Raw genomic sequence first — 144,179 nt, 5'->3', positions numbered from 1 at the left:
AGGCAGTCATTTGAGAAACCAAGGCTGTTGAGTCTGCCGATTAGAATGCGGTGATTGACAGAGTTGAAAGCCTTGGCCAGGTCGATGAAGCCGGCTGCACAGTATTGTCTTTTATCGATGGCGGTTATGATATCGTTTAGGGTCTTGAAGGTGGCTGAGGTGCACAGATGACCAGCTCGGAAACCAGAATGCATAGCGGAGAAGGTACGGTGGGATTTGAAATGGTCGGTGATCTGTTTGTTAACTTGGCTTTTGAAGATTTTACTTTAGGGAAATCTCTACTAGCTGGGTTTACTCACACTAGTCTGAACATGACAGGGACAGAAAAATGACCACACACCCACATCACAGATATCACTGTGACATCAGGGGATTTGTGTTTAGAAATGGAGTATTGTTTTACCTGGGGTGTTATGTTTTCTCAGAGCTGTTTTTTTTCTCTCTGCTCTTTGTGTCTCTGTCATGGGGGCTTGTAGAGTGGCAGACTACAGTCAGTGGCAGTGAAAGCACAGCTCAACCCACAGGAAAACCAAGCCAGTACAGTATTCAGACATATCCTTATCTGTCTGACATAAACCCCAATCCTATCTCTCTCTACCTCTCTGTCTCTGCCTATTCACCCCTTCTGTTTAATGTCCCCACACAGGGACATGGGAGAGCGATATCGAAGGGAGATGCTAGCTCATGGAGGTAGTAAGGAGCCCATGCTTATGGTGCAAGGTAAGGAGCTCACACGCAGTCACTATTTTTCTTGGACGCTACCTTCCTCCCTTTCTTTAGGGTTCTTGCACTCTTTTTCTCCTATTAGGTCCTTCTCCAGGTCACCAGTCCTGTATGTATAGTACAGTGCCTTCAGAAAATATTCACTTTTTCCACTTTTTTTGTGTTATAGCCTGAATTTGAAAATGATTAAATGTTGTTGTTTTTTTTGTCACTGGCCAACAACACACACTATCCCATAATGTCAAAGTGGAATTATGTTTTTCGAAATGTTAATAAATCAATTAAAAAGCTGACATGTCTTGAGTCAATAAGTATTCAACCCTTTTGTTATGGCAAGCATAAATATGTTAAGGAGTAAAAACAAGTCACATGCAATAATAGTACTTAACATGATTTTTGAATGACTACCTCATGTCTGTACCCCACACATACAATTATCTGTAAGGTTCCTCAGTCGAACACTGAATTTCAAACACGGACCACAAAGACCAGGGAGGTTTTCTAATGCCTCGCGAAGAAGGGCACCTATTGGTTGATGGGGGAAAAAATTAAAAAGCAGACATTGAATATCCCTTTGAACATGGTGAAGTTATTAATTACACTTTGGATGGTGTATCAAAACACCCAGTCACTACAAAGATACAGGTGTACTTCCTAACTCAATTGCCAAAGAGGAAGGAAACTGATCAGGGATTTCACCATGATGCCAATGTTGACTTTAAAACAGTTAGTTTAATGGCTGTGACAGGAGAACTGAGGATGGATGAACATTGTAGTTACTCCACAATAATAACCTAATTGACAGAGTGAAAAGAAGGAAGCTTGAAGAGAATACAAATATTCCAAAACATGCATCCTTTTTGCAACAAGGCACTAAAGTAATTCTGCAAGAAAATGTGGCAAAGCAACTACATTTTTGTCCTGAATACGAAGTGTTATGTTTGGATGAAAATCCAATACGAAGCATTACTGAGTACCACTTTCCATTTTTTTTTTAGCATATTATAGCATAGTGGTGGCTGCATCATGTTATTGGTATGCTTGTAATCGTTAAGGACTGTGGAGTTGTTCAGGATAAAGAAGAAACAGAATAGAGCTAAGCACAGGAAAAATCCTAGAGGAAAACCTGGTTCAGTCTGCTTTCTACCAGACTCTGGGAGATAAATTCACCTTTCAGCAAGACAAAAACCTAAAACACAAGGCCTAATCTACACAAGTTGATTACCAAGAAGACAGTGAATGTTGCTGAGTTAGTTTTTCCAAGTAGATTTAAGTAAAAACTATGGCAAGACCTGAAACAGTTTGTCTAGCTATGATCAACAACCAATTAGACAGAGCTTAAAGAATGTTTGGTAAGTGTTGCACAATTCAGGTGGGGATAGCTCTTAGAGACTTAGCCAGAAAGACTCACAGCTACAATCACTGCCAAAGGTGCTTCTATAAAGTATTGACTCAGATGTGAATACTTATGTAAATTAAATATTTCTGTATTTCATTTTCAATAAATTTGCTAACATTTCTAAAAACACGTTTTCACTTTGTCATTATGGGGTATTGTGTGTCGATGGGTGAGAATTTTTTTTATTTAATCCATTTTGGTTTCAGGCTGTAAAACAACAAAATGTGGAATAAGTCAAGGGAATAGAATACTTTCTGAAGGCACTGTATATTATCAACTTATATCATTTTGGCAAAGCCATCAATGCATAGTTTGTTTTGCTAGTGTATATGCCTGAGGCGCAGGCTTTGGCTACTTCAAACTCTTAATTATAGCTGTGTGATGATGGCAGTTGCTTTGCTTTTCCCTGGGTTTGGAAACGGGTAAGGGCTGCTACTATGCATCATGGCTCTCTGATGCCTCCCAGGTTATCCTGAAACCACCATAAATCTCAAGACAGGAAGCTTTATTTGTGTTTAAAGGAAAGATTCACCCATTCCCCAGGAATAGATCGAATCAAATGTTATTTGTTACATACACCAAATACAACAGGTGTAGACCTTACAGTGAAATGCTTACTTTCAAGCCCTTAACCAACAATGCAGTTTTAAGAAAATACACACAAAAAAACGTAAGAGAATAACATGATTAAAGAGGAGCAGTAAATGACAATAGCGGGGCTATATACAGGGGCACCGGTGTCGAGGTAATTGAGGTAATATGTACATGTAGGTAGAGTTATTAAAGTGACTATGCCTAGATAATAACAAAGTAGCAGCAGCGTCCTGGGCGGGAGGCACTGCATAGATAATAGAGTAGCAGCAGTGTATGGGGGGGGGAGCAATGCATTTAGTCTGGGTAAACATTTTATTAGCTGTTCAGGAGTCTTATGGCTCGGGGTAGAAGCTATTTACGGGCCTCTTGGACATAGACTTGGCGCTCCGGTACTGCTTTCTGTGCGGTAGCAGAGAGAACAGTCTATGGCTAGGGTGGCTGGAGTCTGACAATTTTTAGGGCCTTTCTCTGACACCGCCTGGTATAGAGGTCCTGGATGGCAGGAAGCTTGGCCACGGTGATGTACTGGGCCGTACGCACTACCCTCTGGAGTGCATTGCGTTCGGAGGCCGAGCAGTTGCCATACCAGGCAGTGATGCAACCCGTCAGGATGCTCTCAATGGTGCAGCTGTAATACCTTTTGAGGATCCGAGACCCATGCCAAATCTTTTCTGTCTCCAGAGGGAGGTGTTTAGTCCCAGAGTCCTTAGCTTATTGATGAGCTTTGAGGGCACTATGGTGTTGAACGCTCAGCTGTAGTCAATGAATAGCGTTCTCAGATAGGTCTTCCTTTTGTCCAGGTGGGAAAGGGCAGTGTGGAGTGCAATACAGATTGCGTTATCTGTGGATCTGTTGGTGCTGTATGCAAATTGGAGTGGGCCTAGGGTTTCTGGGATAATGGTGTTGATGTGAGGCATGACCAGCCTTTCAAAGCATTTCATGGCTACAGACGTGAGTGCTACGGGTCGGAAGTCATTTAGGCAGGTTACCTTAGTGTTCTTGGGCACAGGGACTATGGTGGTCTGCTTGAAACATGTTGGTATTACAGACTCTGACAGGGAGAGGTTGAACATGTCAGTGAAGACACTTGCCAGTTGGTCAGTGCATGCTTGGAGTACACGTTCTGGTAATCCGTCTGGCCCTGCAGCCTTGTAAATGTTGACCTGTTTCAAGGTGTTGTTCACATCGGCTGCGGTGAGCGTGATCACACAATTGTCCGGAACAGCTGATGCTCTCATGCATGTTTTAGTGTTACTTGCCTCGAAGCGAGCATATAAGTTATTTAGCTTGTCTAGTATTCTCGTGTCACTGGGCAGCTCTCGGCTGTGCTTCCCTTTGTAGTCTGGAATGGTTTGCAGGCTCTGCCACATCCGATGAGCGTCGGAGCCGGTGTAGTACGATTCGATCTTAGTCCTCCATTTAATGCTTTGATGGTTCGACGGAGGACATAGCGGGATTGGTGGTTCGTCGGAGGGCATAGCGGGATTTCTTATCATCTTCTGGGTTAGAGACCCACTCCTTGAAAGCGGCAGCTCTACCCTTTAGCTCAGTGTGAATGTTGCCTGTAATACATGGCTTCTGGTTGGGTTTATGTACGTACAGTCACTGTGGGGACGACGTCCTCGGTGCACTTATTGATAAAGCCAGTGACTGATGTGGTGTATTCCTCAATGCCATTGGAAAAATCCTGGAACATATTCCAGTCTGTGCTAGCAAAACAGTCCAGCATCTGCTTCATCTGACCATTTTTTTTATAGACCGAGTCACTGATGCTTCCTGCTTTAGTTTTTGCATGTAAGCAGGAATCAAGAGGATAGAATTATGGTCAGATTTGCCAAATGGAGGGCGAGGGAGAGCTTTGTACGTGTCTCTGTGTGTGGGGTAAAGGTGGTCTAGAGTGTTTTTCCCTCTGGTTGCACTTTTAACATGCTGATATAACATGCTGAATAATGGGGATCTGGGCCTGGTTGGGTTTCTGTATTATATCCCTCCCATCTGACTCATTGAAGAAGAACTCTTCGTCGCAGTTCTGATGTCCAGAAGCTCTTTTCGGTCATAAGAGATGGTAGCAGCAACATTATATACAAAACAAGTTACGAACAACGCAAAAAAAAAAAAAAAAAAAAAAAATTGTATGGTTGGTTAAGAGCCGATAAGATGGCAGCCTCCCCCTCCGGCGCCATCATGGACCATTGCTCAGAAATGCACAAAAACGAGAACGTTCAAAATGGGTGAATATTTCCTTTAATTTGTACACTTAATTCAAAGCCCTATTTATGGTGATACTTTGTGGAAACTCTCCAGATAGATTTTTACATCCATTTAGCAAATGTTGAAACTAGATGTTATTCCATCCACACACCCAAAAAGCTAAACCCACTCTCATTAACATTCCCTGGAGTCACTCAAAATTTTGGCACTGGCTCTTCTTTTTCATAGTCACAGTTGCAGTGGGGCTCCTGTAGTCTCAGTTGAAAGATGGGCTGACGTTCATGATTTGTCGGTATTTGAAGAAGATCAAATACATTAACCAATGGCATTACTCTCCCATAGGGCCAAAGTGAGGTGTATATGGCTTTCAATTTCAATTGCTGTGTTAACTCGATCAGGCTCTGAGAGTTGACATGCATCCCTGGTAATTAACCTCTTAGTAGCTGTCAATGTGACATGTGTACAGCCAAAGCTGAGTTGTTACAATACAGAACCAGCACAGATAATCAGCGGTGTATTGCAGGCCAATTTGACATGGACCTGGTTGGATCTAGTTTAATTTCTGTACATATGAATGAACTCAAACACAACGAATCCAGGTTAAAACAATAGCTCAATAGATAGAGCACTACAAATAAAATATTGAGATTTTCTTTCCCCCAGACAAGTTTCAAATTTGTCATTGAAGTCCTTTATCTAAATCTGTCCCCCTCTCTCCTGGCCTGTTCCATGGTTTGCAGGCATGCTTCAGAGCTCCCCTACCGTTGAAGAATTAGTGGACGCTCTAGTAGCTGACCTGGACACAGACTCAGTAACCTGCCGTGATGATTCCTCATGAGCAGATTGTACTTTTTTTTTTTTTACCTACTGGAAATGAACACTGGAAATTAGGGGCAGGACCCCTCCCCACTTACCTCATCCTACGCTTGGCGATGTTGAATTTTAAAATTGATATTACTCTGCAGTGGCCTGATGAGTATGAGGGAATTAAAATATGAAGTGTGTATAATATTGTATTTGACTTGTGATGCATCCTTGTCTCATTGTGAATTATGAACTCTTATAAAATCCCCATGTTGCCAGTGCCAACCCTATATTGTCCTGTCTATTGTTTTTATCATCTGAACAACTAGTGTTCTCTTACTTGGCTATTACTCTCTAACTCTATAGCTACAGGTTTCAGCTATTGAATGAATCACTCTTGAATGCTCTTTTTTTGTGAGAGAGACAGTCAGCAGCCTGATTAGTGAAACAAGTGAAAGAGCTGTGGGCCTGCCAGTGTTTTGACATAGAGAATAAGGGGACGGGGGATGTCTGAAGGGCTGCAGATAAATGACAGACTCACTAAAGCAATACGAGAGATAAGGCTCCGTGCTGGACTCTGGAAGAGCTCTGCTGTATTCTCTGGTTTTCCTTCATACTAACGACCACCATTAAAATAATGTTTAACACTTTGCTTGACACCCTGCTCGTAACGGCTTCATAACAATGTCGAAAACAAAGTATTGAAAAACAGGTGACATCCATCTTTTTGGGATTTTTTATTATTTATTAAACAATCTTTTTCTAAGCAATTGTACTATTATAAAATACAATAGCTCAGAATTTGTATTTTATAGTCTTTTTGCTCATCTTTATCAAGGGTGCCAATAATTTTGGATTTCACTGTAAATTACAAGCTTTTTAAATGTATTTACGTACATTTTTATTTTTTATTTTTTTAAATCCAAGAGAATTGGTTCAATTTAAATTTGTACTATATCAGACATTGGCCCACACATATTTGGTAATGGCAATGAGATGAGCTCTGGAAAATAACAGAAGCAGAAAATACAGGTTTGAATGGCTTGGAAACCAGCAACTCACATTTGTCAGCAGTTGCTATGTCTTTCACATAACCACAAATCTGTTATGATGACAGTCAACATATCAAAGGTTATCCTCATGAAGAAATGGTCCCTGCTTTTAGGCCTACTCAGTACAGTTTAATGAATCCCAGATCTTTAGTTTAATATAGCATGGGTCCACGTCTTCTCTCCTGTCAATGTTTCATCATCCTCTAAGGAAAATTCCTCATCAGACACTTCCACATCAGTTTGGTAGAGGTCATGGTTCAGCTCACTGGGCAGTGTGTTCTCTAGTGGTCTTCTCTGTGACTCCCAGGCAGGATATGTGGCCATTCCATTGCTGTTCTGAGAACAGTGGAGACGGAAGCCACTGCTGTTCTCCATGCTGCAAGGTTCCTCAGAGAACTGATAGGGGAAAAGCTTCATTGGACCTTAGGACAGGAAAATGCGGTTTTATAGATGTTGATGGGACATGTCAAGTGCAGAAATTCAAGTTATGCACTCTTCTCAAATGTGGATTTGGCTCCATGTGCATATTGGTAAAGAATGACATGAAAAGGTTATTTGCAAGCCCAGGCTAACAGAACAACATACCACAAGTTATGCCCGTACCATGGTAGCAGTTTGAGGTGATCTGATGTAGCTGATGGACCTGAATATTCTCAAAGCTGGGGAACTCTGCATTATAGCAGCTACCACCGTGACATGGCTCTGATTAGTGCAAAAACAAAAGTTTTATTTACTTTTTACATTAACACAAGTGTTTATATCAATAAATATTTGGCATGGTATAAATACAGCATAATATCTGCATTAAACATTGTTTGACATGATTACAATCTTACGACACAAGAGGGATGAGTGAGAATCTGATTCAGGCAGGGTTACCATGAGGTTTCTTCTCCAGATGTCTTTTGCAGTAGATGGCACAGAAAAGCATTAGGGCCAGTAGGACAGAAGTCAGAGCGATGCAGATGACTACAGCCAGGACAGTGTCCCTGGGGCTTGCCACAACAGACGAAAGGGGCACCAGGTTCACCCTGCTACTGCCTACACAGTAAACATGCATAAACACACACGCATGTGCACAAATATCACTACAGCTGTTTATCCTTAGGTGAAATACAGCACATCCACAAACATGCATTTAATTATAGAACAGTTGTTATGACACCCACTTTCTCAAAGTATTTTTAAGTATGAGATAATTCAGATTTGTAATTGAGTGTGGGTGCAGTGTGTGTTTGTTGGCTACTGTGTGTGTCGGCATGTGTATATTTTGTTTTTCAGTAAGGCAGTGAATGCTAACTCATATGTCCTCTTTGGTAGTGGCTTCTCAAATCCAAAGACGCAGCACACAGTCTGGTTGTCTTTGTGTCTCCCCAAATCTTTCCTGCTTATCAGTTCAGATAGAGAACAATCCACTGAAACAAATTGACATGCTAATCTAATTATAACACTGTTCTGTGCCAAAACCCTTTTGTTTGATAACCAAACCGAACATACCCCTGGGGCATCATCAAACTGAACCACCAGAACAGAGATGTCTAAAAGGTGTCAGGAAATCAAAAACAAGCACCTATTAAGTTTTCAAGCCTATTTTCTCAAGAAAGTGGATTGGAAGTACAAACTACGGTATGATCCTTCAGTTGGAAGGATATGCAAGAACTTACTTGTGCTGGTCTACACTTTGTTTTTGTTTTATAAAAGTCACTATGAATGAAATACTGTTCCATCACAACTGGAGGCATGTAGTGAGAGGTGGGGAGAATACACTTGGAGGGCACTGTCACTCTGGGATACAACAACCTATTTGTCTCATAAGAATTTCACATTTCAACTATAAGAGTTCTCAGATGGACTTCAAATACGTTTTTGTAATCTCAAAATCATCTAAATTAGTATTTTACATCTGAATATGCCTTTTATGGTATCAAAGTGTGCTTCAATACCAGGCTTATTCCAAACCTAACATCTAACAGTAGGTTGTAACATCTGGGAAATGTGTTCTTATTTCAACCCCATTTGACTGCCAAGTTAAACACAGAGAGAGACGGAAGTTCAACAGCCAGCTAGCTCACACTCCACTACAAAATAGTGGTGGGCATGATTTGATCTTCCAAGAATTTCTTGGTACATAGTGGATATGTGTGTGCAAACAATCCCAGAAAGATGGTTAAACAGACAGACATCAGTAAAGCACATTTCACATGTTCCCTGGAAATATTTTCTTAAATTATTCTAAAAGTGGTACAGTAACATTAAGCGTGCTTATAGTACATGGACTGAAGCACAATCTTGCCTATGGGAAATCAAAATCAAAGAAAATGTTATTTGTCACATGCACTGAATATAACAGCCGTAGACTTTTCCCATGAAATGCTTACTTATGAGCCCTTTCCCAACAGTGCAGAGTTGAGAAAAAAATCATTAGTAAATAAGAAGAAATAAAAGGAAATAGTAACATAATAATGAGGCTATATATAAGGAATACCGCTACCGAGTCAATGTGCAGGACTGTGCAGGACTACGATTACTCACCATGGACTGGCAGAATCTTTTTTTTTCCTTTAACGAGTCTGACGCAAACTATATACTGCTTTCTCTGGAACAGGCCCAGATCCCTGTGATTTGCGTGAAGAGGAGGCAGAGAAAAAGGGGCCGGAGGGCGGGCTGCCTTCTGAGAATTTGTGGGCGATCGAATAAACCCCCACTCCCTTCCATTCTGTTAGCAAACGTGCAATCTTTGGACATTAAAATAGATGACCTACGTGGAAGATTAAACTACCAACAGGACCTTAAAAACTGTAATATCTTATGCTTCACGGAAACGTGGCTGAACGACCACACTATCAACATACAGCTGGCTGGTTATACGCTGCACCGGCAGGATAGAACAGCGGCGTCTGGTAAGACAAGGGGTGGCGGACTATGTATTTTAGTAAATAACAGCTGGTGCACGATATCTAAGGAAGTCTCGAGCTATTGCTCACCTGAGATAGTGTATCTCATGATAAACTGTAGACCACGATACCTACCTAGAGAGTTTTCATCTGTATGTTTCGTAGCTGTTTACATACCACCACAGTCAGAGGCTGGCACTAAGACAGCATTGGATGAGCTGTATTCCGCCATAAGCAAACAAGAAAACACTCACCCAGAGCTCTCCCTCGTCCTTGATGGGGTCATGATAGGGGCTGCACCAAATGTTTGATGTATTATAATAATTGATTATTCTTATGTTGTATTAATAGAAGGGGAGGGGCTATGGGACCCCTCCTCTACATTTATATGGTCCTAGACTACAGATTAATAATATATATATTCATTATAAGGTTTTAGAATTGTTCCAATTTTTTCTAAGTCTCTGCCTCTTATAGAGAAACAGGGTCTTTGAAAAAGCATTTCAAAGATAAACAGAGAGTCCAGCAGGGGAGTAGAAGAGATAAGAGGCTAATCAGACATACCTCTATAAATCAACTTGGGGGAGTGGACAATTACTGCTGAGGTCTTAGAAAACACTGGAACTATTGTATCTCTTTCAAGTTAATATAGCTGTGTATTCATGGGCTTGGTCTGAGGAGTAGCAGGTAATGACGTATGCAGTGACATCACAGGGGGTTGATTACAAGCATGATAAAAGCAACTTGGACTTTTCCTATGGGGCAGAACTCATGAGAGACATCAGTTGTATGTGTGATGTTTGATCTTTGACTTCTGTCTACAGCTGTATTTTGATTAAAATTGTTATGATTTATAAGTGCACATTTTGAGTGTTCCTTATTTGTTAAGTAAATTAAATGGAACACAGAAAAACAGAACCAACACCCTCCATTTGGCAGATCTGACCATAATTCTATCTTCCTGATTCCTGCTTACAAGCAAAGATTAAAGCAGGAAGCACCACTGACTAGATCAATAAAAAAGTGGTCAGATGAAGCAGATGCTAGCACAGACTGGAATATGTTCCGGGATTCCTCCGGTGGCATTGAGGAGTACACCACATCAGTCATTGGCTTCATCAACAAGTGCAACGAGGACGTCGTACCTACAGTGACCATACCTACAGTTGAAGTCGGAAGTTTACATACACCTCAGCCAAATACATTTAGAATAATAGTAGAGATAATTATTTATTTCAGCTTTTATTTCTTTCATCACATTCCCAGTGGGTCAGAAGTTTACATACACTAAATTGGTATTGGGTTTCATTGCCTTTCAATTGTTTAACTTGGGTCAAACATTTCGGGTAGCCTTCCACAAGCTTCCCACAATAAGTTGGGTGAATTTTGGCCCATTCCTCCTGACAGAGCTGGTGTAACTGACAGGCGAATTGACATCAATTGAGTCAATTGGAGGTGTACCTGTGGATGTATTTCAAGGCCTACCTTCAAACTCAGTGCCTCTTTGCTTGACATCATGGGAAAATCAAAAGAAATCAGCCAAGACCTCAGAAAAGAAAATTGTAGACCTCTACAAGTCTGGTTCATCCGTGGGAGCAATTTCCAAACGCCTGAAGGTACCACGTTCATCTGTACAAATAATAGCACGCAAGTATAAACACCATGGGACCACGCAGCCGTCATACTGCTCAGGAAGGAGGCGTGTTCTGTCTCCTAGAGATGAACGTACTTTGGTGCGAAAAGTGCTAATCAATCCCAGAATAACAGCAATGGACCTTGTGAAGATGTTGGAGGAAACAGGTACAAAAGCATCTATAGTAAAACGAGTCCTATATCGTCATAACCTGAAAGGCCGCTCAGCTCCAAAACCGCCATAGAAAGGCTAGACTACGGTTTGCAACTGCACATGGGGACAAAGATCGCACTTTTTGGAGAAATGTCCTCTGGTCTGATGAAACTAAAATAGAACTGTTTGGCCATAATGACCACCGTTATGTTTGGAGGAAAAAGGGGGATGTTTACAAGCCGAAGAACCCCATCCCAACCGTGAAGCACGGGGGTGGCAGAATCATGTTGTGGGAATGCTTTGCTGCAGGAGGGACTAGTGCACTTCACAAAATAGATGGCATCATGAAGAAGTAAAATTATATGGATATATTGAAGCAACATCTCAAGACATCAGTCAGGAAGATGAAGCTTGGTCGCAAATAGGTCTTCCAAATGAACAATGACCCCAAGCATACTTCCAAAGTTGTGGCAAAATGGCTTAAGTACAACAAAGTCAAAGTATTGGAGTGGCCATCACAAAGCCCTGACCTCAATCCTATTGAAAATTTGTGGGCAGAACTGAAAAAGCATGTGCGAGCAAGGAGGCCTACAAACCTGACTCAGCTACACCAGCTCTTTTATTTATTTATTTGTATATAAATAATTCACCTTTATTTAACCAGGTAGGCTAGTTGAGAACAAGTTCTCATTCGAACTGCGACCTGGCCATGATAAAGCATAGCAATTCGACACATACAACAACACAGAGTTACACATGGAATAAACAAAACATACAGTCAATAATACAGTAGAAAAAAGAAAACAAAAAGTATATTTACAGTGAGTGCAAATGAGGTAAGATAAGGGAGTTAAGGCAATAAATAGGCCATGGTGGCGAAGTAATTACAATAAAGGAATTAAACACTGGAATGGTAGGATGTGCAGAAGATGAATGTGCAAGTAGAGATACTGGGGTGCAAAGGAGCAAGATAAATAAATAAATACAGTATGGGGATGAGGTAGATAGATAACCCATTTGTAAACAGCCTATGTACAGGTGCAGTGATCTGTGAGCTGCTCTGACAGCTGGTGAGGGAAATATGAGTCTCCAGCTTCAGTGATTTTTGCAGTTCGTCCCAGTCATTGGCAGCAGAGAACTGGAAGGAGAGGCGACCAAAGGAGGAATTGGCTTTGGGGGTGACCAGTGAGATATACCTGCTGGAGCACGTGCTACAAGTGGGTGCTGCTATGGTGACCAGTGAGCTGAGATAAGGCGGGGCTTTACCTAGCAGAGACTTGTAGATAACCTGTAGCCAGTGGGTTTGGCGACGAGTATGAAGCGAGGGCCAACCAACGAGAGCATACAGGTCGCAGTGGTGGGTTGTGTATGGGGCTTTGGTGACAAAACGGATGGCACTGTGATAGACTGCATCCAATTTGTTGAGTAGAGTGTTAGAGGCTATTTTATAGATGACATCGCCGAAGTCGAGGATCAGTAGGATGGTCAGTTTTACGAGGGTATGTTTGGCAGCATGAGTGAAGGATGCTTTGTTGCGATATAGGAAGCCGATTCTAGATTTCATTTTGGATTGGAGATGTTTGATGTGAGTCTGGAAGGAGAGTTTACAGTCTAACCAGACACCTAGGTATTTGTAGTTGTCCACGTATTCTAAGTCCGAGCCATCCAGAGTAGTGATGCAGGACGGGCGGGCAGGTGCGGGCAGTGATCGATTGCATAGCATGCATTTAGTTTTACTTGCATTTAAGAGCAGTTGGAGGCCACGGAAGGAGAGTTGTATGGCATTGAATCTCATCTGGAGGTTAGTTAACACAGTGTCCAAAGAGGGGCCAGAAGTATACAGAATGGTGTCGTCAGCGTAGAGGTGGATCAGAGAATCACCAGCAGCAAGAATGACATCATTGATGTATACAGAGAAGAGAGTTGGCCCGAGAATTGAACCCTGTGGCACCCCCATAGAGACTGCCAGAGGTCCGGACAACAGGCCCTCCGATTTGTCACACTGAACTCTATCAGAGAAGTAGTTGGTAAACCAGGCGAGGCAATTATTTGAGAAACCAAGGCTGTCGAGTCTGCCAATAAGAATGCGGTGATTGACCGAGTCGAAAGCCTTGGCTAGGTCGATGAATACGGCTGGACAGTAATGTCTCTTATTATCGATGGCGGTTATGATATTGTTTAGGACCTTGAGCGTGGCTGAGGTGCACCCATGACCAGCTCTGAAACCAGATTGCATAGCGTAGAAGGTACGGTGGGATTCGAAATGGTCGGTAATCTGTTTGTTGACTTGGCTTTCGAAGACCTTAGAAAGGCAGGGTAGGATAGATATAGGTCTGTAGCAGTTTGGGTCTCGAGTGTCACCACCTTTGAAGAGGGGGATGACCGCGGCAGCTTTCCAATCTTTGGGAATCTCAGATGATATGAAAGAGAGGTTGAACATGAAAGAGAGGTTGATTTTTTACTGGGATTAAATGTCAGGAATTGTGAAAAACTGAGTTTAAATGTATTTGGCTGAGGTGTATGTAAACTTCCGACTTCAACTGTATGTAAAAATGCTGTTCATTGACTACAGCTCAGCATTTAACACCATGGTACCCTCCAAACTCATCATTAAGCTTGAGACCCTGGGTCTCGACCCCGCCATGTGAAACTGGGTCCTGGACTTCCTGAAGGGCCGCCCCCAGGTGTTGAAGGTAGGAAACAACATCTCCACTCCTCTGATCCTCAACACTGGGGCCCCACAAGGGTGCATTCTCAGCCCTCTCCTGTACTCCCTGTTCACCCACGACTACGTGGCCATGCACCCCTCCAACTCAATCAAGTTTGCAGATGACACAACAGTTTTAGGCTTATTTACCAACAATGGTGAGACAGCCTACCGGGAGGAGGTGAGGCCCCACGGAGTATGGTGTCAGGAAAATAACCTCTCACTCAATGTCAGAAAAACAAAAGAGATGATCGTGGACTTCAGGAAACAGCAAAGGGAGCACCCCCCTATCCACATCGACGGGACAGCAGTGGAGAAGGTGGAAAGTTTTAAGTTCCCCGGTGTACATATCACCGACAAACTGAAATGGTCCACGCACACAGACAGTGTGGTGAAGAAGGCGCAACAGCGCCTCTTCAACCTCAGGAGGCTGAAAAAATGTGGCTTGTCACCAAAAACACTCACAAACTTTTACAGGTGCACAATTGAGAGCATCCTGTCGGGCTGTATCACCGCCTGGAATGGCAACTGCACCGCCCACAACCGCAAGGCTCTCCAGAGGGTAGTGCAGTCTGCACAACGCATCACGGGGCAAACTACCTGCCCTCAAGGACACCTACAACATCCGATGTCACTGGAAGGAAAAAATATCATCAAGGACAACAACCACCCGAGCCACTGCCTGTTCACCCTGCTTCCATCCAGAAGGCGAGGTCAGTACAGGTGCATCAAAGCTGGGACAGAGAGATTGAAATACAGCTTCTATCTCAAGGCCATCAGATTGTTAAACAGCCACCACTAGCACAGAGAGGCGGCTGCCTACCTACAGACTTGATATCATTGGCCACTTTACTAAATGGAACACTAGTCACTTTAATAATGCCACTACAAGAATGTTTACATATCTTGCATTACTCATTTCATATGTATATAAAGAATACTGTGTCCTTCACCATCCATTCTTTACTATCTATTGCATCTTAGCCGCTCTGTCACTGATCATCCATATATTTTATACTGATATATTCTTATCCCATTCCTTTACTTGATAGTGTGTATTAGGCTTTGTTTTGGAATTTTTTCAGATATTAGGTTTTGTTGTGAAATTGTTAGATATTACCTGTTAGATACTGCTGCACTGTCGGAACCAGAAGCATAAGCATTTCGCTACATTCGCAATAACATCTGCTAACCATGTGTATGTGACTAATACAATTTGTGTCTATGTGTGAGTGTGGCGTCAATATGCATGTCTGTGAGAGTATGTAGTGTGTGTGAGTGTGCATAGATAATTTGTATTGATGAAAAGGCCTACTCACAGAGAAGCTCATAGGCATGAGGAGGGTCTCCACAGGGTACACAGTCCATGTCCTGAAACCCACTCAGCTTGGTTTTCCTATAGAACCTGTAATACAACAACAACAGCATATGTGGTAGAAAATGGAAAATGGAGATACTGGGGAGGATAAGACAGCAGCTGTCCTCACCCAGGCAGACAGTCTCCACACACAGCGTTTCCTGTGGTGGTGCAGTTGGCTCTATGGAGGCGGCTGGTGTGGGCACATGATAGACACGGCTTGCATTTCTGCCCTCCTGCTTCCTCTTTGTAGCGCCCCGGTCTGCAGGGTGCACAGCTAGCACCCACCCCATAGCCAAAGCCACATTCCTGAGGGGTTTAACACACACACAAACACACACAGGAGACCCAGTTGATGGTGAGGAGATGTGGTGGGGGTTGGGAGTTTGTGAAGGAACAGTAAGCAGAGGTCCCACAGTGATTGAGAGAGAAAGAGACAACTGGCATAGTAACATTTGTGTAAAATGTTTCATAAGTCAACAAAGTATGTAACAGGAAATACATAACATTTTAGTCATTTAGCAGATGCTCTTATCCAGAGCAATTAGGGTTAAGTGCCTTGCTCAGGGTCAGATTTACACATTTTTCACCTAGTCGGCTCGGTTTCAAACCAGCGACTTGTATTATTATCTTATAGGGGAACCTTTCTTACTGGCCCAAAGCTCTTAACCGCTAGTCTACTTGCTGCGCGCACATTAATTATATTCTTACAATGGCATGACTGGTTGTATCAATCATTTTGACAGGAGGGAATACGTTTGATAGACTACTCACCGTGGATAACTCCTGCCCAGATCCACACTGTCTGCAGGCGACACAGTCCCCTGCTTCATCCCTGTACTCCTGCTCCCTGCATTCTCTATTCTCCACTGCAGTTCCATGAACCTGACCAAGAGCATCACTCACAGACTTCAGATACACTACAACAAATGAGAAACTACATCCGTAAATGAAAAACTTTATGCCTTACCATATAGCACAAAATAATCAGCTCCAGTAAAAGCGATAGTATCTTCTTTAGCTTCCACTCCATGTTAACTGTTTTGTCTTAGTTTTAAAATGTCTGCAAATAACCTGGATGGGAATCAATTAGCTAATACTTTTATACCACCCACGCTCATAATAATGCGATTAAATGGTCCACCTTCTGATACAGTACGTCCAATATTAATTGACATAAGAAGCTATTAAGTACAGTAATATAAGTAGATATCTGGCGGACCTGACATATGATGCTACCATAGGCAAGATAAGGCAACAGCGTTTATTCCATAGCAGGTTCCTAGAAAATACCGCGCCCCACTCCTAAATACCCAGTCAGAAGTGTAGTTCGCAGACACGGCTATTGGGTAGGCTACTTTTTCAACAAATAATGTTGCCGCCTGCCAGATACTAGCGCATCATGCTCCCCCTGAACATTATGAACAATCTTCAATCACATATGTACACTGTATGTTCCAAATATCAACCTGTCTTCAGGGCAATGGGTAGGATTTAGAAAAAGCATTTGTTTCCCTCCGTTTAGTATGATATATTACCCTACAATAGGTTACGTTATGGATGGAATAGCGGTCGTACAATATCATATAGGGCGTATAGTATCATACATGTTATTCGGTTGTACAATATCATAACCAACATCTGTTTACTGTGAAAGGGATGAAAATATCCACAAATATAATTAATGAAACTGTTCCAAGACAAAACAGGTAACACAGTTGGTGCCACTAGAGTAGAACACCTTGCATGTACATCTTTAGATATGACACTGTGAAAAAAAACTATTAAAATATACAAATGTTGTTTTATTAAAAGTTTTCTGAACTTTCATATTTTTCTAATATGCACTTTGCATAACTTTCAGGCAAGACACGACTGACTGCACATCTATGATGATGTCCTGTATGTATAAAGTTGATCCCAGGTAAATACAAATCTCAAGATAATAGAGTGTGGTCTATTAACAATTGTGACTGTTGTCATGGCAGGTGGAGGTGTGACCAGCTTTGGACAGGTACAGTCTTCCATCAGGACACACACACACTTCATACAACTGCTCCCCAGGACTTCCTTTCTCTCCTTCTCCACTCAGAGGTAACTTGGGCAGCTGCACCCTCTCAGCATCCAGAATCAACTGTAAAAAGAGAGGAAAATAATATGATGCTATATTCATTATTTGTTTGAGCACATGAAATATAAGAAGACAGTTATTTAGTTTTTGCTAACAATAAGAAATATATTTGGAAACATGACAGTGTCCTTATTCCAATGCAAATGAATTCGTAAACAGTGTATTAAGTATTGTAATCAGGACACTGAAGAAAAAAGTGTTGCCATGTCTGCTATCCTAGATTTAGTGGTGCCTCTTCTTACCACTCCGTCCATAGAGAGTAGAGAGATGTCCATGCTGGACACGGCCTGGCCGCTGCCGGACACTGCTTTGATGTGGACTCCCTTTGGAGCATCCAGGTGGAGGGAACGGGTGGGGGACTCTAGCCTGACCACACAGAAAGACAGAGTATACAGTAAAGGATATTAGATAATAAGAGAATGGACACAAGTGGTGCATACTTTACACTTAGAAGGCCGAATTGGACTTGAATTAAGCCTATAGGTGGCAGAAAATCCATACATTACCAGTTTAGCACATGTATTCGGTCTACATTCAAATGTATTTTGTCATGTTATCAATTCGAATTCAGAACATATTTGAATTTAATTTGTTGGAAATCGGCAGAAACTGAAAGAACTATGGACAAATTCACTGGGTGTTTTCACCGAGCAATATGAGACAATGACATTAATATTTATGCACACCATCTCCAAGCTGATGCTATGAGACCCCTTGATCCATCCAAATCAGAAATTAGCTTAATACCTCTTATCTTAATTAAACATGTAAATTGGATTTGCATATTTCCACAAAAGCATCTCTTTACATCGACAGTAAAGCCCCTAAATACATAAGTCCCAATTTATAGGTCTGCCCACTCCTGTACACAAAAGAGGAGGTCTCTACTCCCACCCACTGGCAGTACATGGAGTGTGTGGCATTAGGATTAGGATTCGTTAAGGTAGGACACTTTGTATGCTGAGGGAGAGAGAGTGAGCAGAGCGCTGTGCATTCTGAGGGCCACACACTGGGGAAACAAAGATGGAGGGAGAGATAACAATGGCACAGGAAACACACGCTGCTCCGAACCCCAGAGCAGGGGACTGTTGTGCCTGTTACATCTGTTCTGCAGCCTGCACTCCACCACTGCGGACACTGCTGTTGATGGGACATTTATATTGAAGAGAGAAGATGTCTGGGAAATGTTGCCCTGCTGTGTGATACATACGGTGACTGTAAGACAACAAATTATGTTTAATCGTTATGTTGTTTACCCAAGGTGGGATTATTTCTGTCACAAGAAATGAGACAAAATGATCAAACCTCTAATTTAACAATAGAAGAAAAGCAAAGGCCTCTCCTAATTGCCATTAGGTGTCAACATTTTAAAGTTACCTCAAGTCCATAGAATGCTCTGCCCTGACCAGAGATGTCTCTATGGAATGTTCACACTGAGCACCATCAGACCCTGTAGAACACAAATGTAGGACCACTGCCCAGTTTAGATTATATTCTTATAGTAACATAATGTGAATCAGTATGCAGATATTGTATGTATTACCATATCCCTGACAGTTACAGTATATCAGACAAAACTAGCAAAGGATGTTTCATGATTCAACAAAGTTGGACTGTCTCTCTGAATAGTGTGAAATGCCCACATACCTGTAATGGTTAGCTTATCCGCTCCAACAACTACCTGTTCTGTACCAGCAGAAAATAACAATTTCCCAGTGCTTGTCATCACCTCAAAATGTTGTCCTATGCTTTCCATGGATTGTGGACCTAAATACAAATAATAAATGATATAACCAAAGTGATTAAAACACAGTAGACATTTAATTAACACTTAAGTGAATGGATGCACACAGTGGGTTGAGTTCAAATGTTACAAACACATCTACCCACACAGCAATAACTGTGTGTGGAGAGTGTTTTGATTCAGCAGAACAGCTATTTTCTATCTCCACGTAAACATACAGTAGGTAGTGGGAGATGTGAGTTAACCCCAATATTGAAAAACGCTTAGATTCTGAAATGAAAGTTGCTTTATAAATGGGATCCATTGAGTTGCCTAATGAGGGTCATTACTGAAACACATTTATATTTTACTCAAGTTTACTTACACATAGGTTAGAGTCATTAAAACTTGTTTTTCAACAACTCCACAAATTTCTTGTTAATAAACTATAGTTTTGGCAAGTCGGTTAGGACATCTACTTTGTGAATGACACAAGTAATTTTTCCAACAATTGTTTAAAGACAGATTATTTCACTGTATTACAATTCCAGTGGGTCAGAAATTTACATACACTAAGTTGACTGTGCCTTTTGTTGCTGTGCGTTTTGTTGCCAACCTTACTTTACTAGCTGACAACTTTACGTTTGTTTTTGTTTTGTTTTTAATTACCGTTTATATTTTTAGTTTTTCCATCACAACTTTTTTCCCTCATTCAACTTTTTCACCCCGGACGCTTTATCTGGACATGGTTCATCAGCACTTTCAACAGCCAAAGCTAAGTAGTAACATTAACATGATGTCTTCTAATTGCAGTCGCTGTACTCATAATATACAGGAAAACGATCGCCTTTTGGCGAGGATAGCTGTGCTGCAAGCCCAGCTTCAGACGCAATTGTTCGGCAAGGGTAATTTCAGTGTAGGAAAGGATGAAACAGCGTCTGTGCCACCAGTAAGTACAGATAGTAACATTAGTATAAATCCCCCCGCACAGTCCCCGCAGCCGGACAACTTTCTCATAGCTTCTGGAGGGAAATGCTGTAGTAATGCTCAACTGGTGTCGCTCATTCAGCCGACAGAAACTTTCAACCGGTTTTCCCCATTAAGTAGCGAGTCGGAGTCTGAGGCCGAGTCGTCTCTTGACTCTACTCCTCCCGTTATGGGATCTGAGACGCCGAAGGCTCCCACCATTAGCTCTGACAAACAAATTAAAAACCCTAGTCATTGGCGACTCCATTACCCGCAGTATTAGACTTAAAACGAATCACCCAGCGATCATACACTGTTTACCAGGGGGCAGGGCTACCGACGTTAAGGCTAATCTGAAGATGGTGCTGGCTAATGCTAAAACTGGCGTGTGTAGAGAGTATAGAGATATTGTTATCCACGTCGGCACCAACGATGTTAGGATGAAACAGTCAGAGGTCACCAAGCGCAACATAGCTTCAGCGTGTAAATCAGCTAGAAAGATGTGTCGGCATCGAGTAATTGTCTCTGGCCCCCTCCCAGTTAGGGGGAGTGACGAGCTCTACAGCAGTCTCACAACTCAATCGCTGGTTGAAATTAGTTTTCTTCCCCTCCCAAAAGATAGAATTTGTAGATAATTGGCCCTCTTTCTGGGATTCACCCACAAACAGGACCAAGCCTGACCTGCTGAGGAGTGACGGACTCCATCCTAGCAGGTTAGCCAACCTGCCAGCTTAGTGGAGTCTGCCACTAGCATAGTCAGTGTAGTCAGCTCAGCCATCCCCATTGAGACTGTGTCTGCCTCGACCTAGGTTGGGCAAAACTAAACATGGCGGTGTTCGCCTTAGCAATCTCATTAGGATAAAGACCTCCTCCATTCCTGCCATTATTGAAAGAGATCGTGATACCTCACATCTCAAAATAGGGTTACTTAATGTTAGATCCCTCACTTCAAAGGCAGTTATAGTCAATGAACTGATCATAATCTTGATGTGATTGGCCTGACTGAAACATGGCTTAAGCCTGATGAATTTACTGTGTTAAATGAGGCCTCTCCTCCTGGTTACACTAGTGACCATATCCCCCGTGCATCCCGCAAAGGCGGAGGTGTTGCTAACATTTACGATAGCAAATTTCAATTTACAAAAAAAAAAATGACATTTTCGTCTTTTGAGCTTCTAATCATGAAATCTATGCCGCCTACTCAATCACTTTTTATAGCTACAGTTTACAGGCCTCCTGGGCCATATACAACGTTCCTCTCTGAGTTCCCTGAATTCCTATCGGACCTTGTAGTCATAGCAGATCATATTCTAATTTTTGGTGATTTTAATATTCATATGGAGAAGTCCACAGACCCACTCCAAAAGGCTTTCGGAGCCATCATCAACTCAGTGGGTTTTGTCCAACATGTCTCTGGACCTACTCACTGGCACAGTCATACTCTGGACCTAGTTTTGTCCCATGGAATAAATGTTGTAGATCTTAATGTTTTTCCTCATAATCCTGGACTATCGGACCACCATTTTATTACGTTTGCAATTGCAACAAATAATCTGCTCAGACCCCAACCAAGGAGCATCAAAAGTCGTGCTATAAATTCTCAGACAACACAAAAATCCCTTGATGCCCTTCCAGACTCCTTCTGCCTACCCAGGGATGTCAGAGGACAAAAATCAGTTAACCACCTAACTGAGGAACTCAATTTAACCTTGCGCAATACCCTAGATGCAGTTGCACCCCTAAAAACGAAAAACATTTGTCATAAGAAACTAGCTCCCTGGTATACATGTAACGGATGTGAAATGGCTAGCTAGTTAGCGGGTGCGCGCTAGTAGCATTTCAATCAGTTACGTCACTTGCTCTGAGACCTAAGTAGTGTTGCCCCTTGCTCTGCAAGGGCCGTGGCCTTTGTGGAGCGATGGGTAACGATGCTTCGTGGGCGACCGTTGTTGATGTGTGCAGAAGGTCCCTGGTTCGCGCCCGTGTCGGGGCGAGGGGACGACGTAAAGTTGTACTGTTACATACAGAAAATACCCGAGCTCTGAAGCAAGCTTCCAGAAAATTGGAACGGAAATGGCGCCACACCAAACTGGAAGTCTTCCGACTAGCTTGGAAAGACAGTACCGTGCAGTATCGAAGAGCCCTCACTGCTGCTCGATCATCCTACTTTTTCAACTTAATTGAGGAAAATAAGAACAATCCAAAATTTCTTATTGATACTGTTGCAAAGCTAACTAAAAAGCATCATTGCCCAAGAGAGTATGGCTTTCACTTCAGCAGTAATAAATTCATTAACTTCTTTGAGGAAAAGATCATGATCATTAGAAAGCAAATTACGGACTCCTCTTTAAATCTGCGTATTCCTCCAGGGCTTAGCTGTCCTGGATCTGCACAGCTCTGCCAGGGCCTGGGATCGGGAGAGACACTTAAGTGTTTTAGTACTATATCTCTTGACACAATGATGAAAATAATCATGGCCTCTAAACTTTCAAGCTGCATAATGAATCCTATTCCAACTAAACTACTGAAAGAGCTGCTTCATGTGCTTGGCCCTCCTATGTTGAACATAATAAACGGCTCTCTATCCACCGGATGTGTACCAAACTCACTAAAAGTGGCAGTAATAAAGCCTCTCTTGAAAAAGCCAAACCTTGACCGGAAAATATAAAAAACTATCGGCCTATATCGAATCTTCCATTCCTCTCAAAAAAAATTGAAAAAGGTGTTGCGCAGCAACTCACTGCCTTCCTGAAGACAAACAATGTATACGAAATGCTTCAGTCTGGTTTTAGACCCCATCATAGCACTGAGACTGCACTTGTGAAGGTGGTAAATGACCTTTTAATGGCGTCAGACCGAGGCTCTGCATCTGTCCTCGTGCTACTAGACCTTAGTGCTGCCTTTGACACCATCAATCACCACATTCTTTTGGAGAGACTGGAAACCCAAATTGGCCTACACGGACAAGTTCTGGCCTGGTTTAGATCTTATCTGTCGTAAAGATATCAGTTTGTCTCTGTGAATGGTTTGTCCTCTGACAAATCAACTGTACATTTCGGTGTTCCTCAAGGTTCCGTTTTAGGACCACTATTGTTTTCATTATATATTTTACCTCTTGGGGATGTTATTCGAAAACATAATGTTAACTTTCACTGCTATGCGGATGACACACAGCTGTACATTTCAATGAAACATGGTGAAGCCCCAAAATTGCCCTCGCTAGAAGCCTGTGTTTCAGACATAAGGAAGTGGATGGCTGAAAACTTTCTACTTTTAAACTCGGACAAAACAGAGATGCTTGTTCTAGGTCCCAAGAAACAAAGAGATCTTCGGTTAAATCTGACAATTAATCTTGATGGTTGTAAAGTCGTCTCAAATAAAACTGTGAAGGACCTTGGCGTTACTCTTGACCCTGATCTCTCTTTTGACGAACATATCAAGACTGTTTCAAGGACAGCTTTTTTCCATCTACGTAACATTGCAAAAATCAGAAATTTTCAGTCCAAAAATGATGCTACTGAATGATACTTCTAGGTTAGACTACTGCAATGCTCTACTTTCCGGCTACCCGGATAAAGCACTAAATAAACTTCAGTTAGTGCTAAATACGGCTGCTAGATTCCTGACTAGAACCAAGAAATTTGATCATATTACTCCAGTGCTAGCTTCCCTACACTGGCTTCCTGTTAAGGCAAGGGCTGATTAAGGTTTTACTGTTAACCTATAAAGTGTTAGATGGGCTTGCTCCTACCTATCTTTCCGAGTTGGTCCTGCCGTACATACCTACACGTACGCTACGTTCACAAGACACAGGCCTCCTAATTGTCCCTAGAATTTCTAAGCAAACAGCTGGAGGCAGGGCTTTCTCCTATAGATCTCCATTTTTATGGAACGGTCTGCCTACCCATGTGAGAGACGCAGACTCGGTCTCAACCTTTAAGTCTTTACTGAAGACGTATCTCTTCAATAGGTCATATGATTGAGTGTAGTCTGGCCCAGGAGTGTGAAGGTGAACGGAAAGGCCCTGGAGCAACGAACCTCCCTTGCTGTCTCTGCCTGGCCGGTTCCCCTCTCTCCACTGGGATTCTCTGCCTCTAACCCTATTACAGGGGCTGAGTCACTGGCTTACTGGTGCTCTTTCATGCCGTCCCTAGGAGGGGTGCGTCACTTGAGTGGGTTGAGTTACTGACGTGATCTTCCTGTCTGGGTTGGCGCTTGGTTTGTGCTGTGGTGGAGATCTTTGTGGGCTATACTCGGCCTTGTCTCAGGATTGTAAGTTGGTGGTTGAAGATATCCCTCTAGTGGTGCGGGGGCTGTGCTTTGGCAAAGTGGGTGGGGTTATATCCTTCCTGTTTGTATCCTCGGATGGGGCCACAGTGTCTCCTGACCCCTCCTGTCTCAGCCTCCAGTATTTATGCTGCAGTAGTTTATGTGTCGGGGTGCTACGGTTAGTCTGTTATATCTGGAGTACTTCTCCTGTCTTATCCAGTGTCCTGTGTGAATTTAAGTATGCTCTCTCTAATTCTCTCCTTCTCTCTTTCTTTCTCTCTCTCGGAGAACCTGAGCCCTAGGACCATACGTCAGGACTACCGGGCATGATGACTCCTTGCTGTCCCCAGTCCACCTGGCCTTGCTGCTGTTCCAGTTTCAACTGTTCTGCCTGCGGTTATGGAACCCCTACCTGTCCCAGACCTGCTGCTTTCAACACTTAATGATCGGCTATGAAAAGCTAACTGACATTTATTCCTGATTATTATTTGACCATGCTTGTCATTTATGAACATTTTTTAAATCTTGGCTCTCTCTAATTCTCTCCTTCTCTCTTTCTTTCTCTCTCTCGGAGGACCTGAGCCATAGAACCATATGTCAGGACTACCGGGCATGATGACTCCTTGCTGTCCCCAGTCGACCTGGCCTTGCTGCTATTCCAGTTTCAACTGTTCTGCCTGCGTTTATGGAACCCCTACCTGTCCCAGACCTGCTGTTTTCAACACTTAATGATCGGCTATAAAAAGCCAACTGACATTTATTCCTGATTATTATTTGACCATGCTTGTCACTTATGAACATTTTGAACATCTTGGCCATGTTCTGTTATAATCTCCACCCGGCACAGCCAGAAGAGGACTGGCCACCCCTCATAGCCTGGTTCCTCTCTAGGTTTCTTCCTAGGTTTTGGCCTTTCTAGGGAGTTTTTCCTAGCCACCGTGCTTCTACACCTGCATTGCTTGCTGTTTGGGGCTTTAGGCTGGATTTCTGTACAGCACTTCGAGATATTAGCTGATGTACGAAGGGCTATATAAAATAAACTTGATTTGATGATTTAAACAGCTTAGAACATTCCAGAAAATGACGTCATGGCTTTACAAGCTTCTGATAGACAAATTGACATCATTTGAGTCAATTGGAGGTGTACCTGTGGTTGTATTTCAAGGCCTACCTTCAAACTCTGTGCCTCTTTGCTTGACATCATGGGAAAATCAAAAGAAATCAGCCAAGACCTCAGAAGAAGAAAAAAGTAGACCTCCACAAGTCTGGTTCATCCTTGGGAGCAATTTCCAAATGCCTGAAGGTACCACGTTCATCTGTACAAACAATAGTACACAAGTATAAACACCATGGGACCACGTAGCCGTCATACCACTCAGGAAGGAGACGCGTTCTGTCTCCTAGAGATGAACGTACTTTGGTGTGAAAAGTGCAAATCAGTACCAGAACAACAGCAAAGGACCTTGTGAAGATGCTGGAGGAAACAGGTACAAAAATATCTATATCCACAGTAAAACGAGTCCTATATCGACATAACCTGAAAGGCCGCTCAGCAAGGAAGAAGCCACTGCTACAAAACCGCCATAAAAAAGCCAGACTACGGTTTGCAACTGCACATGGGGACAAAGATTGCACTTTTTGGAGAAATGTCCTCTGGTCTGATGAAACTAAAATAGAACTGTTTGGCCATAATGACCATCATTATGTTTGGAGGAAAAAGGGGGAGGCTTGCAAGCCGAAGAACACCATCCCAACCATGAAGCACGGGGGTGGCAGCATCATGTTGTGGGGGTGCTTTGCTGCAGGAGGGACTGGTGCACTTCACAAAATAAATGGCATTGTGAGGAAGGAAAATTATGTGGATATATTGAAGCAACATCTTAAGACATCAGTCAGGAAGTTAAAGCTTGGTCGCAAATGGGTCTTCCAAATGGACAATGACCCTAAGCTTCCAAAGTTGTGGCAAAATGGCTTAAGGACAACAAAGTCAAGGTATTGGACTGGCCATCACAAAGCCCTGACCTCAATCCTATAGAAAATTTGTGGGCAGAACTGAAAAAGCGTGTGCGAGTAAGGAGGCCTACAAACCTGACTCCGTCACACCAGCTCTGTCAGGAGGAATGGGCCAAAATTCACCCAACTTATTGTGGGAAGCTTGTGGAAGACTACCCAAAACGTTTGACCCAAGTTAAATAACTTAAAGGCAATGCTCCCAAATACTAATTGAGTGTATGTAAACGTCTGACCCACTGGGAATGTGATGAAAGAAATAAAAGCTGAAATAAATAATTGTCTCTACTATTATTTTGACATTTCACATTCTTAAAATAAAGTGGTGATCCTAACTGACCTAAGAACGGGGATTTTTACTAGGATTAAATGTCAGGAATTGTGAAAAACTGAGTTTAAATGTATTTGGCTAAGGCGTATGTAAACCTGCGACTTCAACTGCAGTACATGGAGAGGACACAGACATTTTAAAGAGCATTGAGCATGAATACATTAAGTTGGGAGATAATTAATGTTGATATCCGCTCTCACCCTTATTATGTTATAACCTGTCACACTCTTATCTGTTTCACCTGTCTTTGTGATTGTCTCCACCCCCCTTCAGCTGTCACCCATTTTCCCCATTATTCACTGTGTATTTATACCTGTGTTCTCTGTTGGTCTGTTGCCAGTTCATCTTGTTTGTCAAGTCAACCAACGTTTGTCTCAGCTCCTGCTTTTCCCAGTCTCCCTTTTTCTCGCCGTCTTGGTTTTGACCCTTGCCTGTCCTGACTCTGAGCCCGCCTGCCATCCAGTACCGTTGCCCACCTCTGGTTTACTGACCCCTGCCTGCCTTGATCTGTCTTTTGCCTACCCCTGTTGGATTATTAAACCATTGCTAAGTCGACATTGTCTGCATCTGGTTCTTACCTTCATACCTAATATAACCCAGAACAGTCTAAGCCGGGGGAGGGAGTTCTTCTAAACTATATAGAATTGTTTTAAGAAGGTGATACCAAGGATAATTAGCTATTAGATTTAGAATTAAGACCCCTTGAAGTTTCCCCAAAAATATATAAATAAAACACTTTCATGAAAAATTGGCCTTAATGCTATTAGCCTAAAAAAACATATTAAATACAAGATTTACCACAAGATTTACCACATGGCCACACCAACTCAAAGAACGAGACGGCCGAGTGCTGAAGCACATAGCACGTAAAAATGGTCTGTCCTCGGTTGCAACACTCACTACCCAGTTCCAAACTGCCTCTGGAAGCAACACCAGCACAAGATCTGTTCGTCGGGAACTTCATTAAATGGTTTTCCATGGACGAGCAGCCGCACACAAGCCTAAGATCACCATGCGCAATGCCAAGCATCAGCTGGAGTGGTGTAAACCACTCCACAATTGGACTCTGGAGCAGTGGAAACGCGTTCTCTGGAGTGATGAATCACGCTTCACTGTCTGGCTACCTGCCCGACTGCATAGTTCCAACTGTAAAGTTTGGTGGAGGAGGAATAATGGCCTGAGGCTGTTTTTCATGGTTTGAGCTAGGCCCCTTGGTTCCAGCAAAAGGAAATCTTAACGCTACAGCATACATTACAATCAAGATGATTCTGTGCTTCCAACTTTGTGGCAACAGTTTGGAGAAGGCCCTTTCCTGTTTCAGCATGACAATTCCCCGTGCACGAAGCGATACAGAGATCGGTGTTGAAGGACTTGACTAGCATGCACAGAGCCCTGACCTCAACTCTATCGAATACATTTGGGATGAATTGGAACGCTGACTGCGAGCCAAGCCTAATCGCCCAACATCAGTGCCCGACCTCACTAATGCTCTTGTGGCTGAATGGAAGCAAATCCCCGCAGCAATGTTCCAACATCTAGTGGAAAGCCTTCCCAGAAGATTGGAGGCAGTTCTAGCAGCAAAGGGGCGACCAACTCCACATTAATGCCCATGATTTTGGAATGAGATGTTTAACGAGCAGCTGTCCACATACTTTTGGTCATGTAGTGTATAAGAAAGATCAGGAATCTTTATTTTTTACTTGTATTTAACCCCTTATTTTTGGCACTAAACAGTCTCCATATATACTGTACTTCCATAAATGTTTTCAAATGGTAACGGCGGACCTTCAGACGAGTCTTGTGGGGCCTGTGGGCGTCCTAGAGCAACACAACTGACATGTATGTGTTCGTGAGAGTCATTAGCGTGTACCCCGAACTGTTTGGACGCTACAGACAGAAGTTGGCAGATTGGCTGTACTGACTTCAGACGAGTCCCAAGACGCTTGTGGGGGTCATAGAGCATCTTTCCATAGAGGGGTCATAATAGTTTGTGGGCCAAACTTTTCGGACACTACAGACTATTTTGTGAGAAGACCGATTTCTGGGATGTCTCATGGTCTGACAAACACCGCTCTAGCTCTGTTACCTTTCACCGTAGATGCAGAAGTGTGACATCGGTGAATGCGGTGGACTGAAACGCATCCAATGCAAAAAAACATATCTCTAGCTTAAACGGACAGATTTTGGGGGGGGGTGTTTTTATTATGCTAATTAGATTTCAGTGGGTGCATGGACATCTACTTAGGTAAACACCCACAGGCTATTTATATTAGCCATCAAATGTAGGGATATAAAGTATTAATCATATATATATGAGCCCATAAACTGAGAACAATATATTTCAGGGCTCATGTGGAGGCATCCCATCTATGTCATTTTGATTTGAATACATTAAAGCCATCCTTTCTTATTATTCAGAGTTGCACCTAGCTTTTGTTGACCTCTCCATTTCTCATAAATCTATTTAGTCCAGTAGGTCTGCATCTTATCAGTGCCACAGAGAAACTAATAGATACATCAGCATGAGTTCATTACACAGTCATCTATTAAACATCAAATGTGTATTTTAAAGAATACTAGTTTTGAATTTGATTTCTTGGAAGCGCGTGTTGAGTCAAAATAGCACTATTTTTCAGCTTTCTTAATAAAGATGTAGCTAGCAAAGATGGACTCTTACCCAGGTTAAGGCTACCTAACACAGCTCCTTTCCCATTGCAGGCTTGGAGCGTGACATTCTGGGACTCAGTGTGGATAAGAAGGGAGGTATCCTGTGAAGCAAGAGAACAGTGTTTGAGTCCAGTGTCACTCTGATCAGAGGGGTATACTACAATTAAAGCTAAATCTACTCAGGGTTTTCTAAAACTAGCCAGCTTCAGTTAGCTTCACATTCCAGCTCAGGCTTCATTAATTTACGATGATACGGCCTCTGCAGAAGGCAGGGCATTCATATGTGTTGCTCTTCGCGGAGCAGAGCAGAACTGTTGTGAAGGATATTGTCAAGAGTGTGAGTTTGTATTTATACAGGACCTTCAGCCCCACCTACCGTCAACCAATCAAGTCAATGCGTAGCTATACAGAGTCCCCCGCATTGTTACAAAATGTGTGGAGCTCAATTTGGCCTCTGCATGCCTCTGAAGGCTCCGCAATTGCGCCTCCGACCACATTTTCGGATCAAGCATGAATTGGCTTTTACTAGCTAGTCAAACACCAAACTCTTCATTGAGACAATGCTGAAACGTCAATCCATGGGCGAGTCAGTGCCACATTTTAATTTGTGGCAAAATCAAAATGATAAAAATTATCTTGCCAATCAAGCAGGCTACGGTGTGAAATAGGCTTGTTGAACAGCCGTCTTTATTGTATAACTTATTGTTAATGCTGTCTTTGGTGTGCTTATCAATGCACAACCACCTCCCCCCACTCCTATCAATAAAATAATTTAATAGAAAGTCATACAAAGCTTTTACTGTGGATGAAGTTTGAAATGCATCCTGTCATTACTAAATGTGATTGTAACATAGGTATTTCAATCTTTTTACACAAAAACATTTGATGAATAAAATATTTCATCCATGGTGAAAGGGATGATGATGCAATCTTTGCAAGAAGGAGGGATTTTGATTTCATTGGTCCTCAACTCACGGCTCAGACACTTCATTCAGTATAAGTGGAGTTAGCACTGAGTTAGCCTGTCCGGGAGCAGGTTAGTTAGCCTGCCCGGGAGCAGGTTAGTTAGCCTGCCCGGGAGCAGGTTAGTTCTGAAGGATTCATTACCTGGCTAAAAAGTGAGCCACTTTCATGGTACCGGTAATCCAGAGTTAAACACAGAGTTGACTAAAGTTACCTTGCTAACTCCTCAAATCACATACATAGTATAGGGTGGTGATCAGAACATTGAGGGAAACAGGAGGATATGTAAATGTTCAATGTAAAGAACTTGAATTAGTTTACCTGTTTTGAGTGTATCTCTTGGGCGTAGAGAGAGAAGAGGAACTCGGACACTCCATCAAGCCTCACCCGATCTGATGTTATTCTCAGCTGCCCCATTCCTTCCTGAAACAGTCCGGAGGAAATCAACTTTTAATACAAACTTTGTTTAGTCATTCTTGCTCTTGTAATATGCTGATATTCTCCTCCAGAAGAGTTAAAGTTATCTTATCGTACCTCTGAAGTGTTTTGTGAGACTGCCGACATGCCTCGATGATCTTTAACTAGACAAAGGTGTACAAATGACTTCCCTGTTTAATTAGAGATAAAACCTATTTCAAGATAGGCTATCTCATCCAGGATGTCTAGTAATAAGCAACTGTCACTGATAAATACTGAACTGAGCATGTACTCTGTGTGAATCTCAAAAGTATTTAATTTGATTTCCTTCTCCTGGCCACCTACTCAAAATTGTCAGAGGGAACCTCATAGCAGGCGAGAAGAGAAATACTGTTGAAATGCACTCACTGTGTTGAGACAGGTGACCCTGAGAATCCAGATGGTCAGGGCAATGTTGACCAGCAGGGTGGAGAGCAGGAGAAGCACCAGCAGATAGAGGCAGCACTTCCTCCAGCCATAGATCCCCAGCCTGTGATCATCATTCTGCTCCTCTGTGTCCGGGCCTTCAGCACCCTCTGCTGGCGGGGGGTATTGCTGCAAAACCATCAGCTGAGAAGGACATTTATAGCACAGATGCAGAATAGGCTACCTACATCCTTGGGGAACATAGCATAAACATGGAGCATCACAAAGAAAAATGTTCATACAACATGTTATGTGTACAAGTCATACAAGTTTAAAGTAAAGATGCAATAATGTGCTGCTATATGTGTGACCACATTGCATTGAAGTCATGTAATCTGCTGTTGCATTACTTTACTTAGATAAACAATTATTATACAGTACCTTGTTTAGAAACTAGTCAGAAAACCGAATGCTTCAAAAGTGGTGAGAGTGAAATTACCCTTTTGACCAGAAGTCCAGTCAATTTGAATCTTGGATGTTTAGAAGCCTTTAATTTATGGCATCTCTTCAGTATGATGAAATTATTTTTAGAGTGGATATGAGACCCAAAATCCTAAATGTATTTGTGAACTGTACATTTCTCAATCTATACATAACATGCTTTAAATAACTGATGGGATCAAGATGAGATGAAAATGATAACTCTGCCTCCAAAAGGGTGAACAGCACTGAACACTAATGAGATCTTGTTGTGAAGAACCCCTTAAAAAGAAAATACAGGAACTCCTCTGCTAAATCTCCCCAGTAATTACATCTCAGTTCAGTTCCTGTTCAAAGCATCCTAATGAGCTGTTCAGTATTCCCCCAAGGAAACAGGGGAACAATCTATGGGAATAAGTGGCGTGATGGTTAAAAATGAATCTCCCGTAACATAACTTTAACCGATTGCTGGTTTTTACATCATCTGACTCATGTTCTGGGGATGTATTACACATTTTTATACCATTGCGACAAAAATTGTTCTGATCTTGAAATAACATATGCTACTTAAAAATACGTTTAATTCATATGACATGCAAGATGCAACATGATAAACAATAGGTCAGGACTACTAGCTTGTTCCTTAACCAATGACAGACAAATCAATGACAATAAGCATCTCTTACCAAAGTCTCAGAGAGAAAGTTTCCGTCCTTTGCAGAGGCAATGGGGCTTTTGTATGGAGCTCAGACCCATGGACCTGGCATTTACCAGCAAGATGCCATGAATCACGCTCCGAATCGGCACTGACTGAGTGATGCTTAGCATCCCTCCTCATGAGGACTTTGGCTCGCTCTCCTGCATTATATGGTCTACATTAGGTACCCACATTACTCTGCCTGCCTCACTTCTCCATTCTCTTTGTTCAGCCTAGGTTATGGGCTACCTATGGGTATCCATTGGAGGTGAAAAACCATGTAATTATTCTCTGTCCAAAACTTTTTGCAGAATAGTAGAAAAAGACCCCAGTCAGGTATATGAGATAAAAGAGACATAAAAGACAGTATTTCAAGTGATTCTCAGTCTCATTAGAAAATGAAGGTGTTTTCAGTACAGCATTCTGCTGAAGGGTTGCTGATATTATTTCAGAATTACCTATAGATTTTTGTAATAATATTAATAATTATTGCATATGATTCATTATGCATAATGAATGTTGATATTATTAATTAAAACGTCCTGTTGACAAATAATCAGCACCAAGGACAGGTTTCATAATATCATCATTTTTTAAATAATTCACTCATTCCTAATTTCACACTAGAGTAAGATTGTACCTAAATGTTCGCTCAAAGTGGAGATGCTGTGAACGAACATATCCTAAACTGTACAAACGGACACGAGTCATCACGTTTCCTTTCCGCATGCGATTCTGTCTGTCGGTCGGTGCATCGCTCTATTCAAATCCTCCTCATTGTAAACAAAAATACCTCAATGTCTTACCGACTTGACAGACTGCACGACTAGAAAACTCGTCTCCGGCATGTTGGTGTTGGATTTACAGGCGTAAAACCAGATATTCATGGCAAAGAAAGTCGTTTAAAATAAGTGATTGTCTGATACCTACACCAATATTACCTTGTTGCGATAGCGCCAATCGTGAAACTCAGATTGTCGCAAATTCTTACCACTGTCAACTCAACATCTCTGGACTGGAACTCCACTCCAGAATGAGTGATATGATGCCTTTATGCAATGTTGTGTTAATAATGGGCTGCTTATTCTAATTCCCTGTGGGGGCGTTATCACTACAAACATGCCACTCCAGTGCGCCTGGGCGCCATCACGCAAGAACAGGTTTGTTGATTTGGAATTTACACATCCCAGTGCGCACACATAATTAATTCAGAACTTTAAATCACATTTTGGAAAGTAATTTGCACAGCTGTTTGTTAAGTATACACACATTATAATGAGCCACTTGAAGACCAATACATGCATTACCAATGTTTTGATTTAGTCCTAAGCCTACACCAACGAATCTCCCTACAGGTAAAGTTACAATGTTTCACCATTAAAATCACCATGGTACCATGGTGGTAAGACACATGGAATCCTGTAGTAACCAAAAAAGTGTTAAACAAATCAAAATATATTTTATATTTGAGGTTCTTCAAAGTAGCCACGCTTTGCCTTGATGACAGCTTTGCACACGCTTGGCATTCTCTCAACCAGCGTTACCTGGAATGCTTTTACAACAGTCTTGAAGGAGTTCCCACATATGCTGAGCACCTGTTGGATGCTTTTCCTTCACTCTGCGGTCCAACTCATCCCAAACATCTCAATGGGTTGAGGTTGGGTAATTGTGGAGGCCAAGTCATCTGATGCAGCTCTCTATCACTCTCCTTCTTGGTCAAATAGCCAACCAGGTTTCAGCTAAATGCCCTGGTACTGGGTAAAGTTCATGATGCTGTTTAACCTTAACAAGGGCCCCAGGACTAGTGAAAGAAAAGTTGCCCCATAACATCAAAGATCCACCACCATTTTTACAGTAGGTAATGGGTTGTTTTCTTCTCATGCATTCTCATTTCAACTCTTAAACCACCACTGTTATGGGTAGCCAAAGAGCTCTATTTTCATGTCATCCAACAGATGGTATTGCTAAATGGTGTTGGCACTTGGATTGGAACCGGTGTTTTGGTGAGATGACATGAAAATAGAGCTATTTGGCCACACACACCAGTGGTGGTTTTGGCGTGGAAATGAGCATGCATAAGAGGGGCGGCAGGTAGCCTAATGGTTTAAGAGCGTTGGGCCAGTAACTGAAAGGACACTGGTTCAGATCCCCAAGCTAACTGGGTGAAAAATCTGCCAATTGCCCTTGAGCAAGGCACTTTACCCTCCTGTTAGTCGCTCTGTGCCTGGTTTCCCGATAGCGATGGAGCTTAAGGTTATGAGTGTTTTAATGATGCATTCTAAAAAATAACTGCCAAAGATGTCACACCCGTTTCCCAAAACGATATAAGACACTTATACTGTATGTACCGACATTTGTTGTTTCTCTAAAATCTGCGATTGTGACACACGGCACAGCATGATTTACAACTGCCCCGTTGACGGGACGCCTATCCCTAAGAAACAGGCTACTAGGTAGGTCTACTGATTGCACATGAAATTTGGTTGTGTTTTCCTTTTTTTTAAGTATCCTTGCTTCGTTTGTTTATAACACAGCAAGCTTTTTAGGCTATTTATATTAATCTATTACATTTTCGGTGGCCACAGAGAGACAGGTATTCATCTTCATTCTATGTTTAGCTGAGATTTTCTGTGTTGAAGTGACGCGGGAGGACAAATGGTGATCTACACACAAGTGGCTCGCTTGTGGCTTTGCTGGCAGCATATAGCAACACGTTGTGCGGCAAGAATTCAGCATAGCAAGTTTGTATGAAGGTCTGGTTATTAAATGGGTAAATAGTTGATTACAGCTCAGCTTCGCGTTCTTAGGAAACTATGCAGTAATTTAGTTTTTTTATGTATTATTTATTACACTGTTACCCAGGTAATTGTAAGTCTTATTACATACAGCCGGGAAGAACTATTGGATATAAGAGCAACGTCAACTTACCAACATTACGACCAGGAATACGACTTTCCCAAAGCGGATCCTCTGTTTGGACCACCACCCAGGACAATGGATCAGATCCCAGTAGGCGACCCAAAACAACGGCACCGCAGATGGAGCGGTCTTCTGGTCAGGCTCCGTAGACTGGCACATGCCGAGTATACTACTCGCTATATGTCCAGTCTCTTGACAACAAGGTAGACGAAATTCGAGCAAGGGTTCCCTTCCAGAGAGACATCAGAGATTGTAACATTCTCTGTTTCACGGAAACATGGCTAACATACCTTATCAGAGTCGGTACAGCCACCCGGTTTCTTCACGCATTGCGCCGACAGAAACAAACATCTCTCTGGTAAGAAGAAGGGAGGGGGTGTATGCCTTATGATTAACGAGTCGTGATGTGATCATAACGACATACAGGAACTCAAGTCCTTTAGTTGACCTGACCTAGAATTCCTTACAATCAAAGCTGACTGCATTATCTACCAAGAGAATTATCTTCGATTATAATCACAGCCGTGTATATCCCCTCCAAGGAGACACCTCGATGGCCCTGAAAGAACTTCATTGGACTCTATGTAAACTGGAAACCACATTTCCTGAGGCTGCATTTATTGTAGCTGGGGATTTTAACAAGGCTAATCTGAAAACAAGGCTCCCTAAATATTATCAGCATATCGAATGCGCGACCCGGGCTAGAAAAACTCTGGATCATTGCTACTCTAACTTCCGTGACGCATACAAAGCCCTCCCTCGCCCTCCTTTCGGCAAATCTGACCAAGACTCCATTTTTTTGATCCCAGCCTATAGACAGAAACTTAAACAGGAAACGCCCTTGCTCAGGTCTGTTCAACGCTGGTCCGACCAATCCGATTCCACGTTTCAAGAATGCTTCGATCATGTGGACTGGAATATGTTCCAGATAGCCTCAGACAACAACATTGATGTATACGCTGATTCGGTGAGCGAGTTTATTAGCAAGTGCATCGGTGATGTTATACCCATGGTGACTATTAAAACCTTCCCCAACCAAAAACCGTGAATTCATGGCAGCATTCGCGCAAAACTGAAAGTGCAAACCACTGCTTTTAATCATGGCAAGGCGACCGGAAACATGACCGAATACAAACAGTGTAGCTATTCTCTCCGCAAGGCAATCAAATAAGCTAAGTGTCAGTATAGAGACAAAGTAGAGTTGCAATTCAATGGCTTAGACAAGAGACATATGTGACTGGTTCTACAGTCAATCACGGACACCGACGTCTTGCTCCCAGACAAACTAAACAACTTCTTTGCTCGCTTTGAGGACAATACAGTGCCACTGACACAGCCCGCTACCAAAACCTGCGGGCTCTCCTTCACCGCAGCCAATGTGAGTAAAACATTTAAACGTGTTAACCCTCGCAAGGCTGCCGGCCCAGACGGCATCCCTAGCCGTGTCCTCAGAGCATGCGCAGACCAGCTGGCTGGTGTGTTTACCGACATATTCAATCAATCTCTATCCCAGTCTGCTGTTCCCACATGCTTCAAGAGGGCCACCATTGTTCCTGTTCCCCAAGAAAGCTAAGTGTACGGACGAGGAGGAGGAGTAAGGGTCGGACCAAAATGCAGCGTAGGTTGAATCCATAATGATTTATTTAAAGACGAACACGAACACGAAAAACACTTTGAAAATTACAAAACAACAAAACGACGTAGACAGACCTGAACATGTGAACTTACATAAACATGAAGAATGCACGAACAGGAACAGACTACATACACGAACGAAAACGAAACAGTCCCGTGTGGTGCGACATACACAGACACGGAAGACAATCACCCACAAACAAACAGTGAGAACAGCCTACCTTAATATGGTTCTCAATCAGAGGAAACGTCAAACACCTGCCTCTATTTGAGAACCATATCAGGCAACACATTTAACCCAACATAGAAACACATAACATAGAATGCCCACCCCAACTCACGCCCTGACCAACTAAACACACACAAAAACAATGGAAAACAGGTCAGGAACGTGACACTAAGGTAAGTGCTTTGATAGACTAGTCAAGGATCATATCACCTCAACCCTACCTGACACCCTAGACCCACTCCAATTTGCTTACCGCCCCAATAGGTCCACAGACGACGAAATCGCAATCACACTGCACACTGACCTAACCCATCTGGACGAGGAATACCTATGTAAGAATTCTGTTCATCGATTACAGCTCAGCATTAAAAAAACATTACACGCAAGATCTCACCCCGTGGGGTCAAAATGATCACAAGAACGGTGAGCAAAAATCTCAGAACCACACGGGGGGACCTAGTGAATGACCTGCAGAGAGCTGGGACCAAAGTAACAAAGCCTACCATCAGTAACACACTACGCCGCCAGGGACTCAAATCCTGCAGTGCCAGACGTGTCCCCCTGCTTAAGCCAGTACATGTCCAGGCCCGTCTGAAGTTTGCTAGAGAGCATTTGGATGATCCAGAAGAAGATTGGGAGAATGTTATATGGTCAGATAAAACCAAAATATAACTTTTTGGTGAAAACTCAACTCGACGTGTTTGGAGGACAAAGAATGCTGAGTTGCATCCAAAGAACACCATACCTACTGTGAAGCATGGGGGTGGAAACATCATGCTTTGGGGCTGTTTTTCTGCAAAGGGACCAGGACGACTGATCCGTGTAAAGGAAAGAATGAATGTGGCCATGTATCGTGAGATTTGGAGTGAAAACCTCCTTCCATCAGCAAGGGCATTGAAGATGAAACGTGGCTGGGTCTTTCAGCATGACAATGATCCCAAACACACCGCCCGGGCAACAAAGGAGTGGCTTCGTAAGAAGCATTTCAAGGTCCTGGAGTGGCCTAGCCAGTCTCCAGATCTCAACCCCATAGAAAATCTTTGGAGGGAGTTGAAAGTCCGTGTTGCCCAGCAACAGCCCCAAAACATCACTGCTCTAGAGGAGATCTGCATGGAGGAATGGGCCAAAAGACCAGCAACAGTGTGTGAAAACCTTGTGAAGACTTACAGAAAACGTTTGACCTCTGTCATTGCCAACAAATGGTATTATATAGCAAAGTATTGAGATAAACCTTTGTTATTGACCAAATACTTATTTTCCACCATAATTTGCAAATAAATTCATAAAAAATCCTACAATGTGATTTTCTGGATTTATTTTTCTCATTTTGTCTGTCATAGTTGAAGTGTACCTATGATGAAAATTACAGGCCTCTCTCATCTTTTTAAGCGGGAGAACTTGCACAATTGGTGGCTGACTAAATACTTTTTTGCCCCACTGTATGTCAACTGCAGTTATTCAATTTCCAATTTCTTTCTTTTTGATTTCTACTTCTCAGGTGAGGGTGCTGTTTAGGTAAGGGGGTGATGTCTGTACAAAAACAAAACAGGCTATTTTAAGTCACTCACATTGAAAAACATTTGAACAAATACACGCCCTATAACTCACACTTACACACTCATGTATCAATCTGATCGATGGATTGTGTTGTGCAGTAAACAGGTTCAGGCGCTATGCGATCCAAGGAAGGATACTTTATTCAGCAAAGATGGCTGACAAAAATACTAGGATGGAAGCAAATGGAAGAAAAAATATAACGTCATAATGAATCATGCAAAAAAGTTGTTGAGAAGAATATGTTAATGTTGAGAAAATGATTATGCATAATCTTTGGTCATAAAGTAAATTGACAAATTACTATTTAGCAAGCTAGCTGACGAGCTAACATTAGCCAGCTAGCTTTATGGGTGAGTATGAAATTGTAATTCTGGTTGTTTAATGTTTTAGGGACTCCTGAAACAACCAGCAAACCAGGCTGTGGTCTTATGAAACAGTGGATGTAAAGAGTCTAGCTAGCTAAAGCATTTACTGCAAAATGAATGTAACATTTTGTAAGCTTCCCTTGCTGATATTTGCCATGCAATGCACCTGAAATAACATAGCTAGCTTACTATTTTCTTGCTTATTGTGCAGTGAAGGATAAAAATACCTGAATGGATATGTAGCTAGCTATGTAGCCGATTTGTGTATGGACCCTAAAACGTTTGCTATAAATATTAGTTCAGAACCTAGCTATGAACCTCAGCTATCATAGTCGGTTGTATCAACTTCAAAACAGTCTGAATGACATTAAAGAAGCCTATGGATTGAGTAGACTATAATATAACTTTGCCAAGGATACAAGTTATATATACATGTGGTTATTACCATGCATGAGATCCCCACATTGTAGCCTGTATATTTAATATATTCACTGATCATTTACTCTACCTTTGCAAATAAAGGTGCAGTTCAGGTATGAATGTCTGTGAGACATTCTTTTTCAGTCCTATCTAACACCAGGAGTATCAAATTCCAGTCTTTGAATGATCCTGTGTCTGCATGTATGCATTACAGTTATACACTTCAATAGTGTTTACCAATCTTGGTCCTGGAACATCAATGGATACACATTGTAACTATGCAATAGACTAGAAACATGATTTGAATAGTTAAAGGCAGATTTGTAATTCATATACAGTACCAGTCAAATGTTTGGACACCTATTCATTCAAGGGTTTTTCTTTATTTGGACTATTTTCAACATTGTAGAATAATAGTGAAGACATCAAAACTATGAAATAGCACATATGGAATCATGTATCATGTAGTAACTAAAAAAGTGTTAAATAAAAATATAATTTATATTTGAGATTCTTCAAGTAGCCTTGATGGCATTCTTGGCATTCTCTCAACCAGTTTCATGAGGTAGTCACCTGGAATACATTTCAATTAACAGGTGTGCCACCTTAAAAGTTAATTTGTGGAAAATCTTTCCTCAATGCATTTGAGCCAATCAGTTGTGTTGTGACAAGGTAGGGGTGTTATAGAAGATAGCCCTATTCGGTAAAAGACAAAGTCCATATTATGGCAAGAAGAGCTCAAATAAGCAAAGAGAAATGACAGTCCATCATTACTTTAAGACATGAAGGTCAGTCAATTCGGAAAATGTCAAGAACTTTGAAAGTTTCTTCTGAGTGCAGTCGCAAAATCCATCAAGCGCTATGAAACTGGCTCTCATGAGGACCGCCACAGGAAAGGAAGACCCAGAGTCACCTCTGCTGCAGAGTATAAGTTCATTAGAGTTACGAGACTCAGAATTTGCAGCCCAAATAAATGCTTCACAGAGTTCAAGTAACAGACACATCTCAATATCAACTGTTCAGAGGAGACTGCGTGAATCAAGCCTTCATGGTCGAATTGCTGCAAAGAAACCACTACTAAAGGACACCAATAAGAAGAAGACACTTGCTTGGGCCGAGAAACACGAGCAATGGACATTAGACCTGTGGAAATCTGTCCTTTGGTCTGATGAGGCTACCACAGCATTCTGCATCAAAACGCCATCCCATCTGGTTTGCGCTTAGTGGGATTATCATTTGTTTTTCAACAGGACAATGACCCAAAACACCTCCAGGCTGTGTAAGGGCTATTTGACCAAGAAGGAGAGGGGTGGTGCTGCATCAGATGACCTGGCCTCCACAATCACCCGACCTAAACCCAATTGAGATGGTTTGGGATGAGTTGGACCGCAGAGTGAAGGAAAAGCATCCAACAAGTGCTCAGCATATGTGGGAACTCCTTCAAGAATGTTGGAAAAACATTCCTCATTAAGCCGGTTGAGAGAATGCCAACAGTGTGTAAAGCTGTCATCAAGGAAAAGGGTGGCTATTTTGAAGAATTTCAAATATAAAATATATTTTCATTTGTTTAACACTTTTTTAGTTACATGATTCCATGTGTTATTTCATAGTTTGTCTTCACTATTATTTTACAATGTAGAAAATAGTAAAAAATGTAGGTGTGTCCGAACTTGGCTGGTGCTGTATACAGAAACAGAATCTAAAAAACACTAAACTACACTTCCTATGCATCATGTAAATACTATAAAACTGATTTATATCAATATATAATTTCCTTCATCTGCACTGATCTGAGGATGCAGGATAGGTGTAGTTTTCACCAAATGATAGACTTAATTTCAATCAGTAGAGAATGTGAAATGCTTTATTGAAAGAAGTTCATTATCCAAGTGTTATAGATACATAATACATGGATTATAAATATTATAATATTATAAATACACGTTCAATCTGTACTTCAATGCACATCTAGTGTGCATTCTAAAACAGAGGAAGAAAGAGGAGGTGGGGAGAGAGGTGTGAGAGTGTAACAGAAAGGGAAAGATGTAAGAACAGAGGAGCAAGGAAGACAGCATTTGATTAATGAATCACAGTGCTACTCTAATATTCTCTCAGTTCATCCCAATTACATAATAGTGTCTCTAGCGGTGTCTCCTAATCAGTTGGCCTGAAAGTTATCTTAAGAGCGAGTGAGGTGGCGATGATGGAACTGGGGGTTGGCATCCTCTCTCACATCAAAACATACCTGCAGACGAGACACAGATGTAGAGAAAGATAGAACAAAAAAGGCTTATACATGCTAACACTGTCAGTCATAATCATCAGGAGGTGAAATGCAAAACTGACCTTGGATCATTAACTCTGGGACTACTACATCTCTATCTGTATTTCAATGTAAAGCATGTCTTTGATAATACTTCCTGTTGACACGACCAAGTGACCTCTCACCTCTGGTCCTGCTGTACCCTCTATGTAGCCAGTTCAGATGCGGGAAGGGTTCACCGACACAGCTGATATAACCTAGAGGATTTAGGGAGAAGGGGGAGCGGGATGAAGTGAAGGAGAGAGACTGTTATTGAGAAAATAAGGTAGTTAAAGATAGTGTTCAACAAGAATCTGTATGTGTGGCCTCACCTGGTGTCCACACTAATTGGCTTCAGAGTACTTTATACTGATAAACATGCACAGACACACAAGTACAAACAATATAGCAGAGTTATAGAAATAATGACATACTATTCTCTATGGTTGGTCCTCTTGCCTATTCTTTGAAGGTGGAAGGAGCAACAGTAATACACCTGAACAACACAATCCATCAATCAGATTGATACACAAGTGTGTAGGTCTGGGTTATAGGGTGTCTAATTGTTTTTTTTTAAATCTTAAAAGAGGCAGTTTTGTTTTTGTACAGACATCACCCCCTTACCTAAACAGTATCCTCACCTGAGAAGTAGAAATCAAAAGGAGAGAAACTGGGAATTCAATAACTGTGGTTGACATAGCTAAGTAAATTGCAATGTGGATGGCTCTTAAAAGAGCCTTTGGTTGTGTATTGAGTAGTCTATGGTGTTACCAGGGAGCAGCAGCCTCTTCAAAGAAGTAGGTGGTGAAGATCTCCCACACACGTGAAACATCCTGCAGAGCAGCAGACCTCTCCTCTGGCACACGGCGGCAATCTACAGATCCCATCCTGGTCCTTGTGTATATCCTCATTAAGTTATGCAGGACACAGGTAGCCTTCACATGCCTGAATTCCCCTAGGAGGCAGTCCCAGATGGCCCTCATCACCCAACCTTGCAGTGCCCTACACAGTAACTGTAGGCAATCAATTTGAAGGAATCTTCAGTTGCAAGGTATCTGTAGGAATAATGGAAGTCATTATTAGGCTTTTACGTCACCAGGTCATTGTGGATTACTGAAGTATAATAACAAATCATGATCACATTGGATAGATGTGTGCGCACACATGTGCATGTGTGGCATGTGACAACAGCAGGATCATATCAAGGATAGCATCACAAATTAAATATCACTTGAAGCTTGATGATGAGTTGATCATTTGACCCAGCTGTGTAGTGCTAAGGCAAAAACAAAAAGACCAGGACTGAGGACCAGGACTGAGAACCACTGCGCTTCATTGGGACCTCTTCATCTGCAGACAGGCTTTCACAGCTCTCTATCTCAGAACAGAAAAGATCACAAGAAACAGACTTCATTATACTCTAATTAGACAGCACTGAATATTATGTTACTATTATCTCCATGCTCACTTCTAGAGACTGGAACTACACAAAAGCACCTGCCCTATGCAGAATAGCCTACTCTCCCACTTTGACAGTTGGGGCTGCTATTCTTTCACCCTCCTCAATGGCTGTCAGCTAGCTACCTACAAATGCATTTAGAGTTTGTTTTTACAATGATAAATACATCAAGATAGCTAGCTAATATGAAGTTAGGTCGCTGGTGATGTTGGCTCGGTAGCTGGTGATGTTGGCTAGATGTTGGCTACATTAGCAGCTCATTTGAGTTAGCATGCACTGTAGCTAGTTAGATTCGTTTTTTAAACTCTTTATAAAGGGTGTCAATAATTTAGGACTCCACTGTATATAAAAATAAATGTGATGTTAAGTTATAGAGGCCACATTCAATATACACAAAGCTGGCTAAATGTTCTGTAACTAAGGAGGTAGTCTACTAAATGTCCAATATGAATACACGTTTGTTCCTACTGAGTGCCAACCACCATCTCTGCAGTGCTATTGAAAGGATCACCTAATTTCTTCTCCTTCGCTTCCTTTCCTTTCCTTAGCTTCCTTCTCCTCCTCCTTTTCTGCGCCTTCACCCTCCTCAGTGCCCCTTGTGTAGATCACCTGTGCTCTGTGCTTGGACACCAGCTTGATCATACCTGTGGAAAGCAGATAGGAAGAATATGCTGGATAAGAATACACAGCACATTTAAGGGAGCACAGAGGCTATTAACAAATTACTTCCAGTGGGCTTCAATCTGCAGATTCATGGAGCAGAACATGTCCAATAGATGGGTCACATGTATGCAACCGATATACTGACAAAGCTACATACTGATTAACCAAATTCATTCTTAACTTGGCAATTTGCTATGTTCCAATTCTCTACCCTTTCCCTCAGAATGTGCAATCATTCACTCCCCCTCAAGTACTTTAAAAAGTTGTGCAGGAGGGTTTTTTGACCATATTCCTTACACTGGTCGATTCCTTTAAATATTTGATGTTCAGGAGGAAGATGGGTAGAGAATAAGCCAGTTTGAGGTATACCTATAGACAGCAGTTCCTGGAGGGCTGTCCTGGCTAGACAGCCTCTGACCTTTAGCCTTTCAGATACAATAGTTGGGGTGATGAGTTTGTAGTTGGGCACTTCCTTGAGCAGTTTGTCGTAGGTGGCTTTGCCGAAGAGGACCAGGTTATTGAGCGTGTCCCTCACTTTTCCTTTGGAACACTTCTACTCAGAATAGAGAAAGAAGATATTAACTACTTATTATACTAGGCCAAACGGTGAGTTATTATAGCAACCTATACCAATAGCTACATTTCCAATGATGTTAACGTTACATCAAATCCAATCAAATTGTATTTGTCACGTGCTGAATACAAAAAGGTGTAGACCTTACCGTGAAATGCTTACAAGTCCTTAAGCCCTTAACCAACAATGCAGTTAAGAAAATATTTCCAAAATAACGAAAGAAAAAATAAAACCCTACAAAAACTCCTTTAATTTCCCCATAGGCCTTGTCAACTAACCATGGCAGAGTTAGTACCTACTGCAGACACCATTACTATTGCTCTCTATTTGTTGTACATCCGGGAAACCCGGAGCCGCTGCCTCCTCCTTCGTGTGGTGTTCTAGCAGAGGCCTCTTTGTTGCGTATTGCTGCCTTTCACATTTCAGAAAATGCATTGCACATTTGTTCTCAAAAAAAGGGAAAAAGGGAATGGGGGAAAAAGGAAATTGCACCACCATTTATCCCCAACACACCTCACCACTACTTTGGCCCTAACAGATCCTACTTCAGGCTGTTGGCCTGGGAGGCTGGAACCCCTTTTCTCAAAACCCTCTACAGTTTTTCTGCACTAAAATCTCTGACACCCAAAAACGTCTCTGCTGCTGCTACTACCAATACAAATTTCTGAGATTATCTTTTCATTTGTCCGGTACAATTAATGACCATAGCAATAAACGCCAAGAAGTCAACCTTAGTAAAGCACAAACGGTTCGGGTCACTCTGTACTGACCTACTACTCACATGGATACTGTCAGGCTCCCTCACAATTCTCCCTCCATCATCTACTTTCCTCACTGCCTCAGCATATGACACATTCTGCTCTACTATCACCCTGGAAACTTGAAACGGTGTCACTCGCACAGGACATTTCTGATCCCCAGCAACATGGCCACCCCCACAATTGAAACACTCCACTTTTTCCACCGAAACTACACACTCCTTAGTCCCATGCCCTCCTGCTCATTTCTCATACCTCAGAATAAAACTCAGAGCCATTGGGCTTGTACGACATTGCAGGCAGCTTTCCATTAGATAGCACAGCCACAAAGTCAAAATCGGCTATATCGTAAAAAATGTGTGTAAACAAAAATGTGCTTGGTCATAATTTAAGGTTAGGTTAAAAATCACATTTTAAGGAGATAAATTGTAGAAATAGCTGGGGTTTATGACTTTGTGGCTGTGGTAACTAGTTATGACCTTGCAGGTGACTGCTGACTGACTGATCGACAAAGAACCTTGCATCATAAATAACTACTCATTATTATTTGTAGAGTCGGTCACAATTGACTCATAATACATTACGATTTGATCCTCTCGAACATGAGGTAACCTAAATAGCTTGCGTTCCTGGGACATTGACTTTCTCATTGGTACCTCAGATTTTTTTCTTCATATCCACCCATATCACATTTGAGAGATTTTTTGTTGTTGTATACACTGACCAACATCTACAAAGGTTTTTGCACTATTGGACTAATATATATACTGAACGAAAATCTAAACGCAACATGTAAAGTGTTGGTCACATGCTTCATGAGCTGAAATAAAAGATCCCAGAAATATTCTATACCCACAAAAAGCTTATTTCTCTCAAATTTGGTGCACAAATTTGTTTTACATCCCTGTTATTGAGCATTTCTCCTTTGCCAATATAATCGATCCACCTGACACCTGTGGCATATCAAGAAACTGATTAAATAGCATGATCATTACACAGGTGCAACAGACGCCTCACAAGTCCTAAACTGGCAGCCTCATTAAATAGTATCCGCAAAACACCAGTCTCAACGTCAACAGTGAAGATGCGACTCCGGGATGCTTGCCTTCTATTAGGGCCAAAATGAATTTATTTAAATTGACTGATTTCCTTGTATGAACTGTAACTCAGGAAAAAAAATATGAAATTGTTGCATTTATATTTTTGCCCAGTACATACAGTGGGGAGAACAAGTATTTGATACACTGCCCGATTTTGCAGTTTTCCTACTTACAAAGCATGTAGAGGTCTGTAATTTTTATCATAGGTACACTTCAACTGTGAAAGACGGAATCTAAAAAATAAAATCCAGAAACTCACATTGTATGATTTTTAAGTAATTAATTTGCATTTTATTGCATGACATAAGTTTTTGATCACCTACCAACCAGTAAGAATTCCATCTCTCACAGACCTGTTAGTTTTTCCTTAAGAAGCCCTCCTGTTCTCCACTCATTACCTGTATTAACTGCACCTGTTTGAACTCTTTACCTGTATAAAAGACACCGGTCCACACACTCAATCAAACAGACTCCAACCTCTCCACAATGGCCAAGACCAGAGAGCTGTGTAAGGACATCAGGGATAAAATTGTAGACCTGCACAAGGCTGGGATGGGCTACAGGACAATAGGCAAGCAGCTTGGTGAGAAGGCAACAACTGTTGGTGCAATTATTAGAAAATGGAAGAAGTTCAAGATGACGGTCAATCATCCTCGGTCTGGGGCTCCATGCAAGATCTCACCTCGTGGGGCATCAATGATCATGAGGAAGGTGTGGGATCAGCCCAGAACTACACGGCAGGACCTGGTCAATGACCCGAAGAGAGCTGGGACCACAGTCTCAAAGAAAACCATTAGTAACACACTACGCCGTCATGGATTAAAATCCTGCAGCACACGAAAGGTCCCCCTGCTCAAGCCAGCGCATGTCCAGGCCCGTCTGAAGTTTGCCAATGACCATCTGGATGATCCAGAGGAGGAATGGGAGATGGTCATGTGGTCTGATGAGACAAAAAAATAGCTTTTTGGTCTAAACTCCACTCGCCGTGTTTAGAGGAAGAAGAAGGATGAGTATAACCCCAAGAACACCATCCTAACCGTGAAGCATGGAGGTGGAAACATCATTATTTGGGGATGCTTTTACATTACATTACATTTAAGTCATTTAGCAGACGCTCTTATCCAGAGCGACTTACAAATTGGTGCATTCACCTTATGACATCCAGTGGAACAGCCACTTTACAATAGTGCATCTAAATCTTTTAAGGGGGGGGGTGTCAGAAGGATTGCTTTATCCTATCCTAGGTATTCCTTAAAGAGGTGGGGTTTCAGGTGTCTCCGGAAGGTGGTGATTGACTCCGCTGTCCTGGCGTTGTGAGGGAGTTTGTTCCACCATTGGGGTGCCAGAGCAGCGAACAGTTTTGACTGGGCTGAGCGGGAACTGTACTTCCTCAGTGGTAGGGAGGCGAGCAGGCCAGAGGTGGATGAACGCAGTGCCCTTGTTTGGGTGTAGGGCCTGATCAGAGCCTGAAGGTACTGAGGTGCCGTTCCCCTCACAGCTCCGTAGGCAAGCACCATGGTCTTGTAGCGGATGCGAGCTTCAACTGGAAGCCAGTGGAGAGAGCGGAGGAGCGGGGTGACGTGAGAGAACTTGGGAAGGTTGAACACCAGACGGGCTGCGGCGTTCTGGATGAGTTGTAGGGGTTTAATGGCACAGGCAGGGAGCCCAGCCAACAGCGAGTTGCAGTAATCCAGACGGGAGATGACAAGTGCCTGGATTAGAACCTGCGCCGCTTCCTGTGTGAGGCAGGGTCGTACTCTGCGGATGTTGTAGAGCATGAACCGACAGGAACGGGCCACCGCCTTGATGTTAGTGTTACTTTTCTGCAAAGGGGGGAGGATGACTGCACCCTATTGAGGGGAGGATGGGTGGGGCCATGTATCGCGAGGGAACCTCCTTCCCTCAGTAAGAGCATTGAAGATGGGTTGTGGCTGGGTCTTCCAGCATGACAACGACCCGAAACACACAGCCAGGGCAACTAAGGAGTGGCTCCGTAAGAAGCATCTCAAGGTCCTGGAGTGGCCTAGGCAGTCTCCAGACCTGAAACCAATAGAAAATCTTTGGAGGGAGCTGAAAGTCCGTATTGCCCAGCGACAGCCCCGAAACTCTGAATCCAAATCAAATGTATTTATATAGCCCTTCGTACATCAGCTGATATCTCAAAGTGCTGTACAGAAACCCAGCCTAAAACCCCAAACAGCAAGCAATGCAGGTGTAGAAGCACAGTGGCTAGGAAAAACTCCCTAGAAAGACCAACACCTAGGAAGAAACCTAGAGAGGAACCAGGCTATGAGGGGTGGCCAGTCCTCTTCTGGCTGTGCCGGGTGGAGATTATAACAGAACATGGCCAAGATGTTCAGCATGGTCAAATAATAATAATCACAGTAGTTGTCGAGGGTGCTGGAATACTGGAGGCTGAGACAGGAGGGGTCAGGAGACACTGTGGCCCCATCCGATGATACCCCCGGACAGGGCCAAACAGGAAGGATATAACCCCACCCACTTTGCCAAGGCACAGCCCCCACACCACTAGAGGGATATCTTCAACCACCAACTTACCATCCTGAGACAAGGCCGAGTATAGCCCACAAAGATCTCCGCCACGTCACAACCCAAGGGGGAGGCGCCAACCCAGACAGGAAGATCACGTCAGTGACTCAACCCACTCAAGTGACGCACCCCTCCTAGGGACGGCATAAAAGAGCACCAGTAAGCCAGTGACTCAGCCCCTGTAATAGGGTTAGAGGCAGAGAATCCCAGTGGAGAGAGGAGAACCGGCCAGGCAGAGACAGCAAGGGCGGTTCGTTGCTCTAGAGCCTTCCCGTTCACCTTCACACTCCTGGGCCAGACTACACTCAATCATATGACCCACTGAAGAGATAAGTCTTCAGTAAAGACTTAAAGGTTGAGACCGAGTCTGCGTCTCTCACATGGGTAGGCAGACCATTCCATAAAAATTGAGATCTATAGGAGAAGGCCCTGCCTCCAGCTGTTTGCTTAGAAATTCTAGGGACAATTAGGAGGCCTGCGTCTTGTGACCGTAGCGTACGTGTAGGTATGTACGGCAGTACCAACTCAGAAAGATAGGTAGGAGCAAGCCCATGTAACGTTTTGTAGGTTAACAGTAAAACCTTGAAATCAGCCCTTGCCTTAACAGGAAGCCAGTGTAAGGAGGCTAGCACTGGAGTAATATGATCACATTTTTTGGTTCTAGTCAGGATTCTAGCAGCCATATTTAGCACTAACTGAAGTTTATTTAGTGCTTTATCCGGGTAGCCGGAAAGTAGAGCATTGCAGTAGTCTAACCTAGAAGAAACAAAAGCATGGATACATTTTTCTGCATCATTTTTGGACAGAAAATGTAAGATTTTTGCAATGTTACGTAGATGGAAAAAAGCTGTCCTTGAAACAGTCTTGATATGTTCGTCAAAAGAGAGATCAGGGTCCAGAGTAACGCCGAGGTCCTTCACAGTTTTATTCGAGACGACTTTACAACCATCAAGATTAATTGTCAGATTAAACAGAAGATCTCTTTGTTTCTTGGGACCTAGAACAAGCATCTCTGTTTTGTCCGAGTTTAAAAGTAGAACTTTTCAGCCATCCACTTCCTTATGTCTGAAACACAGGCTTCTAGCGAGGGCAACTTTGGGGCTTCACCATGTTTCATTGAAATGTACAGCTGTGTGTCATCCGCATAGCAGTGAAAGTTAACATTATGTTTTCGAATAACATCCCCAAGAGGTAAAATATATAGTGAAAACAATAGTGTTCCTAAAACAGAACCTTGAGGAACACCGAAATGTACAGTTGATTTGTCAGAGGACAAACCATTCACAGAGACAAACTGATATCTTTCCGACAGATAAGATCTAAACCAGGCCAGAACTTGTCCGTGTAGGCCAATTTGGGTTTCCAGTCTCTCCAAAAGAATGTGGTGATCGATGGTGTCAAAGGCAGCACTAAGGTCTAGTAGCACGAGGACAGATGCAGAGCCTCGGTCTGACGCCATTAAAAGGTCATTTACCACCTTCACAAGTGCAGTCTCAGTGCTATGATGGGGTCTAAAACCAGACTGAAGCATTTCGTATACATTGTTTGTCTTCAGGAAGGCAGTGAGTTGCTGCGCAACAGCTTTTTCAATTTTTTTTGAGAGGAATGGAAGATTCGATATTGGCCGATAGTTTTTTATATTTTCCGGGTCAAGGTTTGGCTTTTTCAAGAGAGGCTTTATTACTGCCACTTTTAGTGAGTTTGGTACACATCCGGTGGATAGAGAGCCGTTTATTATGTTCAACATAGGAGGGCCAAGCACATGAAGCAGCTCTTTCAGTAGTTTAGTTGGAATAGGGTCCAGTATGCAGCTTGAAGGTTTAGAGGCCATGATTATTTTCATCATTGTGTCAAGAGATATAGTACTAAAACACTTAAGTGTCTCTCCCGATCCCAGGCCCTGGCAGAGCTGTGCAGATCCAGGACAGCTAAGCCCTGGAGGAATACGCAGATTTAAAGAGGAGTCCGTAATTTGCTTTCTAATGATCATGATCTTTTCCTCAAAGAAGTTCATGAATTTATTACTGCTGAAGTGAAAGCCATCCTCTCTTGGGGAATGCTGCTTTTTAGTTAGCTTTGCAACAGTATCAAAAAGAAATTTTGGATTGTTCTTATTTTCCTCAATTAAGTTGGAAAAGTAGGATGATCGAGCAGCAGTGAGGGCTCTTCGATACTGCACGGTACTGTCTTTCCAAGCTAGTCGGAAGACTTCCAGTTTGGTGTGGCGCCATTTCCGTTCCAATTTTCTGGAAGCTTGCTTCAGAGCTCGGGTATTTTCTGTATACCAGGGAGCTAGTTTCTTATGACAAATGTTTTTCGTTTTTAGGGGTGCAACTGCATCTAGGGTATTGCGCAAGGTTAAATTGAGTTCCTCAGTTAGGTGGTTAACTGATTTTTGTCCTCTGACATCCTTGGGTAGGCAGAAGGAGTCTGGAAGGGCATCAAGGGATTTTTGTGTTGTCTGAGAATTTATAGCATGACTTTTGATGCTCCTTGGTTGGGGTCTGAGCAGATTATTTGTTGCGATTGCAAACGTAATAAAATGGTGGTCCGATAGTCCAGGATTATGAGGAAAAACATTAAGATCTACAACATTTATTCCATGGGACAAAACTAGGTCCAGAGTATGACTGAGGCAGTGAGTAGGTCCAGAGACATGTTGGACAAAACCCACTGAGTCGATGATGGCTCCGAAAGCCTTTTGGAGTGGGTCTGTGGACTTCTCCATATGAATATTAAAATCACCAAAAATTAGAAGAGGATCTGCTATGACTACAAGGTCCGATAGGAATTCAGGGAACTCAGAGAGGAACGCTGTATATGGCCCAGGAGGCCTGTAAACTGTAGCTATAAAAAGTGATTGAGTAGGCTGCATAGATTTCATGACGAGAAACTCAAAAGACGAAAACGTCATTTTTTTTTTGTAAATTGAAATTTGCTATCGTAAATGTTAGCAACACCTCCGCCTTTGCGGGATGCACGGGAGATATGGTCACTAGTGTAACCAGGAGGTGAGGCCTCATTTAACACAGTAAATTCATCAGGCTTAAGCCATGTTTCAGTCAGGCCAATCACATCAAGATTATGATCAGTGATTAGTTCATTGACTATAACTGCCTTGGAAGTGAGGGATCTAACATTAAGTAGCCCTATTTTGAGATGTGAGGTATCACAATCTCATTCAATAATGGCAGGAATGGAGGAGGTCTTTATCCCAGTGAGATTGCTAAGGCGAACACCGCCATGTTTAGTTTTGCCCAACCTAGGTCGAGGCACAGACAGTTTCAATGGGGATAGCTGAGCTGACTACACTGACTATGCTAGTGGCAGACTCCACTAAGCTGGCAGGCTGGCTAACAGCCTGCTGCCTGGCCTGCACCCTATTTCATTGTGGAGCTAGAGGAGTTAGAGCCCTGTCTATGTTGGTAGATAAGATGAGAGCACCCCTCCAGCTAGGAGGGAGTCCGTCACTCCTCAGCAGGCCAGGCTTGGTCCTGTTTGTGGGTGAGTCCCAGAAAGAGGGCCAATTATCTACAAATTCTATCTTTTGGGAGGGGCAGAAAACAGTTTTCAACCAGCGATTGAGTTGTGAGACTCTGCTGTAGAGCTCATCACTCCCCCTAACTGGGAGTGGGCCAGAGACAATTACTCGATGCCGACACATCTTTCTAGCTGATTTGGAGGATCTGGAGAAGGTCTGTATGGAGGAGTGGGCCAAAATCCCTGCTGCAGTGTGTGCAAACCTGGTCAAGAACTACAGGAAACGTATGATCACTGTAATTGCAAACAAAGGTTTCTGTACCAAATATTAAGTTCTGCTTTTCTGATGTATCAAATACTTATGGCATGCAAATGCAAATTAATTACTTAAAAATCATACAATGTGATTTTCTGGATTTTTGTTTTAGATTCCGTCTCTCACAGTTGAAGTGTACCTATGATAAAAATTTACAGACCTCTACATGCTTTGTAAGGAGGAAAACCTGCAAAATCGGCAGTGTATCAAATACTTGTTCTCCCCACTGTATATTTATTAATTTAGTCCCATAGTGCAGAACCAACAAATATGTGCAAAATGTGCCCAATATGGTTATTTCTATTTCTGTGGTAAATGTAACCTACAAGGCACATTGGATTAGAAAACCAGTACATTTTATGATTAATGGTCTGTCCATAACAGGCTTTAGGGTGAAATAAGAACAGGGTGACAATATATTCATTGCTCTTTATTAACTTTCCTTAACATTTCAATAATTCCAGTTAGACAAATATGCCTGAATGGCAAAGAATAGTGAGATACATATTTTTCAGTTAAAAACTGCTTGTGAAAAGTTCCAATGCAGCCATTTTTATGCCAATATCAAATAATTTCTGGGTATCAATTAAGTACCTTTCTGTGATTATTTGTTTATCATTTTAATTTAAAACAAACAAAAATAGCTTCTAAGCAAAGAGAAATTTCTCAAGTAAGAATTTAGTTAAGACTGTCTGGGAGTGGTCTGAGTGGGGAGGGGAAAACTGAAAATTTTGTGGTTATTAGCCAAGATGTCTGTAACGCTTCCTTATTGGTCTATTAACTAATTTACCAAAACTCCATTCCACCAAAACAGGCTGAAATTTCAGGCTGTCTTTTCAAACAGCTCTTACACAAAAAAATGGCATCATCATAATTTTCACAATTTCACAGTATTACTATAATTACTGGATAAAGATCTGAGCTGATTGGCCGAAAGACCAATTATTGGCAAAAGATCAGAATAAGGCTGCCTGTGTAAACGCAACCATTGGGCGCATTGCTCAGCCCAGGCATTGCTGCATGCCAGATCTTACAGAGCCTGAATAGGTATTTTAAGTATCAGCTAACCACATCATATGTTACAGCAATCTGTCAGTCAATGACAGTCGATGACGTGGCACAAAACCATTGCTTGATGCATGCAACGTCTGAGCAGGGGAACCAGGCAACCAGTGGCTGTGTTTACACAGACAGTCCAATTCTGATTTTTTATTTCACTAATTGGTATTTTGACCAATCAGATCAGCTATTTTGCCAATAATTGGGCAAAAAAAATCTGAATTAGGCTACCTGTGTATAAACGCAGCATTACATACTTTTGTGAGAATATCAGGATAATGTGAGCCTGGTGTTCCAGTCTGATTAGCCTCTTTGGTTGCATTTACACAGGCAGACCATTTTTGATATTTTTACCCCCAACTAATTGGTCTTTTGACCAATCAGATCAGCTATAAAAAAATATCTGATCTATTTCAGAGACCAATTAGTGAACAAATAAATATCATAATTGAGCTGCCTGTGTAAAAGCAAACGTAGAAGAGTTGGCCACAGCTCATACAGTATGGGACCAGGCTCAGAAATCGAATTCTAATTCTGATATTTTTTCACAAATCAGATCTTCTACCAATAATTGTGGGGGAAAAAAATTAGAATTGGTATGCCTGTGTAAACCCAGCCTCTGTGACCACATTGTCTCATAACAAAACCTGTAGTGACAAAATAGTATCTTGTGACAAACAGGGTGATTCTGAAATTAATATATGTAGAAAAATGTATAGGGGAAATCAATTTCTGTGTAATAATAACAGTATTTGAAACAATAGCGAAAACAATTATAGTTAGCCTAAATATATTTCACCCCCATAGATTATCATTTTTTTCACGCAGCTACATCACCTTAAGTTAGCAATTTCCTTCAAACTGCACGTAGATACATTAAAATGTTCTTCTGACTCTGGGGAAGTAGATAAAGGGCCTCATTGCCAAAATCCCAAACTATCCCTTTTAGGTTGATGCATTTAAATATTTTCATAGACAACTAGCTAAGATCTCTAAACTTTAAAAGTCAATTTAGTAAAGCCAGTGTGTTAACAAAAATAGATGCCGTGTTTGTCGTAATGTATCTATTTTCCTGACTGAACATTATTTTATAAATGAAGAATTAGTGAAAGGGAAATACTACTGTGATCGTCAAACATTACCGTTTCGTGCAAATTTCTATTCATACATAGTTTTAATGCTGGCTCATCAATGAAGCATCCGGTAACTTCAAGACATTTGGCATCCACTGAAGGCAATCTATGCAATGGACAGCAGATTCACTGTGTATCAACAACATGCTTCAAATAATATACAAGTTATTATACCAACTAAATAACAGTGGTAAGAGAATAGATTATTCGAAATGTAAGACTTAGGCCTACGTGATATACTATACTTTTTGAAGTCATTACTGTGAGTGGATGCCGTAGGTGTAGATTCCATAGGTGCTTAGAACTGTACGGCTTGTGAGGAGTTTGATTCTGACGGTGCATTAAATGGCAAACTAAAGTGTATCAAAGTATCCTTTTAGAAAACATGGTTGCTAACATCGAAAACATCTCGAATTGAGATCACTTTGACACAGTGTTGTGTTTCCAGGGATAGGAGGTGTACTTTAGGGGCTATGTAATGTGCAGCCAGTCCAACAACACTTGCTGTATAATATTCACCCAGTCACACAGCAGGAACCTGTGCATAGCTCAGGAGATGCAGAGCTCAAATCAATCAATTTTCTGGGGGATGTGGCCCATTTTGGTGCGAATGTTACGGAACAGAAAGAAGATGACTGTCGTCACGGCAATGCTCACTTCAGCTACCCAGAAGGCCATGTCCCAGCTGTAGTATTTAGCGATGGTGCTGAAGGGGAGTCCCGCGAAGAAAGCCCCAACTGCAACCAATAAAAACACAGCTAGCTTACTGATATGAATGTCTCAGAGAATTGTTGATACCCAGAACCATGCGTTGTCTTTTTGAGAATACAGATCAAAAGGAACCAATATAGGAGACTTACCATTGGCCATGAGAGCTACAATGGCATGGGAGGACCCACAATAGTTTGATGGAGCACTTTCATTGGCTATCACACCGAACAATGCGATTGGTCCATAAGAGGAGAATCCGAACATAGCACCCAGGGAAATTATCCAGATCTAGATGAGAGAATATGAAACAGAATATAAAACGTAATGAATGTTTTTTAATATACATAATTTCAAATTGGTCTACAACTCAGATAAATATATACTGAACCAAAATATAAAAACGCAACATGCAACAATTTCAAAGATTTGACTGAGTTACAGTTCATATAAGGAAGTCAGTCAATTGAAATCAATTCATTAGGCCCTCATCTATGGATTTCACATGACTGGGCTGGGGTGCAGCCATGGGAGCCAGGCCCACCCACTGGGGAGCCAGGGCCAGCCAATCAGTTTTTTCCCACAAAAGGGCTTTACCACAGACAGAAATACTCCTCAGTTTCATCAGCTGTCCGGGTGGCTGCTCTTAGACGATCCCGCAGGTAAAGAAGCTGGATGTGGAGGTCCTGGGCTGGCGTGGTTACACGTGGTCTGAAGTTGTGAGGCCGGTTGGATGTACTGCCAAATTCTCTAAAACAATGTTGGAGGTGGCTTATGGTAGAGAAATTAACATGAAATTCTCTGGCAACAGTTCTGGTGGAACTGTCAGCATGCCAATTGCACACTCCCTCAAAACTGTGGCATTGTGTTGTGTGACAAAACGACACATTTTAGAGTGGCCTTTTATTGTCCCCAACACAAGGTTCACCTGTGTAATGATCATACTATTTAAACAGCTTCTTGATATGCCACACCTGTCAGGTGGATGGATTATCTTGGCAAAGGATAAATACTCACTAACAGGGATGTAAACAAAGTTGTGCACAACATTTTAGAGAAATAAGCGTTTTGTGCATATGGAACATTTCTGAGATCTTTTATTTCAGCTCATGAAAAATGGGACCAACACTTTACAGTTTTCATTTATATTTTTGTTCAGTATAAATATTACTGTTCTTGCAACCAATATACATTTTTCAACAGATAGTGTTGCCAATGACTCAGGACGTTATGTGATAAAGAGTATAAACAAAGTAAGCTACAAACACATTTGAGTAAATTAATTATAATGGCTACCTCTTTCTCTGACAGGCCGATAAGGACAGAGAGAGGATGAAGGGCCACTACCCAGACGGGAGCTTCCTGTGGGAACAGTAAGATAAATGGCACAGATTATAGTCTTACATACGGTACATTATTCTTTAAACGAGGAGTAACAACAGAAAACTTGTAAAAACATCACCATGAAATGACTAAGACTTTAATGGGAATGTTGAATTTAATGTACCTTTAGGGCCTCAGCTGTGATAGTGACACGGAACAGGTATAGGGACAAATACATGCCAGCCATCATGGAGAGGAGCAGGACATGGCGAGGGTTACCATGGGTACCCAAACCTTGCTGTGGGACAATAAGACAATAAAAACAATGCAGAGTGATGTAAACAGTTATTTTGATGTGTGATTGGTGTTGTCACTCACCCTAGCAACAGCCCTGTCAGACAGGAAGCCAGCTGCGAGGCTGCCCACCAGACCTCCAACCTCCAAGGCACTCATGTAGGAACTGCCTTTGGATGACATACAGTACCAATCAAAAGTTTAGACACACCCACTCATTCAAGGGTTTTTCTTTATTTTTTACTATTTTCTACATTGTAGAATAATAGTGAAGACATCAAAACTATGAAATAACACATGGAATCATGTAGTACCCCCAAAAACTGTTAAACAAATCTGAGATTCTTCAAAGTAGCCCCACTTTGCCTTGATGACAGTTTTGCACACTCTTGGCATTCTCTCAACCAGATTCATGAGGTAGTCACCTGGAATGAATTTCAATTAACAGGTGTGCTTTGTTAATTTGTAGAATTTCTTTCCTTCTTAATGCGTCTGAGCCAATCAGTTGTGTTGTGACAAGGTAGGGGTGGTATACAGAAGATAGCCCTATTTGGTAAAAGTCCATATTATGGCAAGAACAGCTCAAATAAACAAAGAGAAACAATAGTCCATCACTACTTTAAGACATGAAGGTCAGTCAATCCATAGGAAGTTATCCTCTGCAGCAGAGGTAACTCTTTAGAGTTACAAGCCTCAGAAATTGCAGCCAAAATAAATGCTTCACAAGAACATCAACATCAACTGTTCAGAGGAGACTGTGTGAATCAGGCCTTCATGGTTGAATTGCTGCAAATAAAACACTACTAAAGGACACCAATAATAAGAAGAGACTTGCTTGGGCTAATAAACACGAGCAATGGACATTAGACTGGTGGAAATCTGTTCTTTGGTCTGATGAGTCCAAATTTGAGATTTTTGGTTCCAACCACCGTGTCTTTGTGAGACGCAGAGTAGCATGAAGGAGGAGGTGTGATGGTGCGTGGGTGCTTCGCTGGTGAAACGGTCAGTGATTTATTTTGAATTCAAGGCACACTGCAGCGATACGTCATCCCATCTGGTTTACGCTTAGTGGGACTATCATTTGTTTTTCAACAGGACAATGACCTAACACACCTCCAGTCTGTGTCAGGGCTATTTGACCAAAGAGAGTGATAGAGTGCTGCATCAGATGACCTGGCCTCCACAATCACCCGACCTCAACACAAATGAGTTGGTTTGGGATGAGTTGGACCGCAGAGTGAAGGAAAAGCATCCAACAAGTGCTCAGCATATGTGGGAACTCCTTCAAGACTGTTGGAAAAGCATTCCAGGTGAAGTCAAATGCCAAGAGTGTGCAAAGCTAGGTGTGCAAAGCTATCAAGGCAAAGGGTGGCTACTTTGAAGAGTCTCAAAAATATTTGATTTGTTTAACACTTTTTTGGTTACTACATGATTCCATATATATTATTTCCTAGTTTTGATGTCTTCACTCTTATTCTACAATGTAGAAAATAGTACAAATAAAGAAAAACCCTTGAATGAGTAGGTGTATCAACTTTTGACTGGTACGGTACATGATGTTAGGCAAATACCTAGATACACACTTGTAAATTGTGTGTGTGCATTACCTATGAGGACAGTCTGGCCCTTATCCTGAATGAGATAGAGCTGGCCCCAGTCAGTGCATGCCGTCTTCACCCCGAACACTACCAGGTAGCCTAGGGACAGCACCCACAGGTATGGAGACAGCAGGAACTCACTCAGAGTACTGTCACAGTTGGCTACTGCAGGATAAAACAAATAGAAAACATGTTTTTAATGATTATACTCCAAGTCTGTTGGACAGAGTAACCAGAGCAATACATATGGATATAGCAAATCAAAATGTACACATGGATCTTAAAACACACAAAATCAACAAATGCAAAACAGTCCCTCTGTCCTGCGGTAACGGCTTTTTTTCTCCTCACCTCCTTTCTTGGCTGAGGCCTCAATGCTGGGCAGGCCCACGTCTTTGGGTTCGTTCTTTATGAACACCAGGCAGATGACAGAAAAGGATGCACAGATGATGCCTGACATGGACAGGATAGTCCTCCAGTCGTAGTACTGAAGCAATACCATAGCCAGGAGAGGACCCAATCCACCAGCCAGGTTCATGCTGCAGGACAGCACTGCCCACCATGTACCAAACTGAGACGGCTCAAACCACTGAGTACAGAGAACAGATATGTTGATGGCATGAATATGTAAACTATAGAATGAGAACACTCTGAGAACAGTAAAATAGATCTGACATCTAGACATGTGGAAAGGCAAGTCAAAACATTGTCACTTTGCTACTAAATTTAGACCACTGAATCAGTGCGGATACTTATTTTATGGTTTTATCTGTCAAAACTGTAACCAGTGTCATCAGTTAACAACCTCTGAAGTGCCGAGTTGCCTAAAGTGATGTAATGTAGCTCAAGCCATAACGCCACTGAAATGGTGACCGCAGCAATTAACAGTAACATATCAATCAATTTGCCGGCTGACCACTTAATCCTGCCTGCAGGTTGCTTTAATACCATATTGATCCAGAGTGCTAAGCACAGAACCAGCAGTCCACCACTGCCCCCTGCACTGTTCAAACAGTCCGGCTGAGGTGCTATCTGCATTGTTCTTATTCCATTTTTACAAACTCCCCCCATTTCCCTTCTTCACTGGAGGGGAGCCTGCCACCTATTGGTCACCACACACCTCATTCAATGTAATCATTCAGATCACCACCACCTAAACGGGCTGGGGTTAGCACTTTAAATGCCCCACCACGAGGACTGTGTGCTCTCGTTCTCTGTGGCCGACGTTAGTAAGTCATTTAAGCGGGTTAACCCTTGCAAGGCTTCTGGCCCAGAAGGCATCCCAATCCGCGTCCTCAGTGCATGTGCAGACCAACTGGATGTTTACGGACATATTCAATATCTCCGTATCCCAGTCTGTTGTACCCACTTGCTTCAGGATGTTCCTGTACCCAAGAAAACAAAGGTAACAACTAAATAACGGTTGCCCCGTAGCACTCACTTCTGTCATCATGAAGTGCTTTGAGAGGCTAAGTTAAATATCATATCACCTCCACCTTACCCGACACCCTATACCCACTACAATTCGCATACCGCCCCAACAGATCAATGGACGAAGCAATCGCCATTGCACTGCACACTGCCCTATCCCACCCGGACAAGATCAATGAGAATGCTGTTCCTGTTAAGGGTTTGTAAGTAAGAGTTTCACTGTAAGGTCTACACTTGTTGTATTCGGCGCATGTGACAAATAAAGTTTGATTTCATCTACTACAGCTCAGCTTTCAACACCATAGTGGCCTCCAAGCTCATCACTAAGCTTAGAGCCCTGGGTCTGAGACCCTCCCTGTGCAACTGGGTCCTGGACTTCCTGAAGTGGGCCTACCCCAAGTAGGCAACAACAACTCCGCCATGCTGATCCTCATTACGGGACCCTACAGGGGTGCGTGCACAGTCCTCTGCTGTACTCCCTGTTCACCAATGGTCTCCAACTCAATCATCAAGTTTGCTGACGACAACAGTGGTAGGCCTGATTACCAACAATGACGAGGCAGCCTACAGGGAGGAGGGGAGAGCCCCGGTGGAGTGGTGCCAGAAAAATAACCTCTCCCTCAATATCAACAAAACGAAGGAGCCGAGGGTGGATTACAGGCGACAGCAGAGAGAACACGCTCCTATCCACATCGATGGGGCTACAGTGGAGAGGGTCAATTCAAAAGCATCAAGTTCCTAGGCTTGCACATCACTGACAACCTGACATGGTCCCTTCACACAGACAGTGTTGTGAAGGAGGCTGAAGAAATTTGGCTTGACCCCTAAGACCCTCATTAACTTTTCACAGATACACCATTGAGAGTATCCTGTTGGGCTGTATCACTGCCTGGTACGGCAATTGCGTCGTCCGCAACCAAAGGACTCTCCAGAAGGTGGTGCGGTCAGCCCAACTCATCACCGGGGGTACACTGCCTGCCCTCCAGGACTTCTACAGCACCTGGTGTCACAGGAAGGCCAAGAAGATCATCAAGGACCTCAGCCAACCGAGCCACGGCCTGTTCACCCTGCTACCATTTAGGAGGCGGGGACAGTAAAGGTGCCTCAGAGCTGGGACCGAGAGAATGATAAACAGCTTCAATCTCCAGAGCATCAGAATGTTAAACAGTCACCACTTGCCGGGCTCCGCCCAGTACCCTGCCCTGGACCTTGGTCAATGTTACTAGCAGGTTACCACCTTGTACTCTACCATGCACCTTAGACACTCCTGCCCCATGTACATAGTCAATGATCACTGGTCACCTTATGAATAATGTTTGCATACTGTTTTACCCACTTTATATGTATATACTGTATTCTGGTCATGACTCATTCTATATAACTACTACTGTAAAGAACATTTCTATTTATACAAACACCATTATTTTTACAAACACACACACACACACTACCAGTCAAAAGTTTTAGAACACCCACTCATTCAAGGTTTTTTTTTTTTTTTTTTTTACAATAATAGTGAAGACATCAAAACTATGAAATAACAAATATGTAATCATGTAGGAACCAAAAAAGTTAAACAAATAAAAATACATTTTATATTTGAGATTCTTCAAATAGCCACCCTTTGCCTTGATGACAGTTTTTCACACTCTTGGCATTCTCTCAACCAGCTTCATGAGATAGTCACTTGGAATGCATTTCAATTAACAGGTGTGCCTTGTTAAAAGTTAATTTGTGGAATTTCTTTCCTTCTTAATGCGTTTGAGCCAATCAGTTGTGTTGTGACAAGGTAGGGGTGGTATACAGAAGATAGCCCTATTTGGTACAAGACCAAGTCCATATTATGGCAAGAAGAGCTCAAATAAGCAAAGAGAAATGGCAGTCTATCATTACTTTAAGACATGAAAGTCAGTCAGTGCGGAACATTTCAAGAACTTTTAAAGTTTCTTCAAGTGCAGTCGCAAAAACCATCAAGCGCTAAGATGAAACTGGCTCTCATGAGGACCGCCACAGGAAAGGAAGACCCAGAGTTACCTCTGCTGCGGAGGATAAGTTCATTATAGTTACGAGCCTCAGAAATTGAAGCCCAAATAAATGCTTTACAGAGCTCAAGTAATAGACATCTCAAAATCAACTGTTCAGACGAGACTGCGTGAATGGTCAAATTGCTACAAAGAAACCACAACTAAAGGACACCAATAAGAAGAAGAGACTTGCTTGGGCAAAGAAACAAGAGCAATGGACATTAGACCGGTTGAAATCTGTCCTTTGGTCTGATGAGTCCAAATTTGAGATTTTTGGTTCTAACCGCCGTGTCTTTGTGAGACGCGGTGTGGGTGAACGGAGGATCTCTGCATGTGTATTTCCTACCGTAAAGCATGGAGGTGGTGTTATGGTGGAGGGGTGCTTTGCTGGTGACACGGTCTGTGATTTATTTAAAATTCAAGGCACACTTAACCAGCATGGCTACCACAGCATTCTGCAGCGATATGCCATCCCATCTGGTTTGCGCTTAGTGGGACTATCATTTGTTTTTCAAGAGGACAATGTCCCAACACACCTCCAGGCTGTGTAAGGGCTATTTGACCAAGAAGGAGAGTGATGGTGCTGCATCAGATGACCTGGCCTCCACAATCACCCGACCTAAACCCAAATGAGATGGTTTGGGATGAGTTGGACAGCAGTGTGAAGGAAAAGCAGCCAACAAGTGTTCAGAATATGTGGGAACTCCTTCAAGACTGTTGGAAAAGCATTCCAGAATGCTGTGGTACCCATGCTGGTAAAGTGTGCCTTGAATTCTAAATAAATCCCAGACAAGTTCACCAGCAAAGCACCCCCACAGCATCACACCTCCTCCTCCATGCTTCACGGTGGGAACCACACATGCAGAGATCATCCATTCACCTACTCTGCGTCTCACCAAGACACGCCGATTGGAACCAAAAATCAAAAATTTGGACTCAGACTAAAAGGACAGATTTTCACCAGTCTAATGACAATTTTCTGCATTTCTTGGCATAAGCAGGTCTCTTCTTATTGGTGTCCTTTAGTAGTGGTTTCTTTGCAGCAGGCTCATCTGAACAGTTGATGTTGAGATGTGTCTGTTACTTGAACTCTGAAACATTTATTTAGGCTGCAATTTCTGAGGCTGGTAACTCTAATGAACTTATCCTCTGCAGCAGAGGTGACTCTGGGTCTTCCTTTCCTGTGGCGGTTCTCATGAGAGCCAGTCTTTTACCAAATATGTCTATCTTCTGTATACCACCGCTACCTTGTCACAACACAACTGATTGGCTCACACGCATTAATAAGGAAAGAAATTCCAAAAATGTACTTTTAACAAGGCACACCTGTTCATTTAAATGTATTCCAGGTGACTACATCCTGAAGCTGGTTGAGAGAATGACAAGAGTGTGCAACCTGTCATCAAGGCAAAGGGTGGCTACTATGAAGAATCTCAACTATAAAATAACACTTTTTGGTTACCACATGATTCCATGTGTTATTTCCAAGTTTTGATGTCTTCACTATACTATATTATTCTACAATGTAAAAAATAGCAAAAGAAAAATAGAAAAACCCTTGAATGAGTAGGTGTCCAAATTTTGACTGGTACTGTATATACACTGCTCAAAAAAATAAAGGGAACACTTAAACAACACAATGTAACTCCAAGTCAATCACACTTCTGTGAAATCAAACTGTCCAATTAGGAAGCAACACTGATTGACAATAAATTTCACATGCTGTTGTGCAAATGGAATAGACAAAAGGTGGAAATTATAGGCAATTAGCAAGACACCCCCAAAAAAGGAGTGATTCTGCAGGTGGTGACCACAGACCACTTCTCAGTTCCTATGCTTCCTGGCTGATGTTTTGGTCACTTTTGAATGCTGGCGGTGCTCTCACTCTAGTGGTAGCATGAGACGGAGTCTACAACCCACACAAGTGGCTAAGGTAGTGCAGTTCATCCAGGATGGCACATCAATGCGAGCTGTGGCAAAAAGGTTTGCTGTGTCTGTCAGCAAAGTGTCCAGAGCATGGAGGCACTACCAGGAGACAGGCCAGTACATCAGGAGACGTGGAGGAGGCCGTAGGAGGGCAACAACCCAGCAGCAGGACCGCTACCTCCGCCTTTGTGCAAGGAGGTGCACTGCCAGAGCCCTGCAAAATGACCTCCAGCAGGCCACAAATGTGCATGTGTCTGCTCAAACGGTCAGAAACAGACTCCATGAGGGTGGTATGAGGGCCCGACGTCCACAGGTGGGGGTTGTGCTTACAGCCCAGCACCGGGCAGGACGTTTGGCATTTGCCAGAGAACACCAAGATTGGCAAATTCGCCACTGGCGCCCGGTGCTCTTCACAGATGAAAGCAGGTTCACACTGAGCACATGAGCACATGTGACAGACGTGACAGAGTCTGGAGACGCCGTGGAGAACGTTCTGCTGCCTGCAACATCCTCCAGCATGACCGGTTTGGAGGTGGGTCAGTCATGGTGTGTGGTGGCATTTCTTTGTGGGGCCGCACAGCCCTCCATGTGCTCGCCAGAGGTAGCCTGACTGCCATTAGGTACCGAGATGAGATCCTCAGACCCCTTGTGAGACCATATGCTGACACATGCACATTTGTGGCCTGCTGGAGGTCATTTTGCAGGGCTCTGGCAGTGCACCTCCTTGCACAAAGGCGGAGGTAGCGGTCCTGCTGCTGGGTTGTTGCCCTCCTACGGCCTCCTCCACGTCTCCTGATGTACTGGCCTGTCTCCTGGTAGCGCCTCCATGCTCTGGACACTACGCTGACAGACACAGCAAACCTTTTTGCCACAGCTCGCATTGATGTGCCATCCTGGATGAACTGCACTACCTGAGCCACTTGTGTGGGTTGTAGACTCCGTCTCATGCTACCACTAGAGTGAGAGCACCGCCAGCATTCAAAAGTGACCAAAACATCAGCCAGGAAGCATAGGAACTGAGAAGTGGTCTGTGGTCACCACCTGCAGAATCACTCCTTTTTTGGGGGTGTCTTGCTAATTGCCTATAATTTCCACCTTTTGTCTATTCCATTTGCACAACAGCATGTGCAATTTATTGTCAATCAGTGTTGCTTCCTAAGTGGACAGTTTGATTTCATAGAAGTGTGATTGACTTGGAGTTACATTGTGTTGTTTAAGTGTTCCCTTTATTTTTTTGAGCAGTGTAAATAAAATATGTAAGTGCCTTTGAACAGGGTTTGGTAGTAGGTGCCAGGCGCACCAGTTTGAGCGTGTCAAGAACTGCCACACTGCTGGGTTTTTCACATTCAGCAGTTTCCTGTGTGTATCAAAAATGGTCCACCACCCAAAGGACATCCAGCCAACTTGACAACTGTGGGAAACATTGGAGTCAACATGGGCCAGCATCCCTGTTGAACGCTTGAGACACTTTGTAGAGTCCATGCTCAGACGAATTGAGGCTGTTCTGAAGGCAAAAGGGGGGTGCAACTCAATATTAGGACCGTGCTCTTACTGTTTTGTGCAGAATGTCAGCTTTAATTTGAGGGTATTTTCATCCATTTCGGGTGAACCGTTTAGAAAATACAGCACTTTTTGTACAAAGTCCCACCTCCATTTTTTGGGACCCAAAAGTATTGGGCCCAATTCACATGTGAATTAATGTCATCAATTGTTTGGTATTTGGTCCCATATTCTAAAATGACACAATACATTATTTAACATTACTTTCTATTGGGCACAAAATAATCTGAAACAACCAAAACAAACAGCAAATGCATCCAAAAAGTGTGTAGAGTCACAACATATAATCAATCATTGCATGCTAGGAATATGGGACCAAATACTAAACTTTTGACTACTTTAATACACATAAGTAAATTTGTCCCAATACTTTTGATCCCTCTAAAATGGGTGGACTACGTACAAAAGTGCTGTAATTTCTAAACAGTTCACTCCATTTGTATGGAAATGCCCTCAAATTAAAGGTGACGGTCTGCACTTTAACCTCAGTTAAACCTCAGTTGGCATAAGGTCATTTAAAATCCAAATTGCAGTACAGAGCCAAAACCAAAAAAAGTGTCACTGTCCCAATACTTTAGGAGCTCACTGGATTATATTTACATGCCTCATTGGGAGCTAATTTGATTGAGCCTGTGTTTATTTCCCAGAGTGCTAATATTGTATATAGATGCTAATGCATAGCTTTAAGTTCTTTCAGTTTGATGTATGTTGTTTGCCGTTTATTGACCATGTTAATGTCATATTGTATTAACAATATCTTCTTTCTGAATCATCCCAGTGTAACCATCTATATCACCATTTATTTCATCTTACTTGAAGCCTACAAAAGACCAACAAACCTGTTTTTGTAAAAAAGCTACACTCTCCTTGTGTTCTTATAGACAGACACACCCATTGTTTCCTCCCACCCATCCCTTACCAGTTTATTTGAGCTATTTTTCACCAGGACATACCTGTGTATGCAATGTGTTTGTGAAGGCCATGACCAGGAGTCTCTATAAATACTATTCCCTGAGACCTAATCCCGCTCACATATGCCAAAGCGTATTTATTCCCCGATCATTGACGGCAGCTTCTTAGGACTCCTGTTGTCTTAACTCATTATGCATTTAATTGTATCAGGAAATAAAGGATTGACATGAATGGTTGAGGGTAAGGAATGGGGGAAAACACCAATACATTAAATTTATATAAGCGGTACATCATTTTTATTTCTCTCACATGTTGAATTCATATAGCACTCAAATCTACTTCAGATATTATACAAATAGACACCCCAGTATAATCTACACTGTAGTTCATTCAAATGCATATGACAGAAAACAAGTGTGAAATGTAATAGGAAGGCTGCAGTATGCCGTACATGCTGATTGAGAACAGTATTGCTCAATCTCCATGCAATAGTCATTTCCTTGTGGCCCCTAACTCATGGAAATGGCACCACGAGCACTCAGTGTTCCAAGATTACAGTTGGCATAAACTGTTGTGACTTCATGCCAGAAATCACCATCTCTAGCCCATAAGGTCACTGCTATGTCATGGCAAGGGTTCGAATTCCTGACCACACTTGGGGGAGGTGAGTGACAGGTACACTATAAAGGCAAAGGGTGAAGCACATTCTCGTCACTATTCTTTTCGAAGGGATCTGTTTTTTGGGTGGGGTGTAAATACCTTCCAAAATAATTGTGTGCATATTGTAAAGCCAAGTGTTATAACACAGATGGCTGATGGCGCAAGCCTTTAGGTGTGAGAGTTTCCTTACTTCAGGGATTTTCTGAATGGTTTTCATTATGTATTGATTGTGAATTCACCTCAGTCTATGTTACAGGAGCCTCTCCCTATTGGAGCAACAGTCTTACCTTGCGCAGCACCTTCCCACATGGTGGCCAGCCTAAGCCCTGGCCCAGACCGTTGACAAACCACAGAGCAGAAAACACAGTCACAGTGGAGGACCATGAGAAGATCACATTGATGCCCCCCACCACCAAGAGGCCAATGGAGAAGAGCCAGCGAGCGCTGATCTGGTCAGACAGTACACCACTGATGAACTTACTGATGGCATAGGCCATGGTCTGACTACTGGTGATCAGGCCTAAGAGGACAGGAGAGGAAAACACATTCTTAACAGGACATCAATCACAAGGGATATAGATCTTAACTGGGCCTTCTATCTAAGATTTAGAACCATAACTGATTTTCTTATGTGGGTCAGTGAATTGACTAAAGATAAATACAATGTCATCTCTATAGAGAGGTGTGCTTAATAAAAGTTGCTTACAGTGACTGCTGCACATTCTCTCACATAATATTTAATGAATTGACACACAGCATTTCATAGGATGCATGTCACAACAAAGATGAACTACAGTTGAAGTTGGAAGTTTACATACACTTAGGTTGGAGTCATTAAAACTCGTTTTTCAACCACTCCACAAATTACTTGTTAACAAACTATAGTTTTGGCAAGTCAGTTAGGACATCTACTTTGTGCATGACAAATAATTTTTCCAACAAATGTTCACAGACAGATTATTTCACTGTATGACAATTCCAGTGGGTCAGAAGTTTACATACACTATGTTGACTGTGCCTTTAAACAGCTTGGAACATTCCAGAAAATGATGTCATGGCTTTAGAAGCTTCTGATAGGCTAATTGACATCATTTGAGTCAATTGGAGGTGTACCTGTGGATGTATTCCAAGGCCTACCTTCAACAAAATAAATCAGCCAAGACCTCAGAAAAATAATTGTTGACCTCCACAAGTCTGGTTCATCCTTGGGAGAATTTTCCAAACACCTGAAGGTACCACGTTGATCTGTACAAACAATAGTATGCAAGTATAAACACTATGGGACCACGCAGCCGTCATACCACTCAGGAAGGAGACGCGTTCTGTCTCCTAGAGATGAACGTACTTTGGTGCGAAAAGTGCAAATCAATCCCAGAACAGCAGCAAAGGACCTTGTGAAGATGCTGGAGGAAACAGGTACAAAGGTATCTATATCCACAGTAAAACGAGTCCTATATTGACATAACCTGAAAGGCCGCTCAGCAAGGAAGAAACCACTGCTCCAAAACCACCATAAGAAAGCCAGACTACGGTTTGCAACTGCACATGGGGACAGAGATCGCACTTTTTGGAGAAATGTCCTCTGGTCTGATGAAACAAAAATAGAACTGTTTGGCCATAATGACCATCATTATGTTTGGAGGAAAAAGGGGGAGGCTTGCAAGCCAAAGAACACCATCCCAACCGTGAAGCACGGGGGTGGCAGCATCATGTTGTGGGGATGCTTTGCTGCAGGAGGGACAGGTGCACTTCACAAAATAGATGGCATCATGAGGAAGTAAAATTATGTGGCTATATTGAAGCAACATCTCAAGACATCAGTCAGGAAGTTAAAGCTTGGTCACAAATGGGTCTTCCAAATGGACAATGACCCCAAGCATACTTCCTAAGTTGTGGCAAAATGGCTTAAGGACAACAAAGTCAAGGTATTGGAGTGGCCAACACAAAGCCATGACCTCAATCCTATAGAAAATTTGTGGGCAGAACTGAAAAAGCGTGTGCGAGCAAGGAGGCCTACAAGCCTGACTCAGTTACACCAGCTCTGTCAGGAGGAATGGGCCAAAATTCACCCAACTTATTGTGGGAAGCTTGTGGAAGGCTACCTGAAATATTTGACCCAAGTTAAACAATTTAAAGGCAATGCTACAAAACACTAATTGAGTGTATGTAAACTTCTGACCCACTGGGAATGTGATGAAAGACATAAAAGCTGAAATAAATCACTCTAATATTATTCTGACATTTCACATTCTTAAAATAAAGAGGTGATCCTAACTGACATAAGACAGGGAATTTTTACTAGGATTAAATGTCAGGAATTGTGAAAAACGGAGTTTAAATGTATTTGACTAAGGTGTATGTAAACTTCCGACTTCAACTGTATATAGCATAAGACTGCTCTTACCCAAGTCATCCTTGTCCAGTTTAATCTCCTCCATCACAGAGGGCATGACAAAAGAGAAGGTCTTCCTGTTGAAGTAGTACAGGGAGTAGCCAGTAAACATGGAGAAGAAGATAACCATACGATAGTATCCATAACCAGTGGCCCCCATGATTCCAGAGGTAAATCAGACCAATCTCTTGGAGCAAAAATCTAAAAGTTGTAAACTGTTAATTTCCCAGGTAAAAAAATAAATAAAAATACTTCATATTTGTTCTCTCCAAATGATGCAAATCACTGTTTTAGTGAATGCTGGCTCTGAAATTCTTTAGCGTTTGAAACAACCAATCACATTCCATGATGCCATTACCAGTGTATGGGGTTACTGGCCAACTTTCCTTTGGTTAGAGATACCACGCTCATGTTTACAGAGCAACAATTGAGATGTGGCACTGGGTTGATAACATTGATTCAATCTTGCCCAGGTGGATGTGGATGGACATTACAGAAAAGCAGCTATCACCCTGTTACTCTCTGACATAGCTGGTGCTTCTACTGTACTACACATTCAGGACTGTCCCTTCTCTTCCAGTCCGCCTCTATGAACTTCCAAGCTATTATTTCTCCTGTATGTGGATGTTGCTGTCTGTTCTCTGTCCCAGCGGTCGTTCTTTCTGAGGGGTGGGAATTCCACAGCAGGCCCAGTCTCTGTGGAGGTCCAGGTAGTATCAGAAGACAGGACCCTCACACACAATGCCTAGAAACACACCCCAATATTTCAGAATACACATATCATAGATTAATCAATTGTTGATCTACATCAATGAACAATTAACATTTTTGTTTCCACAATACAAAATCAGGCCAGTCAACACATGATTCATAATGAAATTATGACAAAAGGAACAATGGCAGGAATAAGGCCAATTTTCAAGACCCTCTCTGGTCAGCTAATCCCCAGTGGGCTACTGTATAATGTTGGGTGATTTAAAGTCTGGGGTGCCGCTTTAATCTCGTATCAGACAAACGCTTGAACTTTGACATTGACCACCACACATTGCCAAAACATTTCATTGAATCACTCCTGCAATACAATCTAACTTAGATTTTGCGCAACGTGTAGACTGTTGAGACCCAATGATAGACTATTTAATGCTTTAAAACTCAAGAAATGATCAAAGGCAGTGGAGGCTGCTGCAAGGATGGCTCATAATAATGGCTGGAATGGAGCGATGCATTTGATACCATTCCACTACTTGCTCCAGCCATTAACATGAGCCTGTCTGCCCCAATTAAGGTGCCACCAACTTCCTGTGGTCAAAGGAAAAATAACATTTGAAAATATAATTATTCTGCATAGTTTGCATGCAAAGAATAGTTGATTCTAAAATACTGAAGCAAACTCTCTTTTCTGTTATTAATACACCAGGGTCAAGTTTGATATTGTAGTAGCTAGGAAATAAACATAGAAAATGACTGAATACCAAAACAACACATCCTCAATCATAGCCTTGGAAAAGTGACTAGAGAGCACAGAAATTAACGCATCCACTCTCTCTAGCAAACGCCAACTTCAATGTAGGCCTACATGAGTTCTGACGTTATACTTCATTGAAACACTGTTGCATGACCTCCGTGGACAATACCTTGATAGTTACATTCTATCTACATAACAATTAAGGACATGTTTGGTACCTTGTTTCGACAGGATCCCTCTCGCTGCTTAGGCTAACATACCCACAGAAACAGGAACTGCCGTCTTGCTCTGTGCTCTCATTGGGCAATTGAGCTGACATTCATGGAAGGAGGCGTTCCTACCGGATCGTTTTCTTCTGTATGTAGGTTCAAGGTTGAAGAAACGAACCGACTGCAAAATATAATCCATTGAATCTGCACTGTCTGGCAGCACGCAGGGGCTGAGAAAAGGTTTACATTATATCCAAAAGAGCTACTACCAAAAATCGCATGCTCACATTTTATTAAACAATTTTTTCACAGTTTATTAAACATGTCATGATGGCATTCTGGAAGATTTATATTCTATAGTATTCCATTATATTTTATCGTATTCTATTTTCTTTCAATAATAAAATGAAACAACCATATTTTTAACATTATGCTTTACTCCCACAAAGGTTGGTACATGTCAGCCAATCAATATACATTTGAATCATGATCTGAATATGACTGGGGACATCTAGTGGTCAAAGGACAACACCTTGAAATATCCACGTATAATAAATACAGTAATGTAGGCCTACACACACTTAAGGTTAAAAATACATGTTCTGAGCAAAATAGTGTCTTTTTAGACATAACTGCAAAGTTCAAGGAGTAAGCCATTCAAGGAGGTGGTATGATGGTGCCCTCTGATGTCATCGGCCTCCACACTCGCTTGTGGGAACAAAAGAGAAGCAATAGAGACGGCATGTTATCATGAGGATACCTGGATCACCTATTGAGATGTGCCTTTTGTAAATCAGGTGATAAATTAAGTTAAAAGGAGACTGGAGTAGGACTATTTGACAAGAGGCCAGAATTGATTTAGAAAGTTTCAATTGCATCAGAAAACAAAAAGTCATACATTAAGTCATTAATTTCTTATAGATCAACTCCTGGAGGGATAACTCCATTTGCCCATCAGAAACCCAGAAGGCAAGAGAGACAAGGGGCCTCTCCACCGTGTCTCTATCAAAACACTTCAAAACACAATTATTTTTTAACTGGCCCTGCTCTCCACACACTATCCTCAGGCCCATAACTGCTCTGTCCTGATCGGAAAAAACTAAGGGGACCGTGTCTGGCGTGCAAACTGCAAAACGATATTTAATTTCCGAATTGGTTAAAATTGGGTTTAGGTTAGGGAAGGGTTAGGCCCGGTTTAAGGGTTTGGTTAAATTTAGGGGTAAAATAATTAAGGATCACTTTTAGAAATTAAATCAAATCAAATCAAATTGCATTAGTCACATGCGCCGAATACAACTCACCTTACAGTGAAATGCTTACATACGAGCCCCTAACCAACAATGCAGACATTTAACTAGATGTTCAGGAGTCTTATGGCTTGGGGGTAGAAGCTGTTTAGAAGCCTCTTGGACCTAGACTTGGCGCTCCGGTACCGCTTGCCGTGCGGTAGCAGAGAGAACAGTCTATGACTAGGGTGGCTGGAGTCTTTGACAATTTTTAGGGCCTTCCTCTGACACTGCCTGGTATAGAGGTCCTGGATGGCAGGAAGTTTGGCCCCAGTGACGTACTGGGCCGTTCGCACTACCCTCTGTAGTGCCTTGCGGTCTGAGGCAGTGATGCAACCAGTCAGGATGCTCTCAATGGTGCGCTGTAGAACCTTTTGAGGATCTGAGGACCCATGCCAAATCTTTTCAGTCTCCTGAGGGGGAATAGGTTTTGTCGTGCCCTCTTCACGACTGTCTTGCTGTGCTTGGACCATGTTAGATTGTTGGTGATGTGGACACCAAGGAACTTGAAGCTCTCACCCCACTCCACTGCATCCCTTCGATGAGAATGGGGGCGTTCTCGGGTCCTATTTTTCCTGTAGTCCACAATCATCTCCTTTGTCTTGATCACTAGTTAGGCTGACAAAGGCATGCTGCTGGTCAGAAAGTCCCCTTAAAAAAGTATCTGTCCTGGTTGGTCTTTTGGCTGGTCCCACGGCTGCCCTGCTCTACCTCTGCTTCTAAAGACACTGCTGACAACTGCAGATGGCTATCATGATAATAAATCTAGTATTAATAATAATAATTTGGTGGGTGCTTATATTTGTCCTATTTGGAAATGTGTTTTTTGCATATCCCACGCTCGTCACTAGTTACCACATCCGCAAAGTAATAATTATGGCTAAATCTTAATCCTAACCTTAACCACACTGATAAACGTATGCCTAACCCTAACCTGCAATTTAAGACCAAAAAGCTAATTTTAGTTTTTATGAAATTTTACAATATACATTTTGACTTTGTGGCTGTTGTAACTGGTGACACCCTCTGAGTGGGGTTATGGCCAGTGTCAGCCATTATCAAATAAAATAAAATTTGATTTGTCACATGCTTCGTAAACAACAGGTGTAGACTAACAGTGAAATGCTTACTTACAGGCCCTTCCCAACAATGCAGAGAGAAAGAAAATAACAATGCAGAGATAAAGAAAATAGTGTAATAATAGAAATGTAATAGAACGTAATAAAAAAAGTAATAATAAATAAACGATCGTAAATAACGATAACGTGGCGACATACACAAGGTACCAGTACTGAGTCGATGTGCAGGGGTACGAGGTAACTGAGTTAGATATGTACATATAACTAGGAATACAGTGACTAGGCAACAGGATAGATAATAAACAGTAACAACAGCGTAAGTGATGAGTTAAAACAAAGTTAGTGCAAAAAGGGTCAAGGCAGATAGTCCAGGTAGCTATTTGGTTAACTATTTAACTAACTATTTAGCAGTGTTATGGCTTGGGGGTAGAAGCTGTTCAGGGTCCTGTCGGTATCGCTTGCCGTGCAGTATGCGGTAGCAGAGAGAACAGTCTATGACTTGTGTAGCCGGAAAATGTTTAGGGCATTCCACTTACACCGCCTGGTATAGAGGTCCTGGATGGCAGGGAGCTCGTGCCCAGTGATGTACTGGTCCGCAGGCACTATCCGCTATAGCGCTTTGCGATCGGATGCTTAAGACTCCAGCCATCCAAGTTATAGACGGTTCTCTCTGTTACCGCACGGCAAGCAGTACCGATCCAGCAAGTCTGGAACCAACAGGACCCTGAACAGCTTCTACCCCTAAACCACAAGACTGCTAAATAGATAGTTAGATATTTAACCAATAACTATTTTCAAATCAAAATTTATTGGTTGCATATGGGTGTAGCAAAATGCTTGTGATCCTACCTCCAACAGTGCAGTAATATCTAACAATACAGAACAATACACAGAAATCTAAAAGAAAAATAATGGAATTAAGAAATATAGAAATATTAGGACAAGCAATGTAGGAGTCCGGACTATAAACATATATGCACTATATATACAAAAGTATGTGGACTCCCTTTCAAATGAGTGGATTCGGCTATTTCAGCCACACCAGTTGCTGCCAGGTGTATAAAATCGAGCATACAGCCATGCAATCTCCATAGACAAACATTGGCAGTAGAATGGCCTTACTGAAGAGCTCAGTGACTTTCATGGTGGCACCGTCATAGGATGCCACCTTTCCAAAAAGTCAGTTTGTCACATTTCTGCCCTGCTAGAGCTGCCCTGGTAAACTGTAAGTGCTGTTATTGTGAAGTGGAAACATCTAGGAGCAACAACAGCTCAGCCGTGAAGTGGTAGGCCACACAAGCTCACAGAATGGGAGCGCCGAGTGCTTGAAGCGAGTAACAATCTTCTGTCCTCGTTTGCAACACTCACTACCGAGTTCCAAACTGCCTCTGGAAGCAACGTCAGCACAAGAACTGTTTGTTGGGAGCTTCATGAAATGGGTTTCCATGGCCGAGCAGCCACACATAAGCCTAAGAGATCACCATGCACAATGCCAAGCGTTGGCTGGAGTGGTGTAAAGTTTGTAGCCATTGGACTCTGGAGCAGTGGAAACACGTTCTCTGGAGTGATGAATCACGCTTCACCATCTGGCCAGTGTCAGCCATTACCATTATTAGCCCCCTTAGTTCCAGTGAAGGGAAATCTTAACGCTACAGCATACAATGACATACTAGACAATTCTGTGCTTCCAACTTTGTGGCAACAGTTTGGGGAAGGCTCTTTCCTGTTTCAGCATGACAATGCACCTGTGAACAAAGCGAGGTCCATACATAAATGGTTTGTCAAGATCGGTGTGGAAAAACTTGATTGGCATGCACAGAGCCCTGACCTAAACCACATCGAACTCCTTTGGGATGAATTGGAACGCTGACTGCGAGCCTTATCGCCCAACATCAGTGTCTGACCTCACTAATGCTCTTGTGGCTGAATGCAAGCAAGTCCCTGCAGCAATGTTCCAACATCTAGTGGAAAGCCTTCCCAGAAGAGTTGCGGCTGTTATAGCAGTAAAGGGGGGACAAACTCCATATTAATGCCCCTGATTTTGGAATGAAATGTTCGACTGGCAGGTGTCCTCATACTTTTGATAATATCGTGTACATCAAGTGCCTTCGGAAAGTATTCATACCCCTATCTTATTACTCATGTTATGTTGTTATGTTACAACCTGAATTCAAAATGTATTAAATAGATTTGTTTTCTCAGGCCATCTACACATAATATCCCATAATGACAAAGTGAAAACATGTGTTTTTGGAAATGTTTGCAAATGTATTGGAAGTGAAATACAGAAATATCTCATTTACATAAGTATTCACACACGAGGCAATACATGTTAGAATCGCCTTTGGCAACGATTACATCTGTCAGTCTTTCTGGGTTAGTCTCTAAGAGCTTTGCACACCTAGATTGTACAATATTTGCCAATTATTATTTTCAAAATTATTCAAGCTCTGTCAAATTGGTTGTTGATCGTTGCTAGACTATCGTTTTCAAGTCTTGCCATAGATTTTCTAGGACCGATAAAACGTTGGTGCGCGTCGACATATTCAGAACGTAGCCGCCGTGCGTCGTGACGCATTTTGGCCTCGTTACCGCAGTTTCCCTCCTCGTTGTGCAACGAAAAGCCGCAGTTTCGGAAAAAGAACATTACAATCTATTCCAGTTTAGAGACTTCGACCTTATTTACACCCATATTGTGACTGGATCACAAGACACGTATTGTATTGAACATAATCTTATTTACGGTGAGTTTTAACATTGTCCTTACATCCCTTTTTCAACTGGGTTACATATCAAGCTAGTTAGCACAACATCACAACTAGCAAGCTAACATTAGCTAGCAATGTGTTCTTTAACAGCTAGCTAGCAACTTTGGTTGGTTAAAGTTGTCAATATATCTAACTATAGTGTAGACTTAAACGACCTAGATACATTTGTTGGATATCAAAGATTGTTATCATGCCAGAGAGAGTTGGCTAACAGGAGCTAGGTAATTAGTGAGCTAGCTAACTGTTAGCCACCGTTAACAGATTTGCGGTTCTGACTCACCAGCGACAATTGCGGATGTTTATATCTAACGTTAGCTAGCAGGTTAAACTGGTCATATCTGGTTTTATCTTGTGCGACATTGGTGTGATCATTTTCTCAATGTTTTGAGGTGGGCAATTAACTGGCTAAATACTGTTTTAATATCAGGCTGTGTAACTAATTGCTAGCGCACTACTTAACTAACGATTTCTGCCAGGCCTTGGCTTAGCGTGAAGAGAGAACACATTCTGGCGCCTATCTGGCTTTCAAACGTAATCTTTAGTTAACAAGCCAACCGAGCGGTGAGCGGTATTTGTTAGCGAAATCTAGCTAAAGTAGTTCAACTGTTTCTACATGGACTCTTGGCCTTTGTTCTAAACAATATATATATATCAATGAACTGAGGGACTGGCAGGTAGTGAATGTGCGGACGGTGGTTAACTAATGTTACAGTAGTTGAGTAAGCTAGCTAACTAGGTAGGTTCTCATGACAGGAATTATATTGGAACTAACGTTAGTCCTGTCTTCTGGAACTTCGCACCACCAGAACTAATTTACTATACACTGCTTCTCTCAATTCCATTTCTCAACTAACGTTAATCCGTTTTTGTGTTGCTATGTGTGTTATTATAACTGCCATATAGGCCAGGTTATGCTAAAACCAGTTTAATATCTATCAATAAAAAATTTTACAGGCCAATCGGCGGTCTCATAGAAAACCGTAACTTCTAATGGAAAGCCTTTTGTAATGTCAACGTCATTCACGTGCTGATATAAATCAGGCACTGTGTTCAGCCAGAGCCATCTACTGCTCTCTTCTTGGCTACGGGAATACCTAAAACATATGTACTGTCTCATTAATTTGTCATACATAGATTTTGGTAACTTAGAACATTTACGTGATTACTGTAATTGTATTCAGTTACTGTCATGTATGTTTGTCAGTTATTTTTGACTGCTGAAATAAGCTGAAGTTTGTCATTTTGTGAAATGCTGAGCAGACATATGCAGTCCTGCTAGCAGGAGAAGATGTTCAACAAGTCATTTGGTGCTCCTTTCGGGGGAGGGACCGGAGGATTTGGAACTTCATCCACGTTTGGACAACAAAGTAAGTAACAACAGTGGGCACAAGTGTAATTTTAATGTATGTCCTGACAAGTTGAGTACCTTTATGGTTTCTTGCTTGTCTCATCAATGTCTTCGCCTCAGTATTCACTCTCAAGTAAAGTTAAATTGTTCCGGATTATAAAAGGGATGGTGTTGACCCTGTGTTTGCAGACACTGGCTTTGGGGCGACGACAGGTGGCTTCGGGGCCTCAGCATTTGGGGCGACCAACAACACTGGAGGACTCTTTGGGGCGACGCAAAATAAGCCAGGTTTGCCACATCTCCCTGATCCTGACTATAACACATGTTAATAACTCAGTACCTGCCTAATCCTGTCAAATATCAGATCTGTTCTTCTAATTAACATCCTGTAGAACAGGGGCCATAGCTGCTTTCCTGAATACTTTTTTCACTATAATTGGCTGAGGCCCTATAGCAGTATGGTTTCTCCAACTATCTTCTGGGTTTAGGACCAGGCCAGTGTTCTCCATTGCAGTGGTTTAGGGGTTAACTCTGCTGACCGTTCAGGACGACCGTGTTCTTCATTTGAATGAATAGCCACATAAGAAAGGTGTCTGTGGCATAAGGTCTTTTGTATAACTTTTGCATAACCTACAGATTACATTATGACATTTCCCACTGGCATTTTAACCACAAAGATTCAGGGGGATTTCCATGTGTCAATATGATAGCACTGATAAAGTACGACGTTGAACATGTTTAAGACTAGCTTTTGTACTGTGACGTCTGCCTGAACAGTGAACCTGCATGATCACACTGCCACTCGCAGTAGACAGAGAGCTGACTATGTGCACTATACATTAATCTATTATGCAATATACAATGGTGAGTGTTTTCTGTGCCCACCATGATACTGCTACTGACATGTGGTGGTTGAATATGTGTGTCTAACCCCACCCTGTAATGCTTTACTCTCTCAAAAGTGGTGACAGCCAATCCTCAGCAAATCCACACTGGTGCAGGTAGAGGAGGTAAGCATGGGTTGACGCGCGCGCACACACACGACCCGCTGTTAAACAGGCGGCTGTGCACACACAAAGTCTGCGCACCCACAGTCCCTGTTATACTCTTGGTTCCGTACATACAAAGTATATACAGTATGTAGTATTTGGTTTGGAGCAAAGCCACAGTCTGCATTCTGCTCTTAAAGGGAGTGTGATCATGTAGACAGGTGGCACTGTGTAAGGCCCTATTGTCTGTAATATGTGAGAGTTTGTGGGTTATTTGTGCTGAGTGAGAGGAAAGAAAAAGGTGGGAAAAGGGGGATGAAGCGCTGCATGTTATGAGACCACCTCTCCTTGTGATGAGTGAAATGATTAGGGGCTCCCATAAACTAGTTCAGGTGGACCTAATCTGGCTGGCTTAGTCAGATCATGGATGCACAACTCCAGTTCTAGAGGATCCTCAGTGAACATGAAACCAAACCATTAGCCCGGGTCCTACAAGAATTTGAGTTGAGCACTCCTACAGCTGGCCATAGGGACCTGTGTGTGAGCTGGTTTGAGGTGGTGTGTGTCCCTCCCCAGGTGGCCTGTTTGGTTCCAGTACGTTCAGCCAGCCCGTAACGTCGTCCACCAGTAGCGGCTTTGGGTTTGGCACGGCCAGCGGCACATCCACTAGCCTGTTCGGCAGCACCAACACGGGCGGCGGCGGAGGACTCTTCTCCCAGCAGAGCAATGCTTTCGGAGCCGCCAAACCAGCCTCCTTTGGCAGTCAGTGTCTATTTTTACTGTCTAGCATTGAGGTTGTTCAAACAGGTTTACCATAGAATTAGTTGTACTATAATGCATTCCCATTCAAAGGAATGTTCCGTGACCAGTGGGACAGTAGTCATATTGGGTGTACTATGTAGTCCCAGTCGGTATTCATGTATTAATAAGGAATTCTCCTCGACCACACCCACGAATTGAGGGAAACCAACTTTCTTTCCTATTGAGCTTCATTGTAAAAGAGGGAACTTCGTCAAATTTGTTGGTTTGTTATACAGAAATATCAAAAAATGACAACGCTGTCAGTGGTGGAAAAAGTACTCAATTGTCATACTTGAGTAAAAGTAAAGATACCTTTTTAAAAGAAAATTACTCAAGTAAAAGTGAGTCACTCAGTAAAATAGTACTTGAGTAAAAATATTTGGTTTTAAATATACTTAAGTATCAAAAGTAAATGGAATTGCTAAAATGTACTTAAGTATCAAAAGTCAAAGTATAAACCATTTAAATTATTTCCTTATATTCTGCAAACCAGACGGCGCTGTTTTCCTATTTACGGATAGCCAGGGGCATATTCCATCACTCAGACATAATTTACAAATGAAGCATTTGTGTTTAGTGAATCTGCCAGATCAGAGGCAGTAGGCATAACCAGGGATGGTCTCTTGATAAGTGTGTGAATTGGACCATTTTCCTGTCAAAATGTAACGAGTACTTATGGGTGTCAGGGAAAATGTATGGAGTAAAAAGTCAATTTTCTTTGGGAAGTAGTGAAGTAAAAGTTGGCAAAGATATAAATAGTTAAGGACAGATAACCCCAAAAAATTACTTTAAAGTATTTTTACTTAAGTACTGTACACCACTGGCTACTGTGTTGTTCAATGTACATGTAGCCAGGCCAAAAATACAGACCTGTGGCTCGCAATGCTCCCACATAGGGAAATGGAGCCTGCAAGAAGAGCCCTGTGGCTTCAGGCTATTCGGTGTGGGAGAGTGGAAAATGTGGGGATGCTGTGTTCAAGTAGGCTACATGTAGCTATATGTGGAAAACATTTCATCACATGTAAGATATGTAACTTGTTTAGTACAGTTCGATTTTAACTCCTCACTACTTGTAGCTGTATAGTCCGTTTGTGTTGTTGGTTTTGGCAGGCTTCATGTTCTGGTCGGTAGCGAGCTAACGCTCACTCGCTCAAGTGGCTGCTAGCATCATCGTGAAAAGGGGCATGAGCGAAGCCCTAAAATATTATGTTTTTTTTTAACACTAGGGACCAGGCAATGTTGAAAAGTAATTGACTAAAACAAGCAGACAACAATAAAATTGCGTTTGAAAAAGGTCACGTTTTTGCTGTGAGTCCATGGGGTAACCACAGGTGATTTTAACCTGCACGGCGGGCAGGGTCGTGACTTTCTATCTAATACCGACTGGGTCTATGGAGTGTAGGCTTAGAATTCTGTGCCTTTCTCAGAGTTCCATACATGCAACAATGGCAAATAGAACTGGTTTTGAAAATTGATTATTTTGTGGTGGCACTCCTATGGCCACTCCAGTGCCTTCTATTTAGCCTGTAAAATTGTAGTAGATAGAGGGCTCTGGTCCATTGTAGTAATTGTGTGACAGCTGGTGTTCAATGAAATACAATGAGATCATGATGTGTAATACCTTACATTTATTTTCTTTGAATATTTGTTTTCTTTTGATTAGATGCATTTGATGTTGTATATTGCTCATATTTCAGATGTTTTTTAGATCACTCATGAGGGGCAGGAGTTATCTTGGTCAGGTCACATGGTCCTACATTATCGTTGTCTGGCTAGATCGTTAAGATTATTTTTTTGTCTAGCGTTTGGCACGAGCACGGCCAGCAGCGGGGGGCTGTTTGGGGCGACCAACTCCAACCCCTTTGGAGGGGCGTCTGCCTCCCTGTTCGGAGCTTCAGGGTTCACCCAGCAAGCCGCTCAGCCAGGCACCACTGTCAAGTTCAACGTGAGTTTGGCCTGACCTAGGCTAGGCCATTACACCGGTGCCAAACTACTGTACTAGGAGTCTGTCTAGTGTCGTGTATGGAATGTTATTTTATCTAAAAAGGTCTGTACTTACTGCTGTATGTCATGCTACTCTTTAATGTAATCCTCAAGAAATTCATAGGTCAGTTTTCTCTAATGTTTACGAGTAATCGGTTTATCCTGCTACAATACAGTAAAGGAGTTTGTATTCCAATGAATGTCCTCTTCTGTCCTCCTCAGCCTGCAACGGGAAGTGACACCATGGTGAAAGGGGGTGTGACCACGAGCATTAACACCAAGCACCAGTGCATCACGGCCATGAAGGAGTATGAGAACAAATCACTGGAGGTGGGTCATTATTATGCAGTTACTTTCAGCTGCCCTCTGTCTTTTAGATCAGTTCAAATGAAAGGGAAAGAGACGAGGAGAGGAATCCACTTTAAAGTATTGAATCAAAATCAAGTTGAATTTGTCACATGCGCAGAATACAACAGGTGTAGATTTGACTGAAATGCTTGCTTACAAGACCTTCCCAACAATGCAAAAAAATATATATATATTGGTAACACGAGGAATAAAATACACAAGAATTAAGCTATATACAGGGAGTACCAGTACCAGATCACTGTGCAGGGGTACAAGGTATTTCAGTTAGATATGAACATTAAGGCAGGGTAACGTGACTAGGCATCATGATAGAAAATAATAGGAGTCAAATATAGAACAGAGTAGTCGCAGCATACGAGTGTAAAAGTGTGTTTTTGTTGTCTGTATGCGTATGTGGTGAATTTATGGGTTTTGTCAGTGTAGGGTGTGTATAGCCAGTGCAAGATGGGATCAGTTCAGCCCAGGCCTCACTCACCCTCTCTCCTGTGTGGTGTTTGCTATGTGTAGGAGCTGAGGTTGGAGGACTACCAGGCAGGAAGGAAGGGCCCCACTAACCCCATGGCTGCACCGACGGGGGGTCTCTTTGGGGCTGCGGCCGCAGCCACCCCCAGTACGGGGGCTGCAGGGTTGTTTGGCTCCTCGGCCACCAACACAGGCTTCTCCTTCGGCCAGGCCAAAACCAACTTCGGCACCAGTAAGTCACATAGGCCCATAGACAGAGCTCAATAGAAAATATAAATACAAATGTATTATATAGTACAGTTTTAACTCCCTGTCCCCAGGTACGGGTGGGTTTGGTGCAGCCACAGGCAGTCTGTTTGGCCAGCAGCAACAGCCCCAGCAGGCCCAGCAGGCAGCCAGCCTGTTCAAGCCCTTCGGTCAGGCCACAACCACACCCAACACAGGATTCTCCTTCGGCAACACCAGCACCATGGGCCAGCCCCAACAAACCAGCACCATGGTGAGAGCTCACACGTACATGTTAATACACTCACACGCCTAACATTTGCTCTGTCTGTGTTGTACCGTTCCACTAGAGTAACTCTCTCCATCCCAGGGGGGTCTGTTTGGGAGCACCGCGGCGTCCCAGGCAGGGGGGTTGTTTGGAAACACAGCTCAGACCACACCAGCCACTGGCTTTGGGACAGGCACCGGGCTCTTCGGACAAACCAACACCGCCTTCGGGAACGTCGGCACACAGGTATTAATAGACTCGACTGTGAAGGCTTTTACACAGTTGGTAGTTACAGGCATTGTGGGATGGGTGTGTATTAATCCGCTCTCTGTCCCTAGCAGAGCTTGTTTGGTAATAAGACGGCAGGGTTTGGAGCCACCACCACCAGCGCGTCGTCGTTTGGCACAGGCACCGGACTCTTCGGAAACAAATCCGCCCTCACCCTCGGAACAGGCACCAACCCATCTAACTTCGGTGAGTTGATCATCTGTCCTTATTGGAGTGCACCTGTGTGATAAAGGCTAGTACTTGCAAATAAATCGTCTATAGATAATCGTATTGGCTATTTAAGTGATCGTGTTATCTCTGTGTTGTGTGAAGGTTTTGGACCCACTGCTGCTGGCGGAAGCCTCTTTGGGAACAAGGCGGCAGCAGGAGGACTGGGGACTGGACTGGGAGCTGGCTTTGGAGCAGGTATGAACAGAAAGAGCGCCATAGGCCTGGGATACAATAATAAAGAAACCAAAAATACATGAAATATCCATCATGTAAAGAAAAGCAAAAACAAACACCTGCCCGTTTGTGTGTTTTACCAGAGTCTGTATTGTCAGTCATTAGTAGTCCCCTGTGGATGTTTCGCTAAGTGTGTTCTGTGTTTGTTAGCGGTGGGCACTGGGCAGATGTCTCTGTTTGGGACTAACAAGACACTGGGTTCCACTCTGGGAACAATAGGAGCGTTCGGACCGCAGGGATTCAGCACAGGAACCAGCACTCTGGGCTTCGGAGCACAACAACAGCCTGTCGGTAAATACCACTTCCGTCTACCACCTCTATCTCCTCTGCCCAGTCTCAAGCTGATTGTGAAAGCACATTTTCTGGCACTTTCCTTTAGTACCTAGTCTTATTACTCTTTCAGTGTACTGAAGAAACTGGCTGGATGACATTACACTGTGGTGGAAACTTCCAGTAGCCCTTGAAGGGCTAGGTGAAGCTATAATTGTCTCTCTCTCCTCCCAGCGCTGACAGACCCTAACGCAGCGGCGGCCCAGCAGGCAGTGCTGCAGCAGCAGATCAATGCTCTGGCCTACTCCCCCTTTGGTGACTCCCCCCTCTTCAGAAACCCCCTCTCTGACCCCAAGAAAAAGGAGGAGCGTCTAAAGCCCACCAATCCGGCGGCCCAGAAGGCGTTGACCACGCCCACTCACTACAAGCTGACGCCGCGGCCTGCAACACGTGTGCGGCCCAAAGCTCTGACGTCTTCGGGCTCCTCCAAGTCTCAGCTGTTTGACGGGCTGGATGACGACGAGCCTTCTCTCACCAATGGAGCCTTCATGCCCAGGTAGGTGGCCGTCTGGAAATTCGCTTGTAGCTAGTTCACATGTTTCTGTTTCAACTGAGTTACCGATTTTTAGTTTTCTGTTATGTTTTTCTTAGCGAATACTACAACTTGGTTTTCGGGTAGCTTTTTTGCTATTTGCTTCTGTCTGTCTTTTGACAGTGATGTTGGTGTATGGTATCTGATCTGTGTGTTTCTCTGTGGTGTTGTAACCCAGGAAGAGCATCAAGAAGCTGGTGCTGAAGAACCTGAATGGCAGCAGCCTGTACAGCAGCCCAATCAACAGAGACACAGATGACCTGGCCTCTCCACCGGAGTACCCCCTCAACGGACTCAGGTCAGACACGCGCCCACACACACACCGTCAGTGATATTGATCTGTGTGATGTTTGTTGCTCAACCATATCTCCCCCACCCCCCTACAGTGCCAGTGTGGACGAGGATGATTATGTGAGGGAGGTGGTGGAGGGAGGGGCCGAGGATGACCTGGAGATCAACAAGTTCTACACCAAGCCCAGCCTGCAGGACACCATCTCAGAGCTCAACACCCATAGGGTGGGGGCCAGGGGCAGGAATGGCCTGGAGGTGAGCTGATAGAACAGAGTAGACAGACGCTGAATATGGTCGTCTCAAATGACACCCTATTTCCATTAAGGGCACTTCTTTTGGCCATGCTTCTCATATAGTGCTCTACTTTTGAGGTTTGACATGAGTGTTCTGATTCCAGGTGAGCAGCGAGGACATATCGCTGGGGGAGGACTCCATACAGGAGGAGCGAGAGGAGGAGGTGCAGGAGGTTCCCCCACATCCTGCAGGTATCGTTCTGTGCCGTGTGGGATACTATACCATCCCCGCCATGGACGAGCTGTCCAAGATGGTGGACGAGAACGGCGTGTGTGTGGTGGAGAACTTCACCGTGGGCAGAAAAGGTAAACGATTCTCTTGACTGGTCGGGTGGAAACAGCTCTGGGGAAATAATTGGTCGGTAGCTCACTGCTCTGCTCTCTGATTGGTTCTCAGGTTACGGTTCAGTGTTTTTCCATGGCGAGGTGAATGTGACTGGGCTGAACCTGGATGAGATTGTTCACTTCAGACGCAAAGAGGTCATCGTCTACCCCGACGACAAGAACAAGCCTGCTGAGGGGGAGGGGCTCAACAGGTCAGTGACAGGATGGGACAGGGAAACCTACTACCCTTCACACTGGGGATAATGTCGTTATCAGTTTCCTTGTAATTTCATCACAGAAGTCATAAACTGATTCAACATATTCTGATAGTGATCACAGCTGAGACCTAACTCAAGTTGATATTCTCTTTTTCATCCTTCACCTCATCTCTTTACTACCCCATGTTATTTTTTACCTCTTTCTCCCTCCCCTCCTTTCCCTCACTCCTCTGCCAGGCGAGCGGAGGTGACTCTGGATGGGGTGTGGCCTAATGATAAGACCACTTGTACTCAGATAAAGAGCCCTGAGCGTCTGTCTGAGATGAACTACGAGGGCCGCCTGGAGAACGCCTCACGCAAACAGGGCGCCCGCTTCCTTGAGTACCGCCCCGAGACCGGCTCCTGGGTGTTTGAAGTAAGCATGCCTAGACACATACGAAAGGTGTCTCCATATCTCCCTTCCAATGTCTGTAACTCATCTCTCTCTGTGTCTGCAGGTGGCCCACTTCTCTAAGTACGGCCTGCAGGACTCTGACGAGGATGAGGAAGTGCCTCTCAAAGTGGACCCCAAGAAGCTGAAGACGGCCACAACACTGCCCCCGGGGCTGCAGCAGCTTTCTCCCTCCCAGCAGCAGGTGGCGCCACAGGCTCAGGTAGACGGAGCAGCACAGTGCGCCCACCCACACTGACAGTCACACCCACTGCTCTCTACATCACCTGGAAGGCCTTAGTCAATATACAACCTAAATATACATGATCTGAATTGATGCCGTTTCAGCCACATGCAGTGTGTGGGGTCCTCTGCCTAGATCTCAGCTGTTTCACCACTACTGTTATGGGTTGTATTCAATAGCTTTCTATGGAAAGGTTTTAAGTTTGGTAGCCCTTGATGCAGATGGTCTTGGTGATCTCAAATGAGGCTGCTAAACATTGATCTGACATCAGTTGGATGGGCTGTAGAGTATAGCGACTGATCAGATAGGACACCCCACATTATCTGTTTATCAGTGGCGGTGTGGGGAGGGCTGGGTTCTCCTCTCCCAGGTTCACCTGAGGTGGTGGAGGCCACAACCCACCAATCACAGACAGGAGGTGGGCAGGGTAGTTTATCTGAAGTCTGTCAGTCCTGGTTAGTGGTTACGTTCTGCCCCTCACAACTGATTCAGGAACATCAACTTCATCTGTGCTCTAAATATAAACTGTCCTTAGCTAAACATCACCCTGGTTCAATAGCTATGGCATGAAATCATCCGTGGATTGAAAATAAGGTGTTTTAAAGGGATACTTCTGGAATTTTTGACTGCACGCAAAGACATAAAAATTGTATCCACTAGTTCACCTGAATCTGGAGAAGTAGATAAAGAGCCTCATTGCCAAAATCCTGAAGTATCCCTTTAAAGGCTGTGTTAAATTGTTTTTTTAGATAAGAAAATCTAACTGGAAATCTGCAGTTCGAACAATAACAAGCGCCACCCCGCCACTGATTTGGTAAACAGCTACGGGATGGGGCGGGAGAAATGTAACCGCTCCCAAACACATGGGCAGCGCTATGGATACATTGACTGACCATCCATGATATTGAAATTGTAGTTTTGAGGCTATACAGTTTGTTTAAATTTACATTGTTTTCAAACAAAGGAGTAACACACTTATATTTTGGGTGGTGATGGTGCATGACAACTATGCTCATGAGGCCTCTGTTATACCCCATTGATTCTTGAAAAATATATCTCATTACTTTCAATGTCTAAAAATGGATTTACCAACTGCAGATTTCCCCTTTTTTAAGGAAATGTTTGAAGTGAAGTCTTAACTCAGAAGTAGAGTTTGTTTGTAAGATTTTAAGATGTCTTAAATTAAATCTGTATTATATTGTAAAATGTTTGTATTTTGCCAACTGTTCCTTCCATTGTTATAATTTGACTGGGTAATACTGATTATGTAACTTCAGAAACAACCATGACAATGTGAGGTTTTCTCATGAGAATCTACACAATGTATTTTTGATTCTTTGTTATGAATATTAGTTTATCTCTTTGAAACAAGCTTTGAGAGGATGACCAAAGATATGAGTGATGTGCGATAACCTGCCAGTCCTGCAGAATATATTCAGGGTTAGGTCTTCTTTCTGGTTGAGCGTTTAAGAAGCTACAACATCTACTCTTGGGGTATTATTGAATCAAGCTATGAATTATTTTATTATGTAAAACATGCTCCTATATACATCTGTGTTATCTTGTATTTGATCTGATAAAGTTAAGAAATAAACGGATTAAAGATCACACTTTGCTGGTCTGTCTGACTTGTGTATGCTGACCATTTTCATTTATTTACACTAAAATGATTTTGTCTGTGTGTTTCTCTCTTCTTGGTGTATGTCACCTTACTGTGTGTGTTTGGTTGCACTTTCTCTGCTGTGTGTGTATCCTGTGTCCATTCGCTCTGTGGGTCCAGTCCAAGGCTGTGCTGGAGCTGCTGAGTCGCATGTCTGAGGTGGACAGTGACATGGCCGACATTACCCAGGATGCCCCAGGGGAGAGCATGTTGGAAGAGGAGGGGGAGAGCGGCATGGGGGAGGAGAAGGGCAGTCGGCTGGGGACTGTGACCCCCACAGAACACAACCCTGTCTCTGCATCCAGTCAGATCGCCTCCTCGCTGGGAATCAACCCTCACACTCTCCAGGTAAGATACTACTGTACACCCTCACATTCTACCTGTTTGTTGAGGCTAATGGAGTCTTCAATCACGCCATGAAGACAATGTGTTCGTTATGTGTGTTTCTCTTCTCTCAGATCATGAAGGCATCTCTGTTTGCTGAGGATGATGATGGTGACATGTTCCTGGAGCAGGGAGGAATGAAGAGCTCTCTAGACAGGGCCTCCCCTCGCATCCTCCTGCCTGGCACCCAGGGCAGGCCCTCCAGTAAGTGTCACACACAGCCCTAACATTGATTTCTACCCTCACACACAGTCACCCATCCTTCACTCAGACACTAACATGTCTTAAATGCTATTATAAACTGGCTGGTTCGAGCCCTGAATCCTGATTGGCTGACAGCCATGGTATATCAGACCGTATACCACGGGTATGATAAAACATTTATTTTTACTGCTCTAATTACGTTGGTAACCCATTTATAATAGCAATAAGGCACCTCAGGGGTTTGTGGTATATGGCCAATATACCACGGCTAAGGGCTGTGTCCAGGCACTCCGTAATGCGTCGTGCCTAAGAACAGCCCTTAGCCGTGGTATATTGGCCATATACCACAAACCCCTGAGGTGCCTTATTGCTATTATAAATGCTCATTGATCTCTCTTGCTCTTTCTCTCTCCAGTCGGTGGTCTCCTGCAGACTCGTTTCAGCGGGGCAGGTCTCTTCCCTCAGCTCCCTGATGTGCCCTTTGGAGGGGGCCTTCCCGGGAGGCTGTCCATGTCTCGGCCGTCCGCGGTGGTTCCTGAGCCCTCGCGGCTCTCCCCCTGGCCCTCGCTGGGGCCCTCATTCCTGCTGCCGGCCCCAGCGGCAGAGGCCACTGTACGGACGGTGGGGGCTCGACGCCTGGGGGGCCCTGTGGCCCCAGAGAACTCAGTCACACTGGGGAAGGTAATGATAACTATACTACTAGTAGTATTTAATTTGTCTTTTTCAGGTGTCTTTCTAGATACTTCATCCTACATCATGATACATTTATGATAGTTAAGAGTTTAAATATCTGATAGTACAGTAGACTGAACACACAGGGATACATACAGTACAGAGGTATATGGAGAGAACATGGACATTTGTTGGATCATTTCAATGAATCCACTGTGGTTTTCGTATGTGTGAACATAGCTGTACAGTATGGGCAGTTTTAAATCATCTAGTCAACGTAATCAACACATTCCCTCCACCCAGGGCCGTCTGCTGATGGATGCAGCTCTGTTCACGGGCCGGTCGTTCCGGGTTGGCTGGGGTCCAGGCTGGACTCTGGTCCACTGTGGAGACAGGCTGAGTGGGGCTGGGGACAAGGAGCAGGACCAGGGAGACACAGGAGCTGGAGGTTTTGGATTTCTGCCTAAACATGCCAAGAGCAAACAGTGAGTAATAGACAAACACCAGACTACTGTCATCTACACAATGTTGTAGGAGTGTCAGAATAGGATCCAGACTTACTGTATCAGAGCAGTGCTTATGGGTGGTAGAAACTAAACCCTAAGCTCCCCTCTTTCCCCTCCCCCTACAGACTCTCAGACAGTCCGTTCAAGGTGGTGATCGAGCAGGTGGTTGGTCTGGAGCCGCGGGACAGTGAGGAGAGCCAGGCGGTGTACCAGCGGCCCCTGGAGATCGGCCTGAAGCACAGCACCATCAGTACAGAGGGGTCCTGCCCCTTCATCCAGCCCCAGAGTGGGGTGGCCGCCTTGCACGAGTACGTGGAGTGGATCACTGACCTCAACCAGGAGGCTGGTGCCGGAGACAGTAAGCGATGCAACACAATCATACACACACCCGATGGTAGATGGCTCACACTTTATTGGTCCAATTCCAAAACTTCCCTATGATTATAACATCACCCCTGCTACCTCTGTTTTAATTATCTCTCCCATTGCTGTCTCAATGAGTTCAGATATAACTATATGCTATCCTATCTCTCTCTCCCTGTAGGGGTCCTTGCTCACTGGGCTCTGGTGTGGACTCTGTGTGAGGCCTTGTGGGGTCGGCTGGGTACGACAGAACCTGGTACCAGCGGCTACCTGCAGCAGCTGGAGAGGAGGAGGAGCTTCTCAGCCTGGCTGTCCCACAGCGCAACGCAGAGGATCGAGGAAGAGGTGGGCCTGAGCCAGGGGGGAGGACATGTGGAGGCCATCTTCAGCTACCTCACTGGACACCGCATCAGTGACGCCTGCAGGCTGGCTCAGAAGAGTGGTGAGGAGAGGGGGGATTGGAGGGGGGAGATCGGAGTTTGAGGGGATTGGTAAGAGAGGAAGGGGAACAGAGATCAGGAAGAAAGAGGATGGATGGATGAGGGGTGGGAAGGTAAAGCCTGCTGCAGACCTGGGGCCTCATTTACACACAGAATATGCCCCAAACTGGCGCACGCATGTTTTTCACAAAATTGCATTTATAATAACTGAACTAGATGTGAGAATGTTATCCTTCCGCACACTGTAGACCATGCGTACACCGTTTCTAGTGGTTGCAGAATCGATTTATTTTCTTTGGATTTTTAAATAATTTGAAATCTATTTCCGATTTCTTTCATTTCCATGATCATTGCAGAATAAATTCCTCAGCTTTTCGGACTGTGATGGTTTCATATTCGCGAAATAGCCTATAGGCATCCAACAAGTTAAAATAGGCTACTATTTGACCCATCTCTCATTTAATTCCACCCACTTCACAGTAGTAAATAGATAAGCTACCACCATTTCAAGTATTTTGCTCTGTGGTCCGATCTGAAGAGCAGTTTAACGGTAGAACAGACGGTTCACCTTTTCCAATGACATTTGTAGGCTACGTCTGAATTTTGTAATGTCAAATTTCTCCAGTAAACAAGACATATCATAACCATTTCCGCCATTTTCTGGCCATGATGAGCTCATTCCCGAAGAAGCCATACAACAAATGACCATGAGCATCTCTTGTTTAATTGGACCTATTAGCTAGGCTATTATAATTTCAAGTTTTTGCTCTATGCATCCTAAAAGGAGTGTGGTTTATAACATAGAGATGAACAGACAGTTGATCTTTTGCATTGAAGTGTGTAGACAACCACTGGAAGTGGTACTCTATTTAAAAAAAATATATATATATATATTTTTAAGTATAGTTATTCAGATTTTGCGGGCAGTGCAGCATGTTTAGGTTCGGGAGAAAGTACATACAAAACATTGTATTTACATCTGTTTACAGGTCCACAAAAATGTGCGGTTTTTGTGTTTCAGAAACTGTCAGATACAGCCAATGTTAATGGGGGGGAAACAAGACATTTGATCAAGTTTGCCATTGATATTTCCTTTATATTTATATATATATATATATGTATGTTTTGACCTAATTCCAGTACTTCCAAAGTATACAGCAAATATGGGTGTTGTCTTCACCATAAAAGGTGAATGATGGGCATTATTCAGGCGCAGTTATAATGCTCGTTCACACATGCACAGTTTTAAAACTGATCTGATTTATAACTGGAAACATGCGTATGGATGACGTGCGCCAACTTCGGTAATCTCAATATTTTTGTGAGTGTGCGTTCTCTTTTATTTAGTGTGAAATTTACACAATGGTTATATATAAGGCCCCAGGGGGCGTCTCACAAATTAGTTGGGCCAGGCTGTAGGATCTCATTAAGATGTCTTTAACCTGTGTGTGTAGGGGACCACCGCCTCTCCCTGCTGCTGTCCCAGGCGGTGGGCTCTCAGTATGGCCGGGAGCTGCTGGCGCTGCAGCTTGGAGACTGGAACAGAATGCAAACGGACTCATTCCTGCAGGAGGAGAGGCTACGCATCTTCGCCCTGCTCGCCGGGAAACCTGTAAGTAACCGCGCATGCAGCTGTTGCCGTTGTGTTCAGACCGCCATTAACTGGGTTATCCTTTGTGCTATGTTGATGTGTGTAGGTTTTGCAATCCACATATTTGTTGTAATATACAGTACCAGTCAAAGGTTTGGACACACCTACTCATTCAAGGGTTTTTCTTTATTTCTACTATTTTCTACATTGTATAATAATAGTGAAGGCATCAACTATGAAATAACACATGGAATCATGTAGTAACCAAAAAAGTGTTAAATAAATCAAAATATATTTGAGATTTTCAAATAGCCAACCTTTGCCTTGATGACAGCGTTGTACACTCTTGGCATTTTCTCTACCAGCTTCACCTGGAATTCTTTTCTAACAGTCTTGAAGGATTTCCCACATATGCTGAGCACTTGTTGGCTGCTTTTCCTTCACTCTGCGGTCCAACTCATCCCAAACCATCTCAATTGGGTTGAGGCCAGGTAATCTGATGCAGCACTTCATCACTCTTCTTCTTGGTCATATAGCCCTTACACAGCCTGCAGGTGTGTTGGGTCATTGTCCTGTTGAAAAACAAATGACAGTCCCACTAAGCGCAAACCAGGTGGGATGGTGTATCGCTGCAGAATGCTCTGGTAGCCATGCTGGTTAAGTGTGCCTTGAATTTTAAATGAATCACAAAGTGTCACCAGCGAAGCATCCCCCTCACCATCACACCTCCATGCTTCATGGTGGGAACCACACATGCCGAGATCCTCCGTTCACCTACTCTGCGTCTCACAAAGACACGGCGGTTGGAACCAAAAATCTCAAATTTGAACTCATCAGACCAAATGACATCTTTCCACCAGTCTAATGTCCATTGCTCGTGTTTCTTGGCCCGAGCAAGTCTCTTCTTATTGGTATCCTTCAGTAGTGTTTTTTTTGCAGCAATTCGACAATGAAGGCCTGGTTCACGCTATCTCTGAACAGTTGATGTAGAGATGTGTCTGTTACTTGAACACTGAAGCATTTATTTGGGCTGCAATCTGAGGTGCAGTTAACTCTAATGAATTTATCCTCTGTAGCAGAGGTAACTCTGGGTCTTCCTTTCCTGTGACGGTCCTCATAAGAGCCAGTTTTATCTTAGCGCTTGATGGACTGATTGACCTTCATGTCTTAGTAATGATGCTGTCGTTTCTCTTTGGTTATTTGAGCTGTTCTTGCCATATTTTGGACTTAGCCCTATTTGGTAAAAGACAACCTTCTGTATACCACGCCTACATTGTCACAACACAACTGATTGGCTCAAATGCATTAGGAAGGAAATCAATTCTGCTAATTAATTTAACAAGGCACACCTGTTAATTGAAATGCATTCCAGGTGACTACCTCATGAAGCTGGTTGAGAAAATGCCAGGTTAGTGCAAAGCTGTCATCAAGGCAAAGAGTGGTTACTTTGAAGAATTTCAAATATAAAATATATATTTGGGTACTACATGATTCCATATGTGTTATTTCATAGTTTTGATGCCTTCGCTATTAATTTACAATGTAGATAATAGTAAAAAAGAAAAACCCTTGAGTGATTAGGTGTCTAAACTTTTGACTAGTGCTAAATGTTTTCTGAGCTGTATGTACTTGTCTCTCTAGGTGTGGCAGTCTACAGACTGTGTGGTGAACGTGTGTTCAGAGCTGGACTGGAAGCGTTGTGTGGCGGTCCACCTGTGGTACATGCTGCCTCCCACCGCCTCCATCGCTGATGCCCTGGCCAAGTACGAAGCCGCCTTCCAGGGCTCTGCAGAGGGTCAGAAGTACGCCTGCGCCCCCCTGCCACCCTACCTTGACCAATCAGACCGGCTGGACATGGAGGAAGAAGAGTCTAAACGGCCACTCTACGACATCTGTTTCCACCTGCTCAAACTATACAGCGACAGGTATTACATTTCCCACAACACACTGCATAGGTTTCTCAAAATAGATTAGAATTAATCCTACATTTCCATTCTCAAGCAGATTTAACAGAATAAAAGTGAAGTACTGCTAGAGTGGTGTTTAAATAAGTGACGCCTCTCCCTCCCAGACACTACAGCCTGCAGGAGTTGTTGGACCCGCTGACGGTGACGTGGGACCGTCTGGACTACCGTCTGAGCTGGCACCTGTGGTCGGTCCTGCAGGCGCTGCACTACACACACCTGAGCCCCGCCCGACAGGGCCTCATACACACCAGCTACGCTGCCCAGCTGGAGAGCGCTGGCCTCTGGGACATGGCAATCTATGTACTGCTGCACATATCTGAGGACATGTACGTACTGCAACACACACCTTACAACATGCACACAGGAAGAGACTTCAGACTCTCAACTTTAACATGAATCATGACGAAGTTTAAATTGATTAGTCGCAGGAGGATTTCAGGGTCAATGCCCTCAGCAGATGCCCAGGATGGACCGATAAGCTGAACACGGTTTATCATAATCTCACACAAGTGCTACTGTGTCCAGCTGGGTTCCAATTCCAACTGTGAATCGTCTAATGTGTTATCCCTCTGTGCTCGGGGAGCTAACGGACGTAATAATCTCAGGCAAGCTTACACATTACGTTAATTTAAACCTGCTAACATGTCCTCTCTTCAGGCTCCGTGAGCGTGCGGTGAGGGAGATGCTCCAACTCCACTGCCCTCTGCTGGAGACGGAGGAGTCTGCCCAGAAAGAGCGCTTCCTCACAGAAAGACTACTGATCCCAGAACAGTGGCTCCACCTGGCCAAAGCTACTAGAGCCAGAAGAGAGACAGACAGACACAGAGAGGCCCTGCACCTGTACAGAGCAGGCCACTGGAACCTCTGCCATAGGCTGGTCATACAACACCTAGCCTCAGGTGTGTATACGCACACACACACACACACACACACACACACACACACCTCTAACCCTATTCAACCTGTATGTGTTTCCCCTGTAGACTGTATCATTAATGATAACCATGAGTACCTGTTGGAGTTCTTGGAGGGGCTGGCTGTTCCAGAGCGCAGTGCTGTGATCCAGGACTGGGACACGGCAGGCAGAGTCTACCTGGACTACATCAGAGTCATACAGACCTTACACGCCATACAACAGGTACGTCTGTCTGGCATTATGTTGACTCCATTACAGTTGATAATGTTAGCCAATTAGCTATGCTGCTAATCTCCTGATTATCTGTCAGTCTCTGTCATATACCATGGACAATGGTGGCTATGGTCTGGAACACATTGAGGCTGTATGGGTTTTTTTAATGGAAGGTTGTGGGTGGGAAGGTGCGTGTGTTGGCGCTGCATGGATAGAAAGTGCTGGAATGCTTCATATTGATGCATGATGTTTGTATGTAATGGGTCTCTGTTGTTCTCGGTCTCTCTCTCTCTCCGTGTGTGTTCAGATGGACAGTGCTGGTTATAAGCTGGAACGTCTACACACCGAGGTGACATCACTCTGCAGCAGGATAGAGCTCCTCCCCTGCTCCACCGCCAAGGACCGTCTCGCCCAATCAGGTGAGGAGATGGAGCCGTCTGCTCTAGAGGTCGACCGATTATATGATTTTTCAATGTCGATAACGATTTATTGGAGGGCAAAAAAGCCGATACCGATTAATCAGCCGATTTTATAAAAAAATTGTTTTATATATATCATACACACACATTTTTGTAATAATGAGAATTGCAACAATTCTGACTGATCAATGAACACTTTTATTTTAACTTACTTTAATACATAAATACATGCACACAGCTCTGAAGTGACAATCATACTGAAGAGTCTGCTTAGGAGACAAATACTCTCAACTGTTTGAATAAAAATAGAGTTTAAGTTACCTGTGATGAATGTTGAAAACAAAAACTGTCATTTCTATATGCAGGAAATCCTATTTTAATAATGGGCATGGTAAGAATTGACGACCAAAGTGCGAGTCATAATTCCCATGACACCTTCTAGCAAAATCTGAAAAGCGGTTCCTTCATTTATTCCATAGGATTTTTTTAGATTAATTTAAAAGAAGGTCTGTGTTTCGTGTAAGCTTACACCACCTTGCCAATTTTATAACTGTAGATATCCATAGGACAAGGTAACTCTGATCAATATTGGCTAAATATAAGCGAAGATTAAAAAAATTGTAGAGTGGATTTATGAAAATATGTTGACAAACGTTACCTTATCCTAGTGAGATTTACACGGGTATCAAAACGTCGAGGCGGTTTAAGCCTGCACGAAACAGACCTTATTTGAAGTAGATCAAGACATTCTCTATAGAAGACATGAACGGTAAAATAACGAAGGAACCCCTTTCAAGTTCAGCCGCAAGTTATTACAGGAATTATAACGCGTCGACTATTTCTCTCTAAACCATATACCTTTGACTAATCCGGAAACTATCACCTCAAACAAAACGTTTATTCCGTTACGTATTTTATCTAACGGGTGGCATCCATGAGTAAATATTCCTGTTACATTGCACAACCTTCAATGTTATGTCATAATTACGTACAATTCTGGCAAATTAGTTCGCAAAGAGCCAGGCGGCCCAAACTGTTGCATATACCCTGACTCTGCGTGCAATGAACGCAAGAGAAATGACACAATTTCACCTGGTTAATATTGCCTGCTAACCTGCATTTCTTTTAGCTAAATATGCAGGTTTAAAAATATATACTTGTGTATTGATTTTAAGAAAGGCATTGATGTTTATGGTTAAGTATACATTGGAGCAATGACAGTCATTGATTGATTGTTTTTTATAAGATAAGTTCAATGCTAGCTAGCAACTTACCTTAGCTTACTGCATTCGCGTAACAGGCAGGCTCCTCATGGAGTGAAATGTAATCAGGTGCTAGAGCATTGGACTAGTTAACTGTAAGGTTGCAAGATTGGGTCCCCCGAGCTGACAAGGTTAAAAATCTGTCGTTCTGCCCCTGAACGAGGCAGAACGTTCTTAGGTCGTCATTGAAAATAAGAATGTGTTCTTAACTGACTTGCCTAGTTAAATAAAGGTGTAAAAAATAAAATAAATCGACAAATTGGCGCCCAAAAATACCGATTTCCGATTGTTATGAAAACTTGAAGTCGGCCCCGATTAATCGGCCGACCTCTAGTCTGCTCCAATCAGAGGGTAGCTGATCTTTCCTAGGACAGATCTATATACGTAACGTTAATTTTAATTTTCTACGTTGTCCTGTCTGACCTAGCCCAGTTTCTAGACCTGAATGGAACTAACTATAACTTACGAGTTATTTGTCGGCCTGCACCTGTTTGTCACTTTTCCCACGTCTGCTATCAGTAGACAGTTCTGATTAGGAAGTAATTCTTTGCGGTGCCCAAGAATGAATTAAATACAAATCAAAACCAAACATGGATTCCATGTTGTGTTCTAGCTTTGGGCTCACACCTGTCTGTTTTACACCTGTTTGTCCTAGCTAATCAGCTTCGTAATATGGGCACCATGCTGCCACAGACAGGAAGTAGAATGGAGCGTGTGGGCGCAGACATTGACATTCTTTGCTTGGCGGCGCAAACGACACATTATTTATCCGAAGAGTCCACCAATCACGGATATACCCCCCTAGTGGAAAAGTGTCGGAAAATAAGTTGAACGTGGGCTACTGCTAGACTGAGATACAATCTCGGTCTAGATAAGCTGGACTACAGGTCTGTGTGTTCCGAGACCTACTTAAACCTCTTCTCTCTCCCGTCTCCAGATATGGCCAAGCGAGTGGCTAACATCCTGCGTGTGGTGTTGAGTCTGCAGCAGGGTGGTGAGGGTGGCGAGATCCCCTTGTCCCAGCTAGCGCCCCACATCGGCCGTCTGCCCATGCCTGAGGACTATGCCCTCGAGGAGCTCCGGAGCCTCACCCAATCATACCTGAGACAGCTCATCGTCAGCTAATGATCTGCCCCCGAACCTTCAGCCCCCCGCCCAATAGGAACTGAGGTAGTTTGTTGGGAGCCAATGAGAACAGTGGGGGTAGGAGGGGACTATCTGGCACTGTTTAGTAGGACTACTGGGGTTGATTGAGATGGGAAGTTTGGTTGAGAAGGCAGCGATGGACTTGCAGTGTATCCCATGCTCCTTTGGGGCTTTGGTTTCTCCTGAAGAAAATGGCACAAGATAATTGGATGAAGCATTCCTCCGTGTGTGTTTGGAAATGAATGACTTGCAAGTTGTTTTCTTTCATTATTATGTTTTTGTTAAGCTTTTTTGTACTTAGGAGGCCTGAGATGTGTGTTTGTGTATGATGTGCATTTAAATATTGAACTGCTGAACCATCCTGATAAGAGCTCTCTTCTCCCAACCTTTGACCCTGTTTAAAGGGACACTCACTCACTGGCTGGTGTGTTAACGCTGTCATCCTGCAATTCATGTTTCCAGTATAAATACTGTATGCAAACTACATGTTTGTTTGACTCCTACATCCCCATGGAAATGGAAAGTTTAATATAGTAAAGATTGTTTACCAGGATTTTGTTAGTGAGCGGAATCGCACTCACCGGATGAAGTCTCAATATGTGTATACATAGGGAAGATCTAGCTTAAAATGGAGACTCATTTTAGTGATGTAATCTTGTACAAACAGTCTGCTTGAAGTGAACAACTCTTGTTTTTGCATACCAAAAGAGAGAATGTAAAATGAGATTGGATAAACTTCTATTTTTGTATTTTATTTTTGGGGGCTAAAAACCAGAGTGTGAGTCTATTGGAATGGAGATAGAGAATGGAATCTAACTATCTCAAATATATGGTTTCATATTTCTATTGTATGGGGGATTACCAGAGCTATGTTTGTTCCTTGGTGTTGCTATTTTTTTTTTTTCTTCTTGTAATCAGCCAGTTTTTTTTTTTTTTTTGTGAGTGGGACAGTTTCTCTGTGGTCCTTGCAAGGAGTTTGATTAAAAATATAATTTTAAATATAATTTACAATTCCTTGGGGTCCTTGGTCTCGCCTTCACTCACACACCCTCCATTTTCTCAACCTCCATTCCCCACCCCCGGGTTTTCTGATGTTTCAAGTGAAACTGTATGTAGTTATTGTTTGTTGTGTGCTGCCGCAGTATGTTTGTTTGGTGGGATACCGCTCCCCTCGCGCACAGTGCCTTTCACGAGGAGGGTCTCCGGACTTCTGTTGCTGCCGTTACTGTGCATGATTGTGATGACGGTGATAACTTTTTTTATTAGTCTGAATAAAATGTTTGTCCTGAATAAATGCATCCGTTCTCATTTAGGCTATAATACATTTACATTAAAGTCATTTAGCAGACGCTCTTATCCAGAGCGACTTACAAATTGGTGCATTCACCTTATGATATCCAGTGGAACAACCACTTTACAATAGTGCATCTAAATCTTTTAAGGGGGGGGGTTAGAAGGATTACTTTATCCTATCCTAGGTATTCCTTAAAGAGGTGGGGTTTCAGGTGTCTCCGGAAGGTGGTGATTGACTACGCTGACCTGGCGTCGTGAGGGAGTTTGTTCCACCATTGGGGTGCCAGAGCAGCGAACAGTTTTGACTGGGCTGAGCGGGAACTGTACTTCCTCAGAGGTAGGGAGACGAGCAGGCCAGAGGTGGATGAACGCATTGCCCTTGTTTGGGTGTAGGGCCTGATCAGAGCCTGAAGGTACGGAGGTGCTGTTCCCCTCACAGCTCCGTAGGCAAGCACCATGGTCTTGTAGCGGATGCGAGCTTCAACTGGAAGCCAGCGGAGGAGCGGGGTGACGTGAGAGAACTTGGGAAGGTTGAACACCAGACGGGCTGCGGCGTTCTGGATGAGTTGTAGGGGTTTAATGGCACAGGCAGGGAGCCCAGCCAACAGCGAGTTGCAGTAATCCAGACGGGAGATGACAAGTGCCTGGATTAGGACCTGCGCCGCTTCCTGTGTGAGGCAGGGTCGTACTCTTCGGATGTTGTAGAGCATGAACCTACAGGAACGGGTCACCGCCTTGATGTTAGTTGAGAACGACAGGGTGTTGTCCAGGATCACGCCAAGGTTCTTAGCACTCTGGGAGGAGGACACAATGGAGTTGTCAACCGTGATGGCGAGATCATGGAACGGGCAGTCCTTCCCCGGGAGGAAGAGCAGCTCCGTCTTGCCGAGGTTCAGCTTGAGGTGGTGATCCGTCATCCACACTGATATGTCTGCCAGACATGCAGAGATGCAATTCGCCACCTGGTTATCAGAAGGGGGAAAGGAGAAGATTAATTGTGTGTCGTCTGCATAGCAATGATAGGAGAGACCATGTGAGGATATGACAGAGCCAAGTGACTTGTTGTATAGCGAGAATAGGAGAGGGCCTAGAACAGAGCCCTGGGGGACACCAGTGGTGAGAGCACGTGGTGCGGAGACAGATTCTCGCCACGCGACCTGTCAGGTAGGACGCAATCCAAGCGTGGGCCGCGCCGGAGATACCCATCTCGGAGAGGGTGGAGAGGAGGATCTGATGGTTCACAGTATCAAAGGCAGCCGATAGGTCTAGAAGGATGAGAGCAGAGGAGAGAGAGTATGTCATGTCTATTATTCTGCATAAAGCAGCATCAGCATTTTTGTTTTTAAATAGGTTTAATGCATTTTTATAATGCTTTATTTTCTGAAGATGTTACTTGCATACGTTATAACAATGAACTGGGTTGCTGAGTGAACCATGCGTGTTAATAGACTGAATCAGATGTGTTAATTAGGCTACTTGCTGCGTGTCCACAGTACAAGCAGCTTTTGGCTACCATTACATTGAAATCTGACAAGTGGCTCACCTTCGGTTCAATTATTCACATCACCTGCCCTTCCTCACTGATGTATTTAAAAAAAAAAAAAAAAAAAAACTTGTTACCATTTGCCTACGCACCATCACTTTGCTCTTCAGGGTTGCTTCAAATGAATGGGCAATGGCCACTTTCCTTGATGTTACAGGAGTCAGTGCCGGTCAGATATGATGAATCAATTAAATGTATTTATTAAGCACTTTTTACATCAGCTGATGTCACAAAGTGCTTATACAGAAACCCAGTCTAAAGCCCCTAAGAGCAAGCAATGCAGATGTAGAAGCACGGTGGCCAGGAAAAACTCCATAGAAAGGAGGAACCAGGCTCTGAGGGGTGGCCAGTCCTCTTCTGACTGCGTCAGCCTACATGGCCATTAAGGCTAGATCGTTCTCCAAGATGTTGAAACGTACATAGATAACCAGCAGGGTCAAATACTAATCACAGTGATTATAAAGGGTGCAACAGTCTGCACCTCAAGAGGTTTCAAACCTATTTATAGTATCGCATGTACTTCTAAGTGTGCACATTATATACAAGCATGTGTTCTGTTGCAACATGTTTGTCGCTCACCACAGCTCGGAAAAAAACGATGCAACTGGACACAGCAGCAGCCCATCCATAATCAGGTCTGTGTGCGCAGCTGTCTCTTCGCGGCGCGTTTCAGTAGTGCGCTAAAATCGATAGATACGGCAAATAATCTTTCAATGCTTTGGGACGATATCGCAGATGTAGGTGACTATTTTGCTCCTCTTCTGCCTGCTGGATCAAACATATAGCGGCACATTGTGCCAGTTCAAAACCATGCATCTATGGAGCTTATTTCCTATGTTGCTGTTCTTCCTCGGTGTAAGTTTTCTTCCAGGTACGTGCTCTTTGTTGCTTAACTAACTGACAACATGAATTGCATTACAGAGGTTCTGATTGCTTATCCATGGCTTAATTCAGTTTCAAATACTGAATAGACTTTGAGGGCATATTTCCTCACTTTAGTCAGTCGGTAGACTAACTTACAGTAAGTAGGCTAGTTCATGTTTTCCCAGTGTTATGAAATGCCACCTAAAGTATAGTGACCTAACTGACCTCACATTGAAAATGTGGCAGACTAGCTATGTTCACATTGGATGATGAATTAATGTATAAGCTATCCCTCACAGATTTATTTAGAGGCAAAGGTGGACAGGATATAATGGCATGCATGGACTACACAGTCTGGGTTGGTGATTTCAGGATGAGAATTTAGGTGTTTTATCCCACTGGAATGGAAATAAGGAATTAACCTGATATTACTTGATGGGCTACCATGTCATAGTGCCTGACCCTATTGGTGTTATTGCTGGTTTCACTCATCACAAAGCTGTGGAGATTATGGTGTGTTTATTAATGAATACCTGATTGCTGTACTCGTGGCAAGCTGTTCCTCTCATCATTAATTTTTCTATCACTCTCTCTCTTTACCATATCATCCCTTGTTAATCCTAACCATCTGGTGCTTAAACCTGCAGTGAGAGTGTGTTCTGACATGACCACTGGGCTGAAAGAGAAGACACACACATAAAGAGATTAGATCAGATGAGAGAATTACACTGTTGTCTGGACACGTGATATCTGCCACTATCAACAGGTTAATGATATCATCCCTGTGACCTCTGACCCAGACTCATGCCTGGTCATGCACATACTGACAGGAGACAGAAGAGAGGATATGAATGAAGGGGGAAAAAGAGAGGAAGAGGAGAACTGAGAAGATGACAGGGTCTGGACTCTATGGTCAAAGACTTCCGTATCAATACATTGCCCATAAGAAATTAAAACCAATAGTCTCAAGGACTTTGATAGTTGCTCTTACTGTTTAAAAAAAATGTTTTGGGGGTTTAATTGGTAGCCTCAATTTGTAAGAATCAATATCACTATTGTTGCTTTCCAGGAAAGAAGAGGGAGTGGACAAAGGGAGGTAAAATGAAAGAAGAGGAGAGAGGGAGGGGACAAGGAGTGGTAAAGGGAGAGGAGAGGGAGAGAGGAAGGGGACAAGGAGTGGTAAAGGGAGAGGAGAGGGAGAGAGGAAGGGGACAAGGAGTGGTAAAGGGAGAGGAGAGGGAGAGAGGAAGGGGACAAGGAGTGGTAAAGGGAGAGGAGAGGGAGAGAGGAAGGGGACAAGGAGTGGTAAAAGGAGAGGGAGAGAGGAAGGGGACAAGGAGTGGTAAAGGGAGAGGAGTGGTGAAGGGAGGTGACAAGGAGTGGTAAAGGGAAAGGAGAGGAGAGAGGGAGGGGACAAGGAGTGGTAAAGGGAGAGGAGAGGGAGAGAGTGGAAGAGGACGAGGTAGATGTAGAGGGGGAGAGGAGAGAGAGAGAAATTGTGTTGTGTTTACGTAAGAGACCTTTCCTCTGACCTTCTTGTGTGTAAGTAATGAGTGTTTACTATTCCCTACAGCGTACACCCGGAGAGAGGCTACAGGGACTTCCTTCACCCTTGTTCATTAATAATGAATCATCAGGACATCCCTGGGCTCGCGCACACACACCCACAGTATGGATCCTAAATTGTTGGCATCTTGTTCTGATTATGTTGTACATTTTCAATCTTTTCACACAGAGGATAGAATAGAGATATTAGGGTCGGGGTCAAATTCAGTAAAAAGTTAAACAAAATAAAATGTAAAAATTGGCAGTATCACTTTAAATGATGAGCGTGTATGTGACCTAGGATTAATGTTATGTTTAAAATTAGGGTTAGTGATAAAAAAAAATCTTTGTGGTTAGAAAGCGTTTAAATTCTATGACCAGATGGTGATGACCCAGAGTTAGTGTAGATGAGGTCCGTGCTTCTGAAACTACCGTTAGAGTTGATGCCAGAGTGCTCTCTGCCTTCAAGGAGTGGCTGGTGTGTGTGTGTGTGTGTGTGTGTGTGTGTGTGTGTGTGTGTGTGTGTGTCCAGATGCTAGAGGAGAGAGGGTACAGTGAAGGGCATGAGCAGGATTATAGCAAATAATCCCACAATGCCTCTGGCAGGGTAGGAGTACATGCTTTGACGCTTCACTGCCTCATGGCATGATGGGACAGATAATCAAACCTGGCCCTGTCAGTCTAACAATACATACTCAGTTCTTCTTATTCCAGGACTAGTCTTTATCTATATCTGGGAAACGAGCCAATACAGTGTAATTTCTACTCTTATGTATGTTTTGTTATGCTCTACAGTAGGCCTACATGTGTTTGTGCATGTGTGTGCTAGTTGGTACATACATTTGGGTTTCTCCCATTCTCCCATTCCCTCATGTCCGTGTGTTGTGTGCACTTTGGGCAATACAGTAGGTAGTTAGACAAGTGTCTGCCAGTTGGCATGTGATGGTCCGTTAGCACCAGGGCGCTTAGATTAATGCTGGAGAAAAACGCTGACTAAACTCACACCTCATGAACCCACCAAACAACTGAACCTGCATTTCTAGAGATAGAGAGAGAGAAGGATGGAGGGAGAGAGATAGAGAGGAGGGAGAAATAGAGGTGGAGAGTGCGTAACTGAGATAAAGAGAGAGAAAGAGCGAAGGAGAGAATGAGACGGAAAGGTGAGTACAGTTGCAGAGAGAGAGAACACATGAGAGGGATAGAAACAATTGGCACAGAGTGAAAGAAGAAACAATGAGGAGAACGAGGAACTAAAGAACAGATTACTAAACCTGCTGTTCCATTAGGAGCTGAGAGAGAGAGAGAGCGCGCTGTGGCCCAGTGAATGTAGTAGTGGGACAGCAGCCCTCTGCAGTGTGGCTGCAGCACTTTATACTGGCACAGAGATGGATGGATGGATGGATGCTGAGCTGGACTGAGAGAGAATGGGGCTATGACAGCCAGTGAGCTGCTGATGGGGTGTTGACTGAACTCAGAAGCAGATAAACATGTAAATGGACCAATCTGTGTGCCGTACACATTATTACACAGAACAAAAATAGGACAGCACTTATTTGTATTGTCGTCAAACATTTAGGGTATAAGACCTTCTTCAGTGTGCATAGGAGGCAACGGCAACAATACAGGACACACGCACTTGTACAGACAAAAGGTTGTAGTTCAACCCCAATAACGCTGCAATTAGATTGGTCTCATCGTTCCCATTCATTTGGATTTGAGGTATAGAGATTTTCCTGAATGTGTGATTTACACAGAAGATGGTATGGAATAATGAGTGGACTTTAGATCACTTTTGAAGTATGACAACATCTGACAAAGATTGATTTAGTGGTGAACTATCTCTTTAACTTAAGGCAAACAGACTCATCTGGTCAGCTTACATGCAACGTAGCTCTACCCAGAGCCAACCTTCAATCCTTAACACTGCTGCTTATTTACTGTGTGACGTGACCAGGGAAAACTGTGGAACCTAGTCATAATTGGCTACAACTAGGACACAGAGTTGTTGTCTAGTTATGGTCTCGGAGATAGGGGTTGAGGTTATGGGATGAATGCCTGGTTCACAGATGTGGTTGGTGCTGTAACCAAGTCCTCTTGTTGGTTGACATGCAATACATGGTGTATGTACAGGATATTACTGAAGCTCTATGAGAGTCATTCACACATGTACAGTACTGCAGATGGGTAATCAAGACCACACCAAGTCTGTTATTCTAACTAAATTTTCTTTCTATTTTTTTCTTTCTCTCTCTCAATTTTTTTTTCTCTTTTTTTCTCTCAAATTTTTTTTTTTCTTTCTTTCTTTCTTTCTTTCTTTCTTTCTTTCTTTCTTTCTTTCTTTCTTTCTTTCTTTCAATTCAATGGGCTTTATTGGCATGGGAAACATATGTTTACATTGCCAGAGCAAATGAAATATTACTGCTGTGATGGCACACTGTGGTAATTCACCCAATAGATATGGGAGTTTATCAAAATTGGATTTGTTTTCTAATTCTTTGTGGGTCTGTGTAATCTGAGGGAAATATGTGTCTCTAATGTGGGAGGAGATTAGGAAGTGCAGTTCAGTTTAACCTGTCTTCTCTTGAGATCCAGGTCTGCCTATGGCGGCCTCTCAATAGCAAGGCTTTGGTCACCGAGTCTGTACATAGTCAAAGCTTTCCTTAATTTTGGGTCAGTCACAGTGGTCAGGTATTCTGCCACTGTGTAATCTCTGTAAGGGCCAAATAGCATTCTAGTTTGCTCTGTATTTTTGTTAAGTCATTCCAATGTGTCAAGTAATTATATCTTTGTTTTCTCATGATTTGGTTGAGTCTAATTGTGTTACTGTCCTGGGACTCTGTTTGTGCTTGTGAACAGAGCCCCAGGACCAGCTTGCTTAGATGACTCTTCTCCAGGTTAATCTCTCTGTAGGTGATGGCTTTGTTATGGAAGGTTTGGGAATCACTTCCTTTTAGGTGGTTGTTGAATTTAATCGATTTTTATAATTAGCGGATATCGGCCTAATTCTGCTCTGCGTGCATTATTTGGTGTTTTACGTTCTACATGGAGGATATTCTTGCAGAATTCTGCTTGCAAAGTCTCAAGTTGGTGTTTTTCCCATCTCTCTCTCTCTATCTCACACACACACACACACACACACACACACACACACACACACACACACACACACACACACACACACACACACACACACACACACACACACTGCTTTGTTACATGTACAGACACACACACACACACACACACACACACACACACACACACACACACACACACACTGCTTTGTTACATGTACAGACACACACACACACACACACACACACACATGCATTGTTTGAGATTGAGTGTCTATAGTAGTAGTGGCACACGGGGCGTGCCTGTGCTGCGCTGTGCTGTCTGCAGTAGGAAGTGAATGGACAGGGATTTAGCAGTTCTAGATGGACACACTATCTCATTTAGTGTTTGTAATTAACTTTCCGCTTATCTGCCTCTGTCCCCCTCTCCTTCTCCTCTCCCCCTCTCTTTCCTTCTCTCTCATATATCCAGCGTTTCTCTCCAGTGCGTTGAGTAATTAACTCCTTCCCTCCATTGCTTCAACCCTTTCTCTCTTTCCTCCCCTCACACTAAAGTCACCCCTAATCTTTTTGTCCTTTTCACCTCTGTTTACTTCTCCCTGTTAATCTCTCTAACATTTCCCCTTTCTCTGTCTTCATCTCCCTTGTCACTTTCTCTCTCACCCTCGGTCTGTCTGTCAAATTTAATTTCTAAATAATAAAAAATTAACATAAGGTTTATAAACATGAGTGTTGCCATTGTTTGTGTGTTTCTTGCCAAACCAAATTCCAAACATTAAGGGCCCTCAAGAAGCTGGCCCAAACCCCTACAGGAACTCTTTCAAGAAAGGCTTGAGAGACTGCAGGACTATCCCACCAGTTCCATCAATGCAGCGATTAGGGGAAAACATCTGGAGCAGGGATTCTGCCAGTGACCCTGCAGTTAAAGGGCAACCGCACAAAAGGGCAATACCTTAAATGTGCCTACATATAGGAAGAAGCCTAACCAAAAGTTACTTTAACATTATCAAATGTAATGACTGTAGTGAGTCATGCATAAGGGACCAGACAGACATGTAGAGCTAGCTTTGTGATCAGCTTATCAAATTACGACATCATTAAGTGGTTTCCAAGGTCGCTCCTAGGTTAATCGAGATGGGATACTGCAGAGCCAATTTTTCCCATTCCTTTGAGAAACTGAGACTTGGATTTGAATATTGAATAATATAATCCCCCCCTCTCTGTCTCTTTCTCTCTCTCTGTGCGGCAGCGAGTCTTGGTGCTCATGGGAGGTATGCTCAGAAGTTGCTGACTGATTTGTTCGCTAACTACACCAACGCTCTGAGACCAGTGGAGGACACGGACCACATCATCAATGTCACGCTGCAGATCACCCTCTCACAGATAATCGACATGGTAAACACACAAACACATGCACAAGGTCACCATGATGACCCCACATCACGTGCACACCTCAGCCTCCTCTGATACTACCATTTCTGTATGTTTTCATTACCTGTAATCATTGGACCTGTGTGTTTCAGTACTTGTTGTCTCTTTACCTGTGTGTGTTTTTCTGTAGGATGAGCGTAACCAGATCCTGACCACGTACCTGTGGATCCGGCAGGTGTGGACGGACGCCTACCTCACTTGGAAGAAGGAGGACTACGATGGTCTCGATACCATCCGTATACCTAGTAGTTATGTATGGAGGCCTGATATTGTCCTATATAACAAGTAGGCCTGGCTGGTATTGAGACACATCAGTTCTCCCTGCACGGGTTTGTTGTCCTCTTCCTCATACTCCTCTTCTTCGCCCTCATCGTCAAATATCTGTTGTGTTGCCATGGACACAAGCTGGACACCCTAAAAGCCGTTACTCACGGGGTGTCCAGGCAACCAGTCTAATTCTGATGCTCATCACAGTGTATTGGAGCAGGACTTTCTTGTTGTTGCACCATGACTAGTGCCAGGGTTTGTCTTGGTTAGGCTACGTGGTCAGGAAAATCTCTTGGCACTTGTTATGATTTATGGCTACCTACAGCCTTTCAAGTTTTTCATTGCTGCAATGTGCCAATTCAACATTGACAGTGTTTCTAGCCAAAATCAAGTCTTAATCAATAGCGCAGTAGATACCAGCCCTGTCCCACCAATGGACCCTGGCCCACAGTTGGGAAACACTCTCCAAAAACAACTGTAAAACTGCACACTAGAAAATAGGGACAACTGACCTTGACATCTATTTATTTTTAATTTTTTAACCTTGAAATGAAAAATAATTAGAACTAAAGACAAGGTTGGTCGCCTGTCTTTTCTAGTATGCGGTTTTTAAACTTGTTTTTGGATACTAGTTGTTCCTACCTAATCCAGCACCCGGACCTAGATGCACGGGATTGTCTCATATATATATTTTTTTGCACCGGGAAACACTGTATTAGTGGAATAATCTAGCTCTTCATTCTTTCACAGTCTTGTTATGTTTTAATCTCCCTTTGTTGTTATTACAACTGAATCAGTAATCCTTTTACAACAGGATAGACTAGGAGCATTTCTACATCCTATTTCTTGGAAATATCTGGACAGGTCTGAGGGTTGTGTGTTACATGAGACTCACAATAATCCCATACCTAAACTAACACTTTATATGCCTAATTACCAAATCCCTGTTGGAGGACGATTGATAGTAGGGGGATGCCACAGAATGCAGATTCAGTTCCTAAGCTTTGGTTTCTGAGAAGTTTCAAACTTTTAGGGTCATGACTATTAAAGTTCTAAGCTCAGTCCAGTCCCTGTGATGAAGGTCAGAAGTGTAGTGAGATTTCTGAGTGTAGAAGTGGGCTCTGAGAGGAGGGCTCCACCCCTGCTCTCCCCACTCTCCTTACGCACCGGCAATCATCTTTCAATCATCCTGCCTGACCGTCATCACATCCTTTGTCTCTCTGTGAGACACTCCATGCCCATCTTCCTTCCCTCCAATTCTGCCCTCTGTCCTTTCCCAGTCACTCCTCTAAAGAGTCTTTAGTGACTTGACGGTATCTATTGTAGATAAGAACACATTTTCTATGCTTTTAATTGCCTTCTTTGTTCACCAATGAATTCCTCACACACTCTGCCTCTTCTCCCTCTCTTCCTTCCTCCCTCCGTCTCTCCTCCTCCCACCATCCCTGTCCTCCTTCTCCCCCCTCTATCCTCCCTCCCTACATACTCCTCCTTTTCCCTTCAATCTCCCCTCTCACTCATACACTTTCCCTTCCTCTCGCCTTGCTCTCCTCCTCTCAGTGCTGATGACCAGTTCGCCAGCTCCATGGAGACCAATGTGGTGATCCGTAACGATGGACAGATCATGTGGGACCAGCCGGCCATCACTAAGAGCTCGTGCTCAGTGGATGTGTCCTTCTTCCCGTTTGATGCCCAGCAGTGTCGCCTAACCTTCGGCTCCTGGACACACAACGGCAACCAGATGGACCTGGTCAACGCCCTGGACAGTGCTGACCTGGCCGACTTCGTGGCCAATGTAGAGTGGGAGGTCAGATTTATTAGTTAATTTAGACATTTTTTTAATCCTTTATCTATAGCAGTGCTTTTGCTGATATTTGTATGGGCAAAGCCTGATATGTATTCGCACTTTATTGATTGAAAACACTTTTGCATTTATAAGACTCTCTTATCTAGTTTCCATAGTTTCTATTCAACGATGCACAATACGTGTATTTTATTTGTTCATTGGATAGGATAGAGAGAGATAGGAGGAGTGTGCTGAAAGAGCATTGGATTGGATTTGAACCCATGCTGGCAGAGGTTCAAAGTATGTGTTCTTAGACCGCTAGATCACCGCAGGCCATTCATTTCTATTCTATTCCATGCTATCCTAACTATAGGTACTGGGCATGCCAGCCAAGAAGAACGTGATCCTGTACGGCTGCTGCTCGGACCCCTATCCAGACATCACCTACACCCTGCACCTGAAACGCAGGGCCTCCTTCTACATCTTTAACCTGCTCATCCCTTGTATGATGATCTCCTTCCTGGCCCCGCTGGGCTTCTACCTGCCAGCTGACTCTGGGGAGAAAGTGTCCCTGGGGGTCACCGTGCTGCTGGCCCTGACCGTGTTTCAGCTGCTAGTGGCAGAGAGCATGCCACCCTCGGAGAACGTACCACTCATAGGTGTGAGAAGGGGGTGAGAGAAGGGGGTGGGGGTGTTACAGTGAGAGATGGGTAGAGAGAGAGTGCCATGAGTACAGCAATCAGAGAATATATACTCTCCTCTGGGCTTTTGAGGCCATTTTACCTCCTTCTCCAACACTAACTGAGACTGACCAGCTCTCCTCAGAGACTTTTGTAGGTCTTCTCCCATAAACTCACAGGCAGAGATGCTTAGTAAATATTTAATGGGTCTTACTCAGCACATCCTCATACAGCCTCTCTCTGCTGCTAAATTGAATTGCCTGTCTACTGTATAGATGAGATGTGATACAAAGCAGGGAGACCTTGTGAATACTGAAGATATTTTGTATGTTTATTCAGTATATTATTCCATATTTTATTGTGAAATAGTATAGGGACAAGCAAAAAGTGCTTATGCATTTTGAATCAACATTGGGATGCAGGCAGAGTAAAACAAAAGTGAAGTAGGAATTTTTGCAATAGTATTTCAATACATTTGATTTTTACATTTTCAACAAAGAAGGTATCAGCAAAGTAATAAATTGTGTTGGTGTTTGTGGGATAATGTCGATGTAATTGTACAGAGGCCAGTCGATAGTGGCTGTCCAGATAATTTAATGTGCCGCAATCACAACTCGATAACCTATACTCTGTCTTCCCTCTGTGGAGAAATTATGCTTGTCTGTCTATTTAACACTGTCTAGAATCCTGAAGGAAGTGATATTATGTAAGTCAATGTACACCATTACATTGAATAATGATGATTATGTTTGAATGTGTGAGAGTTGTTATACATGGAATTGACTGTATTGCTTATCACTACTTCCCCACAGGCAAGTACTACATTGCTACCATGACGATGATCACTGCGTCGACCGCCCTGACCATCTTCATCATGAACATCCATCACTGTGGTCCGGAGGCGCGTCCCGTCCCTGAGTGGGCCCGCCGCTTCATCCTGCACTACCTGGCGCGGATCTGCTTTGTCTATGAGGTGGGAGAGAACTGCTTCACCGGCACCCCCAAGAAAAAGGCCCCGCCCGAGCTCCCACCTGACCACAATATCAACCCCAAAACCAGAAGTACGAACTGGGATGTGAATGGGGAGTCCTTGGGAGGCATGGGAGGGATGGGTGGAGAGGAAGGGGTTGGCGTGGGCGTAAAAACACAGAAAGAGGAGGGGGATAGACTGGATGTGAAAAGAGGCTCATACCAAACCTTTGAGCCCAGTTGGTGGAAAGACAACCTGTTTGTGAGTATAGATGCTGGAGAGGAGGAGGAGGGAGCAGCAGGAGGTGAGAAAGAAGGAGGAGGAGAGGCAGAAATAGAGAAGGGTTTCAGAGGAGAAAGTGGGTACATGGGAGGAGCAGTGGCGGCAGAAAGAGGCAAAGGTGGAGGAGGAGAGAGAGGCTGTGTGGGAGGAGGTGGAGAAAGAAAAGAAGGATCATTAGGAGGCGCAGAGGCTAGGGTTAGGAGGGAGGTGGTGGTGAGGGCCCAGTGTGTGTGTCAGCACCAAGCGCTATGCAGGAACATCGAGTACATCGCCAGCTGCTACCACGACCAGCGCTCCACCCAGAGACGTACGGGTGAGTGGAGGAAGGTGGCCAAGGTTATGGACCGACTCTTCATGTGGCTCTTCTTCATCATGGTCTTCCTCATGAGCCTCCTCATCATGGGCAAGGCTGTCTGAGCACGTGCAGAGAGAAGAGGGAGAAGGCTCCGGGTACAAGTTACCCTTAGGCACAGATCTAGGATCAGATCATACCCTTCCCAAATACTGACTCTAATCATTAAGGGGGATCCCAAACAGACCTTAGCTCAGTTTCTAATGGCAACTTTATCCTACTCCGAGGGGTAGTAGCGGCCAAATAAACCATTCACAGAGTTTACCACAGGAGATACTGTGTATGTGGAAATGTGTTTTTGTACCTAGTGTACTAGCTGTTTATGTTCCAAGGCTGTGATGAAGAGGATTATTTGGAGGATAATCTCTTGATACAGAGGTGGGCAACTTGGCAGTTTCTCTGTATCATCACCATACATATGTTTTCTACGTGGATCAAAAGTATTTGTAGAGGAGACAGGAACACACTTAATCTGTGGAATGGAGCCAAAGCATATCTTCTGCCACCCTGAGACTATTATCAACACACACATGCAAACAATCAATCAACTAAATGTATATATAAAGCCCTGTTTACATCAGCATTTGTCACAAAGTGGTCATACAGAAACCCAGCCTAAGACCCCAAAGAGCAAGCAATGCAGATATAGAATCATGGTGTCTAGGTAAAACTAACTAGAAAGGCAGAACCTAGGTAGAAACCGAGAGAGGTACAGTCCTCTTCTTCACGCACGCACACACACACACACACACACACACACACACACACACACACACACACACACACACACACACACACACACACACACACACACACACACACACAGTCTTGTACAGCTAGTCTTGTAGGGACACACAATTCAGTCCCATTTTAAATCCTATTTTCCCTAAACCTTAACCCAAAATCCTAACCTTTACACTAGCCCTAAACCTAACCCTAGCTCCTAAACCTAACCCTAAAACTAACCCTAGCTCCTAACCTTAACACTAATTCTAACCTTAACCCTTTGTATTAATATAATTTTACCTTTCTCTGTCCTTTTACTGTATGTGAAGAATACAGTACACTCCATATGGACTGTGTCATTGGACAATTGTGTTTTAAGTGTACTTCTCAGGCCTGCCAGTCACTGCATGGGAATCACAGCACTTTATAAGTGCACACTTTCTTTTAGTGCTCACTTGACACTTTTGAAGACTTGATGTGTAGATCCAGTATAGTATGACAATGTTAAAATAATAGGTATGGGCCATGCTTAAGAACAATGTATCTGATGTTTATCACTTGTCTTGTACCATAAAGAAGTATCCAAAATTCATAGCAGCAAATGTGCAACCATGCCATTAAATGTATTGAATATTTCATACTTTTCAAAACCCTCTGACTTTTCCCACTTTGTAAGCCCGAGTAAACATTTCAGTGAGCCATGAATGGGAAAGGAATACTGTTATACACTCATACATTCCAGTTGTGAGGAATAGGACAGGATACATGGAAGAGAACCAGCGTGAAGCTAAATTAGGACATGTAGTAGTGTAATCCAATAACCCTTTAACATCATTAGAGCTTTGTGAATTAATTGGAAAAAGCAATTTAATCTTAACTTTAAAACCATTCGGAGAGTTCTGGGTAATCTCCCTTAGGCACTAATCCTGTTTACGATGACAACCGTTCACATACACTCCCAAACTACACACACTGTTGAAAACAGGGTTTTCATAGAATTAATTCAGATGACGACTCTTTGAACCGGACCGCTTAAAATAGTAGTCTATTGACGCATCTGTGCATCAATCTAATGAAAATAATACAAAAATCCCCATCAGATCCGTCAGATTAAGATAGGGATATCAGTTTTTTGAATGGGTTGCGTCTCAGTCCACCACATCTGCCTTTGTTGCCCTTCTGCATCAGGGCAACAGTGGCAGATCTACATCGCTGTTTGTCAGACCAGGAGATGAAAATCGATCTTCTCACAAAATGTCTGTAGTGTCCGAACAGTGGCCTACTAATTAATATGACCCCTCAATGGAAAGAACACGATGGTGTTCTCTGTTTTGCTCTATGACCCCCACAAGTGTCACGGGACTCATCTGAAAGTAACCCATCCAAATTAATGGAAGTATGGAGGTAGTTTTGTACCAATAAAAATAAGGGGTTAAAAACAGTACCTTCAGAAAGTATTGACACCCTTTGACTTTTTCCACATTTTGTCGTGTTACAGCCTGAATTTAAAATGGATTCAATTTAGATTTTTTTGTCATTGGCCTACTCATAATACACCATAATGTCAAAGTGGAATCATGATTTTTGAAATGTTTACAAATTCATTAAAAATGAAAAGCTGAAATGTCTTGAGTCAATAAGTATTCAACCCCTGTGTCATGGCAAGCCTTAATAAGTTAGGAAGTAAAACATTTCTTAACAAGTCACATAATAAGTTGCATGTACTCACTGTGCAATAATAGTGTTTAACATGATTTTTGAATGACTACCTCATCTTTATACCCCACACATACAAAATACCAGGGAGGTTTTCCAATGTCTCGCAAAGGGCACCTATTGGTAGATGCGTAAAAATAAAAAAGCAGACATTGAATATCCCTTTGAGTATGGGAAAGTTATTAATTACACGTTGTATGATGTATTAATTCACCTAGTCACTACAAAGATACAGGCATCCTTCCTAACTCACTTGCCGGAGAGGAAGGAACCCACTCAACATTGTAGTCACTCCAAAATACTAACCTAATTAACAGAGTGAAAAGAAGGAAGCCTGTAACGAATACAAACAATTCCAAAACATGCATCCTGTTTGCAACAAGGCACTAAAGTAATTCTGCAAAAAAAATTGGCAAAGCAATTAACTTTTTGTCCTGAATACAAAGTGTGTTCGGTGCAAATCCAATACAACACATTACTGAGTACCATTCTCCATATTCTTAAGCATAGTGATGGCTGCTTCATGTTATGAATATGCTTGTAATCATTAAGGACTGGGGAGTTTTTCAGGATAAAGAAGAAACGGAATGGAGCTAAGCACAGGTAAAATCCTAGAGGAAAACCTGGTTCAGTCTGCTTTCCACCAGATACTGGGTGATTATTTCACCTTTCAGCAGGACAATAACCTAAAACACATGGCTAAATCTACACTGTAGTTGCTTACCAAGAAGACAGTGATTGTTCCTGAGTGACCGAGTTACAGTTTTGACTTAAATCTGATTGAAAATCTATGGCAAGACTTGAAAATGGCTGTCAAGCAATGATCAACAACCAATTTGACAGAGCTTGAATAATTAAAATTCTAACATGTATTGACTCTGGGGTGTGAATACTTATGTAAATGAGATCTTTGTATTTAATTTTCAATACATTTGCAAAAACAAAAATGTGTTTTCAATTTGTCATTATGGGGTGTTGTGTCTATATTTAATACATGTTGAAATCAGGCTGTAACATAACAAAATGTGGAATAAGTCAAGGAATATGAATACTTTATGTGGCCAAAACAACAAGAACAATTACTAAGCTTTCTTATAGCTACTAGATATAGGACAGACACTTCAAAATCTTATTCCATATGATTTATTTTTTGACTGTCTTTTTTTGCCATTTACTAATGTGTTATTCAATGTTATTCATGTTCCTGCACAGCGTCTCGGAGGTGGTTAAGGATGAGCTTGCTGCTCGGGAGTTACCCACCGATCTTGACTCCCTCATCGCTTTGACCATCTGCATCGATGGGCGACTGCGGGAATGACGGATGGAGAGGAAATTCGATTTCGCTCTGTTACGTTCCCCAGTTTCTGTGTTGTTACGCGTTTGTATGTGTGTCTATTTCAGGAAATGGCTTCCTGGATTCCTAAAGCAGCTGTTTGGTCGGCCAATGGTCGGCCAATCGCTGATCGGAGCTCTGACCTCTCCCTCTCGTCAGGGGATACAGCTGTTTCTTCAATTACTAACTCCTTCTCCAGCTTGATAAAAGCCAGTGTTCCTTCGTCAGAGAGGAGAGCTTCGTTTTATGTCCTATGTGGCTTGTGGTGGTCAGTGAAAGTTTTTTAAATATTATTTTGTAGCAGCTCCTTCAGAGGTATGTGTATGACAATAGGAATTAGTGTTTGTGGTTATTGAAATTTCACACTTAGAGTATTGGTAAATTATTCTGTGTTTCATTTGTTCCCAGGGTGGGAAGGGGAACGCACCTTGGGTATGTTTAGGCAAGAGGTCTGAGGGCATATATAACCCGTAGTATTTAATCTGTCTATGCACACTATGTAAGACCTAGGAGGACCACCCCCTGTATTTTGGTTGGCGCACCAGGTGGTGCTAAAGGTTAGGTTAGAAGTGGGAAGGCAGGTAAGGTAGGAGAGCGGGGGCTCTTTAACTTTTACTTTCTTTGCTTTGGTTCCGTCCAGCCCCTTTTCCTCAAATTACTGTGTGAAGGAAGAATAAATTCCCTGTAAACGGTAATATTCTTTGCCTTTGTCATCCTTACACGCACCTGCAATCACATACAGTGGGGAGAACAAGTATTTGATACACTGCCGATTTTGCAGGTTTTCCTACTTACAAAGCATGTAGAGGTCTGTAATTTTTATCATAGGTACACTTCAACTGTGAGAGACGGAATCTAAAACAAAAATCCAGAAAATCAAATTGTATGATTTTTTAAGTAATTAATTTGCATTTTATTGCATGACATAAGTATTTGATCACCTACCAACCAGTAAGAATTCTGGTTCTCACAGACCTGTTAGTTTTTCTTTAAGAAGCCCTCCTGTTCTCCACTCATTACCTGTATTAACTGCCTCTGTTTGAACTTGTTACCTGTATACATTGTGTGGACCAACCACCTCCAGGCTTGCCTGTCACTCGGGCTCTCGTCGGACTCTGGCCTTCATGCGACGCCGCTTTTGGTGGCCTACTATGGTTTCAGAAGTTGCCGTGTTTGTCGCCGCCTGCATGGTCTGCGCACAGAACAAGACACCTCGGCAAGCTCCGGCTGGTCTTCTCCAACCGCTGCCTGTCCCTCACCGTCCCTGGTCCCATATATCCCTGGATTTCATCACGGGTCTCCCCCATCTGAGGGCAACACTACCATCCTGACTGTGGTCGACCGATTTTCCAAAGCCGCCCACCTCATCCCTCTCCCCAAACTACCCTCGGCCAAGGAGACGGCCCAGCTTATAGTGCAGCACGTCTTCCAGTTCCACTGACTCCTAGTGGACATGGTCTCCGAACCAGGGTAAGCAGTTCTCATCCCGGTTCTGGAAGGCGTTCTGCACGCCCATTAGGTCATCGGCCAGCCTGTCCTCCGGATTCCACCCCGAGTCCAGCGGCTATTCGGAGCGAGCCAACCAGGACTTAGAGACGACTCTTCGCTGCCTAGTCTCTGTCAACCCTACCACCTGGAGTCAGCAACTGGTATGGGTTGAGTACGCTCGCAACACCCTTCCTTGCTCTGCCACGGGTCTCTCGCCCTTCGAGTGTTCCTTGGGTTATCAGCCTCTGCTCTTCCCTGAGCATAGGAAGTCAGCAATCCCTCTGCCCAGATGTTCATCTGCCGCTGTCGCCGTACCTGGAAGAGAGCCCGGGCCACTCTGTTGAAGACCACCTTCAGGTATAGGCGACAAGCGGATCACCACCGAACCCCTGCTCCACGCTATCGGTTCGGGCAGAGGGTATGGCTCTCCCGTAAACTTTCCCCCCATTTCATCGGCCTTTTCCCCATCTCTAGAGTCTCTAGAGCCCCCCCTGCTGTTCGTCTTTTGTTACCCCGTACCCTCCTTATTCACCCTACTTTCCATGTGCCTAGGATTAAGCTTGTGTCTCACAGCCCTTTGTCTTCTGTTTCCAGGCCCACCCCTCCTCCCCATGTAATTGATGGCCATCCAGCGTACACGGTGAGATGCCTCCTGAGTGTTCAGCCACGGGGCAGGGGTTTTCAGTACCTGGTTAACTGGGAGGGTTATGGCCCGGAGGAGAGGTGCTTGGTCCCTGCTTGAGACATCCTGGACCCAGCCTTCATCGCCGACTTTCACTACCGTTACCCTGGTCAACCAGGTATGCGACCAGGCAGGACGCATACCTGCCCAGGTAGGACGCCAGGTGGCGCCAGGTACTGTCACACCCTGATCTGTTTCACCTGTCTTTGTGATTGTCTCCACCCCACTCCAGGTGTTGCCCATCTTGCCCATTATCCCCTGTGTATTTATACCTGTGTTCTCTGTTTGTCTGTTGCCAGTTCGTCTTGTTTGTCAAGTCAACCAGTGTTTTTGTGTCTCAGCTCCTGCTTTTCCCAGTCTCTCTTTTTCTCGCCCTCCTGGTTTTGACCCTGCCTGTCCTGTCAATGTGTTTGGTTTTCGATAAATATCAATATTGAAAACTGGGGCTTATTCAGGATGCAGCCTTGCAGAATGATCAGACAGAAATGTGTTCTGTAGAACAGTGCCGACCAAAATGTGGCCCTCCAGAAGGATCCAGATTTCTGTCTGATCGTTCTGCAAGGCTGCATCCTCCAAAATAAGCACCAGTTTTCACCATCAATATATGTCGGAAACCCCAAAAATTGAGAAGCGGTCTGTAATAATGCCTCTAAAAATGGTATAGCGGTCTAAGGCACTGCATCTCAGTGCTAGAGGCGTCACTACAGACCCTGGTTCGATTCTAGGCTGTATCACAACCGGCCGTGATTGGGAGTCCCATAGGGCAGCGCACAATTGGCCCAGCGTCGTTAGGGTTTGGCCTGGGTAGGCCATCATTGTAAATAAGAATTTGTTCTTAACTGACTTGCCTCGTTAAATTAAAGTAAAAAATGTAATTAAATAAATAAATACAAATAAAAATGCCCCGCTTAGTTCATAGAACCGTGTTTACTTGAGTAACCTCTGATATCTGCTAAATGTGGTTGGAACAAACAGAGCGGTTTGGATCTGTTACCTATTAAGACCCGGACAACATCCACCAGCAGCACAGGAGACGTTAGAAGCGACAGTGACAAAACCGCAATTGAAAGCAATGCACAACCTTTTTTTACAGACACAATTATTACCTGATAAGCTTTCCTGGTGTTTCCTGAACTTTCCAATACCTTTCTGATGCATTTCACTCACTTATTTATGCAAATGAAAAATTGTTACACCTTTCCAATATTCAAGTTATTAGCCTTATGAACATAGAAACTTTGTTGCACACCTATTGACATCACACACTGCATGCTGCCACAGGTAATGGGGTTATGAATCGCTTTCTCGCTCTCGTCAGGCTACGGACTGATTAAAACAATACTTGTGTGCAGGGAACTCTATTGAGTGGTCCCTATTCTGTGGTTGTGTGTGGCCCTCCTCATGGCAGACACAATATTCTGCAGAGAGCTACAGTTTCCTACAAGTGAACTACCCTTCAGATTAATTCCCCCCACCACATCCAAATAAAGGTACACAGGTTTTAAGATTCACTAAGCATTCCCAAAACTAGACCTACCCTTCTAAATCATTCTGTCATATAGCTTAGATACAGGTCACCACCTCAATAAGTTCTTTTAATCTCCATCTCTCTAATGAAGATCCATGTTAAATCAGGATGTCATGGTGTTGAGAGAGGGTCAGTGCTCCTGTAATTTGTCTAACTCTCTGCAATTCTATTGAATGGGTGTTTTAAATCATCCTGCCACTCTGTGAGAGGGATTTCGACCTTGAGGTGGTTCTCGGCGTTTCTTGCTTACTCCTTAACTCTGATTCAGTCTTAGAGGGTGCCAAAGCAGGAAAGAACAGCCACGCTGCACTTCTGCCCTGATTACCACCACAGCCTGATTCGCTGACTCAGAAACCTGCTCCCTCTCTCGTTCCTTCCTTCCCCCTCTGGTTGTCTGTCTGTTTTTTTCTACCTCTCTATATATACTTTGCCTTACGTTCTCGCTTTCTTCCAAAACAGACTCTTTCTCCGAATGTAATTATAGCTATATATATTTTTTTGCATGTGTAATATACACTACCGTTCAAAAGTTTGGGGTCACATAGAAATTTCCTTGTTTTTGATAGAAAAGCTAATTTTTTGTCTATTAAAATGTCATCAAATGATCAGAGATACGGTGTAGACATTGTTAATGTTGTAAATGACTATTGTAGCTGGAAATGGCTGATTTGTAATGGAATATCTACAGTACATAGGCGTACAGAGGCCCATTATCAGCAACCATCACTCCTGTGTTCCAATGGCACATTGTGTTAGCTTATCCAAGTTTATCATTTTAAAAGGCTAATTGATCAGCTGAAAAAAAAACTGTTGTCTGATTAATGAAGCAATCAAACTGGCCTTCTTTAGACTAGCTGAGTATCTGGAGCATCAGCATTTGTGGGTTCGATTACAGGCTCAAAATAGCCAGAAACAAAGACCTTTCTTCTGAAACTTGTCAGTCTATTCTTGTTCTGAGAAAATAAGGCTATTCCATGCGAGAAATTGCCAAGAAACTGAAGATCTCGTACAACGCTGTGTACTACTCCCTTCACAGAACAGCGCAAACTGGCTCTAACCAGAATAGAAAGTGTTGGAAGCTCCGGTCCACAACTGAGCAAGAGGATAAGTACATTAGAGTGTCTAATTTTAGAATCAGATGCCTCACAAGTCCTCAACTGTAATAGTACCCGCAAAACACCAGTCTCAACGTCAACAGTGAAGATGCGACTACGGGATGCTGGCCTTCTAGGCAGAGTTCCTCTGTCCAGTGTCTGTGTTCTTTTGCACATCTTAATCTTTTATTTTTATTGGCCAGTCTGAGATATGGCTTTTTCTTTGTAAATCTGCCTAGAAGGCCAGCATCCCGGAGTCGCTTCTTCACTGTTGATGTTGAGACTGGTGTTTTGCGGGCACTTGTGAGGCGTTTCTCAAACTAGACTAATGTACTTTTCTTTTTGTGCACTGGGGCCTCCCACTCTTTCTATTCTGATTAGAGCCAGGTAGCGCTGTTCTGTGAACGGAGTAGTCAATTTCTTGGCAATTTCTCACATGGAATAGCCTTAATTTCTCAAATACAAGGACATTTCTAAGGGACCCCAAACTTTTGAATGGAAGTGTATTTTTTATTTACCCCCTTTTTCTCCACAATTTCATGATATCCAATTACGATCTTGTCTCATTGCTGCAACTCCCCAACGGGTTCGGGAGAGGCGAAGGTCAAGTCATGCGTCCCTCAAAACATGACCTGCCAAGCCGCGCTTAACACCCGCTCGCTTAACCCGGAATGTGTCAGAGGAAACACTGTTCAACTGACGACCGTAGTCAGCCTGCAGATGCTCAGCCCACCACAAGGAGTTGCCCCAGGGGTACGTGCAGTGCCATCAGGGGTACGTAAAATAAAAATGTGATTCACATTTTTTCATTGCATTTTCAAACGGTCCATTTATATTTTCCAACGGGGCTATACTGTCACGACTTCTGCCGAAGTTGGTCCCTCTCCTTGTTCGGGCGGCGTTCGGCGGTCGAAGTCACCAACCTTCTAGCCATCGCTGATCCACTTTTCATTTTCCATTGGTTTTGTCTTGTCTTCCATCACACCTGGTTCAAATTCCATCAATTACATGTTGTGTATTTAACCCTTTGTTCCCTCCATGTCCTTGTCGGTAATTGTTTCTTGTAGTGCTGGTATTTACCGGGTTTTGTTTGACCCATTTATTGTATTCTGTTGACGGTGGTTTATGGATATTAAACGACACCGTTGTAAATCAGTTTTCGCTCTCCTGCGCCTGACTTCTTTACCGCCAGTACGCACCTCACTACATATACATATGGGTGAGGTGTTTTTCCTCGCCTGAGTTTAGTCGTTTCACTGCCAAAGATAAAATGTAACTATTTAGTGTTCAGCGAAATAACAAGACAATGTCTAATACAGGTAGCCTAGTCAAATAATTAACAACCAATAACATTAACCTTTCACGGGTCTCTACCCCGGGTCCGGGAGCACCCCCCACCCCCCCCCCACACTGAGTAGCATCGCTAGCATAGCGTCACAATTAAATAGTAGCATCTAAATATCATTAAATCACAAGTCCAAGACACCTAATGAAAGATACAGATCTTGTGAATAAAGCCACCATTTCAGATTTTTAAAATGTTTTACAGGGAAGACAAAATATGTAAATCTATTAGCTAACCACGTTAGCAAAAGACACCATTTTTCTTTGTCCACCATTTTTTCTCAACACCAGTAGCTATCACCAATTCGGCCAAATAAAGATATTGATAGCCACTAACCAAGAAAAAACCTCATCAGATGACAGTCTGATAACATATTTATGGTATAGGATAGGTTTTGTTAGAAAAATGTGCATATTTCAGGTATAAATCATAGTTTACAATTGCACCCACCATCACAACTCAACTAGAAAAAATACAGAGCAACGTGTATTACCTAATTACTAATCATAAAACATTTCTTAAAAATACACAGCTCACAGCAATGGATAGACACAGATCTTGTGAATTCAGACAACATTTCAGATTTTCTTAGTGTCTTACAGCGAAAACACAATAAATCGTTATATTAGCATACCACATGTGCAAACGTTACCAGAGCATTGATTCTAGCCAAAGAGAGCGATAACGTAATCATCGCCAAAATGTATACATTTTTTCACTAACCTTCTCAGAATTCTTCAGATGACACTCCTGTAACATCATATTACAACATACATATAGAGTTTGTTCGAAAATGTGCATATTTAGCCACCAAAATCATGGTTAGACAATGAGAAAAGTTGCCCAGCTGGTCAGAAAATGTTGTGCGCCATATTTGACAGTGATCTAGTCTTATACATAAATACTCATAAACTTGACTAAAAAATACAGGGTGGACAGCGATTGATAGACAATTTAATTCTTAATACAATCGCTGAATTACATTTTTAAAATTATCCTTACTTTTCAATACAGGTTGCGCCAAGCGAAGCTACACCTAACAAAATGGCGGCATAAGCGTTTCACATTTTTCGACAGAAACACGATTTATCATAATAAATTGTTCTTACTTTGAGCTGTTCTTCCATCAGAATCTTGGGCAATGAATCCTTTCTTGGGTCTAATCGTCTTTTGGTCGAAAGCTGTCCTCTTGCCATGTGGAAATGCCCACTAACATTCGGCATGAACTGGAAACGTGCCCAGCGGTTCAAAGTGTCTCAGAAAGAAATGCCTCAAAATCGCACTAAACGGATATAAATTGCTATAAAACGGTTCAAATTAACTACCTTATGATGTTGTTAACACCTATAACAGTAAAAACATGACCGGAGAAATATTACTGGCTAAACAAAAGCTTGGAAGGAGGCGAGTCCGACATCCTTCGTGCGCCAGGCGCAGGCAGCAAAGGGAAGCTACTTCCGGTATTTGCTGTTTTATACAGCCCCTGATTGCGCAATCGACTCCATTCAAAGCGTCATCACGTACTGACATCCAGGGGAAGACGTTGGAAGTGTCTGTTTCTCCATAGCATTTACAGGGACCTTTAAACTGACTCCAGATCAGGGGCCAAGATGTCTGAAATCTGACTCCCTATCATGAAAAGTGCTGTAGAAGGAGTTCTTTTTCACTCAGAGACAAAATTCCAACGGCTATAGAAACTAGAGAGTGTTTTCTATCCAATAATAATAATAATATGCATATTGTACGAGCGCAGGAATTCCACTAACGGTGCGTATGTAGCCATACGTAGCTACTGCTCATTCCGTTTACTTGAAAATTGATAAATGGTTTAAAAAAGTAAGGCCATAGAGACACATACCAGCTTTACTGGTAGTACTGCTACTACCAGCAGTATTACACCTGCACCTGTCGACGACACAAGTTGTTCTGCTTCCACGAGCACATCCAATGCTAGCATCAGTAATTCTACATTTGTTGTTAGCCCAGCTAGCATGGACACTGACTGTTGTGAATCTGATGCAGCCGAAAAACTACTGCCCCCTTACCCGGGAAAGCACCGAACAACAGAAAGGGACATTGGACCATCGAAGAGGCAAAAATATGAGAACTACATTGATTTGGGGTTCCCTTATATTGGGAGTAGTGCCTTTTCTTATATGTGCAAAATTACTATCTCACAACTTGATGAAACCTTCACTCTTGCGCAGACATCTAGAAACAAAACATGGCAATTTGGAAAATAGGCTAGGGGAGTTTTGAGCGAGAATTAAGTCGACTTTCGAGTAGTAAGACATGTATAAAAGCAACAGATACCATTAATAAGAAGGGGCTAGAAGCGTCTTATATGGTGAGCTACCGAGTGGCTAGGACAGGCAAGCCACATTCTATTGTGGAGGTCTTAATTCTTCCTGCTGCCGTGGATATGGCTGGGACAAAAGGCCAAAAATAACAATACAGACAATGTCTTCATCAAACAACACTGTTTCACAACGCATCAGTGACATGGCAGGAGATGCTTTGCATACAAGCCAGTGAATTCTATGCGTAACAGCTGGATGAGATGTGGCGGGCCTGGTACAGCTCCTGGTATATGTCCGTTACGTTTATGGGTGGTCAATTAAGGAAGACATCCTCTACTGCAAACCACTGGACAGGACAACAACAGGAGAGGATATTTTTAAAGTACTGGACAGCTTTGAGACCTCAAATGGACTTTGGTGGTCAAGATGGGTTGGTATCTGTACTGATTGCTCAAAAACCATGTCAGGGAGACATAGTGGAGTGGTAATGCGTGTGCAAGCAGTTGCTCCTGACGCCACTTGGGTACACTGCAGCATCCACTGATAGGCACTTGCTGCCAAGAGAATGCCTGACAGCTTGAAAGACGTTTTGGACACAACAGTGAACATGGTTCACTTTGTTAAAGCAAGGCCCCTGAACTCTTGTGTATTTTCTGCACTATGCAATGATGTGGGCAGCGACCATGTAATGCTTTTACAACATACAGAAGCGTGCTGGTTATCAAGGGGAAAAGTATTGACAATTTTTTAAAATTATTATTGAGAAACGAGCATAAAGTTTTCTTTACTGACCATCATTTTCACTTGTCTGACCTCTTGTCTGATGACGAGTTTCTCACACGACTGGCCTATCTGGGTGATGTTTTTTCTTGCCTGAATGATCTGAATCTAGGATTACAGGCACTCTCCCCAACAATATTCAATGTGCGGGACAAAATTGAGGCTTTGATTAAAAAGTTGGAGCTCTTCTCTGACTGTATTAACAAGGACAACACGCAGGTCTTTACATCATTCTATGATTGTTTGTGTGCAAATGAACTCAAGCTTAGGGACAATGTCAAATGTGATATAGTGAAGCACCTGAGTGAGTTGGGTGCGCAATTACGCAGGTATTTTCCCCGAAACGGATGACACAAACAACTGGATTTGTTATCCCTTTCGTGCCCTGCCTCTAGTCCACTTATCGATATCTGAACAAGAGAGCCTCATCGAAATTGCAACAAGTGATTCTGTGAAAAATGAATTTAAAAAAGAAGCCACTGACAGATTTCTTGATTGGGCTGCGCTCAGAGTATCCTGCCTTGGCAAATTGTGCTGTTAAGACACTGCTGCCCTTTTCAACCACGTACCTATGTGAGAGTGGATTCTCAGGCATCACTAGCATGAAAACTAAATACAGGCACAGACTGTGTGTGGAAAATGATTTAAGACTGAGACTCTCTCCAATACGACCCAATGTTGCAGAGTTATGTGCATCCTCTCAAGCATACGCTTCTCATTAACCTGTGGTGTGTTATTCACAATTTTCGATGAACAAATAAGGTTTTATATGTAAGATGGTTAAATAAATTGCAAAATTATTGATTATTATTATTATTTGTGCCCTGGTCCTATAAGAGCTCTTTGTCACTTCCCACGAGCCGGGTTGTGACAAAAACTAACTAATTCTTATGTTTAATAAATGTATTGTATAGTGTGTGTGTGTGGCAGGCTTACAATGATGGCAAAAAACAACATTTGAGAGTGCGCTGACCCTGGTGCTAGAGGTGGTACGCAGCTGGAGGTTGAATATTTGAAGGGATACGGGAGAATAAAAAGTTTGGGAACCACTGCTGCAAATTCCAAGAGGATCCTCAAGAGTATCCTTGATGTCATTACAGCACTACAAGTATTCCAATCCAGCCTGGTCTCATATACTACACGTAACATAGTAAACAAACTTTTAAAACTTTAAAACTACATACTATTTTTTAGCTACTTTGCATGTTAGCTTGCCCTGACCATAACCATAACCCTTTACAAACTAATCATTTCTATCCTTAGAAATATTTTGGGAAAACAACACAAATTACACTGTTGAAGTGATTTATATAGGCCTAACTCAAGTTTGTGTCATTTTACCTGCATTCTCCCTCTTCAGATCATCTACCTGGCTCTCACTTGCACTCAGTCTGACCTCTAAGGCTGCAATGGAGAGAAACATGGATAACCTTAAAACCTGTTATGGCTGCACGCTGAATATTGAAAAAACTGGAAAATGTGTGCACATTTTCAAACGGCCTCCTAAGAAACTTTTTATTTTCCAATATGCATATATTTACTACTGTTGGATAGATAACAGTCTGTAGTTTCTAAAAAGGTTTGAATTGTTTCTCTAAGTCGAACAGAAATATTTTTACAGCCATTTTCCCAGACGAATTGAGTTTTCCAAAATGCGATGTGTCTCTTTAAGACCTTCTCTATAAAAGGCCCTTTGACTTAGGACAATAGGGACACGTCACAGGCGTTCGTCAGACTGTAATGCGGAAGTGAGAATTGAAAGGAGTCGAATATCTCTTCCATGGACTGAATAACACACCTTCTTGTGAGACCTGCGCAGTTAAAAAAAAAATCCGGGCGCGAAGGATAATTTGTTCTCGGCTTCTGGAACAAGGTAGATAACGTTGAATATGATGCCTGACTACGATATTATTTGATACATGTCACAAAATCATCCTAAAGTATGTTTTTTCAATATACTTTAATTATATTATTGCAATTTATTCTGGACTTTAGATGTGAAACGACGGAAGAATTTTTTGAAGAAATGCTTTCTAGCTCCGCAATGCTATCGTGCCTGCTAACCAAAGAGGGAAATAATTCGTTCTGGAACCCAACTAAAGACTCTACTGGACATTGGACCCCGTTACAACATTCTGATGGAACATCAAGAAAGATAAGACCCAATTTGGGATGCTTTTTCATATATATGTCGAACTGTTGAATGCCTTTCATTAGTTATCCACCATATGTTTTTCTGAAATGTTTTATGAGGTGTAATTAGTAGCCGACGTTGGTGTATGTATTTTCTCTGGCTACTCCCGGCTGGATTCAGACTCAAGCTATGTATTAGCATTTTTGGGTAGCATCAATGTAAAACTGATTTATAGCTAAAATATGCACTTTTTATGAACAAAACATAGATTTATTGTGTAACATGTTATATGACTGTCATCTGAGGTAGTTTTTTCTGGGCTCTTTAGGTTGGTTTTAGTTTATTTCGGTTGGTTGTGCATGCTACTTCAATCATAATTCATACTTCATAATCATAATTCATACGTGTCTGTCCACTTTTGTAATTGGTGGTGAGCTAACATAAATATATGTGGTGTTTTCTCTGTAAAACATTTAAAAAATCGGACATGTTGGCTGGATTGACAAGATGTTTATCTTTCAAATGCTGTATTGGACTTGTTAATGTGTAAAAGTTAAATATTTTTAAAAAATAGATTTTGAATTTCGCGCCCTGCAGGGGTGTCATTTTCGGTCCGATTTCGGGCTTGCACCCCAAACTGGTTAAACAAAATTTAATAAACATCTAAAACATAATATAATAAAGATCTTAAACAAAATATAATAAACTCAGCAAAAAAAGAACCGTCTGTCACGTTCTGACCTTAGTTCCTTTTTTATGTCTTTATTTTAGTTTGGTCAGGGTGGGAGTTGGGGTGGCCATTCTATGTTGTTTTTCTATGTTTTGTTCTAGTCGTTATATTTCTATGTGTTTGGCCTAGTATGGTTCTCAATCAGAGGCAGGTGTCGATCGGTGTCTCTGATTGAGAATCATACTTAGGTAGCCTGTTTTCCCACTATGGGTTGTGGGTAGTTATTTTCTGTTTAGTGTTTTTGTTTGCACCTTACAGAACTGTTCGTTTGTCGGTTTGTTGTTTTTGTTCAGTATTCATTCTTTATTAAATTATTATGAATTCGTACCACGCTGCACTTTGGTCCTCTTCTCCTTCCACCAACGACAACCGTTACAGAACTACCCACCAACCAAGGACCAAGCAGCGTGGTAAACGGGAGCAGAGGATTATGGACATGGGAGGAGATATTAGATGGTAAGGGACCCTGGACACAGGCTGGGGAATATCGCCGCCCCAAGGAAGAATTGGAGGCAGCGATATGAGGAGGTAGCACGGCAGCGCGACAGGAACAAGAGGCAGCCCCAAAATATGTTTTTGGGGGGGGAACACAGGGAGTGTGGCGGAGTCAGGTTGGAGACCTGAGCCCACTCCTCGTGCTTATCGTAAGCAGCGTTGTACTGGTCAGGCACCGTGTTATGCGGTTAAGTGCACGGTGTCGCCAGTACGTGCCCATAGCCCGGTGCGCTATAGGACAGCCCCCCGAAAGTGTCATGCGAGTGTGGGCATCCAGCCAGGGCGTATTGTGCCGGCTCAGCGTGTCTGGCCTCCGGTACGCCGTTTCGGTCCAGGGTATCCTGCGCCGGCTCTGCGTGCTGTGTCTCCGGGGCGCTGGGAGGGTGCAGTGCTTCCTATGCCTGCGCTCCGCTCGTGCCGGGCGAATGTGGGAATTGAGCCTAAGGGAGAGGTGCGCGTAGTATGCACCAGATCTCCAGTGCTCACCCACAGCCCGGTTCAACCTGTGCCTGCACTCTGGAGGGTCCGGGCTAGAGTAGTCATCCAGCCTGAGGGAGTGGTGCCAAGGCTGCGCACCAGAGCTCCAGTTCTCCCCCACAGCCCGGCCCTTCCGGTGCCTCCTCCAAGCACCAGGCCTCCTGTAGGTCTCCCCAGACTGGTGGGTCCTGTGGCAGCCCCACGCACCAGGCTGTCTCTCCGTCTCCTCCCTCCAGGTTCTCTCTCCAGGCCAGAGTCGCCCTCCTGTCTGCAGCTGCCAGAGTCGCCCTCCTGTCCGCAGCTGCCAGAGTCGCCCTCCTGTCCGCAGCTGCCAGAGTCGCCCTCCTGTCCGCAGCTGCCAGAGTCGCCCTCCTGTCCGCAGCTGCCAGAGTCGCCCTCCTGTCCGCAGCTGCCAGAGTCGCCCTCCTGTCCGCAGCTGCCAGAGTCGCCTCCTGTCCGCAGCTGCCAGAGTCGCCCTCCTGTCCGCAGCTGCCAGAGTCGCCCTCCTGTCCGCAGCTGCCAGAGTCGCCCTCCTGTCCGCAGCTGCCAGAGTCGCCCTCCTGTCCGCAGCTGCCAGAGTCGCCCTCCTGTCCGCAGCTGCCAGAGTCGCCCTCCTGTCCGCAGCTGCCAGAGTCGCCCTCCTGTCCGCAGCTGCCAGAGTCGCCCTCCTGTCCGCAGCTGCCAGAGTCGCCCTCCTGTCCGCAGCTGCCAGAGTCGCCCTCCTGTCCGCAGCTGCCAGAGTCGCCCTCCTGTCCGCAGCTGCCAGAGTCGCCCTCCTGTCCGCAGCTGCCAGAGTCGCCCTCCTGTCCGCAGCTGCCCCTCCTGTCCAGAGTCACCCCTCCAGTCCAGAGTCGCCCCTCCAGTCCAGAGTCGCCCCTCCAGTCCAGAGGCACCCTCTACTAGGGTCTCCAATCCGGGGTCGGTGGCGAGGGGCACCGTTCCTAAGGTGCCACATAAGTGGGCCGAGACTATGGTGGAGTGGGGTCCACGTCCCGCTCCAGAGCCGCCACCGCGGTAAATGCCCACCCAGACCCTCCCCTATAGGTTCAGGTTTTGCGGCCCGAGTCCGCACCTTTGGGGGGGGGTACTGTCACGTTCTGACCTTAGTTCCTTTTTTATGTCTTTATTTTAGTTTGGTCAGGGCGTGAGTTGGGGTGGGCATTCTATGTTATTTTTCTATGTTTTGTTCTAGTCGTTATATTTCTATGTGTTTGGCCTAGTATGGTTCTCAATCAGACGCAGGTGTCGATCGTTGTCTCTGATTGAGAATCATACTTAGGTAGCCTGTTTTCCCACTATGGGCTGTGGGTAGTTATTTTCTGTTTGTTGTTTTTGTTCAGTATTCATTCTTTATTAAATTATTATGAATACGTACCACGCTGCACTTTGGTCCTCTTCTCCTTCCACCAACGACAACCGTTACAACGTCCTCTCACTGTCAACTGCATTAATTTTCAGCAAACCTAACATGTGTAAATATTTGTATCAACATAACAAAATTCAATAACTGAGACAAACTGAACAAGTTCCACAGACATGTGACTAACAGAAATGGAATAATGTGTCCCTGGACTAAGGGGGGTCAAAATCAAAAGTAACAGTCAGTATCGGGCGTGGCCACCAGCTGTATTAAGTACTGCAGTGCATTAGAAAAATAATCTAAAACAATTGCTATGTGTATACAATCCCCTACTCCAAATGGATTACTAATTTTCCTATCTTTTATCAATAACTCTTATCAGTATATAAATTACAGTGCATGGAGAATGCTGTTATTGTTATCGGAAAAAATTAAGTAGAATAGTAGATGCTTTTCCCACTTGGAAGGTTCGCTCAACCTTAATCATTTTCTGGCACGTAAAGGTGGTAGAATTATGATGGAATTAAATCACAGTCAGAATACGGATTATCTGTATACACACTCGCAACACATCTTCATTTCTTAGATCTCCACCCACGAACAAACAGCGGGTGAATAGCATGCTTTCTCCAGCTTATTAAGGTAAAGGTCAAAATATGTTTTGAGAGAAAATTGCATAAATGGGGAATTACGTTCCATTTACGCCTGCTTAACTCAGGTCGGAATCAGCCCCTAGGTGAATATGTATAGAGAGCTTAGAGAACTGTTTTATAAATTAGCGTTAAGTGTAATAGTGTGTTTTATTTGCAAACTTATGTTATAATAATCAGATTTCAACATATTACTACATTTTGCATTCAGTGTTCAAGCTTATGGATGGAATTGTTAACTAAACATAATCGACTACCACTTACTATAAATGATTGTAAGTTATTGTTATCATATCACATTGCATTTAGATTTCCCCATTCTGATACGACCATAGAAAGGCCAAAAATAATACGATTTTATTTTGTATTTTTTTCTGCTGTGGGAAACACTTTTCATTACAATTATTCTTACACCATGTATTAATGTAACTACTTTAGTAACCAAAATATAACTGTACTAAACCATGTTCGTTCAGAATGTGCTTCTTCTATGTGTACTTAAGTAAAAAATACTTTAAAATACTACTTAAGTAGTTGTTTTGAGTATCTGTACTTTACTTTACTATTTATATTTTTGACAACTTTTACTTTTACTTCAATACATTCCTAAAGAAAATCATGCACTTTTTAGTCCATACATTTTCCCTGACACCCAAAGAATGCTTAGCAGCGTAGAGAAATGGTCCAATTCACAGACTTATCAAGAGAACATCCCTGGTCATCCCCACTGCCTCTGATCTGGCGGACTCACTAAAGACAAATGCTTTATTTGTAAATTATGTCTGAGTGTTGGAGTGGCTAAACATACATGGCTAAACATACATTTAAAATTCAAGAAAATTGTGCCGTCTGGTTTGCTTAATAGAAGGAATAAGAAATCATTTCTACTTTTACTTTTGATAATTAAGTATAATTTAGCAATATACTTTTGATACTTAAGTATATTTAAAATCAAATACTTTTAGACTTTTACTCAAGTAGTATTTTACTGAGTGACTTTCACTTTTACTTGAGTCATTTTCTATTAAGGTATCTTTACTTTTACTCAAGTATGGCAACTGGGTACTTTTTTCACCACTGTGTACACGGTATCAATGTCTTTCTCTGTCGGCACTCGGTTTGTATAAGTTCCAATCAGGCTCACTGGCCCAGCGGTATGAACAGCACCCGGCCCAGCCCTGTCACCTTCTTCATCATCCAGGGCCTGGTGGAAAACAGAATGGTTCTGTTTGTCATCGTCTTGCTGGCCTATTCCATCATCCTAGGAGGAAACAGCATGATCATCTGGTATTGTACACTGTACACGCACACCCCTGCACATCGACTTGGTACTGGTACCCCATGTATATTGCCAAGTTATCATTACTCATTGTATATTTATTCCTTGTGTTGTTATTTTTTTATTCCTTGTGGATTTTTTAAAATATTTTTTTAATCTACTATTTCTATTTTTCTCTCTGCATTGTTGGGAAGGGCCTGTAAGTAAGCATTTCACTCTTAGTCTACACCTGTTGTTTACAAAGCATGTGAGAAAAAAAATTACGTTAAAAGAGTGTTGGGTGTTGTAGTAAGTGTAAGTGATCAAAAGGTTTCCTTCAGGTCCACTCACTGAGGGCCTGTAGACTACACTATACTCCTCAGGAGTCAGGACTCTTGAACCCAGATTCTTCCCTGGACGAGTCACATTGTCGGTAAAAACTCCCTGCTGGGCCTATCTATTACATCACTGTCTAATCCCTCTCTTTATCTCATCCTACAGCTGCGGACCGACCCGAAGCTGGGCTCCCCCATGTACTTCTTCCTACACAACCTGTCCTTCATGGAAATGGTCTACACCACAGTCACTGTCCCCAACATGTTGTCAGGCTTCCTGACTGAGGTCAAGACTGTTTCCGTTCCCGGCTGCTTCCTCCATATGTACTGCTTCATCCAGGTGGCCGTCAACAACCACGCCCTGCTGACCGTCATGGCCTACGATTGCTATGTGGCCATCTGTAATTCTCTCCTCTACACCGCTGTGATGACCCAACCCGTCCACCTGCCCCTCATCATCGGGGCGTGGACCTTAGACGCCATCTGCACCTCTCGGCCATTGCCATGGCAACGCAGCTTTTGTTTTGCAAACCCAACGTAGTGCGCCACTGCTTGTCCGACCCATCCTCGGCTGGTGGACAGTATAATGTCGGTCTTTTGCCCTTGTAGCGCTGCTCACCACGGCGTGCTCATCTTTACTTCCTACATCCTCATCGGTGTGGCGATAGCTAAAATGGGCGCCGCCCAGCGACTCCTACCTTGTGGGAAACTTCTCTCAAGAGGTGACCCTCCTCTTCATTCTCCCCCCCCCCCCCCCCCCCCCTTTCTCTTCCGATGTCTGTTTAACTCTGCCATCAGACATCCTTCAGTCAACACTGTGAATTCTACAATCACCAGCTGAAGAGTTTGTCTGATATTTGTGCCATTACTCTGGTTACCCATGTCCTCTGATTTGTGTCCTTTCACTGTTAATGTCTATCAGTATGCAAAATGGGTTCCCACCAGGAGATGGTAGTGTTGTATTAATTGTGTGTCGCATATTGTACTGATGCTCTTCAGTCGTTGTTGGTTGAGAGAGGTTTGTGTCATGGTGGCATGGCTATGATAATCCTAATAACAGGGTTGGGGTCAATTTCATTTAAATTCCAGTCAATTCAGGAATTTATTCATCCAAATTCCAATGGTTTTTTTCCTTATTGAAAAGCATGGGCAAGAATTGGAATTTCAGAGTACTTCCTGAATTGACTGGAATTTAAATGGAATTGACCCCAACCCTTCCTATTAATGCTGTGTAAATGTTAATGGGTAAATATGATCCAGGTCGTGCTGTTAATATTGTTGTGATAAGGTTAGATAACATTGTGTTGATGTTGTAGGTGCGTATCATTGTTGTATAATAATGTGTAACTTTGCATTTATTGTATTTTTTGGGGGCAGGGAGGTATCATTGTCACATTGCGGTTGTCTTAATGTTGTATTAATGTTGTGTTAATGTTGTAGGTGTGTATCATCGTGTCAGTGCTGTACTCAGCTTTGACTCCTTTCATGAACCTGATTATCTACAGCCTGAGGAACAAGGAGCTGAGAAAGGCTATCACAGAGCCATCTCACTGCAGGGCCGCAGAAAACTCAACACGCTGTCCTGGCCACAAAATAGTAAGCAAATTCTCCTGACCGCAAAACACTCAATACAGTCTACTTTTAAAATACTAAATGAAAAAAGATGTTGATGCTGGAATGTAAACAATGCAAGAAAAGCCTTTGTGCAAACAAACTTCCAGAAGTAATCAAGGCACTATCATTTAATGTAAAAATTCAAAAGCCTTTATTGTTTTACGGATTATGCATGGAAAAAACCACAGACGCGTTGCGGCTACAACAGCCTTCATCAGGGTGATAAAGAGTATTGGTGCAGAAACAGGTGTATATGCCAACTCTCACAGGAAGTGACTCAATTCATTACCATATGTAATAGAATTGTGAAAAGATACAGAGATACAGAAAACAAAAAAATTGAGAACAAAAAATAAACCACATATCTCTTACAGGATGGGAGAATAACTTGAAATCAAATCAAAGTTTATTTGTCACGTGCCGAATACAACAGGTGTAGTAGACCTTACAGTGAAATGCTTACTTACAGGCTCTAACCAATAGTGCGAAAAAAAGGTATGTGTGTGTGTGTGTAGCTAAGTAAAGAAATAAAACAACATTAAAAAGACATTTGAAAAAAACAGTAGCAAGGCTATAAACAGACACCGGTTAGTCAGGCTGATTGAGGTAGTATGTACATGTAGGAATGGTTAAAGTGACTATGCATAATTGATGAACATAGAGTAGCAGTAGTGTAAAAAGAGGGGGTGGTGGGTGGGACACAATGCAGGTAGCCCGATTAGCCAATGTGCGGGAGCACTGGTTGGTCGGGCCAATTGAGGTAGTATGTACATGAATGTATAGTTAGCGTGACTATGCATTTAAGATAAACAGAGAGTAGCAGCAGCGTAAAAGAGGGGTTGGTTGGGCCCACAATGCAAATAGTCTGGGTAACCATTTGGTTACCTGTTCAGGAGTCTTATGGCTTGGGGGTAAAAACTGTTGAGAAGTCTTTTTGTCCTAGACTTGGCACTCCGGTACCGCTTGCCATGCGGTAGTAGAGAGAACAGTCTATGACTGGGGTGGCTGGGGTCTTTGACAATTTTTAGGGCCTTCCTCTGACACCGCCTAGTATATAGGTCCTGAATGGCAGGCAGCGTTGCCCCAGTGATGTACTGGGCCGTACGCACTACCCTCTGTAGTGCCTTGCGGTCGGAGGCCGAGCAATTGCCGTACCAGGCAGTGATGCAACCGGTCAGGATGCTCTCGATGTTGCAGCTGTAGAACCTTTTGAGGATCTCAGGAACCCATGAAAAGTATTTTTAGTTTCCTGAGGGGAAATAGGCTTTGTCGTGCCCTCTTCACGACTGTCTTGGTGTGTTTGGACCATTCTAGTTTGTTGTTGATGTGGACACCAAGTAACTTGAAGCTCTCAACCTGCTCCACTACAACCCCGTCGATGAGAATGGGGGCGTGCTCGGTGATCCTTTTCCTGTAGTTCACAATCATCTCCTTAGTCTTGGTTACGTTGAGGGATAGGTTGTTATTCTGGCACCACCCAGCCAGGTCTCTGACCTCCTCACTATAGGTTGTCTCGTCGTTGATCAGGCCTACCACTGTTGTGTCGTCTGCAAACTTAATGATGGTGTTGGAGTCGTGCCTGGCCATGCAGTCATGGGTGTACAGGAGGGGATTGTGCACGCACCTCTGGGGAGCTCCAGTGTTGAGGATCAGCGTGACAGATGTGTTGCTACCTACCCTCACCACCTGGGGGCGGCCCGTCAGGAAGTCCAGGATCCAGTTGCAGAGGGAGGTCAGTTGCAGAGGGAGGTGTTTAGTCCCAGGTTCCTTAGCTTAGTGATGAGATTTGAGGGTACTATGGTGTTGAACGCTGAGCTGTAGTCAATGGATAGCATTCTCACATAGGTGTTCCTTTTGTCCAGGTGGGAAAGGGCAGTGTGGAGTGCAATAGAGATTGCATCATCTGTGGATCTGTTTGGGTGGTATGCAAATTGGAGTGGGTCTAGGGTTTCTGGGATAATGGTGTTGATGTGAGCCATTACCAGTCTTTCAAAGCACTTCATGGCTATGGACGTGAGTGCTGTAGTCATTTAGGCAGGTTGCCTTTGTGTTCTTGGGCACAGGGACTATGGTGATCTGCTTGAAACATGTTGGTATTACAGACTCAATCAGGGACATGTTGAAAATGTCAGTGAAGACACTTGCCAGTTGGTCAGCACATGCCCAGAGCACACGTCCTGGTATTCCGTCTGGCCCCTCAGCCTGGTGTATGTTGGCCTGTTTATAGCTCTTACTCACGTCGGCTACGGAGAGCGTGATCACACAGTCGCCCGGAACAGCTGATGCTCTCATGCATGCCTCAGTGTTGCTTGCCTCGAAGCAAGCATAGAAGTGATTTAGCTCGTCTGGTAGGCTCGTGTCACTGGGCAGCTCGCGGCTGAGCTTCACTTTGTTGTCTGTAATAGTTTGCAAGCCGGTGTAGTATGATGGTTCGTCACAGGGCATAGCGGGATTTCTTGTAAGCTTCTGGGTTAGAGTCCCGCACCTTGAAAGCGGCAGCTCTACCCTTTAGCTGTGCGAGTGTTGCCTGTAATCCATGGCTTCTGGTTGGGGTATGTACGTACAGTCACTGTGAGGATGACGTCCTCGATGCACTTATTGATAAAGCCGGTGACTGATGTGGTGTATTCCTCATTGTCACCGGAAGAATCCCGGAACATGTTCAGTCTGTGATAGCAAAACAGTCCTGTAGTTTAGCATCTGCTTCATCTGACCACTTTTTTTATAGACCGAGTCACTGGTGCTTCGTGCTTTAATTTTTGCTTGTAAGCAGGAATCAGGAGGATAGAGTTGTGGTCGGATTTACCAAATGGAGGGCGAGGGAGAGCTTTGTAAGCGTCTTTGTGTGTGGAGTACAGGTGATCTAGAATTGTTTTCCCTCTGGTTGCACATTTAACATTGATAGAGATTTGGTAGAACTGATTTAAGTTTCCCTGCATTAAAGTCTCTGGCCACTAGGAGCGCCGCCTCTGGGTGAGTGGTTTCCTGTTTGCTTATTTCCGTATATAGCTGACTGAGTGCGGTCTTAGTGCCAGCATCTGTTTGTGGTGGTAAATAAACAGCCAGGAAAAGTATAGCTGATAACTCTCTAGGCAAGTAGTGTGGCCTGCAATTTATCAAAATATACTCTACTTCAGGCGAGCAAAATCTAGAGACTTCCTTTGATTTTGTGCACCAGCTGTTTATTACAAATATGCACAAACCGTGTGGTAACTGCAATCACTGCCATCATATCGTAAAAACAAATACCAAGTGCAATCGTTTGTCAACTGCAACACTACCTACTGTATATGGTGTACAGGCTGGAGTGCCCATGTGGGTTCTTTTACATAGGACGTACTAAGAGAAGGCTCAAGGACAGGGTGTCTGAACATGCTTATACTAGAAGAACTGCTAACAATATGTTTCCGATTGCTAAACATTATAGACATGCTGGCCATGGCAGCCAAAACTCTCTGAAAGCAATGGCCATCTCAAACGCCTCCTACAACGTGAAACGTTCTGGATCTTTAAATTAAATCAACTGTATTGCAGGGTCTAAATTAGGAAACGTTTTATTCTCCCTTCCTGTAAGATATATGTGATTTACTTTTTGTTCTCAATTTTTTTAGTTTTTTGTTCTCCATTCTTATTTAAGTTTGGTAACATGAACTCGTGTGTATGTATTCTTCTTTTATGATTTAGCATTTCTTTTGAGGTGTTGCATTCTCGTTATGCAATGTTTGTTTTGTTTATCTCTGTATTTTTAATGTGTTTTCTCCCCAAAAGTTGTTTTTGCCTTTACATTTTAAGTGTAGGCCGTCATTGTAAATAAGATTTTTTTCTTAACTGACTTGCCTAGTTAAATAAAGGTTAAATAAAATAATATATATATATATATATACAGGAAGTGGTTCAATTCATTACCATTACCATATTCATTACCATATTTCTTTATATTTAATATATATATATATATATATATTAAATATGGTAATGAATTGAACCACTTCCTGTAAAAGTTGGGATATACACCTGTTTGTCCAACAATATTCTTTGTCACCAGGATGAAGGCTGTTGTAGCCGCTATGCAGGTTTTTTATTCTTGCCATACATAAGCCTTAATACAACAAAGGCTTTTACATTTTTTACACTAAATGAGAGTGTGTTGATTCATTCTTGAAGTTTGTTTGCGCAACGGCTTTCCTGGCATTGTTTACAATCCAGCACCAACTTTTTTTATGTATAGTATCCCTTGATCAAAGAGCACCTCATTGATTAACTATAAACCAAAGAAGTGCTCCTCTCTTGTGCCTCTACTTTTAAAATAGTTTAGTATGGGGCTAAAAAGAGTAATCATTTTCAGATTCCAAAATAATACCAAGTCACTACTTCCAAATATTGATTGTTTTTCGGAAGGCAGAAAAACTAAATGTTTAACACTCTTAGAAACTAAACCGAACAACATTATTGTTCACCATTTGGTTCATTATGTATATTGCACAACTGTATACATTTGATTTAATAGTTTATTGATAAGGAACACAAAAATAATAACAACTGTACATTCCTGTTAACTTGCATTGTACATACTACCAGATACAGTACTATATGTTTTGTAATTATACATGTTTTTAATTAATCTAAAAGAAACCAAAGAGTAATCATTAGGTGATTTCTTGTGTACCTACTATCTGATAATGTTCTTTCTAAATATCAGGGAAATAGCACACTGTAAAATAAAGTATCCACACATTTCATTTTTGTGCCTCTGCCTTTTCTGTAAGCGTCACAAATTAAAATAAAACTTTGCACAATAAAAAAGACCTCTTGATGGAATAATTGATGGTTTGCATGTGGACATTCAATCTATAAATGATTCATGGAACCCTCCCCAAAAACCTTGCACCAGATAAAAATAAATGTCAATTTGAAAACCACATAGAGCTCTTCCTGGTTTATATTTTCTTTATAGCAGGAATGAGGACATTTTTCAGTAGTACTAACACATACAAGGGTGGCTGTATTTTATACATTTTAAAACATATTTTTAATGTGGAATATCACCGTAGAAATCATGGTTTTCAATTACTTTTAGCATCCAATTCAAGAGAACTGGTCCCTCAGGTGGTGGCTGAGAAGACACCCCACCCTTGTTTCATGAATGCCACACACAGTGCTCATCATATGATATATCATATATTTTCCTGTCTGATTTAACACATCATGTGGACACCTTGGCTCTGTGAAACACTCTAAAGATCCTCTGTTTAATCTCTTTAGTCTGTAAACCATATATTATGGGGTTGAGACAAGTAGGGACCACACTACCCAGAACACTGCTCACTTTGCGCAGGTCTGCAAAGGCTGGGAAGCGGTGGAGGACGATAATGGTAAACCCACATCCCAGCACGATGAGGTAGACCAGTAAGTGTGTGCTGCAGGTTGTCAGGGCCTTGCTGTTTAAAGAGCTGTTTTTACTGCTCAGACACACAATGGCGATCTTGAGATAGGTGAGACTGATGCTGCCTATGGACGAGACAAACAGCACAACAGTAAAGATTAAGCCATATATGTTATTTATGAACACATTCTCACAGGAGAGCTTGAATAAGGAGGCGTTGTCGCAGTAAGGGTTAAATATGTTAGACCTGCAGCGTGACAGACGGATGGTGAGGCCCAGCAGAATCCCCACTAAGACTATGGCAACCCCCCAGGCAGACACAGACAGCCTGATAACCATTTTGTTTGTCATGATGGTAGCGTACCGCAGGGGGTTGCAGATGGCCACATACCTGTCAAAGGCCATGATCATGAGAACGGTGTGTGATGTCGTAGCATAAACATGAGTATAGAAAGCCTGAATGACACACTCTATGTAAGTGATATATCGCTCAGGAGCTGTGGTCAAAATGTCCCATAACAGACGAGGTATCAACGTTGTAGCCCCGACTATGTCATTAAGAGGCAGGTTGCAGAGGAGAATGTACATGGGCTGGTGCAGGCTCCTCTCCATGGAGATCAATACTATGAGTCCGATGTTGGCCACCATTGTGAAGATGTAGATAATGAGGAAGAGGATGAAGGCAGGGTACGAGGACTGTTGTGTGACCTTTAACCCCTCCAGGAGGAGAACGTGGTTAGGGTACGTGTTGTTCTCCATTTGTCAGTCAAGGAGTAGCTCAGAATCTTGAGAGGAGAATTGGAAAAGATTAGTCGTACAACTTGGGGAATCAGTTTCTATCCAGCTCCAGCTGGTAGCTGTATAGCTATCATCAGTCAGACGAGATGTAGCTAGCTAGCAAAGAAAGCTATACATTGTTATGGAAGGTTTACATGACACAAGTGATCTCAGCTATTTAGCTGAATAGCTATATTCTGCAAACAGCTGACCTAAGTAAGTTAATGTCCTTACTTGATAGCCAGATAACTAGACAACATTACCCAAATAATAACTGTCCTTGACATGAAGAGTTGAAGTTAAGCACTAACATAAGCAAGTAGGTCTTCTCCAGCTTTCTTCAGTGTTCCAAGTTGATTCCTGTATTCTATCCCACCCCTTCAGACTTACTACAGAAACAACATCAAAGCCTTTTATTTACAACAAAACCCACAATGTGATGACGAATATGTCAGTCAAGATGTAAACATGTACGTCATGACTCCATTGACTACAATTCCCAGTAGAAGCTAATGAGGAAAGTAACAAACATGGCTTGTGGGGTGTTGTCCACTTGGGCTTTGCAAATTTACAAAATATTACAAGGTAATTTGTCTTCAAGAGATTAAAGGGGAAGTTCAGTAGTTTACAACTTGATGTTAGATGGTTTGTCACCCTGACCAGGAGGAACTGTAATTCATGGTTTGGTTTTCTTTAAACAGCCACAAATGTCAGCTAGCTTTAGCCACCACCATCTAACAATCAATCAAAGTAAAAGGAGCATGTGTGCATTCTTTTTATTTTTTTAAGGTCCATTATGTAGCTTTGTGGGTGACCTCACCAAATTCACATAGAAGTGTGAGTTGTAGATCTGTCATTCTTATTGGAAGCAAGTCTGATAAGTGGTAGATCCGTTCTATGCCCCAGCAAACAGGGGACGTCTAAGGACATCAGGCAACGTTCCCTTTGGGTCCCTTTAAAGATTTTCTGAAACGTTCTGAAAATGATTTAGGAACATTAAGACATCACGTTAACCCCATCCCCATCTAGCTTCAGAGTTTGTTCTGTTAGGTGACCTAAACTGGGATATGCTTAACACCCCGGCAGTCCTACAATCTAAGCTTGATGCCCTCAATCTCACACAAATCATCAAGGAACCCACCAGGTACAACCCCAAATCCGTAAACATGGGCACCCTAATAGACATTATCCTGACCAACTTGCCCTCCAAATACACCTCTGCTGTCTTCAATCAAGATCTCAGCGATCACTGCCTCATTGCCTGTATCCGCCACGGGTCCACGGTCAAACGACCACCCCTCATCACTGTCAAACGCTCCCTGAAACACTTCTGCGAGCAGGCCTTTCTAATCGACCTGGCCCAGGTACCCTGGAAGGATATTGACCTCATCCCGTCAGTTGAGGATGCCTGGTCATTCTTTAAAAGTTACTTCCTCACCATATTAGAAAAGCATGCTCCGTTCAAAAAATGCATAACCAAGAACAGATACAGCCCTTGGTTCACTCCAGACCTGACTGCCCTCGACCAGCACAAAAACATCCTGTGGCGAACTGCGATAGCATCGAAGAGCCCCCGTGATATGCAACTGTTCAGGGAAGTCAGGAACCAATACACGCAGTCAGTCAGGAAAGCAAAGGCCAGCTTTTTCAAGCAGAAATTTGCATCCTGTAGCTCTAACTCCAAAAAGTTCTGGGATACTGTAAAGTCCATGGAAAACAAGAGCACCTCCTCCCAGCTGCCCACTGCACTGAGGCTAGATAACACGGTCACCACTGATAAGTCCGTGATAATCGAAAACTTCAACAAACATTTCTCAATGGCTGGCCATGCCTTCCACCTGGCGACTCCAACCTTGGCCAGCAGCCCCGCCCGGCCCGCTGCTACTCGCCCAAGCGTCCCCAGCTTCTCCTTTACCCATATCCAGATAGCAGATGTTCTGAAAGAGCTGGAAAACCTGTACCCATACAAATCAGCTGGGCTTGACAATCTGGACCCCCTATTTCTGAAACTGTCCGCCGCCATTGTCGCACCCCCTATTACCAGCCTGTTCAACCTCTCCTTCGTATCATCTGAGATCCCCAAGGATTGGAAAGCTGCCGCTGTCATTCCCCTCTTCAAAGGGGGAGACACCCTGGACCCAAACTGTTACAGACCTATATCCATCCTGCCCTGCCTAGCTAAGGTCTTCGAAAGCCAAGTCAACAAACAGATCACTGACCATCTCGAATCCCACCGTACCTTCTCCGCTGTGCAATCCGGTTTCCGAGCCGGTCACGGGTGCACCTCAGCCACGCTCAAGGTACTAAACGATATCATAACCGCCATCGATAAAAGACATTACTGTGCAGCCGTCTTCATCGACCTGGCCAAGGCTTTCGACTCTGTCAATCACCATATTCTTATCGGCAGACTCAATAGCCTCGGTTTTTCTAATGACTGCCTTGCCTGGTTCACCAACTACTTTGCAGACAGAGTTCAGTGTGTCAAATCGGAGGGCATGTTGTCCGGTCCTCTGGCAGTCTCTATGGGGGTACCACAGGGTTCAATTCTCGGGCCGACTCTTTTCTCTGTATACATCAATGATGTTGCTCTTGCTGCGGGCGATTCCCTGATCCACCTCTACGCAGACGACACCATTCTGTATACTTCCGGCCCTTCCCTGGACACTGTGCTATCTAACCTCCAAATGAGCTTCAATGCCATACAACACTCCTTCCGTGGCCTCCAACTGCTCTTAAATGCTAGTAAAACCAAATGCATGCTTTTCAACCGTTCGCTGCCTGCACCCGCACGCCCGACTAGCATCACCACCCTGGACGGTTCCGACCTAGAATATGTGGACATCTATAAGTACCTAGGTGTCTGGCTAGACTGCAAACTCTCCTTCCAGACTCATATCAAACATCTCCAATCCAAAATCAAATCTAGAGTCGGCTTTCTATTCCGGAACAAAGCCTCCTTCACTCACGCCGCCAAACTTACCCTAGTAAAACTGACTATCCTACCGATCCTCGACTTCGGCGATGTCATCTACAAAATAGCTTCCAATACTCTACTTAGCAAACTGGATGCAGTTTATCACAGTGCCATCCGTTTTGTTACTAAAGCACCTTATACGACCCACCACTGCGACCTGTATGCCCTAGTCGGCTGGCCCTCGCTACATGTTCGTCGTCAGACCCACTGGCTCCAGGTCATCTACAAGGCTATGCTAGGTAAAGTGCCGCCTTATCTCAGTTCACTGGTCACGATGGCTACACCCACCCGTAGCACGCGCTCCAGCAGGTGTATCTCACTGATCATCCCTAAAGCCAAAACCTCATTTGGACGCCTTTCCTTCCAGTTCTCTGCTGCCTGCGACTGGAACGAATTGCAAAAATCTCTGAAGTTGGAGACTTTTATCTCCCTCAACAACTTTAAAAATCTGCTATCCGAGCAGCTAACCGATCGCTGCAGCTGTACATAGTCCATCTGTAAACTACCCATCCAATTTACCTACCTCACCCCCATACTGCTTTTATTTATTTACTTTTCTGCTCTTTTGCACACCAGTATCTCTTCTTG

General features: G+C 43.2%; 6 protein-coding genes, 1 long non-coding RNA gene and 1 pseudogene across 18 annotated transcripts in view; 4 read left to right on the top strand and 4 right to left on the bottom strand.

The window, feature by feature from the left end:
* The window catches only part of mipepb (mitochondrial intermediate peptidase b), a 14,947-nt gene extending 8,931 nt beyond the window's left edge, over positions 1–6,016 (top strand). The window contains exons 18-19 of one of the 2 annotated variants that reach the window (XR_008753691.1): positions 141–720; positions 5,668–5,693. Coding sequence is in view for 1 of the 2 variants with exons in the window: in XM_055872386.1 (XP_055728361.1) it covers positions 647–720; positions 5,668–5,765 (172 nt within the window). In the remaining variant the exon portion in view is untranslated. Of the gene's footprint in view, positions 1–140; positions 721–5,667 lie in introns of both variants that reach the window. The other variant, XM_055872386.1, reaches the window with a different exon arrangement.
* Positions 6,017–6,446: 430 nt separating this feature from the next.
* On the bottom strand, positions 6,447–36,190 carry LOC129817302 (gamma-sarcoglycan-like). 4 transcript variants are annotated; one of them, XM_055872399.1, is made up of 14 exons: positions 35,515–36,188; positions 31,413–31,613; positions 30,909–31,010; positions 29,635–29,725; positions 19,306–19,425; positions 19,036–19,108; positions 17,901–18,024; positions 17,572–17,661; positions 16,302–16,412; positions 15,658–15,836; positions 15,490–15,575; positions 7,663–7,824; positions 7,369–7,485; positions 6,447–7,205 (listed from the first exon to the last, which is right to left on the bottom strand). In XM_055872399.1, exons 1-14 carry the CDS (start codon positions 35,662–35,664, stop codon positions 6,931–6,933), a joined length of 1,881 nt encoding a protein of 626 aa, XP_055728374.1. In that variant the 5' UTR covers positions 35,665–36,188; the 3' UTR covers positions 6,447–6,930. The 4 variants fall into 4 exon arrangements, with proteins under 4 accessions (XP_055728374.1, XP_055728382.1, XP_055728392.1 ...); XM_055872407.1 differs by having other exon boundaries at positions 7,387–7,485; XM_055872417.1 differs by lacking the exon at positions 35,515–36,188 and adding an exon at positions 32,576–33,866.
* A 5,442-nt stretch (positions 36,191–41,632) lies between these two features.
* LOC129817279 (uncharacterized) lies at positions 41,633–44,185 on the bottom strand. Of its 2 annotated transcripts, XR_008753690.1 has the most exons (5): positions 42,785–44,185; positions 42,638–42,654; positions 42,448–42,509; positions 42,160–42,231; positions 41,633–41,956 (listed from the first exon to the last, which is right to left on the bottom strand). It is a non-coding gene; the product is annotated as an uncharacterized LOC129817279 (long non-coding RNA). The 2 variants fall into 2 exon arrangements; XR_008753689.1 differs by having other exon boundaries at positions 42,448–44,185.
* A 9,145-nt stretch (positions 44,186–53,330) lies between these two features.
* Positions 53,331–71,710, bottom strand: LOC129817268 (glucose-6-phosphate exchanger SLC37A4-like). 2 transcript variants are annotated; one of them, XM_055872356.1, is made up of 10 exons: positions 71,617–71,710; positions 69,946–70,678; positions 67,829–68,061; positions 59,380–59,617; positions 59,038–59,193; positions 57,515–57,600; positions 57,321–57,434; positions 57,110–57,175; positions 55,966–56,104; positions 53,331–55,842 (listed from the first exon to the last, which is right to left on the bottom strand). In XM_055872356.1, the coding sequence occupies exons 2-10, from the start codon at positions 70,091–70,093 to the stop codon at positions 55,676–55,678; spliced, it is 1,347 nt and encodes a 448-aa protein (XP_055728331.1). In that variant the 5' UTR covers positions 70,094–70,678; positions 71,617–71,710; the 3' UTR covers positions 53,331–55,675. The 2 variants fall into 2 exon arrangements, with proteins under 2 accessions (XP_055728331.1, XP_055728339.1); XM_055872364.1 differs by lacking the exons at positions 53,331–55,842; positions 55,966–56,104 and adding an exon at positions 56,135–56,563.
* A 4,826-nt stretch (positions 71,711–76,536) lies between these two features.
* On the top strand, positions 76,537–99,326 carry LOC129817239 (nuclear pore complex protein Nup98-Nup96-like). 5 transcript variants are annotated; one of them, XM_055872290.1, is made up of 33 exons: positions 76,537–76,716; positions 78,001–78,107; positions 78,278–78,376; positions 79,051–79,098; positions 79,654–79,839; positions 81,681–81,823; positions 82,084–82,191; positions 82,738–82,924; positions 83,013–83,191; positions 83,288–83,431; positions 83,527–83,659; positions 83,786–83,878; positions 84,068–84,208; positions 84,422–84,743; positions 84,958–85,077; positions 85,166–85,325; positions 85,468–85,669; positions 85,761–85,899; positions 86,143–86,320; positions 86,403–86,558; positions 88,360–88,587; positions 88,698–88,827; positions 89,243–89,508; positions 89,803–89,984; positions 90,131–90,363; positions 90,550–90,810; positions 92,263–92,420; positions 94,041–94,324; positions 94,471–94,692; positions 95,024–95,265; positions 95,350–95,504; positions 95,803–95,914; positions 98,114–99,326. In XM_055872290.1, the coding sequence occupies exons 2-33, from the start codon at positions 78,029–78,031 to the stop codon at positions 98,299–98,301; spliced, it is 5,478 nt and encodes a 1,825-aa protein (XP_055728265.1). In that variant the 5' UTR covers positions 76,537–76,716; positions 78,001–78,028; the 3' UTR covers positions 98,302–99,326. The 5 variants fall into 5 exon arrangements, with proteins under 5 accessions (XP_055728265.1, XP_055728292.1, XP_055728255.1 ...); XM_055872317.1 differs by having other exon boundaries at positions 83,524–83,659; positions 84,137–84,208; XM_055872280.1 differs by having other exon boundaries at positions 83,524–83,659.
* Positions 99,327–101,483: 2,157 nt separating this feature from the next.
* LOC129817262 (neuronal acetylcholine receptor subunit alpha-10-like) lies at positions 101,484–113,785 on the top strand. Of its 2 annotated transcripts, XM_055872341.1 has the most exons (7): positions 101,484–102,029; positions 103,596–103,691; positions 107,891–108,036; positions 108,203–108,357; positions 109,900–110,146; positions 110,499–110,784; positions 111,618–113,785. In XM_055872341.1, exons 3-7 carry the CDS (start codon positions 108,034–108,036, stop codon positions 112,472–112,474), a joined length of 1,548 nt encoding a protein of 515 aa, XP_055728316.1. In that variant the 5' UTR covers positions 101,484–102,029; positions 103,596–103,691; positions 107,891–108,033; the 3' UTR covers positions 112,475–113,785. The 2 variants fall into 2 exon arrangements, with proteins under 2 accessions (XP_055728316.1, XP_055728306.1); XM_055872331.1 differs by lacking the exon at positions 103,596–103,691.
* Positions 113,786–116,049: 2,264 nt separating this feature from the next.
* Positions 116,050–134,454, top strand: LOC129867002 (olfactory receptor 13C2-like; annotated as a pseudogene).
* Positions 134,455–139,657: 5,203 nt separating this feature from the next.
* LOC129868803 (olfactory receptor 146-like) lies at positions 139,658–140,596 on the bottom strand. The gene has a single exon (XM_055943051.1). It carries the CDS (start codon positions 140,594–140,596, stop codon positions 139,658–139,660), a length of 939 nt encoding a protein of 312 aa, XP_055799026.1.
* Between the last annotated feature and the right edge of the window lie 3,583 nt (positions 140,597–144,179).

The sequence above is a fragment of the Salvelinus fontinalis genome, chromosome 2 (genome assembly GCF_029448725.1).
Source record: "Salvelinus fontinalis isolate EN_2023a chromosome 2, ASM2944872v1, whole genome shotgun sequence".
NCBI lineage: Eukaryota > Metazoa > Chordata > Actinopteri > Salmoniformes > Salmonidae > Salvelinus > Salvelinus fontinalis.
This window is presented reverse-complemented; position numbering and strand designations above follow the sequence as displayed.

Bases quoted from the DNA above. Each gene is read 5' to 3' on its own strand.
- LOC129817302 (XM_055872399.1), bottom strand. From the start codon at position 35,664: ATGTGCCAGTCTACGGAGCCTGACCAGAAGACCGCTCCATCTGCGGTG. The intron at 7,486-7,662 runs GTAACCCTGCCT...TGCACTAATCAG, and splicing joins TCTGGAGAAGAAACCTCATG to AGCCATGTCACGGTGGTAGC. The intron at 7,206-7,368 runs GTATGTTGTTCT...TCCTGTCCTAAG, and splicing joins TGGTACGGGCATAACTTGTG to GTCCAATGAAGCTTTTCCCC.
- LOC129817262 (XM_055872331.1), top strand. From the start codon at position 101,969: ATGCATCTATGGAGCTTATTTCCTATGTTGCTGTTCTTCCTCGGTGTA. The intron at 108,037-108,202 runs GTAAACACACAA...GTTTTTCTGTAG, and splicing joins TCTCACAGATAATCGACATG to GATGAGCGTAACCAGATCCT. The intron at 110,147-110,498 runs GTCAGATTTATT...TCCTAACTATAG, and splicing joins TGGCCAATGTAGAGTGGGAG to GTACTGGGCATGCCAGCCAA.
- LOC129868803 (XM_055943051.1), bottom strand. From the start codon at position 140,596: ATGGAGAACAACACGTACCCTAACCACGTTCTCCTCCTGGAGGGGTTA.
- LOC129817239 (XM_055872280.1), top strand. From the start codon at position 78,029: ATGTTCAACAAGTCATTTGGTGCTCCTTTCGGGGGAGGGACCGGAGGA. The intron at 89,509-89,802 runs GTAATGATAACT...CCCTCCACCCAG, and splicing joins ACTCAGTCACACTGGGGAAG to GGCCGTCTGCTGATGGATGC. The intron at 95,266-95,349 runs GTGTGTATACGC...TTTCCCCTGTAG, and splicing joins CATACAACACCTAGCCTCAG to ACTGTATCATTAATGATAAC.
- LOC129817268 (XM_055872356.1), bottom strand. From the start codon at position 70,093: ATGGGGGCCACTGGTTATGGATACTATCGTATGGTTATCTTCTTCTCC. The intron at 59,618-67,828 runs GTAAGACTGTTG...CTCTGTACTCAG, and splicing joins GTGGGAAGGTGCTGCGCAAG to TGGTTTGAGCCGTCTCAGTT. The intron at 56,105-57,109 runs GTAGCCATTATA...TCTCTCATCTAG, and splicing joins TCGGCCTGTCAGAGAAAGAG to ATCTGGATAATTTCCCTGGG.